Consider the following 106,793-nt stretch of genomic DNA (forward strand, 5'->3'; position numbering starts at 1 on the left):
AACAGGAAGAATAAAGATCAGTCCATATATTTCTATTTCATAAGTTTTCAGATTTTTATATCGTATGCCCACGGTCGGATCGGGCAGTTCCTCGATATGGAAATGTACGGAAATGTATGCATGTTTTGAATATATAAAAAAGTCACATCCTCATTAATTTTGAAGATCGTTTGTTTAATGCATAATGAAGTCGATTTTCGACAGCGAGAAACTAACGAAATCAACAATAAACAAAACGGTTAGTTCCGAAAATTCGCTCGGGTTATGTAACTTGTTCCCAATAGATTATCCGTGTTTTCGATCATCGTTGGCGACGATGGAGAAATTCTTCTAAAATTCGTTGGATTAGATGGAATGTTCAAACAAGCCGATGAGGATGGACGACTCCCAAGCCTTTCTTCATACGCTTCCCATGCTCTTTGCTCCACAACAAAGGCGAGCAAAGAAACGTTCTTTTTTGTACATCCTCGAGTGTCAGTGTAATCTCGCCCCGCCCGGAAGCCATGCCGGCCCGATTGCGACCTGCTTCGTCGCTTCCGCTTTTCCACGGGCTCGAGTTCCTGGAGGATACATGCTCCGCCCTTTCCACCCACCAGAAATGCAGCTAGGACTTCCAAAACTAGTGTGAGAGAGGCGAAGTTCCCCTCCTCCTCGCCCTGAAGCGCGGAGCCTGCGTTCGGGAACAAGAAGAAGAAGATGTCTTCCTCCGTCGGTCCTACGTGCAAGCGAAGTTTTTCTTCTTCTGAGGCATCACCAGGCTGCTGCCTCCTTGGAACCCTCTTCCGTGCTATGAGATCGCGAAACTCTTTACTTCAACAGCTATCGACGGAACAGGTGGAAAGACGCGCACGGCGCAATGCCCTTTGGGCGCGAGCACCAGTGTGCTAAGCGGGATGCACGCCCCGAGTGCGCGCGGGGAAGCGCCCAAGAGCTAGGGGCAGCGCATGAAGGGCTTAGCGGTGAGCGCCGTGCACGAAGAGCTAAGCGCAGGCCTCAAGCACTGAGCGGAAAATGCCGCGCGCCGAAGAGCAAGCGTGCTGTGCAGCGCAACGCTTCGGGTCGTCCTGCCAATTCTTATTGCATGAAGAAAATCTGCGCTGATCATTCTTACACGAATATTTTTTGCGCAAGCATGATTCTTCTTTACGCGCGATGCTCCTTTTCGCATGTCTCGAAAGATTTCTCATTTAGAGGGCAGAATGGAGCTACTAAGTTTTGTTATCTCGTACTTATGCAAAATAAATATATTATTTCTATATATAATTTCCTAAATTTAGTAATAAAAATGCCCTTGACGGTTAGGTGCAGCTAGCGTTGTTTCATGCGAGAATGATTTAGGATGGTTGTTAGGATCCTCGGTAATTCTTATTCGAACGAGGTGTCTTAGAAACGTGTGGCTTGGTGAGCTCGAATCATGACTTGTTGGGTATGACTCAGGGTCTGTTTAGTAATGTTTCTGTTATTTTATTTTTCTGTTCTTTTGTTTCCAGGAACAGAAAAAGAACAGAAATCCGTTTAGTAAAAAAAATCTATTTTTTTGTTTCTGGAACAAAAAATTGTTCCTAAAATAGATTTGGAACAGAAACAAGAAGCAAAAAAAATCTGCTTCTTGTTTCTGGAACAAGAAAAAAGAAACGATTTTTTTTCTAGAATCCTCCAAAAACAAGAAACAATCCATCGGCCGCAACCCGCCCACCGCCGCCTCTCGCCGTCCTTCGCTGCCACCTACCGCCCGCCTTCCGCAGCCGGCCAATGCCCGCCGGCCGCCTCCCGCCCGCTAGCCGCCTCCTGGCCGCCTCCCGGCCGCCTCTTGTCGTCGACCACTGTTCTCCGCCGCTCGACGCTTGTCGCCACCCGCCACTGGCCGCCGTCCTCCACAGCTGGCCGCCGTGCTCCATCGTCCGACGCCGGCCGCCACCCGGCGCTAGCCGCCTCCCCCTGCCAACCACCCGACGCCGGTGATCACCCACCACCGGTCGCCGTCCTTTGCCGCCGCCGGCCACCATCCTCCGCCGACGGCCATTGTGCTCCACCGCCCGATGCCGACCACCGGCTGCCCTCGGCCGCCGGCCACCTCCCGCCCCTGGCCACCCGACGCCGGCGGTCACCCACCATTGGCTGCCATCCTTCGCCACTGGGTGGACCGACGATGGCCACCCTCCGCCGCTAGCCACCTCCCGCCGCCGCCCCCCGCTGCCGTCATCGCCGCCCAACGCCACCGTGCTCCGCCGCTGACCGCCGTGCTCCACTGCCTCCCACCGCCGGCCGCCATCCTCTGCCGCCGCCGACCACTGTCTTCCGCCCCCCACCACCACCCACCGTCCTTTGCCGGTAGCCCAAAAGGGAGAAACTCGTCCATGGAATAGAAACGAATTATTCGCGCCCTAAACGCGTTTTTATTCTTTTTTTATTCCAAAAATAGAAATTTTGTGCAGTTACTAAACGCTATTTTTTACTCAGAAACTGTTCCAAGAAATAGAAATAGAAAAAACTATTTCTAATCAGAAATTATTTCTGGGAACAGAAACGTTGCTATGCAGACCCTCAGTGTACTCCCTTTCTCTTTCCCTTTCCCTTTCTAGTGAGCTTGAAATCGGCCCATGTCCCTTTGACATGTGACAACCTATTTACAGGTCGATCTCGTCACTAGGATTGCCGCGGGCACAAGGCATGATGATGTCAACCATTCATCTTGGTATTCTCACTACAAATACCTTATCAATTCACTCATTTGGGAACTTTTTGGCAATTGGCTTATTCAGTACTTCTGAAAATTCTGGCTTAAGCACTTCTAGTAACCTTAGCGTCTCCGAACTTTGGGAAAATTCTGTAACGAACCGCTGAGAAACTCTCCACTACAAATGACATGACATTCTTTACCCACCACCACCTGACATCCAGATCCACTAGAATTGCCCGCTCCACTTCTCACACTCTCTAGACTTCATTACGTTTCCAGTGTTATAGTTGCATGGCGCTAACCCTTCCTCAAAGTTCAGGGACCTCGGGATCAAACTTTCTCAACACGAGCCAACAACAAACAAGCTTCTTACGCCATCGTGTATGTATTGTAAATTTTCTTTTAGGCTTCCCACAGTATGCATGTGAATTCGACAGCAATGTAATAAGTTTCGGTCCAGATCATTTTTCTTTGCATAGTTTGCTTCGTCCAACTTGAACCCATTCGCAGTTTCGAACCCCAGAAACGAAGGTCGATTTCGATTTTCGCAGACTCGACTCGTTCGATGTGCGGGCCAACGACGCCGAAATCGTCAAGAAAGGACGATATCTGGCGATCATTCGATCCCGGAGGACAACTTATCCTGCTCTCTACACGACGATTGTAACAGATACACCAATCACTTGCGTTTACGAAGTTCTTGTTTTCCTGACTATTATAGCGAACAAAATTTTTGCATTTGGGAAGTGCTTCCGATGCCCGGTTGAATGAACTCTCCTGTGATTTGGGCCACGTTTGGGCTTTGGGCTGCCCGACTTGTGGCCCATTAAATTTCGACTCAAGGCCCATCAACATGAGCGGTTGATACTATCGATCTCTCGGGTCGGGTCGGGTCATCTAGCAATTGTTATTAGAGAGAGAAATCTAGTAATGGATTCAAGGTATCAGTTGTGGGATGGATATCTCTACCAAGTAATCATTAGATGGGACATCAAAGCTAATGATTTTCCTGAAGACTTGGGCTTAATCTGACTTTCTGAGATCAGATTAAATTTTGACTTCTTGTGTTAAAGCACCGACACTAGAAAATTCGTGAAAAATTAATATCATGAAAAATGCCAAACTGATATATTTATCATAAATTTATTTTAAATTAATTTTTTAATTATAAAAAATTCAAAATTGATACACTTGTGATAATTTTATCTTCTACTGAAACGACAAGTGGCAATTGATAGGTGTACCAGTTTGAGATTTTACCATCCGTTTGTCATGGGTATACAAGTTTGCGATTTTTCGTGGTATTAATCCAATTTAACGAAGGGTAAATTTATCACAAATGTACCAGTTTAGAGTTTTTCGTGGTATTAACCCATTTCTTTTTTTATCGATCAACGTAGGATATGGACATGAGACTTCGGCTGTGTTCGTTTGCGGAAAAATATTTTTCCGGAAAACATTTTCCTTCCCCACCCCCAAATCCTTTATTGTTTTGAGGAAAATGATTTTCTCTTTTCACAAAGAGGAAATCATTTTCCCCCAAATTGAAGGCAAAATTGCCCATGGGAGGGAAAATGTTTTCCGCGGGAGAGGAAGTTGATCGCCGGTCACCGCCGTTGGTCTGCCGGCCGCTCGCTGTGCCCGCCGCTGCCGCCCGCCGCTTGTCAAGCGGTTGGGCCGCCGCGCCGCGCTGGCCGCCGCGCTGCCGGCCGCCGCTCGCTCGCCCGCCGGCTGCGCTCGCGCTCGCCTGCCGGCTGCCACCGCCGGCTGGCCAGGCTGCTGGGCTGGGCTGCCGGCTGCCGTCGGCGGGCGGTCGGCGGCGGCCGGGCGGGCGAACGCTGGCGGCGGGCGACCGGTCGACGGTGAAAAATATTTTCCGAAACTTTTTCATATTGGTCGCCAAACACCGGAAAATTATGTTCCGAGAAAACATTTTCCAGAAAAATGACTTCCGGGAAAATATTTTTCAAAAGGAGAATATTTTCCGCCAAACGAACGGAGCCTTCATATTTGTTGAAGGTTTCGACATAATCAAGTAATTAAGCATAGAGACTTGATCAGGCAATTTGCTGATGAATTTGTCGTTCGTGGTATTATGGTCTAACACGTTCGACCAATTTGTCCTTTTATCCTCAGACTAAAGCTCCGTTTCTTTCGTGGAAAGATGAATTATTTCGAAGAAATATATTTTTTTCAAAAATAATTACTTGTATCACTTAAAATAATTAGTCAATGGAAATATTAACATTATCGATAAGAATTTATGTTTAAATATTTTCGTGAATGATGAAAATATTAAGTGATATTAGTGATCCTTAGTAAAATATTTTCCAAATCATTTATTTTTTTGTAAAATAAACAGAGTAATACCTAGTTCCATTAGCTGCAGAAACTCTCATGGCTCTATCTTTGACTTTTTGGCAATTAATACCTAATACATTACCATGCGCTATGGTTACGATGCGTTCACTTTCTATTTTCCGAGAGAGACTGGAGCACAAACCCGCGAGCACAAAAAAGAATTGTCAAGTAATTATAGAATTTCTGTATACTGATAATAAGATAGAAACATATAGAGTTCACCATAAACTATTAATTATCATTGTCAAAAATTTATTGATAATAGGAATATGCTAGCCCTTCACCGCAGAAAATTCATCTTTTATTTGATAAACTTCGTAGATTATTATTTTTTGTTTATTTTTCTATAAATATTGAGGATAGCATAGGGAAGGAAGTCATTTAATGATAGTTTCAAACTAGATGGTAGATATCCTTGCTTTAAAGATGAAAAGAAGGGGTGAACTTGCAACCTTAAGTAAAACGGGCCGGCTCCTCCACAACTAACAAATGGAATGATACTCATGAATCCTTTTCGACTCACCAAATTTTTTTTGCTTTCATATTCATTGTTCAATATATATTAATTTTCGCTCAGTTATTTCTTTTTATTACATCCATATTATACTTTAAAAAAACATCTAATGAGATTTGAAAAATCTTAAAGAAAATTAAATTCCTAATGACAAATAAACAGTTGGTGTCAACTAAATAATAGAGATATAATGCAAATCAGTTGGATTCAAGTGGAACCATATCTTTATATGTAACGTATTTGCATATTGAAAGTTAAAAATGAAAGTAACAAAAGAAAAAGAAAAGTAAAAACAAATTAGTGCAAAAGCAATTCAGTTGGACATTAAACCAATATCACAAGAGTACATGAAAGATAAAAAAAAAAAAGTGAAAATTACATAAATAATATCTAGTAAGAATACATCAGAAAGAATAAAAAATATAGGCGATGTGCATTGAGAAAAATTGGTTTCCTTAACTAAGGATTGGGGAAATATATCCATTTCGGTGATTCGATGTATATAGCTCGCGCAACAATTCCCGCATAAGTTCATAAATGTACATATATATGACAAACGAAGGTCATTTTTCCTTCATGTTCGGTTGCTTTCAACTAGGCTTTGATTGGTGGATCACAAATATGGATATAATTTTTATGCAAACTTAATTAATTAATCTACCACGCACTTAAGTATGAAGAATCGGCATATTTCTAGACCCTTTAAATTTCGGATTTTACAAAACACATTTAACCTAAATCATTTTTCTATCCTCTGTGCATTGAAAAATCATCTCTTTTCTGGACTTTTTAAATTTTCAATTTTATCTTAAAAACATCTCATCGAAAATTTTCGACTTCCACTTCTTCCCTTAAATACACGTAATACTTATCCTCTCTTCTACCCGCAGCACAACCAATTTAAAACATCACCTTAAAAACAAACTAAGCTAAATCTTGCTAAAAAACTACCAACATAATCAATTTTTCTTTGCTTTTTATGGTTCTAATCATGGTCTTTCTTCCTTTATACTACTTCACTTCATTTTCCTTTTTCTTGTCCATGATCATTTCCCTCATTGATTCTCTCCTTCCCAACATTATAAAAAATCGACCTACATCAAATGGTTACATAATTTATTTCAAAGTTCAACATATAACTTATTTAAATAAAATTTCTGATTACCAAGAACTTTGAAAGATTCCTTCATATACGTCCCCTACACGTGCAATTTTTGCTATATTTTTATGTATCTATTGGTGGGCCGAGGCAGCACGGTGTGTTAGGTCTAGATATAGGAACCAAGAGGGGGTGAGCAAGTTGAAACGTAACCAAGTTGACATTTTGCAAAATCTTTTCGTGCAAGTGCAGATTTTAAAGTTACCACAAACAGTAGACCTTGAGACTTCTACAAAACTGTGTGAATGCAACGTTCTAAGTGATCTTTTCCAAGTATACCCAATGTTGACACCTATTTTTAATTTTTGCACAAAATTAATTATAAAATTTTTTAGGGGTTAATGTCCTTAATTCCTAAAACAAAATTTTTTATTTAATTTCATCATATCTAGGCATTAGGCATGTTAATAGTAATTTGACTAATTAGAGTTTATAAAAAAATTAATTAAAAAATAAATAAAAAAATCAGATCGGGTCGGGCCAGGGCTAGCTTGACCTGACCCCTTCTTCCTCTTCCCCTCGCCCGCGCAGGGCCTTCTCTCTCTCCCTTGCGCCACCGACGGCTCGGTCGTTCCCTTTGCCCACGCAAAGCCCAGCCGTCTCTTTTCCCACTTAGCCCGGCCCCTCTCCCTCTCTCCGCTTTCCCTCCCCACTACCATGGATGCCAAGATGCAGGGGAACATACCACCCCCCTGCACCGGCCTAGAATGGCCACATAAGTCAAGAGCGTGGAATAGGCCGGTGCAGGCCGTCGCAGGGCGAGTTAATGGAGCATAAGCAAGTGGCCTCTAGCCATAAAAGACCAGAGAAGAGGAGAGAGACGCCAGAGAGCCTCGACCACAGTAAGAAAGAAAGAACATAGTACAGAGAGAGAGAGAGTGAGACAGAGAGATTTTAGAGAGTTTGAGAGAAAAACGTTAAAACTTTGAGTGAGTATAGGTTAGAAGAGGGAAGCATCCAGCCTTGCTACTGCCCGAAGATTGACTGGTGACCCCCTAGAAACGGCCCCGACCGGTAAGCTTTCTTCGGCCCCTGTTTTCCCCTGTTTTTTAGTACAGGTTGGCCGGGACTCACGCCGGTCGTTTTGAGTGAATCCTGGCCCATACCGATACTCCTCTAGGTCTATACGCATTGTCGGAAATGAGTCGTGGTCCCCTAAACTAGCCGGAACCTCGAAACAGGTCGGAGTTATTTGTTTTTGGCCATGAGCACCAAGTATTCGATGGAATACCTTAGTGAGGTTGAGTTGGTTTTGGTCACCGGCCGGCGAGTAGGTGGTCAGACGATGAGCTAAATGGCTTGAAAAAGCCTTGTGGTGACCGCCAGAGGTAAGAACCAAGCCGGAGTTGGCCTGGGTCGGCTGACAAGACGCCGAATCTCGCCTGGCCGACGTCCCTGCGCACCTGAGTCATGTGGGAGCCGGTTTGAATCGGGCCAGCAGATCGATTGGACCGCTTTGCACGCTATGCAAGGCCGATTCGACCCGGTCGAACTGACCCTATTTTATCTTTTTCCACCGGACCAGGCTTGATCCGGTTCAGGACTGACCCGGGTTGACCCTCTTTGGATCCAGAGATCTGACTCGGGTCAATGCATATGGGTCGAGTCTGTTGACCCGGGATGGTTCTGACCCAATCCAGATCCGCCAACCCGACCCGGTTGAATAGTATATTATTTTTAATTAAAAAATATCTTTTTTTTTAAATTAGGAAATAGTTTAGAAATTAATATTTTTGAATATTTTTCTAAATTATGTGAATTATTTGATTAATGATCATGTTTAAATCGGATAAGCCTATAGGGCTATACAATAGTATTTTGCGTGTTATTTTTACTATTGTTGTATTATCATTATTCATGTTATTTCTAATTAGTATATAATTGCATAAATTGTCATGTGTTGAATATTGTCGCCTTAGTTAGGGTTAGAACCCTAGGCAGCATATCTAGTTTGACTGCTAATCTTTAACGATTGTGCACTCGTTTGATTACCTCATATGTTAGGAGATAGATCATAGAATCAATTCAAACTGCCCGACAAATATTTTTTGAAATGAACAGGATGAAAGGTACCGAAAGGGCACTTGTCACTCAACTAGTGTAAGTAAGTTTCCAAACTCATTTAATCTCGGGTTCGTAGAAGTAGGGTGATTCTCCCGTTACCTTATTTGGGTTTCTAATCGACCCACTCCAAATTGATTAGTGACGACTCCTAGATAAAAATCACTTGCAGGTTAAAAATCTAAACCACAAGTCGCGATATGGTATGGGCTTGAGAGAGTCTAAGTTAAGTCCCAAATTTAGACTTAACGCATACCAGGCTACGCCATTTTCCCTCTTCTAGGAAAATTTGGCGGGTCGCGACACCCAACAATCAAGAGAGATAGGGATAAAAAATATAAAGACAATATTTATAGTGGTTTGAATTTCCTTATGCCTACTCCATTCTCCGAGCTCTAGCAGTCCAATCATATCGACAGTTCAAGAGTTCTCACACCCTCTACTGATCCTACCGTGGATTTGCAAATCCCTTTGCTAAACACTTCGACAAAAACACAACTCCATGTGTTTGCAGAACAAAAACACCTCTGCATAGTGTCTACAAATGAAAACATGTGTTTAGAGAAAAAATTACAAATAAACGAAACTATCCATCCCTGCTCATCGGTTCCATCGTGGTCTAAGCATCTTTCGGTGGTCTCCATGGCCGGGGAACTACACTGGTGAAATGATCACATGAGTATTCAGTTCTTTGTATACATTTGAAGACCTTGACCCTCTTCACATGTGTCGCGACCTTCCCTCAAGTGCACCATCTAGGGGTTCGACTAATGGATTATTAAGTATATACCTAATTCAGGCCCTCCCAAGCCCTACCAATTTACAACTTAGGGTTTAAGTTTTTAACATGCAAATGTTTTCATGCTGGAGTCACTGTTAATTTATTTTGCGATCGGTCAATTAGAAATCCAAATAAAATATGGGGAGATATGCTTTATTCCGACGAACCAGAGATTTTGAATTCGGGGACTTGGTTACACTAGAGTTAGTCTAACGCATTTTCGGTACCTTTTCTTTTAAAAAAAAATGTTTTAGCTCGCAATCTGGATCCATTTTATTACTTAGGTTGCGAATGATAACAATTCTGTTTTTCTACTTCTGTTCCAGAAATAGGTTTGGAACAGACATCCGTTTGGTAACGCAATTTCATTTTCTATTTCCGGAACAAATTTTTGAAACAGAAATAGATTTGGAATAGAAATCAGAAGTAAAAATTTTTTGCTTTTCTATTTCTGGAACAGAAATGAGAAGTTAAAATTCTTCTCATCGCTCGCCCTCGCTACTAGCCGATCGCCCACCCGCCAACCATTGCCGCCCACTTGCCGGCAGCTGCCGGCCGTCGCCAACCGTCGTCGGCTGCCTCTAGCCGTCGCCCACCTCCCGCCGCTACCCGCTGTCCATTGGCCATCGTCTCTAGCCGCCGGCCGCCCTCTTCCCCCCGCCGCCTGCCTCCCACTGCCGGCCATCGTCTCCCGCTTCTGCCGCCCTCCTCCCGCCACCTACATCCCACCGCCACCAGCCGCCTGCCGTCCACCGGCCGCTGTCTCCCGCCGCCGGCCGCCTTCCTCCCATCACTGCTCGCCTCCCACCGCCGGCCATTGTCTCTCGCCGCCGCTGCCCGCCTTCTGCTGCTGCCCAGCTCCCACCGCCGGTCACTATGGGCCGTCGCCCGCCATCCACCGACCACTGCTCCTGCCTCCGGCTGTTCTCCTCCCGCCGCCGCCTCTCCCTGCCGTCCGCCGCACGCCGTTCGCCGCCACCGTCCACACGCCAGCCACCTGAGAGGAAGAAATTTTATGTCATTATCAAACAAATTTCTGTTTTTGAAACAGAAATTTTGTGTCGTTATCAAACGTGTTTTTTTGCTCAGAAACTCCTCCAGGAACAGAAATAGAAAAATCAATTTCTGGCTAGAAATTGATTTCTGAAATAGAATGGTTGTCATTCGCAGCCTTATTCACTAACATGCGAGGTGACTATGCGGGTGCGCAATCCACCAATTTAACACCCAAAAAATTGTAAATAAATTACTAGTTTAGGAGAACAACGTACCTTTTAGCAATGCAAGCATCTGCATTATTAGTTAGAAAATCACATAGACAATCCTATTATGATTTCTAATTAACAAGCACTTCAATCAATGTATTTGTGATATCCTGAAAATTCGACCTAGTTTGGCGATATATGAAATGGTGATTTCATTGGCGCTCTATTAGTAAATTCTCGACTTGACCTGATCACTCAGGGAATACTAATCAAAGGGGAAATGCTATTGAGGATTTATTCATAAAAGCCGCCCGTTAGTTTGAGATGAACTATAGTTGCGATTGATCGATTTCAGCCACGAATTATGATATGGTTTTGAGTGTTGAATGCTCGAGGATTTCACACTCAAACAATAGGACATCGCCTCACAATTCGACGAGTTTGCCATTGGAAATTTCAATCTTGGAAAAGAATTAAAAAATCGAGGATTTGACGCGAGAAATGGAAGTGGACCGAGCAAAAGGCCATTGAGCCTCACGCCTAAGGGGGCCGGCTAACGAGGCCTGATAAGGTTAAGTCAGCCCGTAATTGGTACATGGGCCAAGGACAAAGTGGTAATTTTGGAGACAAAATGAGAAATTACAAAAGAAAATTTATTGGAAGATTTTTGTGGGGTAATGATGTTGACTTTCTCTCCTCCCTCTCTCCTTCCCCTCATTTCGGCTGAACACCACCGAGTCCCCTACCAAACCCCATCATTTCCCTCTTCTTCTTCTTCTTCTTCGTGTCTTCTTCTTCCTTCTCGGCCCCTCCATTTTGCTGCTCACAGCCAGTCTATTCTCGCCGGATCAGCCACCGCCGTGCACCGCTCCTCCTTGCCACCACCCCACCGCCATCTCAGCTTCCTTCCAGGCCGAGCAGCTCTGCCCCAGCTGCCCCAAAGCTTCCTGTCGCCGATTGTTTTCCCTGCCGGGTGCAAGGCGCCGCTTACTGGTTCGTCCCGCCGACTGAAGCCACTCGTCTGCCGCTGTTTCGACCACCAAGACGCCACCACCAGCCAACATTCCGTCCCCAACTCAGCTCCCGAGCTGCCACAGAGCCGCCATTAGCCATCGCCCCTCCGTCGCACCCGTCCACCACCGTTCATGCACGCCAAACACGTCCGCAACTGTAGCTATTGGTCTGCCATTGCCCAGGCCACCTAGCTGCCGCCACCAGCCACCATTCCGTCCCTGACTCAGCCTCGACCAGCCACCAACAGCCGCTCCTTCATCGCTTCCGTCCGCCGCTCGCTCGCCGCTCGCTGTGCCAAGTCGGAAACCACCGCGGATAGCCCTCGACGCCACCGTCGTCCTTGCGTCGTTGCCGTAGTTAGACGAGTAAGTTAATCCATAATCCCTTGTTTAGGATGTTAAACTTGCTTAGGATAGTTTATATTAAGTTTACGTTAAGTTAATGGTTGTTTAAGTGGGATTATGAGATAAATTATTGGTAGATTAGTGGATAACCTTTGGTGATAGGTTATCGGCGGATGATAAGTTATCAATGTTTGTTTGATAGGTTATCGGTGATATCGGTGATAGAATATCGGTAATTGACCGATAAGTTAGGTGATAAGCTATTGATGTGGGTACGATACGTTATCGCGAATTTGATGATAAATTATCAATTATTTTATTATTAATATTTCTTTTATTAAATAAATTGATTTTCGGAATTTAATAATAATATTTTATTATTTTTCAAAAATATTTATATTAATAAAATATTTAATTTCAGAAAATCAAATATTAATATTTTCGAAGGATTTTTAATATCGAATTGTGATTGTTTTATGCACAAATTGTGATGCCAATGTTGGAAATCGTCGTCTAAACTAGCTTATATAGCTAGTTAAATTGATTGTTTATTTTCAAGAAAAGATTTTTGGACCTTTGAAAATAAATTATTTTATGGTTATGTTTAAGAAATGAATTTGATGCCTTAAAGAGGAAAGCATGTTTTGAAACAATGTTTTACAAAGTCGAGCGACTGTCAATATGTGTGATCACATGAAATGGTTACGTGGCATTGATTCGAGCACGGTTCATGTTTGTACTGGCTAATTGAAAAGATAAGAAATGGGCCTGAATGCTTGAGTGCTCGTGTGGTCACATGTTGGAGCCGTCTTGTTGTAGATTGCTTGACGATGCCCAATTTATCGAGGTCTGCTGCAGATCGCGCTCGATTTATCGGATGCCTGGACATTATCTGGATTGCCGATACTCCAGATGCCGAATCGCGGCCCGATGGCGGATTCAATGCTCCTTACGAGATACCATCTTACTGTAGATCGTTTAATGTTGCTGTATTGGAATATCATCATCTTGTAGATTGTTTGACATTGCCGTGCCCAACGGGGAGGGATGATGCCCGGTTATGCTGGAAGACTGCCATCTTGCTGCAGATCGCTTGATATGTAGTGGCCCAGAGGGGTCGTGATAAAAGGAACACGCATATTGCATAGTGTTTAATTATGGGATGAAAACTGCTAGGCATGATATAGGACGTGCCCAAGTGAGTTTTACCTCATAATCGAGACACACGCGAGTGTGGATGCATGATGCATGGGAAATCTCTTTATGCGTTCCGAGTACATGTATGCTGGATGCATTGTTGTGATGTTTGATGACCGATGTTATGCATAATGTGTTTGCCAAGGTGAGGTAAGGATGCCTGTGGTTGCTTATCGGCATGTTAGAGATTAGTTATGAGGTGTGACCGCGTGACTAGGAACCCCGAGGTGAGTTGGCCTTCTAAGCGGGGCTTAGGCCGTTAACTTATTGAGATTCCATCTCATTTGTTATTATTAAACCTCTTTCAGGACCTTAGCATGTCGATGCACCCGGTACGGTTTGAAGTACCTCAGGATATGGATACTGTTATTTCCACGCATGTGTTCCCCGACCAACCGTACGTTTTTTGAGCGCCACCGGACGACAGTTTGGGTGGACGAGGGACTGACTTATTGGGTCCCCCATTGGTTCCAAGCCTGGTTTGTTAAGGATGGTGAGAATCTGTTTGGGCCTCCCAGAGGTTTCGACGGTCCTCCAGAAGAGGGTCTTGGGCACGAGATATGGGACCCTATGGATGTTGACCCACTTGACGGATCAGTAAAGAATCCCAAGCTCGAGCCTGATCCCGCTCCCGAGTACCAGTCGGATTTTGAACCGTCGGACCACGACCCCGACTCACCCTACTTCGACTCACCGACCATCTACATGGATAGCCCATGAATGACATGCCTGGAAGCTGACTTTTTGACTGACATGCTGTGGATGTAGTAGATTGACCCCCAGCCTGGTATCTTTTTGTAGGCTTGTGTGGAAATGCTCGAAGTCTTATAAAAAAAAACGTTTCCCAGGGGTTAATCAAGTAAATACTAAAATAGTATTTTGGTTTGACTGTTGTGATTTGTTTTCCTACCTATCCCTGTTTATTGTTGTTGTCTGGGTGATTGTTGTTATCTCTTCTGCATGCGTAATTAAAAGATAAAATGAAGGGTCGTCAATGAGTCCTGAGATGTCACATCATAACGACCATAGCGGGATGTTGTGCGTCCGTAGGGTTCGGGGTGTGACAGTATTCTTTAGGGTTTTCTCTTTATTTAAATGAAAACTAACATAAGTGCAATGACGTGCGAAATATGATATGCGATTAATTAAACCTAGCATGCGAATTATATATCATACGACGACATGACCTATTTCTAATGACGGGCAAATGATGTATTTTTGGTATTTTTCATTAAAATTCGGAATAATAAAAAACGCCTAAAATAACATGCAATCTATTCTAGAAAGACACTATAACTCATCCTAAAATGACCTCTTTTTTGACTTTTTTTTTATGAAAATTCGAAATAATTAAATATCCTAAATAATCTATTAAGACTAGAATAATCCCTAATTTAAACTAGGAAATAAATTACCCTAAATCCCAATTTAAATCAGAGAAATGTCCTACCTTCTAGATATATTTAGGATACCCTGAACATGCAATATTTCTAATTTAAAACCTAACTAATATTTTTTTATTTTCTTTTTAAAGCAAATAAATCACGCTCGAGATAGCAATCACACGCCAACCGATCCACACGATCCGCGAGATCCATTTATCATGTTCAAATTACGAAAATGACTCGGGCTAGCGATCATATCTACAGGGTCGTGGATACCGATGGAAAGCCGACCGTTTGAATTTGGAAAGTGAATAAAATTTGTTATCGTATCCAATTGATTATGGATGAGATAACGATTTATGTACCACCGCGTATCATACATTAGGGTCAAGGTCAGATAGTCGTCCAAGTACGTTGCTAAATTAGGAAAAATTTCTAATTTGGGGTATTTTAAATATTGCAGATGCCGCACATATTATTCCCAAGATATCTAACAATCCACCAAAGATATCACAAAATATTCAAACACCGAAAAATTAGGAAATCAAATATCCTAAGAGTATCGGATGAGAATTTTACCTATTTTGCGGATAACTTCCAAATTTGAACTCGACTCGGATCGGGATTGCAGATCACAGGAATTGGCCGACGGTGGTGGACTGGCAGCGGTGCTCCGGCGGTGAACGGCATAGGTGGTGCTCGACCAACGGGAACACGGCTTAGCCACGACAGTCGTGTAGCTGATGATGGAGGTGTTGGTAGTTTGTTTGTAAAACAAACAAAGAGGTGCCTTGTCCCACATTGAAAGGATGTGAGTACGCACGTGGACTAGATTTGGCACTAATCAACGATCATTATTTTTTATTTATTAAATTTCGAATTTATTATTATAAGCTAACTATTTTGTCTTATTGAAACAGCGTGACTATTCGCAATAGAGTGGCGGTTATTTTTTAATAATTTAATTTCGAGTTTTTATTTTATGCCTAATGGTAATTAGGCTCTCTTACAACCTTTGGAAGGTTATGTCTATTTGGACATAACTTCTTCACATTCGAAAGATTGTGTTTGTTCAACGTATAAATATTTCAACGTTTTTGTTCATTATGAAGAACAGCCATTTTCCATTTCTTCCGAGAGATATACAACCATCTTTTCTAATTGTTTCCCTTGAGAGACCCTGGAGAAATACCAGAATTGCTATCTGGTATTCTCATTGAGACTTTGTTGTATCCTAGAGGATTTTTGCCAGTAACCATTAGCAACGTTGTGGGACAAATAATTCTTTAAAGAAAGTGATATCACGCCTCAAAGTCTGACTTTATTGTTCTTCCCGATTCACGTTGATTGAAATTTTTCCCAACAGGAGGCTCTCAGCCAAGGATTGGCTCGTGGCTACCGCGGGGTAGGTACTCACGATAGTGGCTTGTTGGTGTAGACTTGTGGTGTGGTGCTCTCAAACCGACTGATGGGAGCTGCTTCACGGTGGGGCCGAACTGATGAAAAACCGGCGAACGGTAGTTCTGTCGTAGGCAAATCTAGAGAGCGACTCAATTTGCCGTTTGAGTAAGACCACTTGGCATGCCGAGCCGATCACTAAAGAACCTGCGAAAGATAAAAACGAAAGTGTGATAGTGGTGAGAATGTGCAACTCCTTCGTTCGCTGCAACCCGAGAAGGTTGTGACCAGCCAAGTGGAGCAAAGCGACCATAGGAACAGCACGGGATTGATGTGGTACAAAGCAGAGGGCAGCCAGGTCAACAAGGAGCTTGAGAAACACTCGTGGGATGTTGGGCACGCTGCAGGGAGCAGAGAGAATTCGACTTTGAAGACTTTGTTGCGATGGGATGTTCAATTCTCCAAGTGCAAGTCTCCTTCCTCACGTTTTTTTTCTTCCTTTCATGTGCAGAAGTCTCTCCAAGAACCTTTTGGGTGGACGCTCCCCTCTCTTCTCAATTGTGGCTGTCGTATCTCAATTGTGTGAGGCTCCCGTGGGTGATGAATATTGCCGAAAGAGAGCTTCCTCACGAATGTGCTCTCCTTTTTCTCTCAATGGTAGCCGTGTATGAAATTGTGTGGCCTCCACGATTGTGAACCCTAACACGTTTATTTATAAGAGTTAGCTAGGGTTATCTTGCAAAAGTCAAGATATATTATTTCCTAATTCTGATACTCAACTTAGGCAATTTTCTTATTATTTCCTTTAGCTAAATATTCATAGAATAATATGAACTATCTTCGAAGTATATAATTTAATAATTCGATAATTCAATTATTCCAACTTGCTCTATAATGCAAATTCCGGCTATATATGTATTCAATGGGCTTGGACAAACATTTAATCTTTTGGGCTGAGTCCGGATAATTCATTAAGTTTAGAGCCATCGACTCGTGTCTATCCGCTATCAATCCAATGCAAATGCAATTATATGGGCCTAACTACTAATGCAAATGCTCCTAATATGTATACAATTTAACTTTGTTTTTTTGGGTTGGGAGCGATTCCTAATTTTTTTATGCAATGAACGACTAATTGGGTCGCCAAAATTTAGGTGTCAACAACATGTTTTACCCTAGTAAATATAAATGCTGTGGTCAATGTCTGTGTTTGTAACCCACTAATCAAAATACTGGTAGAGAAAGTTTCAGTCAATCGGAAACGGCGGAAAATAAGACCTTGTAAAGAAACACCATGAGATACACCATAACATTTCCATTTTCAAAACACAGAATTTCTCTCACATGCATGCATATCCCCGCAAGAGACTATGAAGCGGAATGCTTCCCAGGAGGAAGTCATCATATGAGCGAGGTGGACAGAAACGGACGGGCATAAATCAACCTGCACTACCTGCGAGAAAAATGGCTTTTGGGCATTTGCACTGGCATTATAAAGACCTTATAATAAGCTAATGAGAAAGAAAAAGTGTGATGTGACATGTTACTATTTTGGGCGGTGGATCACCTGTCACATTGCACCAAGAACATGGCCTTATCGATTGGTAATCAATCCTCCTCCTGGAGTCTCTGCTCGTCCAATCCAATGGTGACTACATCAGAATCAGAGAAAGGGACGTCCACGATGCGAAGAAAGGAGTGCGAATTTTATTCTTCCTTATGGGTGTCATCCACTTAATATATGGATAGTTACACTAAAAAGTTCATTCATGCTATCCAAATTCAAAAGGAGAGTAATGATGATCGCTATGTTCTCGAGTTTGGTTTGTTCACAACAGTCGAATAGTGAGGTTGTTGTAAAAAAAGGCTAAGATAGTTGATATCTGCTGTGTAAAGCACTCAGCAAATTGATTGACAAATGAGGACATTATGGAATAACTGGCTCCCTATTGAGGGAGAGGTGGCTGAGCCGAGCAAGGTCATAGGTGAGGAATGAGGATATTCAGTTTGCCCTAGAGCCATGTATATGAGATGTATAATGGAGTCTCTCATCGTATATATTCAGAAAAATTGTTTGAAGTTTGGAATTATCATCGGTGCATATCTTTTGGTAAATTTTTTCTAGGGTCTTCACGAGAGAGGAAGAGAGAAACTAGTCGAAGGTTACGTCGTTCCTCAATGACTTGATAAAAAGAGTATATTAATGGCTCCATTTATTGTGTATGATAGACACTAACAAAACCCTAATTTCCTTATTTATGACCACCTACTAAATACTTTATCAACTTATACTGTCGTGCCTAGCAATACCAACGACGTTGAACTATGTTGTGTTTCTATTCAATTTGCAGTAATCGTAACATATTCTTATATCTCCCGTTAAATTGCTTAGCAGAATTTGTGTTATTCTCTCCTGTGGACGTAGGTTCAAGTGCTAGGCAAAGTGTAAATTCTCTTGCAGCTGCTTGCTTACTATTTTTCGATGAATGCACGACTTAATTCATGTTAGAAAAATCTATGTGCTATCCGTTTTCAATGATATTCTACCACCTATCTACCTAGGTGATTTGGGGTTAATCATTGCTTAACAACTTTAGGTTGTCAATTATTTTTCAAAAGATCATCAAGCCGGACGTACTTTTCAGAGAATTGGGGAGGTAATTTAGGGCATAATGCAATTCCAAATCTAAAAAACAATGATTATGCCGTGTTCGATTGCGACTTGAATGTTTTTTCCTTCTAGTTCATTTGATTTGAGACCATTTCAATAAAATTGTGAATTAAACAACTTAAGTTGACAACGCTTTAAAGGTTATATGCATGAACTAAAGTTTCTCACAAGAGTATTTTGCTATGCATCATCTTCATTTTTCTACTCAGATCGCCTGCATGATATATTGGTTATAGTTTTTTTTTTTTGGGTAAGGTATATATTGATTATAGTAAATCACTAGGCATTTTAGAAATTTTTTTCTTGGTATACTCCAAGCCAACAAAGGTATCGTGATTTTTTCTCCTCTCACACCTAAGAACGTGATGTTAAGGTACAAGTACGAGGGTGTTAGGCAAAAGAAATCATACATTGGGATGTAATGTGAAGCAATTAATATATTCTAAATCGACGTATAATTTATTGCACTTAAACTTTTGAGTGAATATGAATCCAATTAGATATATTAGTGGGTTCAGACTTACGCTCTCTCTTAGCAATTTTCCTTGGTGAAGGTATTAGGCTTATATTGTGTCGACCCAATAAGTGGTATTACAATCGATGCTTGATCGATGACCCACTCCCTATGTCTGGTGGATATCTCAATAAAGAAAAATTTCGGATGTGACTCCCTATTGAGGTGGCTAATGTTGTCCTCTAGCTTCTTGCCAAGCTTGGTTGGGCCAAGGCGATTGAGGTGAAGTCCGAAGCGTAGATGTTGCCCCAACAACATCTACCAAACTTGGCTTAGGCCAAGGTGGAAATTCTCGAGTTGGGATAATATGATACCTAGATTAAGAGGGAGTAGGCACGATGCAGGTGGCTCACACGTGAAGGGGGAATTTGTTAAGGTGCTTGTGTGGTGGTGTTAGGTGAAGGATATCCAATATCGGGATGTAATAGAGAGCAATAATATATTTAGTTAGCCTATTACTTACTGGCTTAAGCTTTTAACCGAATGTGAGTCCAACATTATATGTTTATGAGTTTGGATTTGAGCTCTCTTTTGGTGATATTCTTGACAAAGGTATCGAGCTTGTGCTGTGTGGACCCAAGACATGATTCAGTGACCAAATCACGAAAATCATTACGATTTATCAATTAGTTATTCCCAATTTCAGTTTTGCCGAACTCACAAAAGCAAAGTGGGGCAAAGTATTTCTTGAACCCTCGTTTGGAAAATTTCCGTTGTGGTCGTTGGTACGAAGATAAGTGGGGGCGTAAGTCTAAAAGCTGTTTGTTGGTTCTGTTCTTCTTTTTTGTTTCTCAAGTGCTTAATCTGAGTACTGCTCGCGAGAGACAACATGAAACGTGAAATCATCAACAACGATTTCAACAAAGTCTTCTTCGTTTTTACTACTGGTTTTTTTTTTATATGTTTTTTCACTTCCTTATTTGGTATGCAGTTACCATTCTTGGATTGCATATTACATTTATATTCTATGTGAGAAATATGGTAAAATGGGTTAAGAACAACATATAATAAACTAGAAAATGTGTGTTACGCGATCGGAATGTTTGATATGTTCTATTTACTTTTTTCTAAACTTGTCTTGTTTCTTAATTTGAATTATAATTTCCTAGGGTTTGTTTGTATTCTATATAGTGGTTCGATTTCCATTGTAAAAACAGCTTATCTCTTTGATTAATAATGAACGTGTGGAAAATAATATTTCTCATTTCTCCTAATAAGACGTAATATTCAAAACAGGGAAGGTTTTACAGATACTAGTTCAGGAGGTTTCTGACTGACCACGAGCAAAAATGACTTTCCACCTTATTATCATCAGCAAACTTATTCCAATATATAATGTACATACGTATAAACAAATCTTTATAATTGTCTTAATCCTCTTCTATAATCCCCAAGATGTGGACTCGAATAATGTTAACACACGCCAAAAGCAAAACATATAAGAAGCCAAAACATTATGTTAAATCAAGACTTAAGCAAGTTATATAACCAATTATGCGACCATCATTTTACCCGAACTTCCAAAACCCTAATGAGACAACTGAAGAGATTACTACGTCCCTTTAGGAACCATTTTTCGATGGACAAATAACATCGACGAAGATCTCGACCATTTATAGAAAACCTTTTGAGGGTTTGTGTGTTGCGACATTGATATCTCATATAAAAATTACGACAAAATATATTTTAATGACACGTGTTATGAAGGTGAATTGGTTCCTCAAGAGATCATAAAGGTGAAGTAATTGCAAAGAACCAGATCGAAGACTTCTAGACCATCCAAAGGGTGTTGGGTCCCTATATGATTGAACATTACAACAGATGGTTGTAATCAAACCGAATCTACTTATGTAATTTGACTTGCACCGAACGGTTCTAATCAAAGCAAAGTCCTGTTCAAATCAACCACGTATGTGTTGGATCTAATTTCATCTACTTGCCTCGATGTAAATACAAGTAATTAATTAAGGTGGGGTCCAGTGAAATTAGGCAAAACTCTTGTTTAGTCAACGTGGCATGACTTTGGAGGGTTAGGGTTGTTCGTAAAATTCTGCATGTGTCAACGAACTAGTTGAACAAGTAATACAATGATGAGAAGAGTATCGTCCCACAGAGATTGATGATAATAAACTAATTAAATATTAAAAAGAGACTAATTGTAAAATTTATTTAAAAGATCAAAATAGAATTGAGAATAAAAAAATTGACAATTTTTAAAAATGAAAATTTAGAAACTAAAGGCAGATAATCAATCAGATAAAATATGTTAGAGCATCCGATTTCACCATAACCACTAGATATGAATTTCATATCATTATGCATACAAGAACAATATCAAATATGTAATAGTGGAATTTCCTAGTCTATTTACTATCCTATCTCTAGGTATAGCAAATATACTCAGTTTATCAATTCACTATATCTCTATGTTAATTTAAATAAATATAAGTGCATTAAATCTGTGAATATTCCTGATTTACAATGAATATTTTGGACCACCTTATCACCGAAAACTACACAAATAACATGATATATTTCTATCCACATTTAATTCATGGTTATATATTATAAGAAGCGATTGCATATTATCACTTATCAGTCTCAAACATGCACATCAGATCATTCAAGTGGTGGCCAGTCACTTAAAAACATTAAGCATAATATTATATAGCTCACATGAATGAAATCACTTGCAAAACATAAAAAGTATGAAATTCATATTATCATGATTGGGCTACATCATAGCTCTAACAAAGAAAATTAGAACATAATAAAAGAAGAAACGAAACTATAAATTAAACCAAACATCTTGAATGAAAGAACAAAAATTATGTCACCATTTTTGTCTTCTCTTCAAAATACTTGAAAAACTCTCAAAACAATAAAAAAAAAACGATCTCAAAAAACTAGCTGGCCCCCCAAGTTATCCTATTTATATGATAACATCCAAGACTTCTCTCACAAGGCAATTGCTTCTTTTTCGCATAAAATTAGGAAATAAATCGTAGAATTCCCAATGTGATATCCACCTTCTAACTCTTCTGTAGATAGCATATTCCTTTCCTTCTTTTTGCGATATTTTCTTTATTTTCTCCATGTCTCATTATTCTGCATAAAGAGATAAGATTTGATTAAATAGAAGGGAATCCAAATATTTTCTAACAAATATTGCATTATTTATTGCTTAAAATAGGTAGAATAACTCTATTTTTATAGAGTTATCAGGGGCATTACAAAAAAGTTTGGATCCATCGTATGACAGCAAGTCAATCTTGAATCATTTTTGGCAACATGCACCGGAAAAAGTGTCAGAAAAATCCTAAATCTATTGCATTGGTACCAATTTAGTCATAAACTTTTTTTTACCAATTCGGTCATAAACCTTTTGATATAGTGTCAATTCAGTCCTTTCAGCTAATTTTGGCCAGATATTGCTGACGTGAACGTCCGTGCAGCTTATGTGGCACCACCGGTACTAACTTCTATATTTTTTATTATTTTTTCTAATTATTTTTTTCTTTCTTCCTCCTTTTACCGGTGATTGGCCACAGGCGATGGTCGGCCACCAACCATGGCTGGGCAGGTTGGCCTCGCCTAGGCGAGGGTCGCCGTCGACCAGCTAGGCGAGGGCGAGCCCTGGCAAGGGCTACCCTCGCCAAATCTGACAAGGCCGACCCTCACCCAGAGCATGGCGGCCTCGCTGGGGCTCGCCCTCGCTTAGTCGGGCCTCGCTTGGCCAGTTGACAACAACCCTCACCCAGGTGAGACCAGTCCACTCTGTGGCCGGCCATCAGTGGTGGCTAGTAGCCGGTCACCAACAAAAAGAAGAAGAAAGAAAAAAATCAGAAAAAAAATAGTGTTAAAAATTGTCTACGTTAACACCGGCGGTGCCACATAAGCCGCACGAACATCCATGTTAACATATTCAGCTAAAATTAGTCGGAATGACTGAATTGGCACTATATCAAAAGATTTAAGATTAAATTGGCACAAAAAAAAGTTTAGAACTAAATTGATACAAATGCAATAAATTTAAGACTTTTTTGTTTTACGAGTTTACCTCCAAGTTTGATAGGGGCTTCCGGCGGTGGTGTCAAAGCTTTCACAATCATAGGTACCACTCGGGTGATAGCACAAGATGTGATGTTTGCCCATGATATTCGACTAGGGTTTGATATTAGTCTGGAATTACAAAAGGAAAGAAAATGGGTACACTATTTTCAAGTCTTTTTTGGAAAATTACATCATTTTTATGTTAATTGATCAGATTACCTTTCAACTATGTTAAGCACGTACTAATATTTACTGACATCTGTTTTAGGCAATTCCTTTTTCATTCGTATTTGAACCTAGCTTGAAGAAAATAATTTGTTTTTTACTTCAAAATAGCAAAAGAAAAATCCTACGGTCTATTCAACTGGAAACTAAATTTAGGAGTTTAAGTTGTCTGTTCCTGACAAGAAAAGTGAAAGGAAAAGAAAAGAAAGGAAAGAGAAGGATTAAGACTATACTTTTTTTTGCAGTTCAACCATGAAGAAAATTGGATAGTGCTTTTTCCTCTCTTACTATGGCTAAAACACTTCCTATTACAATGTTTTGACAATATTAACCTTCATGGGTCTTGCATTTTTCTTAAGCATTCTTCAATTGCTTTTTTCCTTTCTCTTTTCTCGCTATGCCATTTTCCTTCTCATTTATTTCTCTTTGTTTTCTCTCTTGCTAAAACAGCCCCTCTCATGCCAATAATAGACAAGTTTTTGATGCAGTGAGCTATGCAGCGAAATTGAGTCCAGCTCCTTCTTTCTCTATGCATTCTTTTGGATTCGGACTTGAAATTTTGAGATTGTAGTTTGAGTTTAATTGTTACTGAGAGAAAGTGAGGCTCAATCATTAAGATTTTCTTTGCATCTCATACCTTTATTTTCTGCACTCGGTTTCTTTGTTAGTTAAACTTGAAGTTGGACATAGCGTGACAAGATCTTTATTTTCAGCGAATTTCCAATAGAATTTCTCTACTGCAATTTAACTCGTTGTGTAATTGGATTGTTTCGTGTTGTTTTTCTCAAAGAAACACTGACTATTTGCTATTGCAATTTGCTTTGTTGGGTGCACGACATAAGTTGGGATGTATGTATGAGCCTCGTAATTTACCCCATTTGTTCAAATTCAACCATGAGGTGATCGATTATTTCCTTGTAATAATGTCCGTCACCAGCACACACCAAAACGTCCATCACCAACACAAGCAACGCACGGAGTTGAAGCCTAGATTTGCAGAATCTTCCTCCTCACCCAACTAATTCTCTTCCATCTCCATTTCTTCAACTCAAAGCTCAACTGTAAGTACAATACCCATCTCATATCGCTTCACTCTTCACCCCAATTCCCTCCCTTTCGCTCTCTGTGTTATTCGTTGTCCCATTTTTCATCAAACTCTTCGATCAATCTTTCACGAAGACAAGAAAAATCCCCCATTAAAGATTTAAATCCGGGAGCTGAAGCCCTCACCCAAATACTCATCAATCTCATCAACAATGTCTGCTCCTCCGTCTTCGTCTTCTTGGTCCTCATAGTCACTGTCATTGCCGATTTGCCATGACCTCGAATCTGCCCTTGCTCTCACTAAGTTGTTTACGCAAACCGAAAATGCCACCTTCAAGAACAACAATCCCATCCTCAAGACTCGCGAGGATTTGTCCCTCCTCGCCTCCGCGGTCTCTCCTACTTCCCATCCATCTCGGTCGCTGAATCCGCCCCTGCTCTCATTAAGTTTTTTAAAGATACTACCAAGGCTCGAACCCTGATCAAAATTAAGAGGGAACCGAAAGAAGTAAAGGAGGAGGAAGAAAATGGAACCCACGAGAAAAGACAGAAGGAAAAAAACAAAGCACCTCAAGCAAACAAAAAAGGATACTTAAAAAAAGATGGGACCCACAAAAGTTAATATTGTCAAATCATTGTAATAGGAAGTATTTTAGCCACAGTGAAAGTGAAAAAAGCACGATCGAAAATTTTTTATAACATTGTTCGTGAACCATGCCCTCAAAACTTTTGCTATCAATGATTATAAATTCAAATGAGAAGAAATTGTAAAATTAGATTTGGACTTCCATCAAAATCACTTAAAATTTAGATAAAAGAACAAATGAATGATTTTTTTAACAAGTCAAATCAACAACATTATTATCTTCAACAAATTAATGAATTGATGATTGCAAAAAGTCCCATAAGAAATGAGGTCCCCTCTTTTTTATGTCGTGGAAAGCTTGGTGTCCAAGAAAGGGAATTTCATTAGCATCCTAATTTCTTGCTTAACAACAAGATTTTGAAGTTTGTTCCCTTTTTTTCCCTTTTCTTGGCAATAGGACAACTTTGGATCATTTTACTGAAAAAATTTGTATTCATTACTCAAAAAAATACATAGATTTTATAACAAAACAAATCGAAATAGAGCAAAGCCCAAAATAATGCAAAACAAAGCTAAATCCAGAAAACAAGGAGAACAACAGAGCACCAGCAGGGTTAAGTACACACTCGTTCCACAAGAACATATCACGTTAAGCAAAATAATTAGCAATCGATCACTAGATCTTGTATCTTTGTTAGTGATGAGCACACGCCAGAAATTATTTCTTCAATAACTAGGGCGCTGATAGTTGGTGGTGTGTTGACACCTAAATTTTAATTTTCCCATTTACTCATTTATTGCATAAAAAATTTGGAGTCGATCCTGACTTCTAAACAAAAATATTATTGCATTTTCATATTATGTTCAAGTTGGACCTTGCTCAAGTTTGGCCACCGATAATTGCGCACGAAGAGTCGATTCATGCACATATATTTGACCATTAAGAGAATCGGTTTCTACTGAGGGGATGAATGAAAAAGGAAAAGAAAGAGTTGAAGCGAAGAAATTTCCATGAAATATTCTCCTCAACTTTAGCAAAGATCTCCCACATTGGAAAGCTCATCCCCGCCATAACACACGGATTGTCTTTAGCATAACAAGGGGAGTTGATTTCTAACGATGGGAATTGGACAGCTCAGTCAAAGAATTGGTCATGGAAAGATTGGGAGCTTGAAGTGATAAGAATGAACCAAATCCCCATTCTTTCGTGAGCACCTCCAAATTTCTTGAAATTCTTTTTGGCAAGACACATTCTGGAATCGTGATAGGAATCAATGGGGTTTATCCAACAATATGGAAAGAATTAACACTCAAGAAAAGCCGAATGGAAAGATTGAGCGAAGAGAAAATCAAGGAGACAATGCTGGTTGTGAAATCGTAAATAATGACGAGTGAATGTGGACACGTTCAAGGCAATGTGAGTGGGGGCGGAAAAGGCAACCCGAAGATTTCGAGGAGAGGCGAGATTTGGAGCACTAATTCACGACAACAAATCAAGTCTAATACTCGGCAATCCCCATGATCATAAGATCACGGGTTCAGACTTTTTAATGATAAATGGAGGTCTTTTGCTATAAAAAGGGGGCTAGTTGAGCTTTTGTAGAACATGAACTGGAGCTCGAAATAGAGAGAGTTCAAAAATACGAGAGAAACAAGAGAGTTTTTTTCTGTGGCTATGATTCCACCACATCTTTTTTCTCGATAATTTGCAGCAAATTCCTTTGTTCTAGTGAGCCTAGTTGCGTCGCTCTTGCTATTCTCGATCTTGTGTCACTATTGTTTGCTGCTGCATCGTTTCTGTTTACTGCTGCGTCGCTGGTGCTTGCTGCTGCTCGTCGCTGGTGCTTGCTGGTGCTCGTCGCTGCTACTCGCTGTTGCTCGTCGCTGCTACTCACTGTTGTCTATTGTTGTTTGCTGCTGTGTCGTCGTTGTTCGTTGCTATTTGCTATTGTTCGCTACTGCTGCATCCTCGCTGCCGCTGTTCGCCATTATTGTTGCTGCTACTCATCGTCGCCGTTCACTGCCATTTGCTGCGTTGCTACTGCTCGTCGTTGTTTGTTGTTCATCATTGCCGTTCGTCGTTCGCAGTTGCTGTTGCGCCATTATTGCTGCTGTTCGCTTCTGCTATCCGCTATTGTTTGTTGCCGTTTGTTGCTGTTCACTGTTGTTGCATACCTTCGGTTGCTTTCCGCGGTTCACTATCAATTTCTTGCGGTTAGCTCAAACCAAGGTGAGGATGAGATCGGTTTAAATTTGTGGATTGTCAATACATGATTTTAACTACATGTCATTTAGTCAATAAAATCTTAACTGATCTAGTTATGTATTTTCTTTGCATTAACCAAGATATATTAGGACGTTTGGACCTTTAGACTCTAAGGTCAAACCCTTAATATTATCTGGACGTAATTCTTTGATCCGTAAAAACATTTTTTTGAAATAAAAAGAAAAGGTACCGAGTTCCTGAATCCCTTGAACCTCTGGTTTGTGGAAGTAAAATATGCTCTCATATTTTATTTTGGTGTCTAATCGACCTAAAACCGATTAGTGGCAACTCCAAAAGGTAAGATTAATTACATGATGGATTGAGTACCAAGTTGTGGTCGGATAGGCTTGGGAGAGTCTGCACTAAACTTGAACGATTGCCTCGTGAGAGAAACCTTCGTTCTCGTTTAGTAAGTCCATTAGCCTTCCCCTGGTGGTTCACCTCTAGGAAGGTCGCGACAGCTTGGCGACTCCGCTGGGGACTTGAATTAAATTTCATAGTGGACTTAAGCCTGAATTTCTCTTTTCGAAAAATGTTTTTGCTTGGCAGTGCGAAGATCAGGTACACCACTAACGTTAAGTGTTAAATGATTTTGCAGATGGGAGTTATAAGGGATGGAGTGTATGCTAACTTTTGTTTTGTAGGGAGGTGTTGAGAATGAATGTTTCAGTTAATAATTAAAGTGTTATATGCATCATATAAATTGTTGTGCCCGTTTTACATGCTTTAGCACTACATAATTGCACACACGTCCTGTGATCGGACCTGGGTCACATGCTAGGAAAACAATTAGGATGGTGTTAAGAGGATCCGGCCACGCTTACAGACACGTAGATTAAGAGCTGCCCTCTTTGACTCCGATTTTCATAGGTGCTGAGAGTGTTCGTTTTTACTCGCAGACCCGCGACAGTAAAGACATCCTTTCGACTGAGCCGATATCAAGAAGACCCGATTTAGCCAACAGACACGTCTGACTAGTCGGTATATCCTTTTGGACTATAGTTTCGAGCCTTTTAGTATACCTTACCTTTAGCATTGAACCACACCTACCCATTCGCTTGTCTCTATGTTTGTTACCTTACTTCTCATAAAGTAAGTTTCCTATTTTATTTTATTTTATTACATTATTTATAATTTCGGCTCGGTCCATGACAATTTTAGGTAGTTTGTTGATATTGATCTAAATACAATGAAGAAGATTGAAATTCAGCTCATTTCCACTCCCAAGACCGAGCTCCAAAAGTGGTGGGACAAGCTGGACCGGAATGGCCAAGATTATGTGACGTCAAGGATAGGCAGGCTCGTCCCTCTCCTACAAATTGAGACTCATAGTGGTATGATTATGGTGATGACTCATTTCTGGTGTTCCGCAACGTCTACATTCGTATTTGGTGAGCACGAATTGACCCCGACCCTGGAAGAGTACAGCATTCTCATTGGAATTCCTTTAGGACCTAAGTTCGTTAGGCGTCATCTTAGTTTAGAACCCACATCTGTCCTAGCAGATCTTTTGAAAATTAAAACTGATGAAGTGAAAAAGTTTTTGAAAAGTAACAATAATGCTTGCCCATTTACCTTTTTGGTAGAACGTTTTTCAAAACAATCATCATCGTACCAATCGGGTAAAATTTTTATCTTGGCTTTTTTCGGGTTTGTGATTTTTCCTTATCATAGGAATGCCATCAATCCCTCAATTGCATGGGTAGTCAAGCAAGTATGTGCCGGTATGAATTTCATAAACATGATTTTGGTAGAAACCTTCTTGTCTCTTACTCGCTTTAAAGAAAATGGGAGAAGAGCATTTCAAACACCCCTCGAACTTTTACAAGTCTGGTTCCTCTCCCACGCAAAGAAATTTGGTATCCACATGGTTATATTTGAGGTCGACAATTCTCGCCACCCGATCCAGCAGTTCATAGAAAAGAAGCACCTAGCCCCTAAAAATTCTTTTTTTGAATGGGTAGATTTTCTGAAAAATCCCAACCCTAATGATTTTCGATAGTATGCTGGCTAGTTCAAAGTTAGTGTGGCATGTCTCACTCACAAGGCGAATGATCCAATCCCATTGTAGGGATTCACTGGTGTTAGATACTACTATCCGATGCGTGTTATCCGACAATACCGGTCCTTGCAAGAAATTCCATCCCCTTTGAAGCCTGATTTATGCCGAGTGGACTTCACTCAAAAGGATCGAAATTACCGAACCACAGTGGAAGATGTTACGAATGATTGGGTTGACTGTCACGCACAAGAGATTATCTGGCCAAATGTCATCAAGAGGAAAGAGAAAGATTATCATGCTTCATCGCACTACATCCATCATCATCAAATCAATCCCGCTTTATTGTCAGTTATACCTAAGGTGTCACTGAAGCCCACTCGCCAAGCACGAATTGAACAGCTCGAGAAGAGAGTGGAAAAAGCTGAAGCTCGCGTAGGCGTTTTGAAAAAACGGCTCCATGACACAGTCTCTGAATTGTATTGAGATCATGTTGTTTAAGATTTGTCCATTTTTCTAGAATGATTAGCTTTAAATCCTTGTCAGTTTGATGTCTTAAGGAGTTTGATTTCATGTACAAGCAAATTCTTCACAAATAATAAAGTGCGTATTGTCATGGATCGACCTCATTTGTTGCTATGCTTATTTTTTTATTCTTATTTTTTTCAAAACAGGTGACGTGTAACTTTGATACATCACGGCTCACCCGAGATCACCGATTCGTACTCATTCTAGAGCTGCAATGGCCAACAACAATGAGCAAACTCGCGTCGCCGCCCTTGAGACAGAAATGAAGCAAGTCCTAAATATCCTAGAACAACTCTCCAAGGAAGTCGATTCCATCAAGATGAACACTACTCCATCAGCTCAGCCAGTTGAAGTGGTTTTACCACAACCCGCTCACATTGTCGACCCGAAAGACAAAGGAAAGAACGTCTCCACAAGTGGCTCATCAAGTTCTGATGATGTACCATCGGTCAAGGATGTTGACGCATCTCAAACCCCTGCTGATGATAAGGTGCAAATAATACCTTCGGCCACTCCGAAGACCGAGGAAAGCAAACAAATTGCAAAGATTGAGGAGAAACTTAGACAACTCCAGGGTTACGAAGAGGAGCTCCCTAGAGGCCTTTCCCACATTGCTAAGGTTAAGGTCCCTAAAAAGTTCAAGGCACCCGAGTTCAATAAATATGATGGCACTTCTTGTCCCAAGTTGCACATGCAGTATTACTGGATGAAGATGACTCCACATGTTGATAACATATCATTTATGATCCACCCCTTTCAAGAGAGCCAGACTAGGCCAGCTCTACAGTGGTATATAATAAAGAAGGTTAATATGTTCGAGGCTTGGGAAGACCTTTATGGCGCTTTTCTACGGCAGTATAAATTTAATATTGATGTCGCACCCTCCCGCGAAGACTTGGTTCGTATTGAGAAGAAGAAGACCGAGTCCTTTAAGGCTTACGCTATCAGATAGAGAGCATTAGCCGTGCAGATTACACCCGAGTTAACCGAAAAGGAGATGCTGGATTTATTTATGAAGACTTTGCCATTCGAATTTCGCAACCGAGTGCTTGGATCCAAGTTTGACTCGGTTGCAGAGTTGATTTTAGTGGGTGAGCGCATCGAGCTTGCCATTCGTGATGGCTGGGCATCCGACCAGACCAGGTCGTCTAAGAGATTCACGAACAAGAAAGATAAGGAGCCCATAGCGGAAGTTAACGCAGCCTATATACAACCAGTTCACACCCAGACCCCGAACGACCAGCAAGGTGGGTCACAGCCATTCTTCGGCCAGCAGAGGAGCTCGTCCCGGCGACAGTTCACACCACTTCCCAAGCCCTCGTCGAAGATTCTCTCAATCCTCCAGAATAAAGGTTTGCTCGCCAAGGAGCCAAGGCATCCTAATCCTAAGCGCTTCCCCAATTATGACCCGTCCAAGACTTGCGACTATCACATGGGAGAAAAGGGACATTCCGTTGATGATTGCTTCACACTCAAGCACAAAGTTCAAAATCTTCTAGACGCCAAGGTATTCTCCTTCAGTAATGCAAAACCCAATGTTCAGAAAAATCCGTTGCCCGATCATGCAGAAGGAGTAAATGCCATACTCGGTTTTGATGTGGGAAGAAAGAAGAATCTAAAAGTGCGTGTGGATGATGTTTATGATAGTCTAGTCCGAGTCGAATATTATTCAGATGAAGAAAAGCCCACTATGTCTCTGAAGATACAAAGAATTAAGGCGACGATTGGTGAAAAAATGATAGTTTATGCGGATCATACTGGTATAGTTGCAACAATTACTCCCATCGTCATTGATTTAGAGTATGAAGTCGTTGATCTAGACATCGAGACTAATGAGGCCGACCCTATAACCCATGATCTACCGCCACTGGAAGATTGGTTAATCATCGACATGCCACCATCTGATGATGAAGAACTAATCCTTGATGTTACGCAACCTTACGCGTATACAGATGATAAGGCGGTCCCATGGTGCTATGACGCAGAGATAGATGTGGTTACTCGATCCGGGTGTATATATGCTTGGGCCAACTCTCAACCTATCAAGCCGGTTAGTGATGAGGAAGCAAAAGAGTTCTTGGCTGTAATTAAGGCGAGCGAGTATAATGTGGTGGATCAACTTCGGAAGATGCCTGCCTAAATATCTCTGTTGGAATTACTTCAAACGTCGGATAAGCACCAAAAGTCCCTCATGAAAGTCCTGAGCGAAGTACATGTCCCAGAATCAATCGAACAAGACAAGCTAGAAGAATTTGTGGGGTCCATTTTGTTGAAGGACTAAATCGCGTTCTCAGATGAGGAATTCCCAGCCGAGGGACGAGGACACGGTAAAGCTCTCTATATATCGATCAAGTGCTGAAACACCCTGGTGGCCCGCGTACTCTTTGACAACGGATTAGCCTTAACATCTGCCCCTTGGCAACTCCGAAGCGCCTTAAGTACAATTTGGAAAAGATCTGTGTAGCCAAGACTTCTATCCATGCATTTGATGGAACCAGGAAAGAAACGGTCGGGAAGGTTGACTTGGATTTGCAAATTGGACCAGCACTATTCAATGCGGTTTTCCAAGTTATGGATATCCCTACAGCATTCAACTTCTTGCTGGGACACCCTTGGATACATGCAGCAAGAGCTATGCCCTTAAGCCTCCATCAGAGGGTAAAGTTCGCGATCGATGGAAAACTCATCACGGTCCACGGAGAAGATGATTTTAGATTCTACCGCGAGACAGTCATCCCATATGTAGAGCCAGATTGCAAGGTTGAGTCCAGTTATCAAGCCTTTGAACTAGTGTCAACCATTCATGTGGCCCAAGGTACTACTATACCAACCCCAAAAGTGTCAAAGCCAGCAGTCATGGTAGGCAAAATTATGGCAAGAAGTGGCTTTACCCCAGGCGGTGGATTAGGAAGGCACGATTAAGGCATCCACCAACCCATTGAAGCTAAGCGAAAATCGTATACGACTAGGTTAGGCTATTGCGTTAGGGGCGGACGGTCTCAAAGAGAAAGAGGAAGAGGAGGAAGAGGAAGAGCTAGTCTTACCTTACTCCACATAAGATCCACATTCCCTGGGCCTGCAAAGATGATGCATGAGGAAGAGGATTCGATCTATGCCCTAGAACAACCGAACTTTGGCATCTAAGATATCGTTGTCTCCACAGAGCGAGCGCCTGAGAAAGAGGACACACTCGAAGGAATCATTGACTTGTTCAAAGAGGAGTTCGTGTTTGCCATTAATGAAGCACAAGTTGATGACCTAGTTTCCCCAGTGTAGGGGAACTTTAATTTTATGCAGTCTCCTCTATGTAGTAGCTTTTATTGCTTTTTAGAATCGCATGTTAGGAATTCCTTTCCAGGATTTCTCTTGATTGTAATTCGTTTTTCTTTCAATAAAATTCATGAAAGTTTTCATGTTTTGAGGGCGTGATGAAGTGCACCAAACTAGCCCTGTGATGAAATCCTACCTACTAAAAGAACACGGCAAGGAATCAATTCTGAAGCATGGGCTTCTTCATGTTTCTTCTGAAAATTTTCGAAAAAAAAATAAAATGAAATTCAAGCATGCACATAGTTTATCCTGTTTGTCTTTTTGATTATCTACTTTGTGTTTCAGGCATGACCCTATGTAAACCTATGAAGTCTTGAACTCTAGCGATGGTGAACATGGTGATATTCAAAGTAATTGGGAGCAGCATGAAAACTCGAAGCCACTTATTGTCGAGCAAACTGTCACCCTAAACTGTAATGACACTGAAGATGTCAAGGAGGTCAAAATTGGGGCAAACCTAACTAAACATGAGGTTGAGCGCTTGACCCAATTGCTAAAAGAATATCAAGATGTCTTTGCATGGACCTATGCCGATACGCTAGGTCTAGACCCATCCATTGTTGAACATTGTCTTCCAACCAATTCGGATATGCCTCTCAAGAAGTAAAAGATACGAAGAACAAAACCAGAATTCTCCAAGTAAATAGAGGACGAGGTCATGAAACTCCTTGATGTGAATTTCATTGAAGTCTCACAATATCCCGAGTGGGTAGCAAACATAGTGTCGGTGGTGAAAAAAGATGGCCACATTCGAGTTTGTGTTGACTATAGGGACTTGAACAAAGCCAGTCCAAAAGATGATTTTTTGTTGCCTCACATTGACATTCTGGTGGATAGCACGACCGGGTTTGAACTCTTTTCTTTCATAGATGGGTTCTCCAAATATAATCAGATCAGGATGAATGAAAGAGATAAGGAAAAAACGGCATTTATTACCCTATGGGAAACTTTTTGCTATAAAGTCATGCCTTTTTGCCTAAAAAACACTGGGGCAATTTACCAAAGGGCCATGGTAGCACTTTTCCATGATATGATGCATAAGGAGATCGAAGTGTATGTTGACGACATGATTGCCAAAACCCGCCGAGGAAAGGATCATGTCAAAACCTTGAGGAAGTTAGTCATGCGACTTCGTGAATTGAAGTTACGCCTCGATCCAACAAAATGCGTGTTTGGGGCAACTTCTGATAAACTGTTGGGTTTCATCGTCAGTAGTAGGAGCATCGAAGTTGACCCGTCGAAAGTAAAGGCGATATGTGATTTACGCCCACCGACAACGATAAAAGAAGTCTAGAGCCTTTTGGGAAGGTTGAACTATATAGCTCGATTCATCTCCCAACTCTCAGAAACGGCAAAGCCCTTCTTCAAGCTCCTTCGGAAGAATGCCTAAGTCAAATGGGACGATGAGTGTCAAAAAACATTTGAAGAGTTGAAGCATTACTTGATGAGCCCACCGGTGCTAATTCCCCCAACACCAGGGCAACCTCTCCTTCTTTACCTCACAATTAATAAGGAGTCGCTAGAAGGAATGCTGGCTCAAAAAGGGCTTACAGATGGGAAAGAACGTGCTATTTACTACCTGAGTAAGAAATTTTCTGTGACAGAAATGAACAATTCAAATGTTGAGAAGACGTGTGCTGCCTTATTGTGGGTCTTACACAGACTACGGCAATACACCTTACACTATCAGATATGCCTGGTCACCGAAAATGATCCCATCAAGTACTTGCTAGAACAACCAGCTCTAATGGGAAAGTTGGCAAAATGGCAAATCTTGATTTCAGAATTCGATGTGCAAAGTGTATCGCAGAAGTCAGTAAAAGGGCAGGCAATCGCTGATTTATTGGCAGATAATTCCACAAAGACTCGAAATGAAGACGAATAGGATCTCCCTAACGATCGCATTTTGACAATGGAAGAGGAGTCATGGACCATGTTTTTCGATGGTGCAGTCAATTTATCCGGATCTGGAACTAGGGCAATTCTGATATCTCCCAACGGACAACATTATCATGTGGCTACAAAATTAGTATTCCCTTACACCAACAATATAGCAGAATATGAGGCTTGTATTCTGGGCCTTCAGGGGGCCATTGAGATGAAAGTCAATAAACCTAAAGTTTTCGGCAATTCTGCACTTATTATCCTCCAAACCGTTGGAAATTGGAGAACTCGAGATGCTAAATTGGTCCCTTACCACGAGTACTTGGAGGATCTCGTTAAAGAGTTTGACAAAATATCCTTTGAGTACCTGTCAAGGTCTCATAATCAATTTGCAGATGCACTTGCGACACTGTCATCTATGCTCCAAGCCACGAACAGTTTAGAAGTCAAGCCCCTCAAGATTGAAATTCTTTCGAGACCAGCCCATTGCATGATGGTAGCAAAAGAGTTTGAGAAAAACCGTGGTATCATGACATAATGATTTATATTCAAAGCCAAGAGTTCCCCTAAGGTAGCAACCCAGCCGACAGGAAACATGTTATGAAACTTGCTTCCAAATTTTTTGTCAACGGAGACACACTATACAAGCGATCCTTTGATTCAGTATTGCTAAGATGCGTGAATGCTAAAGAAGCCACTCAGCTGATGGAAGAAGAAATACACGAAGGAGTATGCGGTCCTCACATGAACAGTCATATGCTTGCTAAAAAAATTATGAGATTAAGATACTTTTGGTTGACTCTTGAAAGTGATTGCATCCAACATGTTCGACGTTGCCAGATCCACGGGGACAAGATAAACGTCCCTCCGAATGAGTTACATCAATTGTCTAAACCGTGGCCCTTTTCAATGTGGGGCATCTATGTGATTGGCCCGATTAATCCACAAACGGCCACCGTTTCATCATTGTGGCTATTGATTACTTCACCAAGTGGATAGAGGCAGCTTCCTATGCAACTGTAACTACAAGGAACGTCGTGAAGTTTATGCGTCGAGATATTATCGCCTGTTATGGCGTGCCAGAGGCAATCATCACTGATAACGGATCAAATTTGAATAATGGGCTGGTTAATGATCTCTTTAAGGAGTTCCAGATTCGCCACCTGAACTCATCTCCTTATCGCCCCAAGATGAATGGTGCTGTTGAGGTTGCAAATAAGAACATTAAGAAGATTTTAGCAAAGGCAGCTGATAATTACCACAATTGGCATGAGAGACTCCCTTACGCACTGATGGTGTACAGAACTTCGATTCGAACGTCTACCGGGGCAACACCTTTTTCTCTAGTGTATGGTGTGGAAGCAATCTTGCCTGTGGAAGTGAAGGTCCCTTCGTTAAGAGTATTATCTCAGGCCAAGTTGATGGAGGCCGAATGGGTGCAACAGAGGTATAACCAACTCAACATGATTGATGAAAAATGGCTGAGAGCTGTATGTCATGGTCAACGTTATCAGCAACGGGTAGCCAAGTCCTTTAATCGGAAGATTCGCCCAAGGCACTTCGAAGTCAATGATTTGATACTACGCAAGATACTATCAGTCATCCCTCACCCTTATGGCAAGTTCGGTCCAAATTACAGTGGACCGTATGTTGTGAAGAAAGTACTTCCAGGCGGCGCTTTGATATTAGCAGAAATGGATGGATAGGAATTCATGAATCCTGTAAATTCTGATGCTGTAAAGAAGTACTACCCATGAATGAAAACGGTCATTCTCTTGTCAAACCATATCTCATGTTTGTATAGTCATACATATTTTACTTTTGCAAGGCAAGGAACTAATGAGTAGTTGGAGATTTATGCATAACAATCACCAATTTTCTCTGAAATTTGTATTGTCAAACGATTCAATGAATGATGTGTGATGCTGAGAATGGTACATGAGGAGTGTCAGGATGATGACAGGCAAACCTTATCCTCTACACAGTGCCTTTTACACTAAGGGGTGAGCAAAGAAAAATTTCATGTTCTCAAGGTAAAAGAGTTTTCTTGCGAAAGGTACACGGATTGAAATGACGAGGGGCATTTTGTTTCTATACCATAAATAGTACATGTAACCATTGTTTAGCCCACTTGAGCCTAAACGATAGAAGAAATTCTTTCAAAATAGCCTTATCAAGAACCACTCCACATTGGGGCAGACTGGAGGTAAGGGTGACATTACAAGGTGAAAAATGAATAGAACTTTCTTGCCTTCACTTGCATCAATCTCCGAGTGTCATAAATACAAATGAACTCAAATGTGAATTTAAGTGCCTTAAAGTGATGAAGAGCATTTCCTCCTCTACCATACACACTTTTGTCCCTTGCGTAACCCAATTGAGTTTGTAAATTCATTTCTCAAACGCGATTGGTGATCATCCCCCACACTAAGGCAAGGCAAATGAGTTACTACATTGAGACAACATGATTCGGAGCATCGACCGGAGATAAAGACGCTGAGAATTCAAAAAGAACTTAATTGTTGATGGCACATTTGGTTGGGTCCTTTGGAGCACCGCAAGAAATGCGTCGGAAAGAGTTAAAGAAGAAGAAGAAGAAGAAAAAAGAGAGAGAAAAAAGAAAAGAAAAGAAAATAGGAGTGAAAGAAAAAATTGTTGAAGATGAAGGGGGTGAAAAGATGTGGCCGAAGGTCAAGTTTGCAAAAATCATCGTCATGAAAAGATGGTGATTTCGTGAAGATTAGTGTTGGACTCTCGTGGTCAATAAAGCAGACAATCCCAGGTGAAAGAGAAGATTGGTAATAATGCCACGATGATCACCAATTTCGAACCCCTTTTTATGAAAATCTTTGTGCCTAACAAATCCTTTCGTTTCTCAACCCTTAACTGAGCTTACATTATGTCCCTTTAAAGTCTCTTCAGATTAGGACATTTAAATTTACGCAGGGGTCTCAAATGTTAAAAGTTTCACTCGTGGAAGTGCAAGCAAGATTATTTCTATCTCATTTGCAGGGTTCTTGACTTGTAAACCCAGCGAAGATGATGATTGAAGAAAAATTCTTCCAAAGCCATGAATTGACTTATCCTTTTGTTAAATCATTGACCAAGCCTACATTATGGTCCTATCAAAAAACCCCTCAGATTGGTAGGGTCGTACCACTTGCGAGAAAACTCGGACCCTTTGTCGACATGACGATGGTAAGATCGAGCGATTATTCTTTTTCCCGTATCAATGGTCGGGACAAAACAGCCTTCTAAGTAAGTGTGAGTCAAAAGTCCTTTCAGATTGAAAATCTCTCGTTTGGCATTTTGAGCAAATTCACGTTGTGAATATATATCATCTTGATGATGACTCTTTCTATGGAAATTCGGTGATGCAAACACGGTGAAATTGTTATGCATAATTCCCAACTGATGAGTTTAATGAGTCTTTCTAGAGATATGTGTTCATAGATAAACTATGTTTGTCTCATGTATATATTTTCTCTAACAATATCCAACAGAGAGACCAGAGCTATCCGGTGAGTACTTCGGAATCATTTAAGCAATTTTCAATACCTGATGAGGATTCCAGGTATATGTTATCAAGACAACCCATACTACCTGAGGTGAGTTTTAGGTACACTTCAAGTATCCAAGGTGAGTTCTGGATATTTCAAAACTATTTTAGACTATCGGAAATGAGTTCCATATGTCTATCTATGATTACCTGAGGCGAGTTCCAGGCATCCTTCTTAACAACCTGAGGTAAGTCCCAAGTGTCTACTTAAATACCTGAGGTGAGTTCCAGGTATCTTTTCAGACATTATGAGGTGAGTTCCGAATGTCTATACATGAGGAGGGTTCCAAGTGTCTCTTAAAAAATCTGATGCGAGTTCCAGATACTTCAAAAACTTTTCCAAACTATCTGAAGTGAGTTTTAGATGTCTGTCTATCCTACCCGAGGTGAGTTCCAGGTATCCTTCTTGACAACCTGAGGTGAGTTTCGGGTATCCTTCTCGACAACCTGAAGTGAGTTCCAAGTATCCTTCAAAAATCCGAGGCGAGTTCTGGATACTTCAAAACTTTTCCAGACTATCTAAGGTGAGTTCCAGATATCCTTCTAGACAATCTGGAATGAGTTCCAGATGTCCATCTATCCGACTTGAGGTGAGTTCCAGGTACACTTCCAAGCAATCTGAGAAATCTGATCCCTGTTGGCGAGAGAACCCATCAGGCAAATTCAATGAATCCTTGGGCAAGGACCCCAAGGTACCCGAGGACCATCCGAATACTTGATCTTCCGAAGCCTCGAGGACTATCCAAGTACTTCTCTCCAAGACTTTGCAGAGCCTTGAGGACCATCCAGGAGCTCGTTGTCAAAGATCTTGCTAGACCCCTATGACCATCTAAGTGTTCGAGTTTCTTAACCTTCGACAGTTTTGAGAACCATCCAAGTAAGCAGCAACAGGTACATATTCCATCTTTGCATTGACATCATTCTCATCACATTGTTGAAAGACTTTTCAAATGTCTGAAAGAATTCAAGAATTCAAGATATTTGTCAAGACTCCCAAGAATTGTTTTGTACCCAAGTATGCTTTTTCGGATCTCTAGGTAAGTGGCAATAGGTACGTATACTATCTATCTTAATTAGCATCAACTTTACATTGCATATGAAAATGAGATCGGATTCCTTGAAATCCATTCTCGACAAAAAGATCATTGCATTGCACAGTTTCATCATTAGCATTTACATTGCATTCTTTATTGCATATCATTGCATTTTGAACATGGGATTAGATTCTTTGAGGTCCCAAAAAAAAAATTTGTTGAATTGCATTTGCATGATTTAAATTTAGGTGTCATCTATCTTTAAAGGAAACCTCTGCGAGCTCTCCTTTAAAGAGGGGCAGCTGTTGGCACCTAAATTTTAATTTTCCCATTTACTCATTTATTGCATAAAAAATTAGGAGTTGATCCTGACTTCTAAACAAAAATATTATTGCATTTTCATATTATGTTCAAGTTGGACCTTGCTCAAGTTTGGCCACCGATAATTGCGCACGAAGAGTCCATTCATGCACATATATTTGACCATTAAGAGATTCGGTTTCTACTGAGGGGATGAATGAAAAAGGAAAATAAAGAGTTGAAGAGAAGAAATTTCCATGAAATACTCTCAACTTTGGAAAAGATCTCCCACATTGGAAAGCTCATCCCCGCCATATCACACAAATTGTCTTTAGCATAACAAGGGGAGTTGTTTTCTAACGGTGGGAATTGGACAGCTCAGTCAAATAATTGGTCATGGAAAGATTGGGAGCTTGAAGTGATAAGAATATACCAAATCCCCATTCTTTCGTGAGCACCTCCAAATTTCATGAAATTCTTTTTGGCAAGACACATTCTGGAATCGTGATAGGAATCAATGGGATTTGTCCAGCAATATGGAAAGAATTAACACTCAAGAAAAGCCGAATGGAAAGATTGAGCGAAGAGAAAATCAAGGAGATAATGCTGGTTGTGAAATCATAAATAATGACAAGTGAATGTGGACACTTTCAAGGCAATGTGAGTGGGGGCGGAAAAGGCAACCTAAAGATTTCGAGGAGAGGCGAGATTTGGGGCACTAATTCACGGCAACAAATAAAGTCTAAAATTCGGCAATCCCCACAATCATAGGATCACGGGTTCAGACTTTCCAATGAAAACTGGAGGTCTTTTACTATAAAAAGGGAGCTGGTTGAGCCATTGCAGAACATGAAGTGGAGCTCAAAATACAGAGAGTTCAAAAATACAAGAGAAACAAGGGAGTTTTTTTTCTGTGGCTATAGTTCCACCACATCCTTCTTCTCTATAATTTGCAGCAAATTCCTTTGTTCTAGTGAGCCTAGTTGCGTCGCTCTTGCTATTCTCGATCCTGTGTCACTACTGTTTGCTGCTGCGTCGCTGCTGCATCGCTTCTGTTTACTGCTGCGTCGCTGCTGCTCGTCGCTGCTCACCGTTGCTCGTCGCCGCTGCTCGGCCGTTGTCTACCGTTGTTCGCCGCCGTGTCGTCACCGTTCGTTGTCGTTTGTCGCTGTTCGCTACCGCAGCATCCTCGCTGCCACTGTTCGCCATTATTGTTGCTGCTACTCATCGTCGTTGTTCGTTGTCGTTTGTTGCGTTGCTACTCCTCGTCATTGTTTGCTGTTCATCGTTGCCGTTCATCATTCGCAGTTGCTGTTGCACCACTGTTGCCGCTATTTGCTGCTGTTCACTTTTGCTGTCCGCTATTGTTTGTTGCCGTTCGTTGCTGTTCATTATTGTTGCATACCTTCGGTTGCTATCCACGGTTCACTATCAATTTCTTGCGGTTAGCTCAAACCAAAGTGATGATGAGATCGGTTTAAATTTGTGGATTGTCAATACATGATTTTAACTACATGTCATTTAGTCAATAAAACCTTAGCTTATCTAGTTATGTATTTTTTTTGCATTAACCAAGATATATTAGGGCGTTTGGACCTTTAGACTCTAAGGTCAAACCCTTAATATTATCTAGACATAATTCTTTGATCCGTAAAAACATTTTTTTGAAATAAAGAGAAAAGGTACCGAGTCCCCGAATCCTTTGAACCTCTTGTTCGTACAAGTAAAATACACTCCTATATTTTACTCGAGTGTCTAATCGACCCATAACCGATTAGTGGCGACTCCAAAATGTAAGATTAATTACATGATGGATTGAGTACCAAGTTGCGGTTGGATGGGCTTGGGAGAGTCTGCACTAAACTTGAACGATTGCCTCGTGAGAGAAACCTTCGTTCTCGTTTAGTAAGTCCGTTAGCCTTCCTCTGGTGGTTCACATCCGGGAAGGTCGCGACATAGTGCGCGTCGAGGTTTGGCTTCCTCTACACCGCCGCTGTATGGAGACAACCAAAATAGATTTTAAAACTCTGGATTTTTGTTTTGGTCGCATGATTTCAACTAGTCAAATTTGTACTCTGTCCGGGGAAACACAAGGTAGTCCAATTTGGACAAGACCAAGAGAATTTTCTTATAAAATCTAGATACCTAGACAGAGATTAGAAAAAAGAAGGTTGTCATAATCACATAACTTTCAGGCCATTTTCCCATGCAAATCGCTGCTTTTATTTAATGCAAAATTGAGGGAAGTAATCGATAATATAATCAGAGAAATTAGTTTATAGAGCGACAACACGTTAAGCTATCATTATTGCACAAAATACTCTCTCTCGATACTCTCATGAAGTTGTTTTTCTTCCTTTAAGAGTGCTTGCAATAATTATCCCATTTATAGTCACGGTCGAGATAATAGAGAAAACCCTCAATGAACCCAACAATTCTATTTCCAATTGGCAAAAGTACACTACAAGTGCTATAACTTGTGTACGGCGATCACTTTGGTGCCATAACCTTTTTTCGGATCACTTTGGTGCCAAGTCGGAGCAAAAGAGATCACTTTAGTGCCAATTTGGCCGGAAATCCGACGTGGCATTTTTTATTAATTTTTTACACCGACGTGGCTCGCCGGAGGCTGAGTCAGCGTGTACAGTCAGCATTTTTAATTTTAAATAATTTTTTTTAGCGTATACAGTCAGCATTTTTAATTTTAAATATTTTTTTTTCCTTTTTTTTTCTTCTTTCCTTTTTCTTTTCTTTTCTTTTTTTTCTTTTCTCCCCTCGCCGGCCGGTTGCCGATGGCCGGCCGGCCACCGGCGAAGCCCGGGAAGGGCTGGGCGAGGCGGCCTTGCCCATGGCCGGCGAGGGCGGTCGGCCCTCGCCGGCGACAGCGAGGCCGGCCCAAGCGAGGCTGCCCTCGCCCGCATCGGGCGATCGCCCGAGACGGGCGTGGGCGACCCTCGCCCGACGCCGGCGAGGGTCGCCCGACGCGCCAGATCCGGCGAGGGCGACCCTCGCCGGCGTCGGGCGAGGGAAGCCCTCGCTGGGCGGGCGAGGTCGCCCACGCCCGAGTCGGGCGTGGGCGACCCTCGCCCGACGCGGTGAGGGTCGCCGAGTCGAGCGTGGGCGACCTCGCCCGGGCGGGCGAGGGTCGCCCTCGCCTGAGTCGGGCGTGGGCGACCCTTGCCCGACGCCGGCGAGGGTCGCCCTCGCCGGATCCGGCGAGGGCGACCCTCGCCCGCCTAGGCGAGGGCTTCCTTCGCCCGACGCCGGTGAGGGTCGCCCTCGCCGGCTTCCGGCGAGGCGACCCTCGCCAGCGTCGGGCGAGGGTAGCCTCGCCTGGGTTGGCCTCGCCTGTCGCCGGCGAGGTCGGCCGCCCCTCGCCGGCCATGGGCAAGGCCGCCCTCGCCCAGCCCTTCCCGGGCTTCGCCGGTGGCCGGCCGGCCACCGGCAACCGGCCGGCGAGGGGAGAAAAGAAAAAAAAGAAAAGAAAAGAAAAAGGAAAGAAGAAAAAAAAAAGGAAAAAAAATATTTAAAATTAAAAATGCTGACTTTACACACTAAAAAAAATTATTTAAAATTAAAAATGCTGACTGTACACGCTGACTCAGCCTCCGGCGAGCCACGTCGGCGTAAAAAATTAATAAAAAATGCCACGTCGGATTTCCGGCCAAATTGGCACTAAAGTGATCTCTTTTGCTCCGACTTGGCACCAAAGTAATCCGAAAAAAAGTTATGGCATCAAAGTGATCGCCGTACACAAGTTATGGCAATTGTGGTGTACTTTTGCCATTTCCAATTGGTCAACAAATTATTTGTTTAGTGGAATGTCAATAGAGAGAAGCATCTTTCAAACGATGAATGTGGACGTGTTCACCAATACAGCGATGCTCTAATTGATTTGATTTCAATATATGAAATAAAGAAATAACAAGGTATATTCCTACCTCACATGTTTATGCGTTGATGTGTTTTTTAGGGCAACATTTTGTTGTCTAGTTTATATATGACGGAAAACCAGCCAGTGTCTATATGGCATAGCTAAATAAACAAAAACAAGATTAGTAGGAATAGGTGGTCTATCCTGAATTATTTAACTCAGGCGAAATCTAAGTCTAAATAAACAAAAAAATAAAATGAGTAGACATTCTTTAATTCATGCAAAATCTAAGTGTCCCCGCGTATGATTGAACAGAAAATATGTAGTTAAATGTCTAGCATCTACAACAAGCATTTCTTTCTTTTACCCTATGGCATGGTAGGTTGGTCCAATTATGGAGCAACAAAATGCCTTGTTGCATATTAGTGGCTATTGTTTTTGTTGACACCAAAAAGATGCTCGAAATCCTCAAATTTTAACTCAGACTGAGAAAGACCGAGGAAGAGGCCGTAGAGACAAAATTTGCTGACTGTTGGAAGTTCTTGGTAGGCGAAATGGATGATCAATGAGATAATTAGCCTTTATCGACAACAAATCTAAAGGAAAATTACTAAGTCACGAGACATGAGTATCAGTGAATGAGACTCGATTTAGTCTGACAAGAGAGTCAAGTCTAAAGCAATTTGCAATGGTTTAGACAACACAATTATCCAAGTCGTGGAGTCGACAATCTCGAGAGCAGCCGTGAAGAAGAACGCAGTTGTAAGACCAACACAATCATCAGATCATCGAGCCGCCAATCTTGGAAGCCATTAGCTATAGTGGCCAAGAAGTATGGGCCGTTGTAATCGTCACGAAGTAGAACCACAGGAATAACTGTTGGTGTTGAGTACAGTGTCCAAAGTAATGGGTTTGTTCTGTAACTGTCTGTAAATACATAATGCTGAATTCGAAGAATCATGTAGGCCGAGCAGCCATTAAGGTTAAGGACGGGTTGGGTTGCGTTTAATCAACTCCTTTTCACGAGCATGCAGAGGTTTCCGCGTGATAGTACTGAAAATCATGATAGGACCTAGGTCAATCCTCGGAGACAGTATCCCAACTCCTCGTGCCCTAAAAAAGACAATCATTTGAAAAAGAAAGAAGAAAAATTACTGTCTACGACGCTTTTTATCAGTAAATAAGGTGGGAAGAGGCTGTTAACGTGGCGATTCCACTGTCAATGTCTTAATAAACTAAGATAAGTAGGTTTTAAGGTGGACCACGCCATGACCGTGCTTCTCCTGATGTTCTTCACTTTCTATCTAGAGAGAATTAGAGAGATGAAAAAGTTTTCTAAGGCCTTGTTAGCGAGTGGCCCTTCACTAGTTGTGAGCATGCTTGCTTTTGCATGTCGCGAGAACGGTCTATGCGTTGATATTATAAATATAACTTTATTTGACTACTTTTAAAAGAGCTTTTTTTTTCTTTTACAAAATTCGAATTTTAAATGGAAGAAATAAGGTAACTAAAGGAATTTTAAAAGTTGGATTCTTACGAGGGAACCATTACTCTTGCTCAGATTTCTTTACTCTTGTCTCTACCTTTGAGAAAATTGTCCAAAAAGTCTTAAACTTATTGCACTTTTGCCAATTCAGTCCGAAACATTTTCATGTTTTGCCAATTCAGTCTTAAACATTTTCACGTTTTGCTAATTGAGTCCATCCAGCCAATTTTGGCTGGAAACCGCTGACGTGTACGCTGGCCGACCTACGTGACATGATTGATGCTGAAATGGATAATTTTTAATAATATTTTTACATTGTTTCGATTTATTTATTCTTTTCTTTTCTTTCATTTTTCTTTTTTTCCTCCCTTCTTCTTCCTCCAACCGATCTCTGGGCCTAGGCGATGGCCGGCAATTAGCCAAAGATAACCACCGGCAAGGGTCGCCCTTGCTGAAGGCCAATGAGGGTGGCCTTGCCGGCCTTGGGCGACCCTCGCTAGCCTACGGCATGGGCGACCCTCGCTAGGGCGAGGTTTTTTCCTTTGGCCAATTGCCGGCCATTGCCCAAGCCCGATGATTGGTTGGAGGAATAAGAAGGGAGGAAAAGAAAACGAAAAAAAAAGGAAGAAATTAATAAAAAAATTCGAAAAATATTAAAAATTGTCAACGTCAGCACCGGCCATGCTATGTAGGACGGTCATCATCCACGTCAGCAGTTTTCGACCAAAATTGATAATATTAACTCAATTGGCAAAACATGAAAATGTTTAGAACTAAATTGGTAAAACGTGAATATGTTTAGAACTGAATTAGAAAAGTGCAATAGGTTAAAAAAAATTTGGACAATTTTCCCCTCTACCTTTCCACCTGCCTGTGACCATTATACCCAAATTAGATGCTCGACTCTGAACCCTAGAAAAGCAACGTGCATCTCGATATTGCATGGTATGCATTTGATTCAATTGCTGAAGTGAGTAATAGCGCTAGCAATGATTCGGAAAAGATTTAGGGAGAATGATATTTCCCACGAGATACGGTATAAAACCCGCCTCCTAATTTAAGAGTATTGCAATTGCTTTTTATCTCATACCTTGATCGAGAATTTTTGCATCTGCTCATTGCTTACATTTGTTACACTTATTCGATCGAAGCTTCTAACTCCGCATCGAAACTCTTGGCATTAGGGTCCTTTATTTTGCTCGTTAGTGACTACAATCTGTTCAAATAGTATCTTGAACAATAATGGAGTCGAGGATTCTACATCGACGGTGCATTCATGGGTACCTCAACGCATTTCAATATTCGATGCATGCTTCATTTAAAGATATTAACGGCGGAAAATTGGTTGATAAACTAATGAGAGCATGGTACAGAAGAAAGGATCTACATCAGATAAAAGGAATATACAAGTCAGTCTCCAAGAGAAGAATGTATTGTATTATCAATCATCTCCACGCCATGGTCAAAAGAAAGATATCTCCTACACCAACAAAAAGAGATGCATGAACCAGTTCAAGCAACATCGCGTCCTAATATGTGGATAACCAAACATGTCTCCCCAATCTGCTTCTAATCAATATGGACCGACTTCAAACTCCGTGATTTTCGTCCACTAAGGTAACAAGTCATCAATCATCAATTGACATGACTCACTGAATAATCCAAGCCAAACCCTAACAATTTTTCATGTGTCGGCATGTGTTGCCAGATGTCATTGTTACAAAAGAACTGTTCAATTTTGAAGGACCATCACTCTCGTACTTGCTTTGTTTTCTACCCATTATCGAATTCGAGTCAAAGTAGTCCTCCTTAAAGTCGTTCAACGACATTCATGATATCATTATCACAGCTAGAGACCACCATAGATCCTACAAGACAAGAAAATAATACATAGTTTTACGGCCTCGAGGAAAAGCAAGAGCCCGAACGGTCTAAATCGGTTCATGTCCGGATAGCAAAGGGACATGAGACTGAGAGATGGTCAAGATGAGAGGCGTGAAAATAACATGATGCATTTCTTGCATTCTTTATGTTGATCTGTAGACACCATTCATTATATCTAAGCAAAACCCTAAAAATGCTGGACGAAATTCTGCGCCATGCATGAGCGATCGGCAAAAGTTTAATTGAATCGAATTCATTATAGCCGTTGAGCTTGCAGTAAAAATTTCCCCGACGAACCGCCGGTTACAATTGCTCTTTATACTCGTTTAACGGCACAGTGTTATGAAAGTGTGCGAAAATTGGGAGTAAAAAGTCCAATTGTTAAATTGTCCTCATTGTAGGTTAAGATATTATTTATTTTGAAAGTCATATCACATGATGTCAAAAAGAGAGCCCACCGGAGTATAAGTACTTCATCATTTAAAATCAAATCCCGTTATGCGTGCATTTGTGATCTAATATAATCATATCGGAAATACTTTTTCTATGTTATTTTTGGTAAATAGACTACAAAATGTACACATGATAGCATGCATTTAATATAAAAATTTATTTGTTTCAAGCAAATGATAGACAGGATAAGTGTAGTCCGTATTTTATGCCTTGAGCATCTCCTTGACTAGGTCGCAATCTCTATATATCTCAAGTCCTTTACCTACATTTTCTTTTCTTATTCATTTTTGGGGTCGTAAAGTCTTTTTGCTTTTGTTTGAAGACCCCAAAGTTGCCGAGGTAGCTAGAGACAACTGCGACCAAACACAGGGCTCGAAAATGAGAGATAGAAAAATAAAATAATTGGAACTCTCTCTCTCTCTCTCTCTCTCTCTCTCTCTCTCTCTCTCTCTCTCTCTCTCTCTCTCTCTCTCTCTCTCTCTCTAGAAAACCAAGAAGAATCACTAAGTCGATTAGCCAATTCTAAAAGCATCAACTTTTGGGCCCTCTTAATTAAGGTTATAATCATCCCTCCAAAAAAAATTAAGGTTATAATCTACATGACCCTCACATATATTCTCGACATAAGATTTGAGCTGAAAGTTCAAAAATACAAGACTTAAAGTATCATGTAAGAATATCTGTTATTCTCATCCCCATTTCTTTACGATGTCTCGATAGTCTCGACTGGTAATATATATATGTAAGGTTTCCTTTTGTATTTGTGATTTGATATGCTGAGAATATGTCTCACGTTTGAGTACGTAAAGGAAATCAACCCAAGTAAGTTTTTTAATATGAACAGGTTTGCCAGTTTGAGTTGATTTCCTAAAATGAGTTTTCTATTTCGGTGCATAAATACAAGAGATACACAAGAGCAAACAAGAGAAGTGTTAGGGTTTTCTCTATGTGAGTTTCTTGAATAAGTTCTTTGTGAGAAAAATGTGTGATAACACTTACGGGTTGACTCTAAAACATCGACGTCCTCTTGTATTACAGCTTGCATTTGAAAGCACGGACAAGAGATGATTTATAGTTGCACCTCCATGAAGGACCATTCCATGCACCCTTTTTTTGGTGGCTGAAGGCTTGCATGCAAATTTGAGAATCATCGAATGGCTAATAGCTCCAATTCGTGACTTTGAACTTTTCTGTTTTCTTTTTCTTTTTTAGGATCTAGCAGAACTATACATGTGTAGGGTGGTCCGTCGTCCTACGCACCGTTTTCCTTCGATTTCTAGCTAATGGCTACATCCCCCTTGTTAGTGCATTCTCGTGATAGTTTCCTCTATCTCGTGCTCGAGAAAATTTTTTAAAATCTTTAAAATTAAGAAGAAAAATTTGAGAGTTAAAGAGTTGTCCATATTAAAAGGCTATTTGACATAAGATCAGAATGCTTGTGAATCGCGTCTATGCTGGTGCGCAATAAATATAATGTTGGTCGTGATAAGAGCTTGAATTGAGCGTGGAAGAAGAAGGAAAAGCGAAGAAAAAAGAAAAACGAAAAATGAGAGAGTATTTAGCATGCTAGCTACTTAATACAAAGTGTGCGAAGAAGTTGATCTTGCAACATATATTAGAGCACATGTTTGGCTCTTCTAATCTATTATTTTGTTTTATTTTTTGATAATTCAGGAGCACAAGCACAGGAATTTGATTACCTGGAGGCCTATAAAACGCCCTACAAGCTATTTTTAAGAGTTGATTCAAATTTAAGAGAAAGATGTGGCAAATACTCGACTTGCCTATCTCATTTGGCAAATAAGACCCCTTCAAAGAGAAAGATGTGAGCTGGTCTGCATCATTTTTATTAGACGAATATCGATTTTCAGAGGATAATGATAATTTTATGTAAATTATACTCTAGAAGTATTTTATTTTATGGGATAGAAAATTGTTGTGTTTACCCTCTTCAATTATTATATTACCCACATTTAATAGTTTACGGTTATCATCATACACAACCGACACACATATATAGAGAGAGATTCCTATCAAAATTTGAGATTGAAGTTGCTTTGGATTTGTTTTATATTGTTATTAGAAGTGCTGTACCCAAGCATGTTTGTGTGCCACCAATAATATCTTCATTTAAGTAATATTTTACAATTGTTGGGAAAAATCAAATAGGAGAAAGTTATACGTGATATTAAATATGTTGTTTAGGATAATTATCGTGTTTATGTATAATTCAATAAATTTAGATAGCGGTGTTTAGGAAAGACGAAAGGGAAAATAATTCTAAGAAAAATATAAGTAGCGAAAATTAGCAATCTTATGTATAAAAGACGATAAATAGCAGGAGGATGGTTCATCCTAATTTGGCTATTCTCAAGGAGAAAAAGAAAAAGAATAATTAAATGGTAGCTTTTCCAGAACTATGATATAGTTGCTACTACGCCACAGAATTGGATTATTATGTTGTTAATTATTTAGTCATCTCCCTCTTAGATCGAATGCTATATGTATAAATAAGTAGGAATTTTTTTGCAGAAAAGACCCATGAATTGGCAGGGTTGGTTGAGGTGCTAGGAGATTTCCAACTCAAGAATGGGAGCCTGTTCGTGCGAATCCCACCAATAGTGCAACCTAGCGGGTCAAGGCTATCTGCACAAATCAAATATCTGAACTCAAGTGGATGTTTCATAGGCTTTTAGATATCAGATCTCCAATCCTGTGATCTTAACTATTAAAAGAACTTTACATAGAAAAGTTGATAGGAGAACTGCCTAACAATTGCACTGCGGAGACCATTATTACCAAACTGATGGTGATTGATATTATTGTGATTTCAATGGCAAAACAAGAGCTTGATTCATTTGTTGCTTTGTTTTTACTCTCATCTTTTCTTTAATTTTGGCTTAATTACAAGAGCTTAACTTAACATAATCGCGAAGAATGAGGTAATAAGGAAGTCCCCTTTTCCTCATCGAGACCACGTGTCCTTGAAGTGCACTAAAAGAATGTATCACTCAAATATCTAGGAGAAAGAAGCCTATGAAAATATAATCTCTGCTTTATCGGAAAAATATCGCCATATTATATATTATCAATGAGCAATCCGTTTAGGAAATATTGCGGCACTTGATCATACAAGACGAATATGTCATGCCAAATCAAAGTTCATTTGACAAATAAAAATTTTAAAAATATTTCTTATATGTTTTTTAATGACTCAGTTGTTGCACTTGTATGGTCTTGTTCTATAAGAGCAGTCGAATCTCAATACTTCCTCGGGAGACATCACCATAAGGACATTTATATTTGAACCCACAAATTCAAACATATCTAATGGAACTTACCTCCACTTTAAAAGCTCAAATAGTTGAGTTATTAACCGATCTAGGTATTGAGTGCTCGGATTGGGCTTAGGGCTTCAGATGTTGCATGTCATCACGTGTGCATTTTCGACGGCGTAAATGTAATCTCCATTTTCCCCTTTTTTTGTTTCCTCTGTTACGCTTCCTTAATGAGATAGAAACCCACTACAGCAACACACATGCACCTCCTTTGTTGCTTCTGTGAAATTTGGTGAGTTTACTGTCAACTGCTCTGAAAGTTTTAAACTGTTAGATGAATATGTAATTTAATATTTAAATATTCTATCACTCATCCTCACGCATAGTCTTGTCTTTTTTACTAGTACTAAGCGTAGAAATATATGATTGGGGAGGCAAATGGGGCCTGAAAAAATTTGAACTTAAGACCTTTTGCTGATATCGTGTGAGATTTTGTGAAATAACTGCCAACTTTTCTAAAAATTAAGCTATTAGACGAAAGTATGATTTGATATTTAAATATCCTATAAGTTTCCTCACCATCGCCTCCACTCGACCGGTCTCAAATTAAGTCATATGATACAACCTCTCTTGTTGCCACGCCTTCCCAACTCTCTCTCTCTCTCTCTGAAGACAAAGGGTGCTTGAGGTGGCCATCAGTGGTAGCCTAACCTTATTTAGGATTTCTTGAATCAACTTATTTTGTAAGGCATCGATGCTAGAGAGAGAGAGAGAGAGAGAGATGCATAGAGTAATAGAGATGATTCAACAATTGTGGGGTTTGAGTGGTAACGGAGGCAAGATGCTAGATGCTGAGTGTGGTAGTGGGAGAGAGAGAGAGAGAATGGTTGGGTATAGATTCTAAGGTAAATCCCTAAAACAATAAGGACACTTTGGTTACTTTTGGATTATATGCAACACGATATTACCCCCTTCTAAACTATTCCAAACCTCGTTAATTGTTAAGATGCATATGTAGCACTATTGGTGACGCATGAAATCCACCCCACATCAGATGGTTGATATGGGAAATGAAGCGATTAATGAATATAACCTAGTTGGCTAATATCTCAAAAAGTTGGTCAAACCACGTATAAATAAACTCAAACCCTAAAGACCCTTTTATGCTGTCAAGTTCAACACTGTCACACATGGTCTCCTCAGATTTTGTAAGTGAGACATCATTCGATTTTCTAAACCCCGAGCGACAACAAAAGGAGAGGAAAGACAAGAAAAGGGGGGGAGAAGTTGGCGCTATGTCTCCCTCTCTGACCACAATACATATAAATGCGCCTCCTTTTCGCCGCGCATATCTGTCTCTCTCTCTCTCTGCCTCATCATTTAAATATGCATCAAAAGCAGAAACCCTATTCGAAATTTAAAAAGACATACACGCACAAAGCATGAATTCGAAGGAAAAAGATGGTTTCATTTTCATTGAGAAAGGAAAGAGAATTCTAGCAGCAACGTAGGAACATCCCTCCCTCTACATCTTCCTAGGAAAACATCAAGAAACTGATACTATTGATATAACCCAATGACGAAAAATCCTTTGTCTTTGATTTGCAAGCATATGGTGAGCTGAAGCAGCTGATGTCATTAGAGAAAAGAGAGCTTCTCATGAACTCCTAACACTTGATTTTTCTTTGTATAAGTACTATGTAACGAGACCCTGCAATTGTCAATGGATGTTTATAACTTCATATACACTAACATGTTTTAATTGTGCAATATCATGAACTCGAGTGGAACAACTTCTTAAAAAGTATCGGATGCTTGTCTTAAAACACAAGATTCGTAAAGAAAATAAATTAACACCTATGAATGCTTATATTTTTTTTGGCTAGTTATAGATGCTAAAATTAGATGAATAAATTAAACTCATTCCGTAAAAGGAGCATATTAACAAATGTCCAAGATTACTTGTTAATCATATTTAATAAGAAATTGCCTGATCTCCAAAGTATTATTAATCACATACCCCACGATAAAGAATAAGTGCCTTGAAAATTTAAAATTTAAAAATTATATTATTGATCGTATCATTGCATAATTGTCTTAAAGACATTTTTACTCACAAATTGTCGACAAAAATATGAATTTATAACAAATCATTTTGGCGAAGGAGGTGAAAAGACAAGCAGTGTCGGAGGATTTTTCTTCCTTTTTTGTGTAGGGGTCACCAAAAAACTAGTAGCGGGTTTTCCGGTGGGAAGAAGCAAAAAAGCTGGTGCATCGACACGTGGCGCTAAGCCATCCGTCGGATTGGAATGAGACTGTCGTCTGAAATCTTCGTTGGGAAATAGGAACATGAAATCCATAGCCAACGCGAGAGCGAGAGAGAGAGAGAGAGAGAGAGAGAGAGATTTTGGCTCTCTCAAACTTGCTCACTCTCACCCCAAAAAGCTCAATCTACTGCAACAAAACCAGAAGACACAGAGAAGAGAGAGAGAGGGAGCGAGAGAGAGAGAGGGTGCGCGTGTGTTTGATGGATATGTCGAGACTTAAATGGAGGTAGCAGAAGATTGCAGATACCGTGAGGAGAGAGAGAGAGAGAGAGAGAGAGGGAGGGACGAACCATGGCGGCGTTGCAGAGCGAGACAGAGCTGTAAATTCCATGGCCCTTTAATGCAAAGAGTAGAGAGAGAGAGAGAGAGAGAGAGAGAGAGAGAGAGGTGAAGTGAATTGAAGGCTCTGCCACAGAATCGTCCAATGTGAGTCTCACAGAAAAACCCATCAGCAATCACACACACCCAACTCCCACTTAACATTATAATCCATTAAACCTCACTCACACACACACACACACAACAACCATCTGAGCTGTTCTTGAATTCTCCATCTTCTAGGGTTTCCAACTTCTTGAGGAGGAAGAAGCAAGATAGGCGGATCCTGTGCTCTGATATGATTTGAATTGCCAGTCGGAATCGAGATTTGCCCGGTCAATCATCGCGAGATGGCTGGGCTCATTCCATTAGGAGGAGCTGCTAGATCAGCAGGAGGAGGAGAAGGTGGAGGAGGAGATCAGCAGATCCACCACCCACAGGCCACGGCCGCCGCCGAAATTCCTTGGTTCTGGTACTCGAGAAGCAGCGCGGACGACAGTGGGACGCCTTCGGCTTTCAAGGGTTTGGAGCTATGGCATCATAACCAACCGCAACCCCAACAACAGCTGCACTTCTTCTCGCAGCAGCAGCAGCAGCAGGATCTCTACGCGTCGGCCACGGGCCTCGAGGTGGGGCCCGGCGGAGGCGGAGGCGAAGGCGGCAGCGGTAGGGCCTCGATCAACGTGTTCTCCGACGAGAGCTCGAGATTGGGAGGAGGCTTCACGACGTTGACCTTGGCGGCGACGACGGGCGGCGGGGTGAGAGGGGGGATCTGCTGCCAGGACTGCGGCAACCAGGCCAAGAAGGACTGCCCGCACCAGCGCTGCCGGACGTGCTGCAAGAGCCGCGGGTTTGAGTGCGCGAACCACGTGAAGAGCACGTGGGTCCCCGCGGCAAAGCGACGGGAGCGGCTGCAGCAGCTCGCCGCCCTGAAGGAGCACCACCACCGGCAGGAGCAGAGGCCGCAGCTCCGAGGCGAGGCCTTGAAACTGCCGAGGGAGAATCATGGGAGGCCTAACGCATCAGGTATTTATGTATAGTTTTATATGTATACGCGTGTTTCGTGTGTGTTTGCTTGTCCTTGTGTGGTTCTGGGCAAGAGAGTTAGTCAACTGTTTCGGCTTCCAGGATCGCTCTCTGCAGAAAGAGAGAGATATAGAGAGTCAGAGATAGATTTGGTGGGCTTGAGTTCAGATAAAGAACATTCCTTTCTAGTTAATGTTATTACTTTTAGTACCCAACGAGCTAGGATCGTATCCTTTGCGTGTGCGGTGATCGACCTCCGTGAGAAGTCTGAAAACCCCACCCCATCGTCCTCTTTTCTTGGTTTTTTCCCATTTTTTGCCTATCTGTTCCTCTTTCCCAACTTGCTGTTATTTAGTTTTCCTGACGATTGGTTTGACAGAAAGGTAATTTCTCTCTCTCTCTCTCTCTCTCTTTGGGTGAGTGTCTGTGTTGATTTAGATGTTTGTCCCAAGTCTATGCGTGTATTTTTTGTCATGCCATTTTTCATATCTGTGGCAAAAGATTTTCTAGGAAAATTCCGTTGCAGAAGCAGGAAGTTGTCCTTCTGTCAAAACAAAGCTCGCGACTTTTTCCACCTACGATAAAGATGTATTTATGTATTTCGTGTCATATGTATGTGTTGACTGCACCATTGATCCTATCTTTGTCCCGGTCTCTAGGGTTGGAGCTAGTCGGCAACTTCCCAGCCGATGTGAGCTCTCCGGCGGTCTTCCAGTGTGTGAAAGTGAGCTCCGTTGACGACCCCGATGAGCAGTTCGCGTATCAGACGGCTGTCAATATCGGAGGTCATGTCTTCCGAGGGATTCTATACGATCATGGGCCCGATCACCCCACCTACACCAATGTAGCTACGGAAGACAACTCCTCTGGTGGTGGTGGTGGACTAGTTCAGCCTCTTGACCTCATAGCTGCTGCAGCCGCTGCGGCCGCATCCCCCATCACCAGTGCAGCGAGTGTGCATGTGTCATCCACGACGGCACCGTTCTTTGATGCATCTTCTTTGTACCCACCTCCGTTCAGCACATACATGGCTGGTACGCAATTCTTCCCACACCCAAGATCTTGACACGCTCGTCACATTTGTTGCATATTAACTCTTAGTGCGGCTGGGACATCCAAAACTAGCGTGAGAAAGTAGAAGTCCCCCTCTTCACCTCGTAGCGCAGAGCTGAACTCCCTGGGATAGCCTTTCTATCTTCAAGCCTTTCTTTGGGAACGAGAAGATGATGCTTGCCTCCCTCGGGAAAGTAGAAGATGTTGCTTTTCAAATGGCTGCATCGGGTACGAGGGGCATAACAATTTTCCTATGAGCAAGCGAATTTTTCTCCTTCAAGGCATCACCATGATACGTCACGGATGCCTCCTCGGAACCCTCTCGCACGCCATGGAATCGCAAACTCATTACTTCGAAAGTTACAGACAAGACAGAAAAGTTTTCTCTGGGCAAACTTTACTTATTACTCCGAAAGATGTGTGGCTCCGGTCGCGCGGAGGGCAGTGACAAGCGCCAGGGGCAGTGTGCTTAGAGCAAAGCGGCAAGCGCTGCACGCTAGGAGTCGAGCGCAAGCACCGGTGCGCTAAGCGGCATGCACGACCTAGCCGTGCACGGGGCAGTGCGCAAGAGCTAGGGGCGACGCACTCAGCTTCAAGGGGCCGATGCTGCGCTCCAAGTGCAAGTGCGACACACATCGCCGCGCTCGGGGTTGTTCTACCTAATCTTTTTGGATGAAAAGATCTACACTAATCATTGTTACATGAATATTTTTTGCACAGGCACGATCCCTCTCTATGCATGACACTCAATTTTGCATGTCATAAAGATTTTGTTATGCGGGAGGCAAAATGTAGATCCAAAATTTTGTCATTTCGTATTTATGAAAAGTAACTATATTGTCTTCTAATATAATTTCCTAAATTAACGAAAGAATACCCTTGTCAGGTATTTATTGCAGGCTAACTTGATGCGAGCATTGTTCCATGCAAGAATGACTTAGGATAGTCGGCAAGTTCCTGAATTATTCTCCTGCTGTGTTTTAGAAAGTTTTGCCTTGGTGAACTTGGAATGGGACTCATTAGTGATGACTCGGCTTATCCCATTACCCTATCTAATGGGCTTGGTGTTAGCCTATGTCCTCTCGACACATGACAACCTATGATTGGCCTGTTTCCTTTTAACACGTTGCAACCTGTCTACCCTGAAATCCCTACACTAGAATTGTCATATGTCATGATCCTATTAGCCAATTATCTTGCTTCCCTCACTATAAGTACCCCGTTGATTGACTCATTTAGGGACTTTTTGGCCATTGGCTCTTCTGTTCTTTGGAAAATTTGGGCTTCAGCATTTGTACTCACCTTGGTTCTCCAAACTTTGGGGGATTTCAATAGCGAACCTCTGGAAAACTCTCCACAATCAATATTCGACACTCTTTACCTGCTATGTGACATCTGGATCCACTATAATTGAACGCTCCTCCTCTCATGCCCCCTCTACTTCATCTCGTTTACAGTGTTACTATTGCGAGATGCTAACCCTTTCTCAGGGCTCGTGGACCTCGGAGCAGACCTCCTCAACACAAGCTAACTACAAAACAAACTTCATACAATTTTCGTTTCTTTTCCCCACTGTATGTATGTAATTGGACAACTATACGCGAAGTCGTGATTTCATTTCAATTCTTCTTTCTTTGTATATTTCGCTTCATCTAACTTAAACCCGTATGAAGTGTCGAACCCACTAAATGATGTTCGATTTTGATTTTCTCAGACTTGACCCATTCAGTGTCCGGGCCATCGACGCGCAAATTGTCAAGAAAGTACGAGATTCAGCTATTATCCGATCCGGACAACTACTTAACTCCTGCTCTCGACATGACAATTTTATAGATTCACCAATCACTTGCGTATGTGAAATGTTTGTTCCATGACTATAGCCAACAAAGTTCTGCATTTGGGAAGTGCTTCTGATGACCTGTTGAATGAACTCCCCTGGATTGGGATGCCCGACTAGTAGCCCATCAAATTTTGACTCGAGGCCCATCAATGTGAAAGAGATGACATGATGGGTCTCCGGTCGGGTCAGCTGGTAATAGTTTATAAGAGGGAGAAAATAGATAATGAATTCAAGGCATCACATCAGTTATTGGATGAATATCGCTCTTGAGTAATCATTAGATAGGGCATTGTAAAAGAATAATGACATTCCTCAAGACTTGGGCTTGTTCTGACTTTTGAGATCAACTTAAATTTTGACTTGCTGTGTTAAATCTAAGGTTAATATTACGAAAAATTTTAAAATGATATATTTATGATAAATTTATCCAAAATTAATTTTTTTAGTATAAAAAACATCAAATTAATACACATGTGATAATTTTACCCTATGTTAGTTTTCGTTAAATTTTACTGTCGAATTTTTGAATTGGATGACACGTGACATATGACGGATGTATTGGTTTGGGGTTTTACCCTCTGTTTGTCACACATGTACCATTTTGTGATTTTTCGTGATATTAATCCAATTTAACGGAGGGAAAATTTGTCACAAATATATCAGTTTGGGATTTTTGGTAGTCGAAAAATAATTTAGGATAAATCTGTCACAGGTGTACCAGTTTGGGGTTTTTTATGATTAAAAAATTAATTTGAAGTAAATTTATAACAGGTGTATCAGTTTAGGGATTTTTATGATATTAACCCTTAAATCTACATCTATGAACCTATTACAATACCATGCTATGGTTTCAATTCATTCACTTTCCTATTTTCCAAGAGGGACTAGAGCACGAACCCTCGAGCACAAAAATCCATTTTCAAGTAATTATAGAATTTTTGTATACTGATAGAAAGAAAAATAAAGAGAGCGTAGAATTCAATTTAAACTAATGTTTATCATTGTTAACAATTTATCAACGCTCGAATATGCTTGCGTTTTGTTCCGGAAAGTCGTCGTGATTCTTATTTTTAGGTTATTTTTTTAAAATGTTAAGGTTAGTACCATAAATTTAACTTGAGAAACATTGTGTAGCAAGCCATTTATTAAAAGTTTCAAATCAGATAGTGGTTGTATTTGCTTTATTGATGAAAAGAAGGAGTGGGGCGACTTATTACTGCAAGCCTCCTTAGGTGATATCATAAAAATCTCCTACCAAGTGAGGAAAATTGTCCAATCAGTTCTAAACTTTCCAATTTTAGCTAATTCAATCATAATCATTTGCGCGAAATTCAATATAATCCTTCCGATCAATTTTCGTTGGAAAATGCTAATGTGGCAGTTCGCCACTTAGGACAACCGGTAATGACTGGACCATCATGTCAGCGGTTTCCAGCTAAAATTCACCGGATGGATTACAATGGAATTTCGCGTAAATATTTTAGACAAAATTGATAAAATTAAAAAGTTTGACACTGAATTGATATCCGTACAATATGTTTAGAACTAATTGGGTAAGTTTTCCTATCTGCTGTGGACCTTTCTAAGTCATAACTACTGTCTATCGTGCGTCGGCCCAAAGTGAGAGCCCCAGATGCAAGACTCAAGAAAGAGCGAGCCTTCGCTGCAAATCTTTTGGTGGAAGAATGCTCTTCCCCACAAAAGCTAGCTCGCTAGCCTTCTATGTCATTAACTTACAACCTTGTGAAAAACCGGTCAGCTTCTCCACCACTAATAAATGGAATGCTCCTCATGAATGCTTTTTCACATTTTTTTGTCACATGCCTATGAAAATATATGTTAGTTTTGCTAAGTTATTTCAATTTTATTCCATCCATATTGTCCATGAGCAAAATCTTGTTCGCAAATGACGAGTAAATAATTTATGGCAACTAGATAACAGAGATATAGTACAAATTGGTTGGATTCAAGTTGAACCATATCCGTATGTGTAACCTGTTTGTGGGAAGAAAGACACCGGAAGTATTAAAAATTGTGTATGGTGCTCACTTTAATGCCAAAAGTTTTCGCCAGAACTCCGACGTGACAATAATTTAAAATTTTTCCGCTGACATAGCTCATCGGAGGTCTGAATCAACATATAAAACCCAAAACAACGTCGTTTCACTTGCTTACACAATCCTAAACGATGTCGTTCATCTTCCCCTCTCTCCTCCATTTCTTCCACTAAGTTTCGCAACTTTTCTTGACTGAATAGCACTTCTCTCACTGATCTGAACCACGTTGTGCCTCGCCCTTTCTCTCCAACCTGTTAATGAATCTGACATCCTCCTCTAGCCCCGCGAGTGGTTCCCGCCTGCCCACGCCCTCATCACTCTCTCCGCCTCCTGCCACACTCGCTTCTCCTACGCGAAGCTCTCTGTCGCCCCCTCCTCCACCTTCGATCCCGAACCCTCTTCCACCTTCGATTAAATCGATGACGACCCCCTCGCTGCCTCCAGCGGCCTTGTGACATCCATAAAAGCCATGATTTCCCCTAAAATCGCCCTTGGTGAGAAGGACCCAAAAGACCCTGTTTTTGCATTTTTCTTTGATTTTGGGTATTTCATCATTAAACCACTTGATGGCAATGCTTCGTCCTCACACCTCTATCCTTGGCGACGCTCGTACACACAACAAAGCCTCTCAAAATGATCAAATCTGTCTTGAATAGCCTCGACCTCAATCTGCTCTGTTTTGCTCTATTTCGGTTAGGCAAGACACTGTTCAGATTCGCAGGCGGCCGAAAATATTCAATCGGTTTCAACACATTTCTCAACGATTCAAAAGGCAGCGATTCGAAAAGATATGATCCATAAGGATGATGATTCGTAAGCAGGGTCGATTAAGGTGACATATCAAGATATTATAGAGATTGTACACGGAATATGAAGCATCAGAGTAACAACGTGCATCCTAGTACTGCCTGCGAAAAGTGAGTGCATACATTAAAGGTATCCCTTTAAAAGGATTAAAAATGGGGCATATGTTTATACCAAAAAATGATCAAGTTATAGACATGGACATGAACGTGACTAATGCGTGAACATAGGTGATCACGTAACCAACACGTGACTAATGTATGCATATTGTCATGCACGTGACACATTGTTGACGACCACATCAATATTAGCAATCGATATTGACGCACAATGGTGACATATGTTGATGGATACTACCAATCAATTGACGATATACAATGATGGATAATTAATAATTATCAACAAGTGTGCTGATGAACGAAGCATAGTGTTCAATTCATTGGATACATAAGAAGTGCTAAGATACAATTCAAAGTTCAAGGCCGCCAGAGGACGAAGCAATTAAAACGATGGAGCAGCTAACAAGCATCTATATAAGGAGTATCTATCGGCGTATGATCGCAAGCTCAAGCCCACCATTCTGGGCAGTTGAGATTGTGAAGCAACTGACATGAATGTTTTAGAGAACAATTGTTTGAGAAAAAGATTATGAGATCGTGAGAATGTGGGCACAAGATTTTCGAAAGAACAAGGAACAATCACTTGGAAATAAGATCATGGGGTAGTTAACATACATGTTCAAAGGAATAACTGCTCGAGAACAAGGTCAAGACATTGTGAAAGAATGGGCACAAGAATTTTGAAAATGGAGGAGCATGGAGGCAACCGATAGGAAACCGTTCGAGAAGAATGAAACCGCTGGAAACCGCCAGGAAATAGTTATCACATAAACATTATAAATACCACTAGTCATCTACTAGAGTGGCCGCCCCTTCCCCCGCACAAATCAAACAAATTTACTATCTTTCAGCATCTTGACTTTCATGCACTATACTTTTTTTCCAAACTCGCATCGTTGATCAAATTCCAGCGTGTTTCTTAGTTGTAGTTTCCCAATCTGCGTCGTCGATTAAATTTCGTCATGTATCTTTATATTAGCGTGCTCAGGCTGTGTCATTGATTAAATTCCAGCATAATTTGTGTACATTTGGTTCGATTGTAAAAGCTGTACTTTCTAAGCCTTTGTCGTTGATTAAATTTCGACACAGTTTGTGTTCATATAATTTGGTTCGAAGTAAAGGTGTTGACTTCTTTATTTGCTTGGATATTTTCTGTCCAGAGTTGGTGCAAAACCAGTCTCCTCTAATAAAAATCGAATAACAGCTTTCAGTGAAAGGTATTTCGTCACAGGAGAAATGCTAGTTAAAATGAATACTTCCGTGCCTTTGAAGTGGATTACTGGAACAAGAAAGAGCAGGCCCACCATGCTGAGATGGTACTCAAGGGTCGTAAGAAGCACTACAAAAAAACAAGGATTTAGCCACGAAAAATTAGCGACGAATAATTTTTCGTCGCTAATTTGCGACGAAATTAGCAACGAATTTTTTTTTCGTCGCTAATTTCTGACGAAAAAAAAATTCATCGCAAATTTGCGACGGAAAAAAATCCATCTCTAATTTACGACGGAATTTGTCACGAAAAAAAATTCGTGGCTAATTTGCGACGAAATTAGCGATGAATTTTTTTTCCGTTGCTAATTTGCGACGAAAAAAAATGTCATCGCTAATTTGCGACGGAATTTGCCACGAAAAAAAATTCGTCGCTAATTTGCAACATGAAAAAAAATCCGTCGCTAATTTGTAACGGAATTAGCGACGAATTTTTTTTCCGTTGCTAATTTCCGACGGAAAAAAATATCGTCGCTCATTTGCGAAGGAATTTGCCACGAAAAAAAATTCGTCGCTAATTTGCGACGAAAAAAATCTGTCGCTAATTTGCAACGGAATTTGCGACGAAAAAGTATTCGTTGCTAATTTGCGACAGAGTTAGCGACTTATTTTTTTTCGTCGCTAATTTTGCGACGTATTGCAACGAAAAATAAATTCGTCACTAATTTGCGACGGAAAATAAATTCGCCGCTAATTCGCTAATAGTCCCCCTCGCTACTTGTAATATACCCCTACCCCCAATTTCTCTCTCTCCTTGCTAATTCCTCATATTCCTCTTCGCTGTTCTCCCTCCCTCTCCCTCTTTCATTTCTCTCGATAAACCTCTCTGTGCGCGCGCAAATCAGTCTCGGCAAAGCTTTTCTGCCGGTAAGTGGCGTGGCTAATTTCGTGGCTAATTGGCGAAGAAGACGGTTCGTCGCAAAACTATTCATTGCTAGATTCGAATTTTTTTATTTTATTGACTTTTTTTTTCCTAACTTCTAACTTTGTCGCTGGTCGCCGATCCGGCGACCTGCGAGACCTCGTCGGCCATGGGCGAGGCCGCTGGACCTCGCCCGGATCGGGCGAGGTCGAGCGGCCTCGCCATGGCCGCCGCCGCTGGACCTCGCCGTCCGGATACGTGCGGCGAGGTCAAACGGCGGCCATGGGCGAGGCCGCTAGACCTCGCCCAGATCTAGGCGAGGCCGAGTGGCCATGGCTGCCGCTCGACCTCGCCGCGAGGTCCAACGGCATTTAGATTTGGGCGGCGAGGTCGAGCGGTGGCCTCGCCATGGCCGCCGTTGGACCTCGCGGCAAGGTCCAACGGCGCACAGATATGGGCGGTGAGGTCGAGCGGCGGCCTCGCCATGGCCGCCGTTGGACCTCGCGGCGAGGTCGAGCGGCGGCCATGGCGAGGCCGCCGCTCAACCTTGCCCATGGCCGACGAGGTCAAACTCGCCGACCTCAGCCGGTCCGGCGACCGGCAAAAAATATCTAGAAAAAAAAATTCTAAAAAAAAAATTATTTAAAAAAAATATATGAAGTCATTTTTTTTTTTAGGTACGTGTCCATTTGAAAGTCTAGCAGATGAAGTGAACGTTGCAATTCTCATCAAATTGAGCATTTTCTACTACAAAGATTTCAGTCAATTACTTGGGAAAGTCTTCTTGACATGGTAATTTTTTCATTTTTTTCAATTTCAAAGTAATTGTTTCGTCAAAAACAAAATTTTAATTTTTAGAATTTTATGGTTTTAATTAAGAAAATTTTATGGTTTTAATATTTTACGAGATTTTTTTATTTTTATATAGACACAATGCAAAGAGACAGGGCTTGGATGTATAATAAGAACTTACCTGAACGTCGAGGATTGACCGATGAGTTTCGTACTGGGTTGGAACTATTTTTGGAGTTTGCTAGTAGTAAATATGAGTTAATTGATGGAAATAAGTTACGGTGTCCGTGTAACAAGTGCAGTAATGGTAAATTTCATGTGTGTGATAAAATTAGAGAACATCTTTGTAGATTTGGGTTTACTCCGAACTACTATAATTGGACTTGCCATGGTGAACCATTTATATCTGATGAAGGATATCGAATAAGTGACCAATTTTCAGTTAGGGAAGAATGTAGTTATTATGATCAATTGAACCCATACCAGAGGATGGTGATTGATGCAGCTGGTCAGAATGTTGTTTCAGATTCGAACCATGCAAGTACTAATTTTGCTCCTACACTTGAACAATTGGAAGAGATAGGAGTAACAAGTTTTGATGAGAATGTGTGTAATGAAAAGTTTCCATCTAATCAGTTCCGGGAAGTGTTGAAAGCAGCAGATGAACCTTTATGGGCAGGTTGTGACAACCATACTCAGTTATCAGTGACGGTAAGATTGTTAAATATCAAGGCAGAGCATAATGTGTCTGAGAATTGCTTCAACTCTTTTGTTAAAGTAATGCGAGAAACAATGCCTCGTGATAACATCATGCTAAGTGATTTTTACGATATGAAGAAGTTAGTGGATAACTTAGGTCTTCCAGTTGAAAGGATTGATGTATGTAGTAGGGGTTGTATGTTATATTGGAGAGATGATGAAAATGCATAATCTTACAAATTCTGTAGCCAACCTAGGTACAAGATTAACAGGAGGCAGGGTCATAATCAGAAGCGTAGACCATGCAAGCAAATGTTTTATCTGCCCTTAATCCCCAGATTGCAAAGGCTTTATGCGTCTCAAGCCACTGCTGAACACATGACTTGGCATGCAAATCATGAAACAGAATAGGGTCAAATGTGTCATCCTTCAGATGCAGAGGCATGGAAACATTTTGATAGAACATACCCTGAGTTTGCGATAGAGCCTCGAAACATCAGGTTAGGTCTATGTGCTGATGGATTTGCCTCATTTGGAAAATCAGGAAAAAGTTATTCATGTTGGCCAGTTATCTTAATTCCGTACAATCTTCCACCCGGTATGTGCATGAAGACACCTTATATGTTTTTGACATTGATCGTGACCGGCCCGCAAAATCCGAAAAAGTTGATAGATGTTTATATGCAACCATTGATTGAAGAGTTACAACGGCTATGGGATGAAGGTGTCGTTACGTATGATGTTTCTACTGATCAAACATTTGTAATGAAGGCTGCTCTTTTTTGGACGATAAATGACTTTTCAGCTTATGGAATGTTATCTGGATGGAGTACAGCTGGGATCTTAGGATGTCCGATATGTTTGGAGAGATCAAAGTCACTCAGATTAAGACATGGTAAGAAGCCCAGCTATTTTGACTATCACAGATAATTTTTGCCGACGAATCATACATTCAGAAGGAATAAAAAAGAGTTCATCAAGAATAGGATTGAAGGAACACCTCCACCATTGAGGTTGACCGGTGATCAAATTTGGGAGCGAGTGCAGGATTTTCCAACTGTTGTTGAAAACCATCATGGCACAACTATTGCGTACGAAAGTACACATAAGTGGACTAAACGCAGTATATCTTGGGATCTATCATATTGGAAGGCCCATCTTATTCATCATAATTTTGACGTCATGCACATTGAAAAGAATGTTTTCGACAATGTCATAAATATTGTGATGGATGTCACTGGAAAAACAAAAGACAACTTGAATGCAAGAAAAGATATGAGAGATATTTGTGATCAGCCAACACTAGATGTGGATGCAAGCAGCAGGGGACCAAAACCAAAAGCAGTTTATACATTGGATAAGGAGCAGAGACGAGTCGTTTGTCAATGATTGAAATCTGTGCGGTTTCCTGATAGATATGGTTCGAACATTGGGAGATGTGTTGATTTGAACGAATGCAAGTTGACAGGATTAAAGAGTCATGATTGTCACATATTTATGGAAAGACTAATTCCAATAGCTTTCAAGGAACTTCTACCAAACTTTGTATGGGGCGCCATTACAGAGTTAAGTAATTTCCTTCATGATATTTGTTCAACAGTGTTAAAAGCATCACACATGGAGAAACTAGAAAGAGACATTCCAATTATTCTTTGCAACTTAGAAATGATATTTCCTCCATCATTTTTTGATTCAATGGAGTATCTCTTAGTTCACTTGCCTTATGAGGTCAAAGTTGCAGGTCCCGTCCAATTTCGATGGATGTATCCATTTGAGAGGTAAAAAAATTTTAAAATAAATTTCAAAATATTTTATTATATATTATGTTCTGATAAACTTCTTTCTATTGCAACTAGATTCTTTATATCATTTGAAGAAAAAAGGGCAAAAGTACACCAGAAGTGCCACAACTTGTGTACGGCGATCACTTTGGTGCCATAACTTTTTTTCAGATCACTTTGGTGCCAAGTCGGAGGAAAATAGATCACTTTAGTGACTCCGGCCAAAATTCCGGCCAAAAAGCTGACCTGGCATTTATATTAAAAAAAATTGGTCTGACTTGTACACGTGAAAATTACGTGGCTTTTTTTCGAATTTTTTAATTTTTAGAAAAATAATAATAATTAAAATAATTATAAAAAAAAAAGGTTGTAGCAGCGGCGAGGGAGCCCTCGCCGCTACTGTTGCCAACCCACCACCGCCGGGAAGGGCGCCCACCACCACCGGCCCTTCCCGGCGGTGGTGGGTTGGCAGCAGCAGCGGCGAGGCCTCCCTCGCCGCTGCTACAGGCTTTTTTTTTTATTTTTTTATTTAATTAATTTTTTTTTTAAAAAGTACACGTCAGCGGGCTAATAGGTGTCGTTTTTGGTTTTTAATGCTGACTGAACCTCTCCGGCGAGCCGTGTCAGCGCCACATCTGATTTCTAGCGAGCCACGTCAGCATTGGCACTAAAATGATCGTTTTTCAAAAAAGTTGGCACCAAAGTGATCCGAAAAAAAGTTATGGCACCAAAGTGATCGCCGTACACAAGTTATGGCACTTCTAGTGTACTTTTGCCAAGAAAAAAGTGAAGAATAAGGCATGTGTTGAAGCTTCAATTTGTAATGCATATATTGTGGAAGGAAGTAACAACATTTGCATCATACTATTTTGAGCCACACGTGCAGTGCAAAAGGCGGAGAGCAGGAAGAAATGATAAGGGTCCCATTGATTCCAATTGCAAATCATTCTCTATTTTCAATTATCTCGGTCGACCAAGCGATGCATGTAAGTTTCGTTGCTTAATAGGCGAAGGACGGCAGGTAGCCCATACATATATTTTACTGAACTGTCCAGAAGTGGAGCCATACTTCGAGTAAGTGTATATTTGCAAATATATGTATTGCGTATCAAATATTTACTAATATATAAATGTAAATTGTTAATAGGATTTTTCAAACTTCAATGTATGGACTACCACCAAATGAGTTTGACCGTTTGTGCGATGAACAATTTGCAGCATGGTTCAAAACATATGTAAGTTGCCTATGGACCAAAACCAAGTTATTAATATTTTATACATCATTTAAATATATATTAGGGAAAAAACCACCAAAAATCACAAATTTTGCCATCGGTGACACATTTACCCCGAACCTTTTTTTGTGACACCAAAAACCCCGAACTTTGCTTTTTGTGACACATTTACCCCAATGTATTTAGTCCATGGGCATTTTTGTCTTTTTTGCTTTTTCTTTTTTTTTTCTTTTTTTTCCTTTCCGGCGAGGGGGGCCCTCGCCGGCATCGAGCGAGGGCGGCCCTCACCAGATCCGGCGAGGGCGGCCCTCGTCGGCGTCGGGCGAGGTTCGCCCTCGCCTGGGCGAGCGAGTGCGGCCCTCGCCCGATTCAGGCGAGGTCGACCCTCGCCGAGTCGAGCAAGGCCCGCCCTCGCTCGCCCAAGCGAGGGCGACCCTTGCCGGCGTCGGGCGAGGTCGACCCTCGCCGGCGTCGAGCGAGGGCCACTCGGGCGAGGGTCGACCTCGCTGAGTCGGGGGAGGCCGCCCTCGCTCGCCCGAGCGAGGGCGACCCTCGTCGGCGTCGGGCGAGGTTGCCCTCGCTGGGCGAGCGAGGCGGCCCTCGCCCGATCCGGCAAGGGTCGCCGTCGCCGGGCGAGCGAGGCGGCCCTCGCCGACGCCAGCGAGGGCGGCCCTCACGAGATCGGGCGAGGCGACCCTCGCCGGCGTCGAGCGAGGTCGCCCTCGCCCGATCTGGCGAGGACCGCCGGCGTCGGGCGGGGCCGCCCTCGCTCGCCCGGCGAGGGCGACCCTTGCCCGGCGCCGGCGAGGGCCGCCCTCGCTCGGCGCCGGCGAGGGTCGACCTCGCAGATCGGCGAGGGCCGCCCTCGCTCGCCCGAGCGGCGGACCTCGCCCAACGGGGCGAGGGTCGCCCTCGCGGGCGACCGAGGCGGCCCTCGTCCAGGCTCGAGCGAGGGCCGCCTCGCTCGCCCGAGCGAGGGCGAACCTCGCCCGGCGCGGCGAGGGCCGCCCGCGCCGGCGAGGGCCGCCCTCGGCCTGGATGCGGCGAGGGCCGCCCTCGCTCGACGCCGGCGAGGGCCCCCTCGCCGGATCCGGCGATGGGCAGCCCTCGCTCGACGCCGTCGAGGCCCCCCCTCACCTGAAAGGAAAAAAAAAGAAAAAAACAAAAGAAAAAGCAAAAAAGGCGAAAATGCCCATGGACTAAATACATTGGGGCAAATGTGTCACAAAAAGCAAAGTTCGGGGTTTTTGGTATCACAAAAAAAAAATTTGGGGTAAATGTGTCACAAATGGCAAAGTTTGGGGTTTTTGGTGGTTTTTTCCCTATATATTATTGACTTTGCGTGTGTGACCTTAGGTTCACAGTAATCATGATCAAGTTGAAGAGCAAGGATTGCTATATCATCTGTCATGGGGTCTAAAGTCAAGAGTACAAACTTGGCCAGCATATTTCATAAACGGGTATAATTTTCACACTCAAGAATATGAAATGGGAAAAGCCACAATGAATAGTAGTGTGTGTATTCGGTCATCTAATGGTGGCAGTTCAAAAGATGGTTTTTATGGCTTGTTGGATGAAATCATGGAGATAGAGTACCCCGGACCATTAATGCGGGTTGTGTTATTTAAGTGCATGTGGTTTGACCCCATCAAAGAAATGAAGGTGCATACGAAATTTAATTTAGTTGAAATAAATTACAAGAAAAGGTATATGAAATATGAACCATTTGTGTTGGCACAACAAGCAATTCAAGTATATTATGCATCATATCCTAGTTTGAAACGTGACGAAGCTGATTGGTGGGCTGTATGTAAAACCAAAGCACGAAGAAAAATCGAGGAACACTGGAAGGATACAGCATATCAACAAGAGGAAGTTTGTAACACGGTTCAAACTGAGGAATATAACATTCCAAATCTATGAGATCCATGTGGAGCAATGATAGATGTAGATCTAACTAAAATTCGTGAATCAAATTAAAAAGGTGTTGTAGAATCTGATTTTGAGACAGAGGATGATGATGATGATGATGATGATGATGACGACGACGACGATGATGCTCATGAAGAAGATCAAGATCAAGATCAAGATGAAGACGAAGGTAAAGAAGATAAAGATTTAGATTTTTTAGACTTTTTACTAATTATGTCGTAATTTTCATTATTATTATTACGACAAGAGTTTATTATTGTTGTCATATTTATTATTATTGTTGTTGTCGTAATTATTAGTATTGTTGATGTTGCTGTTGTTGTTATTATTATTATTATTATTATTATTATTATTATTATTATTATTATTATTATTATTATTGTTGTTGTTGTTGTTGTTGTTTTTTTTTTTTTTTTGATAACTCAGGAACCCCCCGCACGGCCGACAGCCGGAGGCGTAAACCTGTTATTGTTGTTGTTGATTATTATTATTATTACTATTATTGTTACTGAAACGTTATTGTTGAGAAAAAAAATGAATTAGGCATGTGTGGGCTAATAGAAATGAAATTCGTGGCTAAATCCGTGGCAAATTAGCCACGGATTTAGCCACGAATTTGAAAAAAAATGCCCACACGCCTAATTCATTTTTTTTTTCAAATTCGTGGCTAAATCCGTGGCAAATTAGCCACGGATTTAGCCACGAATTTGAAAAAAAATGAATTAGGTGTGTGTGGGCATTTTTTTTCAAATTCGTGGCTAAATCCGTGGCTAATTTTACACGGATTTAGCCACGAATTTCATTAAAGGCTAGTAGAAATGAAATTTGTGGCTAAATCCGTGACAAATTAGCCACGAATTTGAAAAAAAAAAATGAATTAGGCGTGTGTGGGCATTTTTTTTTCAAATTCGTGGCTAAATCCGTGGTAAATTAGCCACGAATTTGAAAAAAAAGGAATTAGTAGTGTGTGGGCATTTTTTTTCAAATTTGTGGCTAAATCCGTGGCTAATTTGCCACGGATTTAGCCACGACTTTCATTAAAGGCTAGTTGAAATGAAAGTCGTGGCTAAATCCGTGGCAAATTAGCCACGGATTTAGCCACGAATTTGGAAAAAAATGAATTAGGCGTGTGTGGGCATTTTTTTTTCAAATTCGTGGCTAAATCCGTGGCTAATTTGCCACGAATTTCATTTAAAATGAAGTAGGCGTGTGTGGGCATTTTTTTTTTCAAATTCGTGGCTAAATCCGTGGCAAAGACACGAATTTCATTATAGGCTAGTAGAAATGCAATTCGTGGCTAAATCCGTGGCAAATTTGCCACGGATTTAGCCACGAATTTGAAAAAAAATGAATTCGGCGTATGTGGGCATTTTTTTTTTCAAATTCGTGGCTAAATCCGTGGTAAATTTGCCACGGATTTAGCCACGAATTTAAAAAAAATGAATTCGGCGTGTGTAGGCATTTTTTTTCAAATTCATGGCTAAATCCGTGGCAAATTAGCCACGGATTTAGCCACGAATGTCATTTCTACTAGCCTATTTTTCAAATTCGTTTTCAAATTTGTCACGGATTTAGCCACGAATTTGAAAAAAAATGCCCACACACGCCTAATTCATTTTTTTTCAAATTCGTGGCTAAATCCGTGGCTAATTTGCCACGGATTTAGCCACGAATTTCATTAAAGGCTAGTAGAAATGAAATTCGTAGCTAAATCCGTGGCTAATTTGAAAAAAAAGATTTAGGCGCATGTGGACATTTTTTTTTCAAATTCGTGGCTAAATCCGTGGCAATTAGCCACGGATTTAGCCACGAATTTGAAAAATAGGCTAGTATAAATGAAATTCGTAGCTAAATCCGTGGCAAATTTGCCACGGATTTAGCCACGGAAAAAATAGTAGGGATTGCCGTGACAATTTTATATTTCGATTCGAATTTGCCGCGACAAAATTAAAATTCGTGGCTAATATCGTGGCAAATTAGCCACGGATTAAAATTCTTGGCTAATATCGTGGCAAATTAGCCACGGATTAAATTTCGTGGCTAATGTGCGACGAAATTAGCCACGAATTAAAATTCGTGGCTAATTTGCCACGAATTTTAATCCGTGGCTAATTTTGGCAGAAATTAGCAAAACGGTGTCGTCTTCATTTGCGGGTAGAACTAGTATTAGGCTTTCTTCTCTGTCTCGATCGAACAATTTAGGGTTTTCTTCTCTTCCTCTTCTCCCTCTTCTCTGTCTCTCTGTCTCTCTCTCTCTCTCTCTCTCTCTCTCTCTCTCTCTCTCTCTCTCTCTCTCTCTCTCTCTCTCTCTCTCTCTCTCTCTCTCTCTCTCTATTCTCGGCGACCTTCGGCGTTCTTCGGCGCGATTCTCGGCGTTCTTCGGCAGCGGACGCTGGGAAGCGCGAGGACACCCAGCGCGAGGATCGTCGTCCGAGAGTTTTAGAGGTACATTCTCTAAATTTTTTGTGGACGTTTGCTTCTGCTTCTGCTTTTGCTTCTGTTGTTTGTGTTGGGTCCGCTGCTTTTGCTTCTGTTGGACGAATTAGCTTGGGTCTACTTGCTGGTTTTGGGTCTGCTGTTTTTGCTTCTGTTGGACGTTGGGCGAAACAGATTGGGCCTGCTGCTTTTGCTTAAGTATTGTTCTATTTGTGGGCGAATTTGATTCTGTTCGTGGGCGAAACAGAATGGTTTTGTTTTGCCCACGAATTTGATTCTGTGATTCTATTCGTGGCGAAACAAAATGGTTCTGTTTCGCCCACGAATTTGGTTCTGTTCGTGGGCGAAACAGATAGAATGGTTCTGTTCGTGAGCGAAACAGAATGGTTCTGTTCGTGGGCGAAACAGAATGGTTCTGTTCGTGGGCGAAACAGAATGACTTATCTAGCGAAACAGAATGGTTGATTGTTAGCCGTAAATGGAATTTCCGGCGAATTTATTCTGTTCGCCGAGTGGAAACGAGCTGAAATTTGGTCGGATTTAGATTGAAATTTGATTGGAATGAGCTGAAATTTGATCGGATTTTGGTTGAAATTTGGTCGGAATGAGGTGAAATGTGGTCGGAATGAGCTGAAATTTGGTCGGTCAAGTGGAAACGGCCCTCTGATCCAAAATCACTGCCTTTGGCTATGACATAAGTCGTTTTTTGGCATTTCGGAGTCGTTTACATGGATTTTTGAGCAAAAAACCATTCTGGATGAACGGTGATTTCAGTTCGGTTTGAGTTTTTTTTTGCGTTTCGGAGTCATTTCATTATTATTTTATTTATATCTAGGTTTGAATATTGAAACCAATAAAAAATAAGCTATAATGTGGGTCGTTTCATGTAGGTTTGTTGTAACAGGTGGGGCGGACCTCGAATTGGGCGGATACCAAAACGGGAAGTCAGGGAAGGCCGGCCTTTTGATTTTTGGCGAATAGTGTGTGGTATGTCCTCTTGCTGGATCTTAAGTTCAAGGTGTTTAGTTCTGGGCGGGGCATTGATATCAAAGCTGGTGGTGAATGTATAATTTGTCGATATTTTTTTGGTGCATCTTGAATTCTTCACTAAATTATAAGTGAAAATGTTGGTCTTGTATTGGGTACGCGAAAATTTGTTTGACGAAATGTTTTTGATTCATTTTCTCTCATTACTTCCTTCAACTGTAGCATCATAAATGGTAAAGGAGGACTCTTTTGCAGTCATTTTGATCAATTTTTCTCCCTTCTTATATGCACTTCCCCTTCTTTTGGGACATCACACTCTCTGTGTGTTCTTCTTGACCTTAGAAAGACATTTTCCTCTTGTGTAAATTTGCTAGTAAAATTTTGACGTTATTCCTTTTAAGGAACGGCAAACTAATCGCTAGTATATCTCGCAGAATGAAAGAAGAGTTTTCTTTGATTGTCTGACTGTGTTTCATTGACTCTGCAAAGGGCGTTGTTGCTGGAGGTACGGCTGGTGTTTTTGTTGAAGCAGCACTTTACCCAATTGACACCATTAAAACTAGACTTCAGGCAAGATTAAATCCTTATGTGTTCAACCAATCCTTTTGTTTGCCTGTCCTCCAATTGTCACACTGCACAACCTTCGAGTGTAAACTGGTAGTTGGAAAGCTGTTGCAACAAGTAGTGTTGTTTAGCTCTTATTGCTACAACTCTAGTGGCTGGAAGTTAATTTTCTTTTGATGAATATTGGGCTGTTTGCTGCCACCGACCAATTCTGTTTGCTGTTTGCTGGAAGTTAATTGGTGCTGTTTGCTCCAATTCTTTTGATGAACATTGGGCTGCAACTTCCTATTTTACTGTTGTATGACCAGAAATTAAGCTCGTAGACATTTCCGGACAGCTTGCTTTTTATCAAGGGCCATGTTTATCTCTTGCTCTCAAAAACGAAATGGTAAGCTTCACGACGTACATCATTATGTGTCCCTAATATATGTTCATATTTTTTAATATATTTGTCTAACCTTCCAACTTGTTATTATAAACGTGGAGGTCATATGCGTCGTGGTGTAACTTCACAAAGAAGATCAAGCCCTTCCCCTTCCTCGTCCTCGTCCCCGTCCCTTTCCTCTTCCCCTGCCCTTTCATCTAACCCTCAACCAGTACATGATGATGGACACATTGGCCCTTCCTCCGACCCTCAAATGCGAACTGAATTTACTTCAGTTCCATCGCCTTCGATTCCACCTTCTTCTTCAATGCAACACTCGAATGATGAAGAAGATAGCCGATTCATGATATTACTATTTGGAGATTCGTAAGTACTTCATTTTTTTAAGTATATGTAAATTATTATGGATGTCAACTGAATTGTCCGTATGCTTCACGGATGCTACGTATGTTGACATCGTTATAACCTGTTTGCAGATTCACGGATGCTACGTATGTTGTGAGGAAACTTAATAAAATAATCAATAACTGTTGGATGGGGCAGTATAGTAGTTGGACCACCGCTCCAAAAGAAGTAAAGGAATTGTGGTGGAATGAGTTCAAGGTAAGTTTTGTCCTTCTATTTTCTCACAAACTAAGTTCAGTTTAGCATACTAAGTGTACAATTGTTTTTCTATTGATTACTTGCAGCGAAAGTTCAGGTGGGATGAAGCGGAACATAAAGAAGTTAGAAGAATTTTTAAGAAGAAAGCCGATGATCACATACGAATTGTGATGAATAGAGCAAAGAGAAGTCAAGAAAAGCCGGATTTTATTACAGCTGACAATTGGGCGGAAATTAAGAGAACTTTAGACACCGAAAAGCATAAGCAAATCAGTGAAATAAATAAGAAGAATCGAGCTTCTAGTTCTAGTGAAGGGTCTGCCACATATGTTGGGGGCTCTATCAACATCGGGGAGCATAGAAAAAGAATGGTAAGTTTGTTAAATATATTGTAAGTTAATTCAATGATTACTCATTTATGTTTATATTTTGTAGGCAGATGAATTGGGGACGGAACCGACATTTATAGCTACATTTGAACGCACATTTCAGAAAAAAGATAAGACATGGACTGGCAATCGAGCAAAAGCTATTAAGGTATGTAAGGTTATATTTTGTATTTATATATATGAAGTTTTTTTATTTTCATCTATATTATTAATGTATGGCAAATATGATGAACTTGTAATGAGCACTGCTGCTAGTGGTGATGGTGATGGTGATGGTGATGGTGATAGTGTTGCTGCGTCCGAGCCATCGGTTGACAGTATGGCATTATGAGTGGAGGCATCGGGTGGAATGAGAAGAGGTCAAATATTTGGGATGGGATCCTTGTCAAGGATATACACAACGCCGGCTGCTGCAACTTCATCCTCCAATGCGGCTTTTTTAAGGAGGACACAACACGAGGAGCAATGACCCAAGAATTGAACCAACTGAAACATTTACTTGTACAGAAGGATGAAGAAATAAGAGGAGTGAAACAACATTTGCAATTGATCATGCGACACCTCAACCTCGATCACGATGACGTTCCTCCTGTACCTCCCACTAATCCAGTAGGTGATGGGCACAATGATGAGCGACACAATGATAATGACATTGCTGATGATGATGATGATGATCCTTGCTAGTTAAAATTTCCAAACTCGAGGATAAGCTTGCTTCAGCATTATCTATTTATTTATAGGACAAGTTATTAGTTGTTGCATTTGTTCAATGCACATGTATCGATTCTGTTAAAAGTTCAACAACTGTTATAAGTCCAACAACTGTTTTTGCATATGTACACGAGAGACAATGGACTAATCAAGCTGATGCTCGGCTATCTCTCTCCCTTGTTCACGCACGCACGTGCATTCTAGGAACAGAGTTGCTGGGATTTGAATTACTTGGCACTAATTCTTTGAAGAATCTTTCGAATGATCATGATGCCATATTGTGTTGTTATCTGTTATTTGTATTACTCGAAATTGTTAAAAGTGAATTTTGCCATGTATGTAATTAGGAATGACTAATGACGGTCTTCCTTTTGGTTTGGCAGTCTATTCCAATTTTCGTCTTTGCAAACTAGGCAGGACTTGATGGCTTTACAAGATATCACTTTGGAGTAGATATTTGACGAGTCAGTTTGCAGAAAATTGTGCCCTGGGTTCACTAAGTTAATGCAAGAGGTACTTCTATCATTCTTTATGCTACATGACAATAAGCGTTTGGTTTGCATACATGCCCTCTGGAATTGGTCTTTTGTGTGAGCATAGCCTAATATATTCTTTTTTTAACACCCATCTTTCTGCTGTTGAATAGATGTGAAAAAATTAAGAGGGGTTAGGAGTTTGATATTGTGATGTTTGCGCTGCAGATGGACAGGACTTCGATTCTTGGAGACACTATAGACTACGTGACTACGTGAAAGAACTTCTTGGCAAGATCAACAGTTTGCAACAAGAGAGCGAACTGGATTTGAAGCAATTGAATTTGTTAGATCCTCTCAAGGATTTTTCATACAAATTTAGTGCTTTGTTCCATTTCTTTCTTTTTTGTGTTTGTTCTTGTCTTGACTGTGATTCTATCAATGTTAAATATAAATTCTATAATTGTTGTTAATTAGATTTCAAATCGAAATCGTTCCTAAACAACATTCGTCGTAGACTTCGTCGCTAAATTATTCATTAAAATTCGTCGCCAAATTCATTTCGGAACAATGTTCGTGGCAAAAGTAAAAAAATTTCGTGGCAAATTAGTGACAAATTTTGCCACGAATAAGTTCGTTGCAAAATACTGACCAAAAAAAAAATTTGGTGGCAAATTAGCCACGAATTTTGCCACGAAATGTGTTCGTGGCAAATTACCCACGAATTTTGCCACGAATAAGTTCGTCGCAAAAAACTGACAAAAAAAAATTTTGGTGGCAAATTAGCCACGAATTTTGCCACGAAATGTGTTGGTCGCAAATTAGCGATAAATTTTGCCGCGAATAATTAGCAACGATTTTTGTCACGAAAAGATTTTGTCGCAATTTCGCGACCAACAAAAAAAAATTTTGAAAATAATAGCGACGAATTTTGCCACGAATATAGTTCGTGGCAAATTAGCCATGAATTTTGCCACGAATAATTAGCAACGAATTTTTTTTCGTCGCAAATTAGTCACAAATTAGCGACGAATTTTGCGACGAAATTTTTTTCGTTGCAAATTAGCCACGAATTTTGCCACGAATAATTAGCAACGAATTTTGCCACCAAATTTTTTTTCGTCGCAAATTAGCGACGAAAATTGAAATTTTCCGTCGCAAAATTTTGCGACGGCCTATTAGCAACGAATTTTGCCAAATTTTTCGTGGCAAAATTCGTCGCTAAAACCAACTTTTTTTGTAGTGAAGGTCCTTGGACTGGCTGGGAAGATTCATGGCCACCTGATCCATGCTAGGGAGCGGTTATTTAATAGGCTCGTTGTTGTCGATGGACGGATTGAAGCGAATAGAAGAGACATCGGTGAGCTGGGAGTGGAGAAAGGGAGACTCTCCAGAAGGCTGAATGACCTGGATGATGATATCCAGGTTTCGCAGTCTCTCGTGACATTTCCTAACCAGCTCGTAGAAGACCAGATACCCGTGTTCGATGAACTTCAGGATGAGTGTGAACATCTTTCTCCATTGGTGCGGGCACGTACTTCAGTGGCTCAACAGGCTTTAGAGGAGAATGACCGTATGGGAGATCATCTTGCTGCTTTCGTCTTCAAGTTTAAGGGTGTTGTTTTATTATTATTGATGTCGTTGTCGTTACATTTCCCTTTCCAATCCAATCGCTTTTGTTTAGGATCGGTGTACTTTCTTTCCCCGTTGATGTGAATACAACCAGCTCTTTTGATGTTTCAGCATCTAATTCTTTTCCTTGCTCACTTTGGGTTCTTTAGATGACAGGATTTTTTAGATACTCAACAAATGGTCCTCTACAATCCTCTTGGTCGATATATGTGCCATGAACATACATATGCACCAGAAAGAAGTGCTATGTTTTCCTTCGGTTGCTTCCGATTAGGCTTTTGATTGTGGTTTACAAATATGTACACATCCATATGCAAATTTAACTAATCACCTGTCATCCATTAAAGTACATAGAATCAGCAAATTTCAAGACCTTTTAGATTTCCAATTTTACCTTAAACACATCTAGTCTAAAACGTTTTAAATTATCAGTTTTATCTTAAAGGCATCTCATCTAAATCTTTCTACTTTCTCTTCTTAGCACATGTTATATAACTCTTAACCCTCTCTAATCTAACCTGCAACACAGCAAATTTAAGTCAATTCCTCAAAACAAACTAAGCTAAATGTTGCTAAAACACTATCAACAAACTCAATTTGTCCTTACGTTTTATTGATCAAATTTAGATATACTTCCTTTATACTACTTCACTTCACTTGCCTTTATCTTGTCCATCGTCATTTCCCTCATCAATTCTATCCCTCCTCATATAATAGAAAATTAACCTACAGTAAATAATTACATGTAAAATTTCAAAGATATTACAATATATAATTTATTTAATAAAATTTATTGTTGCCAAAGAACTTTGAAAAGTTCCTTTATTTACGTGCACAACACGTGCAAATTTACTATATCTTTAAGTATCTGATGGTGGGCCAAGACAATAGGGCTTGCTAGGTTCAGACATGGCATCCAAGAGGGGCTGAATTCGTGGAAACATAATCAAGTAGACATTTTACAAACTCTTTTCGTGTAAGTGCAAATTTTAAAATTTCTACAATTTGTAGATTTTGAGACTTCTGCAAAGCTGTGTGAGCGCAATGCTCAAAGCTACTTATGTAAGTATGGCCAATAATAAAGAAGATAGGCATAAAAAATATCAAGACAAGATTTATAGTGATTCGGCTTTCCATTTTCCCACTCCGCTCTCCCATCTTTAGCAGCCCAATCTGACCGTATCCATTAGTATCAACAAGTATTACAAACCCTCCAGTGCAGAACTTGATTTTCGTGTAGTTTATTTTTTGCAAGACTAGTGTCTCTGTTGATGCCCTACGTCAAAATCAACCCTTTTATCTTTGCCGATACCCCACGACAGTACTACAGTTCACACCCATCACTGATGCCACAGTGGATTAGCAAATCCCTTTGTCACACATTTTGACAAAACCTCAATTTTATGTGTTTGCAGAACAAACAACTTCTGCATAGCGTATACTAATATTAACAAGAATGAAGGGCCAGCGAGCCTCCGAGCTCGGGCTCAACACGAGGTAGGTGACGATTTATTTCCAGAACCGAAGGTTCCCATGGAAGAAGAAGAAGTGGAGGAGTTCGCAGAGCTGAATAAGTAAGTGGTGGAGTTCGCAAAGATCAAGAACCGATATGTCAAAAGGCTTCTGACTTGCTTAATGGGCAATAATCTACCATCACCAACCAAGACTTTTGTCAAGTCATAAAAGGGTCTAGGGTTTACAATTCTGTCAATGTCATTGATCATGTGTGCCGACACTCCACTATAAATATACCACATTGGATAAGAAGTCTCACTTACCAAGAGGGCCAAGAAGGAATCCGGGAGATCGTTGGTGGTGAAGACACGAGTGAATCGCTGTCGACATTGTAACGCTATGTGTACAGATCCGAAATGCCTCCCTAGGCGAATGGGGAAACATAGGGCCTCAAATCACCACGGGACGGACCAGAAGAGCTGGAGGAGCGATCGACATAAGGGACCTATAATGATTGCAGACTAAACTGATCATGAGAGGATTGCAAGGCCACTCGATCACACAAGAACTGTCCACCATGTCCCCAACTAAATTTTTAGCCCTTGGAATTACATCCACCTCGAGACCTTCGGAACAGGGAGTGGGTGAAGTGGTATGGCCAATCAAAGCATAATGAATATCAAATGAAAATGAGGCTTTCAATTTTCGGAGAAATTGTTCTTCTTGGATGAGGAGGAGTAACCACAGAATACTAACAGAAAGAATTATAGAGTCGTTAGTGATCATGGTGACAAAGGGATCATGCTTAGATGAGAGCCCATTGAGGCCTTGAATCACCAAGTACTTGTCGGAGACGGAACAATTGATTGCGGTGAGAGAGTCCACAACTTCATATGTTGAAGATAGTCAGATTCAGGCCGATCAAAATTCTTAACGATGTTATGAAAATCAAGTTTTAGTCCAATTTCCTTGGCCGCATAACGATCAGTAATGTGTCGTCCTAGAGCAAGCCAAATCTCCCGAGATGTCCGAAGGTCTATGAACGCACCGATCAATCTTGACCATCACAATGCCGTTTCGATTAGTGACAAGCTTTGGCAAACATAGAAAAGACCTATCCACATAGATGCATCAAATATTGCTGAGATAGTAATAGGAGTAAAGGAAATGTTAATTAGAATAGAAATGTTAAAGAATATAATGTGTTTTCCTACTTTGATACCATGTTGATCTTTAGAGTCACAGAGAATATGACAACAGAAAGTGTTTTTGGTGGTTTAACTGCAAATAGAAACATAATTATAGAAAAACCTTATAATACATATAAATGACATATAAATATAATATCCATATTGGTAACCCATTAATCAAAACACTGATCGGAGGAAGTCTTTGACAATAAAAAATGACGTAAAATATGACCCTATAAGGAAATCCCATGAAATGCTCCATGACATTTTCGTTTCCAAAACACACAAATTCTCTTACATACATGCATATCCCCACAAGAGACCATGAAGCAGTATGCTTCCCCAGAGGAAGTCATCATGCTAGTCGAGGTGGACGGAAACGGACGGGCATAAATCAACCTGCACTACGTGCGAGAAAAATGGCTTTTTGGCATTTGCACTGGCATTATAAAGACCTTATGATAAACTAATGAGAAAGAAAAAGGGTGATGTGCCATGTTACTGTTTTGGGCGGTGGATCACCTTTCACGTTGCACCAGGAACATGGCCTTATCGGTTGCTGTTCAATCCTCCTCCTGGAGTCTCTGCTCGTCCAGCCCAATGGTGACTTCATCAGAATCTGAGAAAGGGACGTCCACGATGCGAAGAAAGGAGTGCAGATTTTATTCTTCCCTAAACTTCGGTTGGATGGAATAATCTTGGGTGTCATCCACTTGATAGATGGATGAGTTGCACCAAAAAGTTCATTCATATTCTTCAAATTCAAAAAGAGAGATATGATGGTCGCTATATTCTCGAGTTTGGCTTGTTCATCACAGTCGAATAGTGAGATTGTTGTAAAAGATTGGCTGAGATGATTGGCGTCTGCTGTGTAGAGCACTTAGCGATTGATTGACAAATGAGGACATTCTGGAATAACTGGCTGAGCCGAGCAAGGTCATACGTGAGGAGATTCAATTTGCCCTAGAGCGCCTGCATATGAGGTGTATGGAGATGGATGGAATCTCTCGTTGGATATGTTCAAACCAAGCGTTCGAAGCTTGGAATTATCATCGGTGCTTGTCTTTTTTAGTAATACCGGATCGACTGATACTACCATGCCCAACCTTATGATGATGTTGAACTGCGTAGTGTTTCTATTCAAATCACAGAATTAATAACATGTACTTGCACCTACGGTTAAGTTCCCTGTGGTTGAATATTTGATCTTGGGAGGTTTAGGGTGCGCATGGCAACGATTCTGTGCTCGGAAACTGATTCTACTCGAAAATAATTCTTTTTTATTTCGTACTCGGGAACAATTTCTAAACATTTGAAGGCGTTTGGTAACTGCCCAAAATTTCTATTCTTAGAATAGAAAAAGAACATAAATGCGTTTGGTCACTATGCAAAATTTCTTTTTTATTAATAATATTTTAATAAATTTTGAATTTTTTAATATTTCTCTTCTTTTTTTTCCTTTTTTTTATTTTTTCTTTCTTTCTTTCCCATCCCTTCCTTGGCCATGGCCTATCGCCGACGCCGGCAACTGGCCACAGGCCAGGGACGGCAAGGGCGTCGCATCCCTCACCGCCAATCGCAACGGCGAGGTTAGCCTCGCCATGGCTAGGCGAGGCCTCGCCCTCGCCAGTCCTGGCCTGTGGCCGGTCGCCGGTGGCCGGCCGGGAAAAAGAACAACAACAAACCAAGAAAGAAGAAGAAAACCAAGAAGAATCAGAAATGGAAAAATTGTTCCAGAATCAAGAAGCTATTTTTTTTTTGCTTCTTGATTCTATTCCAAAACTGATTCTGGGAATAATTTTTTGCAAATTTGTGCCCGGGCACAAAAAATTTAACAAACGGATTTCTATTCCCAAACTGATTCTGGGAACAAAAGAACAAAAATTTTCACTATTTGGCAACTTGCCAAACGGGCCCTTAGAGTCTAATTCATTTTTAACTGCGTTTATTTTGACTCTAAAAGAACTTCACAAAATTTGAACGACAACTTGAGGGTCATAGTTCATTTCAAAGGAAGGACTCTCAATTCTAAAAAAGTTTAGCACCTGTTAGGTAATTGCTTGATCATGGGTCCGACACAATGCATATTCTTTCGCGACTGCTTGTTGATCATTCCTCAATTTTATTGATGTTTCAGCTGCGTGGTTGTACTATTTCTAACACGAAAGGATTGGCCTATACTTTACATTTCCTATCAAAACAACGGATCAAATTGTTGCATTTCTTAATTCATGTTAGAAAATCTATGTGCTATCCGCTTTCGATGATATTCTACCACCTAGCTACCAAAGTATCTTGGGGTTAATCATTGCTTAGCACTTTAGGTTGTCAATAATTTTCCAAAACATCATCAAGCCGGATGTACTTTTCAAAGAAATGGGGAGATGTTTTAGGGGCATAATGCAATTCCAAATCTAAAGAGAATCATTATGCCGTGTTCGATTGCGACTTGAATCTTTCTTTCTTCTAGTCCATTTTCATTTGTGACCCTATTCAATAAATTATGAAGTAAGCAACTTGAGATGCTTCAAAGTTTACGTTGGAGTCGACGCAATAGGAGGCTGATACCTTCATCTAAGATATCACCAAGATGAAACCTAAGTCCAAACTCATCAACATATCCGGTTTGATCTATTTTCTATCAAAAATTTAAGCCAATGGGTTATAGGTCAACTTGGAAAATATTAATTGCCCCACATTACATCCCCACGGGAGTTTTCTTACACCAAACACTCTCACATGAAAGCCAACTTGCGTTATGCCCACTCCCCTTTAATTCAACTATTCTTCCGCACCAATATTATCTCTTGAAAATTTCCACCTTGGCCAGTCAAGTTTGGCAGATGTATGTGAGGATAACATCTACCCTTCATACTCCACCTCAATTATCTTGGTCCAAGCAAGTGTGGAGGGAAGCCGGGGACACCATCCGCCGTCTCGATTAGGGAGTCACATATGAGATTCTTCATTGAGATACTCACTAGACCCCAATACAAATTGGAGGTAGGCCACCAATCAAAAATTGGCTTTGATACCACTTGTTGGATCGACACAAGAGAAACCCGATATCTTCATCTAAGGATATCATCAAGAAAGAGCCAAAGTCTGAGCCTGTCAAGATACATAGTTGGACCTACTTTCACTCAAAAACTTAAACCATTAAGTCATGAGCCGATTAGGATATATTAATGGCTTCACATCACATCCAGATGTGAGATTTCTTGCGCCAACACCCTCACACATGCACCTTAACAGGTTAAATGCATGAACTAAAGCTCCTCACAAGGATATTTTGCTATGCAACGTCTTCGATTTTCTCTTCATATCTCCCGCATGAAATATTGGACATACGTAATCAATAGGCATATAAAAAAGATTCCTTGTATACTCCAAGCCAACGAAGTTATCGACGATTCTCGTTTTCCTCTCGCGCCTAAGAACGTGATTCAGTGACCGAATCAAGAAAAGCAGTGCTATTCATTAATTAGTAATTCTGCCGTGGTCGTTGGTAAGTAGATATGTGGGTGTGTGAGTCTAAAAGCTGTTTGTTGCTTCTTCTTTTGGGGTTTTCAAGTGTTTAATCTGAGTGCTGTTCACGACAGAGAACATGAGATCAACAGCCTTTTCAACAAAGTCTTCTCGGATTTCACTTCTGTTTTCTTTTTTCACTATACACGATCGGACATCTAAGGAAGTTTATAATTTCTTTAGGGTTTGGTTGCATTCTATATATTAGTTATATTTCCATTGTAAAAGCAGCTTATCTCTTTAATTAATGACGAACGCAGGGGAGATAATTTGTATATTACAATGTTTCTCCTTGCTCCTAACGGGACGTAATATTCAAAACAATGAGGTTTTTTTTTTTTCAGGAGCTTAGCTATCTTAGTAATTATCTTAATGCTCTAGTAAAATCCCCAAGATGTGGAACACACGCCAAAAGCAAAATATATAGGAAAGCCCGAACAAGACAACGGAAGAGATTACCACAATCTATCGAGGAACCATTTCTTACGTAGACAGATTGCATCTGATTGAAGATCTCGACCGTTTATGGAAAGACTCTCGAGTATCTATGCGTCACAACTTCAACATTCAATATAGAAATTGTGACAAGATGTATTTTAACGACACGCATTATAAAGGGTAAACTGGTCCCTCGAGAGATCATTAAAGATCCTGACAAACGCAAAGCAAAAGCAAACTAATATCATTAGATAGGTTGCATTTGATCAAAGATCTCGACAGTTTACAGAAAAACTCTCGAGTATCTATGTGTCACGACATTGACATTCGATATAGAAATTACGACAAGATGTATTTTAACGATACGCATTATAAAGGGCGAACCGGTCCCTCAAGAGATCATTGAAGATCCTGACAACTCAAAGCAAAAGCAAACTAACATCATTTGCTAAGATCCATTCTTCATTTTTCTTTCCCCCTTCTTCTATCTATGGAAATTAGGAGTCTTGCTTTAAGCGGTGAAGTAATTGCAATGAGCCGGATCGAAGACTTCTACACCATCCAAAAGGGTTTTACTCGTGTGGTCCCCAAAACGATTGAGCACTACAATGAACGGTTCTAATCAAACCGAATCCTGTTATGCAATTTGACTTGCACCGAACGGTTCTAATCAAAACCAAAGTCCAGTTCCAATCAACCTTGCATGTGTCGGATCTAAATTTCACCTACTTGCCCCCACGTAACTACAAGTAATTAATTACGGTGGGGCCCAGTGAAATTAGGCAGAACTCTATCTTGGTCAACGTGGCATGACTTTATAGGGTTAGGGCTATTAAGAAAAAGAAGCTTGGAGCCACCCATGAGCCAGCAAGTCAAATCTGGAATTATGTTTGGCGACAGATACTTTATACTCGAAGATTGATTCGACATTTATAGGAGCTTCGTGCGGTGGTGCCAAAGCTTTCACAATCATAGGTACCACTCGGGTGAGAGCACGAAATGGGATGTTTTGACCATACTTAAGTTGGGTATGGAATGAGCCTGTAATTACAAAACGAAGAAAAGTTGCGGGGGACGCTATTTTCACACCTTTTTTATGAAATAAAACACCATTTTGTGTTAGCCGATCGCATTAGTCTTCGACTTTAGCAAATATGTGTTAATATTTTCTGACGTTTTTTTAGGCAAATTAATGATATGTGAGTTACTACTTTCCTATCTCAGTTCAAGTCGAAATTTTCCATTTTCATTATAAATTGAACTTGGCTTGAAGAAAACAAATTTATGTTTTCCTTCAAAATAGCAAAAGCAAAATCCGACTGTGTATTCAACCAGAAACTCGATTCGCCATACTAATCTATTCGTTCCTTCTAATCTTGGACATAGAGACAAGAAAAGAGAAAGGAAAGGAAAGAGAAAGATTAAGACTAAACTTTTTACTTCAACCATGAAGAAGATTAGAACGTTGCACATGAATCATGTCATCAAAAAAAAACTATATTAAATACGAATTTTAATTGAGAAGAAGTTTTAATTAGATCTGGACTTCCATCAAAATCACTTATAATTTAGACAAAAGAGCAAATGACCGATTTTCTAACAATTCATATTTAAAACATTACTATCTTCAAAACAAATTCATGAATTCATGATGGCAAAAAGCCCCACGAGAAATAAGGAGTTTTCCCCTAGTTGTATGTCGTGGAAAGCTTGTTGCAGAACAAAAGGAATTTCATTAACATTTTAGGCTCTTCTTAGGCTTTGTTTGTTTCATGAAAAATAAATTATTTGAAAAATATTTTCCAAAAAATAATTACTCGTATCACTGAACTATTTTCATTATCAATAACAATATATGTCTAAATAATTTCGTGGATGATGAAAATAATTTTCGTTTATTCATTTTTGTAACTAATTCAATCGATTATTTTTTAGAAAATATTTTGCAAATCATTCGTTTTTCACAAAAATAAGCGCACATAATCTCGGTATTGACGTTCTCTTATGATCTTAAAGCAACAGAATCCTGAATTTGTTCCCCTTTTTCCCCCTTTCTTGGCTACAGCAAATCTCTAAAGTTGAACTAGTCAAATGCATGACTCTGTCCAGGAAAACACAAAGTAGACAAATTTGTGCAAGACCAAGAAAATTTTCCTATAAAATCTAGATACCTAGACAAAAGATCAGAAAAACTAAGGTTGTCATAATCACATACCTTTCAGGTTATTTTCCCCTGCAAGTCGCTAGTTTTATTCATAGCAGAATAGAGCGATGGAATCACTACTAAGATATTGTGTCATCACTATGGTAATCGCATTCTTTCAATCGATTGATGTAGCTTCTCTTAATAGTGACCTAAACTTTGAATTGAAGAATATTATTAATAGAGAGATAGCACGCTAACATGACACTCAGTACCATTATTGATTAAAATGTTTTCTCATAATAATCTTGTCGAGGGGTTTTTCTTCCTAAGAGAGAGTACGCAATTATTAATCCCATTTTAATACTCGTAAATATTCAATGTAATCGATTTTCGAATGGATCCAACAATAGTCACGATCGAGAGATAATTGAGAAAACCCTCAACGAACCAACAATTCTATTTCCCATTAGTCAACAAATTATATGTTTAGTGGGGAAAATAAACAATTTATCTGTTCCTTTCTGGATAATTGGAGTGTCAATAGGGAGAAGCATCTTTCGAGCAATCGATGAAGACCTCACGGGCTCACACTAAAACGCGGACGTATTTACCAACGCAGCGATGCTCTTATCGATTTGATGTTAATATATGAAATAAATAAATAAATACCACGAGGTATATTCCTACCTCACATGTTTACATGTTGGTGTCTTTTTTAGGGCAACATTTTGGAGCTTAGTTTATATATGATGTGAAACCAGCTAGTGTCTATATGGCATGGCTAAATAAATAAACAAAAACAACATTAGTAGGAACAGGTGGTCTATCCGGAATTATTTAAAGTCGGGCGAAATCTAGGTCTAAATAAACAAAAAACAAAAATCGGTAGGAATTATTTAATTCATGCAAAATCTAAGTGTCCCCGCGTATGATTGAACAGAAAATATATAGTAAGATGTGTAGCCTCTATAGCAAGCATCTCTTTCTTTTTGCTTATGGCATGGTAGGCTGGTCCAATCAGTAGAGCAATAAAATGCCGCGTTGCATACTAGTGGCTGATGTTTTATAGAAAATTATAGCACACATGGCTGGTGTAATTTCACACAAGCATTGTAAATTCTAATCACCTTTGATTCGAGGGCTCTCTCTCTCTCTCCGAGTTCGCGTAGTTGGTAAGACTCTAGGGGAGATTTCCATGAGATTTCCACCACAAGAATTGGAAGCCGTTTATTCAAATCTCGGAAACTGCATGCAATCTCCTCTAGGTCGGGACACCTGCACAAGTTAGAGGATTGGATTTGATTGGTTCGTGGTGTTTGCAGCGTGATCTATGGGCTTCTATATAGTCGGGTCCCCACCTCCGTGTCAATAACCCACTCTCTTACTAACCAACAAATCGAAGAGGAAAAAGATGACTTATATTGCCATTATATGCTATACTTACTCTTGTTTTATTCACTTATAATACTTGCAGACTCTCCATGATGCTTTAGCTAGCTAGTTTAGGTTGCAATTTCATCAAGTCCTCTTTCATAGCTGTAGTGAAAGCCATGGTTGTATATTAAAAATAGGAAAAAAGCTACCAAAAACATCAAATTATGCTCACCGTGATACATTTACCTTAATTTTTTCTACAACACAGAAAGTCCCAAACTTGTACTTATATAACACATTTACCATTCATCAATATTCCATCAATCGGAATCGTTAAAAATCTGCATACATGGGTGATAGAATGCAAACAGTGTTGACATAGCGCCCACGTGACTTTAGTGAAATAAAAACGACATCATTTTAGCCCGAAATTATCTGACAGAACCTTGATGTAGAGTGAATGTATCACACGGGTACAAATTTAGAGTTTTTTTATGTCATAATAAGAGTTTAGGATCGATGTGTCGTAGTGGACATAATTTGAAGTTTTTTTTATATCACAAAAAAAATAGTTCAAGATAAATTTGTCATAGTGGACGTAAGTTAAAGAATATAACATACACCCATTTTATTTTTCTGTTTTATGATTATATATATGAAGGCCCACTAACCTCATGAAGTTAATAAACGCGAGCTAAAGGCTGAGTTGATTGTACAAGTATGGAATTATTTACACTTAATGGCGTGGGAAATTGAACAACCTCTCGGGTGCCTAATTTACCCAAACAGATTTTACTCATTAACCACTAAACCAATCTCACGGAGCTAAGACATCCTATCGGGAAGATAATATTTCATCAATTGACTCGCAACTGCGAGACGAAGTTCTAAGACATTCTCTTCAGGAAGATTTTACTCATTAACCACTAAACCAATCCCATGGAGCTAAGGCATCCTCTTTGGGAAGATACTATTTCAGCAATCGACTCGCAACAACGAGACGACGTTCCAAAGAGTAGTAACCGCAGACCTAACTCATATTAATCCATCCCTTTTCGCAATTAAATCCGACTTGTGAGTTGATAGAATAATTTACTAGAGTTATAATATGGTTTCTGCCAATTTTGGCAAAGTTTATCTGGGTACCATTCAAAAATCCAGTTCCAATGATCTCTCGAGGATTAAATGAAGCCTTCTTCTCATCGTATATACGAATTGAGGCTTTGATCAGCCCTTTCGGATGGCTACGTTTTATCAAACTCCTTTTCCCTAAGCATGCAGATGTTTCCGGGTAATAGTACAGAAAATCATGCGACCCCACGTCAACCCCCGGAGACAGATCCCAACACCTCGGGCCCTAAAAAACTTATAATCATTTTAAAATAAATATATATATAGTACTCTATAGATGTCCTTTATTATTTATAAATAAGACGAGAAGAGACATTAACATCGACAATCTCCCTATCAATATCTTAATAAACGGGGAAAAAAGATATTATGTATTAAGGTGGACCACACCACGGTCGCTCTTCTCATGATGTTGTACAATTTATGTCTAGAGAGAGTCGGAGGGAAAAATCCACAGTACTTTCTATAGGCATGCTTGTTAAGAAATATTCAATTTTCAAAAAGGAAATGATTAAGTGACAGTCATTAATTTACTGTGAGATGAACAGTATATTATGGATCATTCATAAATAAATAATAATTATAAATCGCTGTGAAGTCCATTCCTTTAAGAATTTGTGGTTCACAACATATTGTTACTCTCATAGTAACTCAAAAACTGTTATACTAGCAAAGTCTTTTATCAAACTATTGATTATGTGTGTCACAAGAACAATCCGTGCTTTCAATATATATATGCTTTTCTAAGGCATGTATCCTAGCAGATTTTGCATCCCAATTGTCGCAACCTCCCCACGACGATGGGCAATCAAAATTTAGGTGTCAACACTAAAGAACTCTAAATTTTTGAGAAAATAAGCACAAGAACAGAATAATTTAAGCTGACCTATCAAAATAAGTCATAGACCCATTTATTAACCCATTTTTGATGGGATGATTCATTATATGGGTTAGTTATGTTCAGTAAATGAGTTATAAATAAGTTTAGAATCGTAAAATCCAAAATAGATATATAAGTGCACACTTTACCCAAGCCTAGCCCACTTTTGTGACTTTCTATTCACCCTCTATAAAAAAAAAATTGACTCCTTGGACTGTTTCAAGTTAAGTGAAGTTTTGGTGGGCCCGTGAGATGAACCCGACTTCACCCTTATTAAAAATATCAAGACGGCTTCTTTTTTTCCCCGTTATTTTAAATTTTTATTGATTTTGTAAGTTTCATCTGTTAGTTATTGGAGTATATCTTTCCTTGGTTGAATTTGACATTGTCATCTTTTCGTAATATTCTAATCTTAATTCTTGACATTGCAATCCATCATCAATATAAGTCATCTTCTTTAATATTTTAAATTCCATTTAATTAAAATTCCAATTCCTTTACATTATTTGTTGTTGTAATCTTATAAATTCACTATCAAGTACTAACTATCTCTTATTCTTCATTGTAAGTTAATAAAAAAAATTGAAAATTCTATGCAATGTTGAAAGCTAATTCTTTAGCATCTTATAGTCGAAATAGCAATTTTATCCAAATAACATATACACATGAAGAGCTTAAAGTGGGTTAACTAGGTGGATACGAATATAAAAGAAAACGATTGTGGGTTGCTATGGATCTGGCCTGCATGCTCTTAGTTGTTCTGTGAAAAAGACTTTCCAAGATTAAATATGGAAGTATTTGAGTAAATGGGTTGGATCGGGTATAGGCCGGATACGGGTATGGATCAGGTATGAGTCACTAAATTTGTATTGCATATAAATGAATCAATTTGGTTCGAACCATTTTCAACCTAATCCAAACCTGACTCGATCCACCCATTTGACAGTCCTAATTTTAAGTATATATATGGTGTGTGTGCATATATGTAGACAAGTATCACACAACATGGTCAAAAGAAATATATATCTCCATCACCAATAAAAAGAGATGCATGAACCAGTCCAAACAACATTATCCAAAAATGTAGATGACCAAACATGTCTCCCCAATCTGCTTCTAATCAAATACGGACCGACTTCAAACTCCGTGATTTTCGTCCACTAAGCTAATCAGTCACCAATAGACATGACTCGCTGAATGATCCAAGCGCCAAACCCTAACCATTCCCCATGTGTTGGCATGTGTTGCCAGATGCTTCTGCCGCATGAATCACTGTTGAATTCACGAAAGGGCCGTCGCTCTCGTACATTTGCTTCGTCTTCGGCCGTCGAATTCGAGTCGAAACAGTGCTCCTAGAAGTCGTTCAACCACGCTCACGAAATCATTATCAAAGCTAGGCCACCATAGATCCCATCAAGACAAGAAAATAATGCATGGTTTTTACGGCCTCGAGGGAGAAACAGAACCCCCGACCTGTCCAGATCGGTCCATGTCGGGGCACCGAAGGGACATGGAGACCGAGAGACGGTCAAAACGTGAGGTGCGAAAATAACACGATTCGTTCCTTCTATTCATTATGTTGATGCGAAGACACCCGACCATTCATGATATGCACTCGTCCTTTTGTATCTAATCAAAATCCTAAGCATGCTAGACAGAATCCCGCATGACGTACAACCAATCAGGGAAATTTTCTTTTTACGGAATCGGGTCCACTAAAACCGTTGATCCCGTGTCAAAAGTTTTCTCGTCCGACCGCCCGGTCACAATTCCCTTCTGTACTCATTTAAAGGTGCAACGCCCCTGATGGGATAGAATTTTATTTGTTTCGACAGTCATATCGCGTGATAACAATACGAGATGTTAAAAAGAGAGCCGTCGGAGATTAAATTCTTCATCATTTGGAACCCAATTCCCGTCGCGTGGGACATTTGCGATCTAACATAATCATATAGCACCCGATTTATCTAATTCAAACTAATGGTTGATAGGAAAACTATGGTCCTTATTTTACATGCCTTGTGCATTTCCTGGGCTAGGTCACGATCTCCATCTATCTCAAGTCCTTTTCCAACATTTTCTTTTCTTCTTTTTTTCATTTTTGGGGTCGTCAAGTCTTTTTCCTTTGTCTGAAGACCAGAAAGTTGCCGAGGTAGCTAGAGTCAACTGTGACCAAAACACAGGGCTCGAAAATGAGAGATGGAGAAAAATACAATACTTGGGAATCTCTCTCTCTCTCTAGAAAACCAAGAAAACTCTCACTTGCTCGTTTAGCCAATTCTAAGAGCGTCAACTTTTTGGGCCCCCTTGATTAAGATTGTCGTCCAAGATTAACATAAAATTAAGGTTGTCATTCACGTAACCGGCACGTATATTCTCCATACAAGGTTTGAGGCGAGAAGTTTAGACATTCACAAGGGCACAAGTATCGTTCCGGGATATCTGTCGTCCGCTTCCCAATTCTGGTACGACGTCCCAGTAATCTCAACCGTCGATTTGTGAGTGGGTTTCTTTTGAAATTCGCGATCGGGTGGATCAAGGGTTGAGATCCGAGGGGGACCCGATCGGGTACCCATTGCTGAAACCGGGAAATACCCTTTTGACTTTAGCGACGCCGAGAAGATGGACCGGACACGGAAAAATACGACCTACGTAAAATTTGCTAGAAAGGGGCACGTGAACGTGCCAGCAAAATACTCAATATTTTAAGTGAATGTTTCTCAATTGAGAAATCGAGGGTTGAAAATAAAATCCGCAAGTGAAAAAAAAAAAAAGGAAAAAGACAGGGGGGTCGAAAAAGGAAAAATAAATAAATTAGTGGGTGCTATTTAAGTTGCGAAGTAGTTTAATACAGCTGTCGAAGGGAAAAAAATAGGATTCAAAATGACAAGTTAAGACAGAGTTTAATCAAAAGATGGGGCGGATCAAGTCATGGGAGTGTCAGAACTGAACCAAAAAACCGAACCGAAATACGAACTGAACCGAACCAAAAATGGAGCCTATAGGGTACCCAACCCGCAAGTTGTAAATCCTTTTATATATTTTTTAAAATTTTATATAAGGTATCGTAAATTGGTTTAATGAGAATGAAATATGTCCAAGCTATGGATTTTAAGGCTCTGTTTATTTCTCGGAAAATGAATGATTTAGAAAATATATTCCTAAAATGATCAATTGTATAGCTTACAAAAATGAACGAACGAAAAAAAATTTCTTCATCCATGAAAAATTTTTAGACATAAATTTATGTCGATATGGAAATGTTTTGCATTGGCTGATTATGTTGAGAGATATAAAAGATCATTTTTTGGAAAAAAAATTTCGAATCATTCATTTTCCGCAAAACAAAATAGAACATAAATGGGTTAATTGTTTAATTTATGTGGAGATCTCCACGTAATTTTCTATAATTTATTTAAATCTTAGTAAACCATATACTGAGATTCTATGGTATGTAGAACAAATTGGCATGCACATACATATCATTGAGCTTGCGATCACTTCTATCAGTATATCGAAATGTCTATGTATCCTACGATGGATCATTGAAAAAACCCGTTGCTCCAAAACACAATTTAGATAGAAGAAGGGCGGTCAGATTTGTATACCCGTCAAAAGATATCGAAACCCTATTACGATCGAAGGAGCATGAGTTTTGCGTTTAATTCCTATCTAATTTCCCAACCTCTCACATCAAATCATGAAAAGAAAAAAAACCAATCTAAGTCGAATTGTCTTAGCCTCTGCACGGATGATCTATCTTTGACCGGATCAAGAGAGTGGACTAGTCTACCGTACAAAAGCCGGTGACTGAAATATTTACGCCCTCTTGTAGTATGGCGTGCATTAGCAATAGCAAGCACGGGCAAGAGATGACACGAAGTTGCAGCACCATGAAGGACCATCGCATGCGCGCAAAACCCTTGTCTTTTCTTTATCCGATCGAAGGCTTTGCATGCGAATTTGAGAAGCATCGAATGGCTCATATAGCTCCAATTCGTGACTTTGAAAGTTTTATTATTTTTAATTCGATTTCTTTTTCTTTTGTTTTCCTTTTTCGGGATCTGGCAGAACTATATATGTATAGGGTGGTCCGTCGTCCTACGCACCGTTTTCCTCCGATTTCTAGCTGGTGGCAACATCCCCTTGTTAGTGGATTCTCGTGATAGTTTCCTCCATCTCGTGCTCGAGAGAAATTCTATAATAAATGTTAAAATTAAGGCAAAAAATTTGAGAGGAAAAAGAGTTGTCCAGAAAAAAGAAAAAAAGGCTATTTGACATGAGATCAGAATGCTTGTGAATCGCGCATATGGTGGTGCGCTATAAATATAACGTTGGTCGTGATAATTGCTTGAGTTGAGGAAAAAGAAGGGCAAAAATGAAAATGAGAAATAAAAAGAAATGAGAGAGCATTTAGCATGTTAGCTACTTCATATTAAGTATGAGAAGAAGTTAATCTTACAAAATATGTTATGGCACGTGTTTGGCTCTTCTTGTCTTTTTATTTTATTTTGGTTTATATTTTGATAATTCGGGAGGGCGAGTGTAGAGGTCTGGCTACTTGAAGGCGTATGAAACACCTTACAAGCCCCATAAAAGAATTGACTGGGATTTAACGATTTTGTTTAATTGTTTCTTCTCATTTTGGATACTAGGATCGTGATTATTTTCGACTTGTCTAGGATTTTAGGATAATGTGGTCGTTCTTTTTAATCGTTAGAATATATTTTTTTATCTCAATTCATGATAACATGGAAGGCCAAACAAGCTTTCTAGCAGATAGTGTCATGATTCATGAGTCGTATAATTACACTCAAATCAGAAGTGATTGTAAGTATGTCGGTGCATAAGTTTCTTCCACTCGACTTGCCTATTTGATTTGCAAATAAGACCCCTCCATAGAGAAACTACGATCTGATCTGCAATAATTTTATGCAATGACTTTAGATTTTCATAGAATAAAGATAATTTGAGATATATTTATACTCTGTGAAGTATTTTATTTTATGGGATAGAAAATTATTATGTTTACCCTGTTAAATTTTTAAATAATCCACATCTAATAGTGTGTGTTCATCATCATATATATACATACATATGTCAAATTTGAGATTGAAGTTACCTTGGATTTGTTTTATATTGTTATTAGAAGTGTTGTACCGAAGCATATTTGTGTGCCACCAATAATATTTCCATTTAAGTAATATTTTACAATTGTCGAGAAAAATCAAATAGGAGAAAGTTATACATGATATTAAATATGCTGTTTAGGATAATTAACATGCTTATCCCCCTTTACATGTAACTCTGATAAATTTGATAGCGGTATTTAGGAAAGACAAAAGTGAAAATATTTCTGAATAAATAGATGTTGAGAAAATTAGCAATTTTACATGTTAAAGACGATAAATAGCAAGAAGATGGGGTATCCCAGTTCGGTTATTCTTGAGGAGAAGAAGAAGAAAAATAATTAATTGGCAGCCATTCTAGAACTAAGGTATAGTGAATTCTTCACCGGAGAATTAAATGATTATGCTATTAATTATTTAGCCATCTCCCGGTTGTTGTCGGATTGACGTCGTTGATTGGAGTATGAGGAGATTTCAAGTTCAAGAATCGTAGGCTGTTCGTTCGAATCCCACCAATTATGCAAGCTGCTCGGTCAGGACGACATGTATAAACCAAATGTCTGAATTCATGGACTCGTAGGGTGTTATATGAATTTTCCGATATCCGCATCTCCAATCCTACGTTTTGAATTTAAAAAGAAAAAGAAAAGGAAAAAGAAAAGAAAACCCTTTACACAGAAAAGTTGATTGGAAAACCACCTAACAATTGCGCTGCGGAGGCCCCATTATTACGAAAACTGATGGCGATTGAAATTATGGAGACTTTATTGTCCAAACATTATTTTGGGTAAAAGAAAGTAATCAAAACCACCACAAAAACGACTAATGAGATGCTTAATTTAGCAAAAGCCAACTTGGAATTGTACGCCCCCTACGATTCTGCTAATGGACCTAAAACTCAGACGCCGGAATTGCAGGTCGGCTGAGTCGCCAACATCACAGCTTGATTCCTCCTTTGTTGCTTTGTCTATATTCTTAAATTATTCTTTTTCTAATTCTTTTCTTAATTACAAGAGCTTAACCATATCATAATCGACAAATATGTATCACTAAAAGCCTATAAGAATATAATCTCTGCTTTATCAGAAAAATATCGCCATATTATATGTTACCAAGGAGGAATCCGTCGAGGACATATCGCGGCACTTGATCACGCAAGACGAATATATCATGCCAAATCGAAAAGTTCATTAGACAGGAGAATCCAAGTTGCATTTGTATGGTCTCGTTAGGTAAAAGCAGCAGAATCTCAATACTTCGTGATGGTGACATCGCTCCAAAGGAAATTCACATTCGAACCCATCAACTCAAACGTATCTAATGGAACTTGCCTCCACTTTAAAAGCTCCAATAATTGAGGGCAAGATTACCCCGTCAATCCTAAACCTATTGTCTCGGATGCTACTTCAATCTTAAACTTCCAATGTTGCCAATTTAGTATTAAACTTTTGCACATTATTCCACTGGAGTCTTTACGGTCAATTTGAGTTGGAAATCTCTGACGTAGCAATCCAGTTATCGTTGGCCGTCCTACGTGACACACCACCACATTAGTAATTTCTGGCGAAAATTGATCGGAATGACTACATTGGAATTTCGCACAAATTTTTAGGGCTAAATGGACAAAATTAGAAAGTTTAAAACTAAATTAATACCCTCGTGATTGAGATATAAACCAACTTAGATAGTAATGACTCGAATTGGACCACTAAGGTTAGGCTTTGAGATGTTGCACATCATCGCACGACCTAAATTATTTTCCCTTTTTTTTCTTTTTTCTTCTTTCCTCTTTTACGCTTCCTTTTTCATGAGACAAAATCTCATCACAGCATCACACATGCACCTCCTCTGCCGTTTCCTCGCCATCACCTCCACTCCACCGGCCTCCATACGAGCCACACGATACAATCGCCAACGTTTCCAATGCCTCCACAGAATAAGGTTGGGCAACCATTTATGGCCACCTCAAGCTCCCTCGGCCTTCATTGAGAGATAGAGGGAGGTGCGTGGAGCAATAGAGATGATTCAAATGTAAGACTAAAACTGAAGGATTCTAATCATGCATAGAGGAACAAATTTTAGGCACAATTAGAATCAAATGCGGAAAACAGAATTGAAGATAAACTGACCTTCAGCCATTGTTCAACTTTACATTCGTCGAAATTCCACGGTAGTTCGACGTTAATTTGAGAGCGATTACGGGCGCACTCTACTAACCCAATCCCCTCACGTACTGATGGTGTATTACCAAATGAGAGGGTTTGCGTTAGACCTTGTGTATACCCTTATGGAATGAACGTTCATCTTTATAAACCGCTTCCCATCAAGGCGGTTACTGAAGAGAGCGGTTGTCACTGAAGGGGTACGAAGCGTGGAAAAACCGTATGTGGATAACCGTCACTTAAAAGAGAAAACGTGGGTCAAACCCAATGGATAAGTTTTTATTTCAAAAACTATATCCCTAAATGTGGGATCACATTATAAATATAACATCAAAGACTGAGTGGATTGAGCGGTAATGGAGGCACAATGCAGGTGTGGTGGCGGCACAAGAGTAAGAGGAGAGAAAGTGAGATAAGAGAGATTCGGATTATGTCTAGGTTCGAGGGTAAATCCCTATAATAATAGGGACATCTCGGTTATTGTGAGATTACTGCAACTTGGTCCTCCACTTGCAGAGAATTGATGTCCTAACTAATTTACACCTTGTTAATTATTAAGGTGCACACATAACATTATCGAGTGATGCATGAAATCCCACATTGGATAACCGAGATGGGAGATGGAGCAGTTAATGAATCTAATCTAGTTGCTAATATCTCAACTCCCTAAACTTATGAGTAAAAGTTGATCGAACTACATGTCAACAAACTCAAACCCTAGCTCCCTCAACGTGGGGGACTTGACGATACTCTCGACAAAGTACACTTGAACAGGTGACAAAAATGGTCTCGTCAAGCTTTGTATTTTTTACTTATCGTTCGATTTCCTAAACCAACCAAAGAATGAGAAAACCGGGCGACACCAAACATTTACTTTACCCCAGAGAAAAGGGAAGACAACAAAAGGAGGGGGAGAAGGTGGCGCTGTGTTCCCCTCTCCGACCGCAACACATAATACGCCCCAGATCATTGTTCACATGTCCCATGAAAATGCGCCTCTTTTTCGCTGCACAAATTACTCTACTCTACTCTACTCTCTCTCTCTCTCTCTCTCTCTCTCTCTCTCTCTCTCTCTCTCTCTCTGTGTACCTCAGTAATTGAACATGCATCAAAAGCAGAAACCACATTCAAAAGACCAAAAGAAAACCCACACACACGCACCAAGCAAGAACAGAACAAAAAGGAAAATAGAAGAAGAAGAAGAAGAAGATGGGTGTCATTTTCGTTGAGAAACGAAAGAGAATTCTAGCAGCAACCTAGGAACATCCCTCCCTCCACATCTTCATTGGCAAACATTAAGAAACACTGATGCTATTGATAGAACCCAATGACGTAAACTCTTTTTTTGTCCTCAACTTGCAAGCAATATGGTGAGCTGAAGCAGCTGATGTCATTAAGCAAAACAGCTTCTCATGAATTCCTAGTACTTGATTTTCTGTGTAAGTATCGTCGATGGATGTTCATAACTTTATATACATATAGTATGTTCTTAATGTTGCAGTCACGTGGCGATGCAACTTCTTAAAGTAGTTGTAAGTTATGTAAAATTGGCTCTAAAGCTTGCAAAGAATTACGGTGCAACAGGAAAGTCGTCGCCAAACTACTCCCCGGGCACTTTTCGTTTACCCACGTTCATAGAGGTGAGATGGGCAGCAAGTAAAACCATGACAGGAGAACCTCGTAGAGAAAATGAATTGATACCTATAAATGTTTCATGACTTTTTTTATTTTATTTATTTTTTTTGGTAAGGATGTTTCATGATTTTTTGGCTAATTATAAATGCTAAAATTATATGAACAAGTTAAACTCATTTTATAAAAAGGCCATGTTAACAAATGTCCAAGGTTACTTATAAATCATATTTAATGAGAAACCGTTTGGTCGTCAAAATATTATTAGAAATAATAAGTGCCTTTAGACATTACAAATTGTTTTATTTGATCATAACATAGTTGTCTTAGGGACATTTTTGGACATTTTTGCTCACAAATTGCTGACAAAAACACAGGCGGTAAAATAAATCATTTTTGGCGAAGTAGCTGATAAAACAAGCAGGATCGGAGTTTCTTTCTCTCTCTTTTCTTTCAGGGGTCACCACAAAAATAAAAAGGTAGCGGGTTTTCCGGTGCAAAGATGCAAAAAGCTGGCACACGACACGTGGCGCCAAACCGTCCGTCGGATTGGAATGAGAGTGTCGTCCGAAATCGTAGTTGGAGATTAGAAACATGAAATCCGTAGCCAACGCGAGAGAGAGAAAGAGAGAGCGAAAGAGAGAGACAGAGACAGATTTTGGCTCTCTCACACTTGCTCGCTCTCACCCCAAAAAGAGCTCAATCACCTGCAACAAAACCAGAAGACACAGAGGAGAGAGGGAGAGAGAGGGTTTGTGTGCTGTGTGTGTATGTGTTTGATGGATATGTCGAGACTTAAATGGAGGTAGCAGGAGATTGCAGATACTGAGAGGGGAGAGAGAGAGAGAGAGGAGGGACGACCCATGGCGGCGTCGCAGGGCGAGAGAGAGCTGTAAATTCCATGGCCCTTTAATGCAAAGAGTAGAGAGGCAGAAGAAAAGGGAGAACAGCGAAATGAATTGAAGGCTCTGCCACAGAATCGTCCGACGTGTGTCTCGCGAAAAAACCCATCAGCAATTACGCACACCCAACTCCCTCTTACCATTATAATCCATTAAGCCTCGCTAACACAAACAACACCCATTTGAACTGTGTTTGAATTCTCCATCTTCTAGGGTTTTTCGACTTGTGGAAGAGGAAGGAGGAGGAAGATAGGAGGATCGTGTGCTCTGATATGGATTTGAATTCCCGGTCGGAATCAAGATTTGCCCGGTCAATAGTCGCGAAATGGCTGGGTTCATTCCACTAGGAGGAGGAGGAGGAGGAGGAGCTGCTAGATCAGCAGCAGGAGAAGGAGGAGGAGATCAGCAGATCAACCACCCACAAGCCACGGCCGCTACCGAGATTCCTTGGTTCTGGTACTCAAGAAGCAACGCGGACGACGTCGGGACGTCTTCGGCTTACAAGGGTTTGGAGCTATGGCATCAAAACCAACCGCAAACCCAACCACAGCTACACTTCTTCTCGCAGCAGCAGCAGGATCTCTACGCGTCGGCCGCGGGCCTCGGGGTGGGGCCAAGCGGAGGCGGCGGCGGCAGCGGTAGAGCCTCGATCAACGTGTTCTCCGACGAGAGCTCGAGATCGGGAGGAGGCTTCACGACATCGACCTCGGCGGCGACAACAGGCGGGGGGGTGAGAGGGGGAATCAGTTGCCAGGACTGCGGCAACCAGGCCAAGAAGGACTGCCCGCACCTCCGCTGCCGGACCTGCTGCAAGAGCCGCGGGTTTGAGTGCTCGACCCACGTGAAGAGCACGTGGGTCCCTGCGGCGAAGCGGCGGGAGCGGCAGCAGCAGCTCGCCGCCCTGAAGGAGCACCATCACCACCACCCGGAGCAGCGGCTGCAGCTTCGAGGCGAGGCCCCGAAACGGCAGAGGGATGATCACGGGAGGCCTAACACCTCAGGTATATATATGTGTACATGTCCATGCGTGTGTTTGTGTGTGCGCTTCTTCTTCTGTGACTCTGGGCAAGAGAATTAGTCAACTGTTTCGGCTTTCGGGATCACTCTCTGCAGAAAAGAGCAGGATGTAGAGAGTCAGAGATTTAGTGGGCTTGAGTTGAGATAAAGAACATGTTTTTAGTTATTATTATTACTTTTAGTACCCAACGAGCAAAGGATCGTATCATTTGCGTGTGCGGTGATCGACCTCCATGAGAAATCTGAAACCCCATCATTCTCTTTTCTTGGGTTTTTTCTTTTTTTTTTGCCTTATCTGTTTCCCTTTTCCAACATACTGTTATTTAGTATTCCTGACGATTGGTTTGACAGAAAGGAAAGCGCGCTCTCTCTCTCTCTCTCTCTCTCTCTGTCTCTGGGAGAGTGTCTGTGCTGATTTATATATTTGTCCCTAGTCTATGCGTGTATTCTTCATCATGCTATTTTTCATATCTGTGACAAAGGATTTTCTAGGTGAATTCCATTCCATTGCAGAAGCAGAAAGTTGTGGTTCTTTTGTCAAAACAAAGCTCGTGAATTTTTTCGCGTGTGATAAAGATATAAACGATATATATTGTGTCATATATATGCGCTGACCGTACCATTGATCTTTTCTTTGTCCTGATCTCTAGGGTTGGAGTTAGTCGGCAGCTTCCCAGCCGAGGTGAGCTCTCCGGCGGTGTTCCGGTGCGTGAAAGTGAGCTCCGTCGACGACCCCGACGAGCAGTTCGCGTATCAGACAGCTGTGAACATCGGAGGTCACGTCTTCAGAGGGATTCTTTATGATCATGGACCCGATCACCCCGCTTACACCAATGTGGCCGCCGGAGACTCTTCTTCCGGTGGTGGTGGTGGAGGACTAGTTCAGCCTCTCGACCTCATAACTGCTGCAGCCACCGCGGCCGCATCCCCCATCACCAATGCCGAGAGTGTGCACGTGCCATCCGCGACGGCACCGTTCTTCGACACGTCTTCTTTGTACCCGCCTCCGATCAGCACATACATGGCCGGTACGCAATTCTTCCCACACCCAAGATCTTGACACAAACATCACATTCGTTGCATTATAACTCTTAGTCATAACCCTCTCTTCTCTTCTTTCACTCTCTCTCTCCCTCTCAATATGAAAGGAGGCAAAATCTTTGAGAGAATGTCATTGCTGTTGTAGTAGAAGTAGGAGTAGTATGGTAGCTCATCATTTCACAAATCCGTTTGAAAGAAGGGTAGAGAGAGAGAGAGAGAGAGAGAGAGAGAGAGAGAGAGAGAGAGAGAATGTGGAAGACATAGGTTTTGGTTACGATCTTTTGTTTTTCTTCTCCTTCTTGGGAATCATTGAATCTTTGTACGAGATAACTTCAATTGTTTGTGCTCTCTCTCTCTCTCTCCCCCCGTCTTTTTTGTTGTATTTGCTTTTGGATGTTGTGGCCTTTCCATTCTTGGGTCGATCTTGATTACATGTTATGGGTTGGTTCTTGGAGTTCGAAACTCTTTGCATGCGCCTTTCTTTCCTCGTTTACCGGTATGGTTGTCGATCTCACATGGGGAAAGAACATCTTTTTGTCGTTGTGGGGGTATGGGGTTGTCCCAATTTATTATTTGCATGTGTTGCTGGTTTCGAATGAATGTGATGGATCTTTACTCAAAGTGACCCTCGTGTATCCCCCGAAATCCAAAAAAGATTTGAATGCACTAACTTCTTATAATATATCGCCAAATTTTCAAGCCATTCTCAAGAACAAATACCTTGTTCTTTCGTTGTGAGTTTGTCCCACGTTGTCTATGGTCTTTAGTTATGATTGGCCATGGATAGATGTTGCTGGTTCTTGCATGAAGGTCATTTGCTTACACTTGGATTCTCGATGCACCAATAGAGATTGGGCAGGTTTTGTATGATACTGACTTGGCACGGAACAAAGAGTTTTGACCTAATCTGCAATTATATAGTAGCAAGCTTCTTCCCTTCGAAAAGGAAAATTAGAAAAAGACCACATGAAAACTTACTCAATTCGATGTATGAACTGTTATCCAACACGAATGCTCGAGCAAAGCACTCGTACCAGGTTCTGGTTTCGCAATCCCTAGGAGATAGAGAGAAGAAAAACTTAAACTATGTATAAATCGTTAGTTTATTGTTTTTAGTACGTACACTCTCCTTTTGATGATTTGATTTGACTTAATACTAGGGCTTCTTGAATACTGACACCTCGAGTTACTCCCTCCAATTTTTTTTTTATATTGTATCTCAGTATTGCTGTTGTACGGGCCTTAATTAAGCCAACTTGGGAATTATATATGGATTCTTGTAAATGACTCTATTCACCTATTAAGATAAGGGTAATGTTCTGGCCGGGAAATGAAAACAAGATCACGGTATATGTCTTTTGAAATCGATGTCAAATACCCATTTATAATCTCAAGGATCGTGTTATGGGGTGACCTTAGGACATTTTTTCAGCTTAGGGAACTTAGTAAGCATGCATTAGAGTAATTCATTTCTTAAACGATTAATTACATGTAATACGAGAGCGGTCAATATGTTGAACATCTTGTCTTTGATCAATTACCTATTAAGTGACTCTAGGACATTTGTTAACAAAGTTCTAATTTTAGAGCGATTTATCATCATCTTGATCCTGCAAATTATAAGGATCCATATTTTCTCTCTCACCTTTCTCCTTAATTTGTCTTTCGAGGGCATATGGCCCTTTCTTTGTCGTCCGCCATCTCTCTGTCGCCCCCCTCTTTCCCTCACCATTATAATCTGATCATGTATCTTTCTGAATTGTCCTTAACCATATGAAATCAAAATACAAGTTGGTAGCTGTAGTATATCAAACCAAGCTGCGATGTCGATTTGGTTTTCCAAACCACATCGCATTAGGTCGCTGTCGTTAATTCGGGGATTACTCTAGTATTTTTCTTAATGGATGCGGTAATTTTGCGCATGATTTGTGAATTATAACTGCCCTAGTGTATCACGTTAGCAATTATTGTACAAGGGCTAAAAGTCTAAGGTTTTGGTGTCGACATGCATTGTTTTTTGGATTGATATAGGGTGGCTTATTAGTTTCACCTTCATAATTCCCATGGAAAAGGGAAAGCACACGAATGATGAATCAAAAGATTCATTCTCTCCAAAGTTTATTATCGTGAAAGAGGGAACAATGCCAATATCTCAAAGACATAATGCAATTGCAAGAGTTTTGTAAAAATTTTGAAGAACATGATGCATTCATTTCCTGTGTTATCTCCGGGCGATACCTCTAGGGTTTCCTCTTCCATATTCTTCATTCTATTTCATGTTGTGCTAACTCGGAGCCATATTTTGTTTTCACTTACTAAACATGCTTAACAAAAATTGAAAATAAAATTTGAAATGGTATTCTTGATATTGGAAATAACAATCGAAGAAAAGAAAAAATTCTAAAACCAAACGATTCACAAATCTTCATTAGAAAACAAAACGCAGCGAACAATGACATAGTAAGACCAATGAGAGTTTCATTGACCAATGAATTAGGGTAGAATGTAGGTGTCATCATGTGCGAGTCTCGTGCCTATCTAGCGTAACTAGGGTGTGCCTAGGAGGATAATGTTTTGACATGACAGTACATTGCTATGAGGACAAATAATTATTGTTGAGACTCAGCTTCCAGAAGTTTTGGTAGGTTTATGACTCTGATTGAAACAATAGTTTGTCCAATATTTCACTGAAGGACCACCCATCAAGATAGGTTGAATGGAGTTTGATAATTTGTGCGCAATTATGCAGCAGAATTCATTCATGAAGGTCCATATGATCGATAAATGTCAGCTTTATGCGTTATAGCCACCGCAACACTTGACCACCAAGTAGACTTTCTAGCAGTGAGCTGTAAAGTTTATTAGGTACAAAAGACCCTAGATTTCACACACACACACACGCAGGGATCAAATGGTTTCGTCTTTATGGCTGTATGCTCTGCTGTTATCTGATGAATCGTAGAGATTGATTTTGTTTTGTTTTGTTTCGTTTCGTTTTTTCTTTCAATATAAGGGAGGATGGTGCTTGAGAGGAAGGTATAGATATGATATGAGCGAGGTGGAGAGCTGCTAGCTTAGTTAGATGTGCATTCATGCTTCAATTGATCCGACGTATTGCAACTTTGATATGACTATAATTCAATAACCTTTTTGGGGGCTCAATATCTATGGAAAATCATGTTTTTACCAGTTTAAACCATAATGGATAAGCTTAAAGTAGGAGGATCAATAGAGTGTAAAATGGGAAGTTTGGCTTTCGTGGGATAATTACCAAGAAAATCCCTAAACCTATTATACGGATATCAATTTAATTCTAAACTTTTCAATTTAGCGAACTTAGTCCTAAATCTTTTTGACGATTTGCCAATATTTATGAAAAATCATGTATTGCAAAAAAAAAATTTACTTTTTTTCTTTTTTCTTTTTACTTTTTTCCTTATTTCCCTCCACCAGTCCACGACCTCGACGAAGGTCGTCGGCCACAGGGAAGGGCCGGGACACCCTCGCCGAATCTAGGGGAGGGCATCACTATGGCTGGAAAGGGATTCGGGTGTGGGCCATGACGCCCTCTCCCAATGCTGGCCCACAGTGAAAGAAAAAAAGAAAGAAGAGAAAAGAAATAAATAAATTTATTGAAATTTACAAATTTTAAAAAAATTACAAAAATTGTCCATGTCAATACCGCCGGTGTAGACTAGGATGATTGGTGTTTACATCAGCAATTTCCGATCAAAATTGACCGGAAAGACTACATTATCAAATCGTTAAAAGCTTTAGAACTAAATTAGCTAAATCAAAAGTTTGCAACTGAATTGGCTGTCAAAAGTTTTTTGGTAATTTTCTTCGTCTTTTGGTCTTAGTTAGCCCTATGCCATTCATTTCCACAAATTTAATTGGATTTTGGTAAAATAATTAAACATAACCATGACACAGTATTTGTTAAAGGTGAGTACCAGCTTATAGACCCCCTAACGATAAATATTTATTTTTTTATCGATATCCTGACATTAAAAGTCTGATGAGAGCAAATTAAGCGATTTTGAGGATAGATCTGATTATGCTAATTTAAATAATTACAATGATCGAATTGAGAATCATGTAGCATATATATACATCCAAGTACACTGACTGTACTGTTATTGAACCTATCCTTGAGAATCCAACCCTAGACGCAAGAGGGCTCCTCTTTCATTAAAATCCACTTGGCCAGTTCACAGAAAAAAGAGTTACCTCAATTGACAAATTGAAATGAATCTGCAATGTGTAGCCCATCATGACTCTTAAATCGACAGTGACTATGCAAGTTTACACGTGGCAACCAGTTGAGGATATTGAGAGTCTAGGAGAATTCATAGTAGTTTCATCAGTACCTGCAACCAGCAAACTAGTCTCTGCATAATTGATTTGGTTGTAGGAGTTGTATATCGTAGAGTCGTGTCCTACTCCAATATGACTCTTGGATTGGTCAATAATCATCATACTAACATCATCTAAGTTTAAGTTTACCTCAAAAAAAGCAGAACCCCAGAAAAAACCCTAGCCATCCATCATCGCCTAGCCACCCTCCCTCTATGTTCCCATTCTCTCGCCACTCCTCTCTGCTTCCCCCCTCTGCAGCACCGCCCTTTGCCCGTAAATTGCTGCCGTGACACCTTCGACCGCTTCGCCCCGCCAGATCGGCCACTTACCGTCACTGCCTATCTCTCTTCCTCCACACAAGAATCGCCTCTCTTATCACTCCCTCTCTGTGTGGCATCAATCCCAGTGGATTCACTCGTCGATCTGGGATCTAGGTAGGGGCAGTCGTTGGTCGGTCATGGCCCTCGTCCAAATTGTGGGCCTTTGTGGGTCTCAGCCGCGCCGCCTAGATCGGCTTGGATCTACCCAGATCTATCCAAGTATAGGCAGTCCGACCAATGAGGGGCTAGTTAGGAGGGAATTTCGAAAACATGACACTTACATGTACTTGAGAATTTGTTCCCTTGAATGTTTGGTAGATCAATAAGTACCTTATAGTAGCATTGAGGCATGGTTACATCTTAAAGCTCATTGCTCAGTGCCGAATTAGTTTTGGTGTTCTCATCTCGCTTCAAATACAAAAATCTTGATTGTTTGATAAGTTTCATGATGATTTTTTCCAACAATCCTATTGGACAAAGAAACTTTAAATTAACTAAACAAGCACTTGATCAACCAACTGTGATTATTCATCATTGGAGGGAAGAAGCAACTTATAAATTAGTGGCACGTGTTATTGGGTGCGCACATTTTGGACTGAAGATATGAAACTTGGTGGATGCATAAATCCCACTTGTGATAGCAAGAGAATATTTTGGAGTGTCTCTAGGATGCTATTTTTAAGTTGCATTTAATGTTTTTCGAAAATTCCAAAAGATAAGAACTGGTA

At 40.5% G+C, this 106,793-nt stretch overlaps 3 protein-coding genes across 5 annotated transcripts; all 3 read left to right on the forward strand.

The window, feature by feature from the left end:
• The first annotated feature begins 35,227 nt into the window (after positions 1-35,227).
• Positions 35,228-36,905, forward strand: LOC115686025 (uncharacterized). The gene is made up of 2 exons (XM_030611210.1): positions 35,228-35,723; positions 36,199-36,905. The coding sequence occupies exons 1-2, from the start codon at positions 35,228-35,230 to the stop codon at positions 36,903-36,905; spliced, it is 1,203 nt and encodes a 400-aa protein (XP_030467070.1).
• Positions 36,906-53,585: 16,680 nt separating this feature from the next.
• Positions 53,586-101,734, forward strand: LOC115684087 (protein SHI RELATED SEQUENCE 1-like). The gene is made up of 3 exons (XM_030608791.2): positions 53,586-53,781; positions 99,368-100,329; positions 100,996-101,734. Exons 2-3 carry the CDS (start codon positions 99,654-99,656, stop codon positions 101,403-101,405), a joined length of 1,086 nt encoding a protein of 361 aa, XP_030464651.1. The 5' UTR covers positions 53,586-53,781; positions 99,368-99,653; the 3' UTR covers positions 101,406-101,734.
• LOC115687097 (protein SHI RELATED SEQUENCE 1-like) lies at positions 53,654-56,600 on the forward strand. Of its 3 annotated transcripts, none has more exons than XM_056313814.1 (3): positions 53,654-53,786; positions 53,956-54,738; positions 55,398-56,600. In XM_056313814.1, the coding sequence occupies exons 2-3, from the start codon at positions 54,063-54,065 to the stop codon at positions 55,802-55,804; spliced, it is 1,083 nt and encodes a 360-aa protein (XP_056169789.1). In that variant the 5' UTR covers positions 53,654-53,786; positions 53,956-54,062; the 3' UTR covers positions 55,805-56,600. The 3 variants fall into 3 exon arrangements, with proteins under 3 accessions (XP_056169789.1, XP_056169790.1, XP_030468440.1); XM_056313815.1 differs by having other exon boundaries at positions 53,783-53,820; XM_030612580.2 differs by lacking the exon at positions 53,654-53,786 and having other exon boundaries at positions 53,827-54,738.
• Positions 101,735-106,793: the final 5,059 nt, after the last annotated feature.

The sequence above is a fragment of the Syzygium oleosum genome, unplaced genomic scaffold (assembly GCF_021117445.2).
Source record: "Syzygium oleosum isolate NSW1041296 unplaced genomic scaffold, Sole_v2.1 Sole_v2.08, whole genome shotgun sequence".
NCBI lineage: Eukaryota > Viridiplantae > Streptophyta > Magnoliopsida > Myrtales > Myrtaceae > Syzygium > Syzygium oleosum.

Excerpts from the sequence above, each read along its gene's own strand:
- LOC115687097 (XM_056313814.1), top strand. The coding sequence starts at position 54,063 with ATGGCTGGGCTCATTCCATTAGGAGGAGCTGCTAGATCAGCAGGAGGA. Across the intron at positions 54,739-55,397 it reads TGGGAGGCCTAACGCATCAG|GGTTGGAGCTAGTCGGCAAC; the intron begins GTATTTATGTAT and ends CCCGGTCTCTAG.
- LOC115686025 (XM_030611210.1), top strand. The coding sequence starts at position 35,228 with ATGGAAGAGGAGTCATGGACCATGTTTTTCGATGGTGCAGTCAATTTA. Across the intron at positions 35,724-36,198 it reads AGAGTTTGAGAAAAACCGTG|AGGCAGCTTCCTATGCAACT; the intron begins GTATCATGACAT and ends CCAAGTGGATAG.
- LOC115684087 (XM_030608791.2), top strand. The coding sequence starts at position 99,654 with ATGGCTGGGTTCATTCCACTAGGAGGAGGAGGAGGAGGAGGAGCTGCT. Across the intron at positions 100,330-100,995 it reads CGGGAGGCCTAACACCTCAG|GGTTGGAGTTAGTCGGCAGC; the intron begins GTATATATATGT and ends CCTGATCTCTAG.